This window comes from Crotalus tigris, unplaced genomic scaffold (genome assembly GCF_016545835.1).
Source record: "Crotalus tigris isolate CLP2741 ecotype Arizona unplaced genomic scaffold, ASM1654583v1 scf7180000017576.4783729, whole genome shotgun sequence".
Classification (NCBI taxonomy): domain Eukaryota; kingdom Metazoa; phylum Chordata; class Lepidosauria; order Squamata; family Viperidae; genus Crotalus; species Crotalus tigris.
In genome coordinates this window covers 4,161,319-4,283,214 of record NW_024096487.1, presented here as the reverse complement: position 1 = coordinate 4,283,214, position 121,896 = coordinate 4,161,319, and the positions used below count along the sequence as shown (strand labels likewise).

General features: G+C 40.9%; 2 protein-coding genes across 42 annotated transcripts; one reads left to right on the top strand and one right to left on the bottom strand.

Annotated features, from left to right (window-relative positions):
* Positions 1-582: 582 nt before the first annotated feature.
* LOC120315382 (putative glycine-rich cell wall structural protein 1) lies at positions 583-52,908 on the bottom strand. 40 transcript variants are annotated; one of them, XM_039359893.1, is made up of 24 exons: positions 52,739-52,880; positions 51,470-51,487; positions 49,803-49,826; positions 44,202-44,225; positions 42,150-42,176; positions 41,192-41,236; positions 40,734-40,778; positions 37,988-38,014; positions 32,133-32,159; positions 31,175-31,219; positions 30,610-30,648; positions 28,583-28,615; positions 27,762-27,779; positions 25,299-25,325; positions 23,725-23,763; positions 21,698-21,730; positions 20,877-20,894; positions 18,414-18,440; positions 13,854-13,886; positions 13,033-13,050; positions 10,570-10,596; positions 7,178-7,195; positions 1,763-1,787; positions 583-836 (listed from the first exon to the last, which is right to left on the bottom strand). In XM_039359893.1, the coding sequence occupies exons 1-23, from the start codon at positions 52,787-52,789 to the stop codon at positions 1,779-1,781; spliced, it is 672 nt and encodes a 223-aa protein (XP_039215827.1). In that variant the 5' UTR covers positions 52,790-52,880; the 3' UTR covers positions 583-836; positions 1,763-1,778. The 40 variants fall into 40 exon arrangements, with proteins under 40 accessions (XP_039215827.1, XP_039215835.1, XP_039215855.1 ...); XM_039359901.1 differs by lacking the exon at positions 7,178-7,195 and having other exon boundaries at positions 52,739-52,885; XM_039359921.1 differs by lacking the exon at positions 21,698-21,730 and having other exon boundaries at positions 52,739-52,884.
* An 8,643-nt stretch (positions 52,909-61,551) lies between these two features.
* Positions 61,552-71,900, top strand: LOC120315632 (sperm protamine P1-like). 2 transcript variants are annotated; one of them, XM_039360325.1, is made up of 8 exons: positions 61,552-61,658; positions 63,607-63,660; positions 65,525-65,557; positions 66,224-66,274; positions 67,028-67,051; positions 68,246-68,386; positions 68,759-68,803; positions 71,715-71,900. In XM_039360325.1, exons 1-7 carry the CDS (start codon positions 61,605-61,607, stop codon positions 68,792-68,794), a joined length of 393 nt encoding a protein of 130 aa, XP_039216259.1. In that variant the 5' UTR covers positions 61,552-61,604; the 3' UTR covers positions 68,795-68,803; positions 71,715-71,900. The 2 variants fall into 2 exon arrangements, with proteins under 2 accessions (XP_039216259.1, XP_039216267.1); XM_039360333.1 differs by lacking the exon at positions 66,224-66,274.
* Positions 71,901-121,896: the final 49,996 nt, after the last annotated feature.

The window sequence follows — 121,896 nt, the reverse complement described above, 5'->3', positions numbered from 1 at the left end:
TTGCAGAAATGGAGAATGCTGTTGGATCTTCCAGCATATTTAGATATTTTCAATATTTCCACATTTTCAGTGTAAATTTCTGTGAGTTTTGTAAAGACAATTGCCGGAGTGATTATAGGAGGAGAGCTGTGCTGTGGTCACCAAGATAGGCAAAACGTCAGAACTTTTGAGACTAAGAAGTATGATTCAAGCAGCACAATGCATTCTTAATGCATTGCATCTGTTAATTAATAAGCACTTGTAATTCTCCTTCCAAGGAATCCCATTTTCATAAGTAATCTAATAACTAATCTTCTCCTTTTCTTCCTTTCTTTATTCTCAATGACTCTCACAACTCTCAAGCCATTCCATACATCAGATGATGGGAGTTACAGCTCATGAACATTTAAATAAAATGTCTATGTCTAATTTCAGAATATTTTGGGGGGCTCCCTTGTACCTCCCTGGAGATACTAATCAATGTTTTTAAGATGTAGCATCTAACGTCTAGTTACAGTATATTCTATGGCAATACTTAGGACCACAATCTGCAACAACATTGGCATCAAAACTGCTGTTCATATACGCAAATCAAAAAAGTGATGTTTGTGCAATTGAGATTTATTTGTTTTGATTTTACAAGTTTTTCCTACAACAAGGACAGCAAACTATTCTGCTACAGGACACAAATTAAATTCATGCCACATACTGTATCTACTGCTACCATCACCACCAAGCGCTGAGTAAGCTGGATCATTGGATGTCCTTGTTCATTTTGGAGCTACGAAGAATGTTGTTGGACTTTTCCAGGATATTCAGATGTTTCCATCAATTCCGTTATTCCAGTTTTGGCCTCTCTTTTGTTTCAGGTTGAAAGGAAGTGAGAGAAAGGGAAATAATTACTAAATGAAACTTTTGAAAAGATAATTGCTGGAGTGATTATAGGAATAGAGCTGTGTTGTGGTCACCAAGCTACACAAAAAAAATCTGCCTGAACCACTTGAAACTAACAATTCTGATTGAATCAGCACAGATTCTTAATGCATTGCATCTGTTAATTAATAAGTATTTGTACTTCTCCTTCCAAGGAATCCCATTTGCATCAGAAAAGAACTAAGCTTCCTCTTTTCTTCCTTACTTCATCTCAATGAATTTCACAACTCTCAAGCCATTCCATACATCAGATGATGGGAGTTACAGCTCATGAACATTCAAATAAAATATCTATGTCTGGTTTCAGAAGCTGTTCCTGGAATGTTTCTTTGGGTTCTCTTGTATCTCCCTGGAGGTACTAGTCAATGTTTTTAAGATGTGTTTTTCACTTTAAAATGTGTGGACTTCAAGTCCCAGAATTCCCCAGTCATCATGCTGGCTGGGAAACTCTGGGAATTGAAGTCCACACATCTTAAGTTGCCAAGTTTGAAAAACACTGCAGTAAGATCGAATTTGGTCTCCAAAAAAGACTTCCTGGAGTGCGCAGGTGATAGACATGGAGAAGAAATTATGTATATTGTTACACATAAATAAGAAATTATGTATATTGTGTGAGGATGTCATGACATACATGACATCATAATCCCTTTATTGCTCTCCCCATGGACAGTCATGCACCCACTTTGGAGAACATGCATGTCCCAAAAGCTCATGTTGGCTCAGAATGATACCTTCTAATGGAGAAGAAAAGGGAGGAAAGAGGGAGAAATTATTGTTTGGAACCTTAGAAATGATACCATTTGTCAACCCCTTAAACAATATTTGCACTTTTTTTCTGTGGAGGACTTACCTATTTTTTTCAAATTCTATTTGTCCTGGGAGAAAAAACACACACATGTAAATTCTTTATTACTTTTCCTTTCTTGTAAATAATAAGCATATTGTCTCGCTGTTTGGCTGAGAGTCACACAAAGGCCAGCTTCACATAACTTAATCACATCAATGATAATTCCAGCAGCTGCATATTCATCATGTAGTGCCCTTAGCTACCAAATATTCACCTTGGTTAAGTTCTCTGTAGCTTAGTTTGCTGCCCAAATCTAGTTAACATATGGCTCAATATACTGTGTAAATGCATAAAATTCTATACATTAAGTACGGAAGACATGATGTGGGTAGAATGAATGTGTGCACAAACAAATATTTAAGACAAGACAGAGAAAATAAATAAAAAAACACCAGACGTCAGCGTGCCCTATTTTCTTACTGTAAAGTGACAGAAGATGTATGGAACCAATGACGTCATATCTATGTCCAATATGTTTTTAATTTTGTATTATTAATTAAAAAAATTAAAATAATAAAAAAATGAAATTACTTCCTTACTGACACAATTCACCACCACAAAGAAACATCATCCTTCCTCGTGTCATCTGTCACATTCCCCACGTGCACATCCATGGTCAATATCTAAATTCCACCTTCTGCTGCTCAGTCCCCAGGAGGAATTTTCAACCCAATGTGGCACTAAATCTATTTGTAAGGGGTTTGTTTATTTGTTTGTTTGTTTCATATGTTTGCTGTCCCTCTTGCTTCAAAGCAAGTCTGGGCAGCTGACAACATCAAAGAAGCAATTAAATCATAAAGGCTAAATATTTATAAAAACAATAAAAATGGAATTACAACCAAAAAGTAAAGCTACAATTAAAAGATTACATTACAAAAAAGATTTTGAGACTTTAGAAAAAAGGCAGAGAAGAGACTAAAACATATGAAGAATGGCTGCAGGACTTGGGTTTGGCTAGTCTAAACAAAAGGAGAAACAAGGATGACACGATAGCAGTGTTTCAGTATTTCAGGGGCTGCCACAAAGAAGAGGGCGTCAAACTATTCTCCAAAGCACCAGAGGGCAGAACAAGAAACAATGGTTGGAAACTGACCAAAGAGAAAGCAACCTAGTACTAAGAAGAAACTTCCTAACAGTGAGGACAATCAACCAGTGGAACAGCTTGCCTTCAGAAATCATGGGCATTCCATCACTGGAGGTTTTTAAGAAAAGACTAGACAGTCACTTGTCTAAAATGGTGTAGGGTCTCCTGCTAGGGAAGGGAGCTTGACTAGAAGACTTTGAAGATCCCTTCCAGCTCTATTCTATTCTGTACCTTGTCCACCTCCATCTTCCTTCTACTCTGAATGAGAATGAATGCTTTTGGATGCTTTTGAAACTATGTGGTTGTGGTTCATGTTTTTCGCACGTTTGTGAACCTGGGCCTCTGCTGTTTATTCAAGTAAAATGAATTCCTTTATTGTCCCAATATAGAATGTGTTCTTTCACACAACATGCAGTAATAGGGACCAAAAAGATGCATATATATTAAATCTTTTGAGAGATTTTTTTTTCTTTCCCTTTTCAATATCGTTCCATATTTTCACAACCACAATATGTTTCGTGACTCACTTTTTATCGCAGTCTTTAAGCAAAGCCTCCCTCATTGACTTTGCTTTTTGTAGGCTGGCCGGGCACATTACAAGTCAGGTTCACACGACCGCGGGACACTGCAGCCATGATAAATGTGAGACAGTTGCCAAGCACCTAAATCCCAGTCACAGTGCAACTATCATAAATTTGAGGATAGGTCCTAGGTCATGTTGTTCAGCATTGTCGTAACCTGGACCCATGCTGTGCAGGGTTTTATAGGTAATAACCAACTCCTTGCATTGCAACAGGAAGCAAACCAGCAGCCAGTGAAGTCCCAGATATTGAAGCTCCATGCACCCAAAGCCATTTGGTCATGCCAAGGTTCAGCCAAATCCAGTTGTTCCCCCCATCCAGGACCCCACAGCCTTCAGACACAGTGAGAGGGCAGTGGAAGCATTACTTGGATCACCAGAGGTGGAGATATAAAGTTGAATATAATCAGTGTACTGTTGACCCATCAACACTCAACCCATGGTGGCAAATGACCTTCCCCAGCAGTTTTATGTAGATGTTAAAAAAGAGTGGAGAGAGTACTGAGCTCTGTGGCATGCCACAAAAGAACATTTGTGTGCTGGACCTCTCACTCCCTATCAGCAATGATTTGGATCAGCCTTGGAGAAAGGAGCCAAGCCAGTGCAATACTGTGCTGCCCAGCCCCAAACCCTGAGGCTGGCCCAAAAGGATACCTAGGTTGATGTTATTAAAGGCTGACGAGAGGTTAAGGAGAACAACGATGGTTGCACCAACCCAATCCTGCTCTCACCATAGATCTGCTTTTTCTTTTCCTGAGCCTGAATCTTTTTTTTAATTATTATTGAAAATTTTTAAAATTTTACGAAAAAGTTCCCTTCCCCAAACCCTCCCAACCCACCCCAACCCTCCCCCAACATTCCCAGAGCTGAATACAGGCTTAATTAAAATTTAAAAGAAAAAGTTTTAAACACAAATAAACCATATACAAATTTGATTACGATAATTAAACAAATTATAAAATACTTTAACACCCACATTTAGAAAGCAAAAAGAGAAAAAGAAAAGAAAAAGGAGGAAAAAAAGAAAAAATCTTAAACTTTAAATATAAATTATTCAAAAACTAAATAATATTTTTATATCATATTTATATTGTATAAAATGTATCCATCTTTTCCATACCAAGAGGTACTTCTCTTGCGATTGATCTTTCAAAAAAGCCAAAATCTTTGCCATTTCCGCTAAGTAGGAAATTTTAAGAAACCATTCTTGCAAAGTAGTCAAAGATTCCTTCTTCCAACATTGCCCTACTAACAACCTAGCCGCTGTAATTAAATTTAACATTAATATAGTTTCTTTACTGTCACAATCGGAAACAATACCCAGCAAAAACAATTGTGGAGTAAATTTTATCCTTTTTTAAAAAATTCTTTGAATATTCCACCATATCTTAATCCAAAAAGCTTTTATATTTTTACATGACCACCAAATATGATAATAAGTAGCATCCAAGCAACCACATCTCCAACATTTAGGCTGCAAGTTTGAATACATGCGAGACATTTTTTGTGGATCAAGGTGCCATCTATAAAACATTTTATAAAAGTTTTCCCGTAGATTTTGAGCTTGTGTGAATTTAACATTCCTCACCCAAATAGTCTCCCAAGTATCTAATGGAACCGATTCATCAAAGTTTTGTGCCCATTTAACCATACAATCTTTAACTAGTTCTGCTTCAGAATCCAATTGCACTAACACCCCATAAATTCTTTTAATATGGGTTCGTCTTTGATCTTTTATTTGTTTTAACAAATTCTCATCCTCTCTGAGCAAACCCACATTGCAACCTATCTTCCACCTTTCCAATAGTTGTCTATACTGAAACCATGAATAAATAATATTTTCTTGTATTAAGTCTTCCATAGATTTTAGTTGCCAATTTTTGCCATCCCATCTAAGTAATTGTGTATAAGAAATACTGTCCATCTTAACTCCTCTTCTTATCCCTTCTATCGCATGCCATGGGATAGCCAATAATGGAATTCTAGAATCACTTCTATAATATTTTTTCCAAACCCGAAGTAAAGAAGTTCTTAAAATGTGAGACTTAAAAACCCTATCAACCTTTTTATTAAAAGTTAAATAGGCATGCCATCCAAAAAGTAAATCCCATCCCTCCAGGAGGAGTACATCTACATTTGTTAAGTTAACCCAATCACTAATTAATGTTAACACCACAGCATCATAATACAATTTCAGGTTCGGTACCTTGAGTCCACCTCTCTCACGAATATCTTGTATAATTTTAAGTTTTACTCTTGATTTTTTCCCTGCCCAAATAAATTTATTGATACCTTTCTGCCATTCATTTAAGTTAGCCTCATTCTTTAAGATAGGTATCATTTAAAATAAAAAAAGAAGCTTTGGCAAAACATTCATTTTAATCGCTGCAATTCTCCCCAATAGGAATAATTGCAGCTTCTTCCAATTTTCCAAATCCTTTTGTATTTTAACCCACAGCCTTTCATAATTATTTTTGTACAATTTTGCATTGGAAGCAGATAAAATAACCCCCAGATATTTTACTTTATTAACAACCTCAAAATCTGTCAGCCTAACTAGGGTCTCCTTATCCAAATTGGTCATGTTTTTAGGCAATATTTTAGTCTTATTATTATTAATTTTAAAACCCGAAACTTGTCCATACTGATGTATCAATTGTAACAACTCCATTACAGAATAAGTTGGTTGGGATAAAGTAACAACCAAATCATCTGCAAAAGCCCTTAATTTATATTCTTTTTTATTAACTTCTATTCCTTTTATTTGCTGTGATTCCCGAATTTTAATCAGCAAAATTTCCAAAGTTAAAACAAACAGCAATGGTAACAGTGGACAGCCCTGTCTAGTCCCCTTCTCAATTGAAAATACCTCTGATAAACCTCCATTGACTATAAGTTGTGCCGTTTGTTTTTGATAAATAACATGAAGAGCTTGTAAAATTTTTTCTCCAAAATTCATTTCCTCAATTAATCTTAACATAAATTGCCAATTTAACTGATCAAAACCTTTTTCAGTGTCTAAAAATATCAATCCTGCAGAAACTTGGTTGTTTTTATCCAAATATTCTATTAAATTAATAATTTGTCTAACATTATTCTTCATATACCTTCCAGTTATAAAACCCGTTTGATCCATATGTATTAATTGATTCAACACCCTCATAAGTCTATTAGCTAAAATTCCTGAGCCTGAATCTTGACTGGAAGGGATCTAGATAATCTCCAAGATCTTCTGGAGATGCCAATCAACAGCTCTTTTATCACCTTCCTTAGAAAGGGAAGATGGAAAACTGGATGGAAATTATCCAGGCAGGTGGGATCAAGTGATGTTTTTTCTAAGAAGGGATCAAACCAGGGGCTCCTGAAAAGGCTCCAGAAATGTCCCCTCCTGCACTAAAGAATTTATCTCTGCTTCAATCCACCTGGCAGCCATCATCCTGGGGGCTTTCACAACCAGGCGGGTCAATGATCTAATTGACAGGTGGATGCACTAATAGGATCACTTCATTGGGTCCAACAGGATTAAACTGTTCCCAGACAACTGGGCAAGATCTTCCCCCAGGCATCTCACACGGACCTGTACAATGCTTGGGTTTCCAACTGGGAACAAATACTAGCAATGTTGTCCCTCAGGTAGGAGTATGCTCTGGGTACTTTAGATATACTTTTGGTGTAGGTGGGAAAAGATAAAAGGGGTGCTTGTTCAGATGGAAGAGCATTCAGAATAGCACAAAATTTAAAAAAGGCCACTTACCAGTCTACCTTCATCATCCTAAAAAGGAAACAAAAGATAACTATTGTTGTAAAATTCATGACTTCTCCAACCACACCATCACTACCATCTTTAGTGTAACATGTATGAATTCTTTCATTGTCCAGATATAGAATGCGGTCTTTCACATACCGTGCAGTAATAGGGACCAAAAAGATGCATATATATTAAATATTTTAGAGATTTTTTTCTTTCCCTTTTCAATATCGTTCCATATTCTCACAACCACAATATGTTTCATGACTCACTTTTTTATCGCAATCATGACGCAAAGCTTCCCCCATTGACTTTGCTTGTTGTATGCTGGCTGGGCACATTGCAAGTAAGGATCACACAACCGCGGGACACTGCAGCCATGATAAATGTGAGCCAGATGTCAAGCACCTAAATCCTAGTCACAGTTCAACTATCATAACTTTGAGGATAGGTCATAGGACTCCTTATTCAGCATTGTCGTAACCTGGGCCCATGCCATGCAGGGTTTTAAAGGTAACAACCAACTCCTAGCATTGCAACAGGAAGCAAACCAGAAGCCAGTGAAGTCCCACATATTGAAGCTCCATGCACCCAAAGCCATTTGGTCATGCCAAGGTTCAGCCAAAACCAGTTGTTCCCCCCTCCAGGACCCCCACAGCCTCCAGGCACAGTGAGAGGGCAGCGCAAGCATCACTTGGATCCCCAGGGGTGGAGATATAAAGTTGAATATAATCACCATACTGATGACCCATCAAAACTCAACCCAAGATTGCAAATGACCTCCCCCAGCAGCTTTATATAGACCAGCGGTTCTCTACCTGTGGGTCGCGACCCCTTTGGGCATCTAAGAAAGGGCTTTTCCTCCCCCCACTGCTTCCCCCATGGCATCGCCTTCCTCCCCCACTTCTTCACAGCTCACTTGCTTGTTGAAAAAAAAAAACTGCTTGGTGACGGCAACTGTTATTAAAGGCTGACGAGAGGTTAAGGAGAACAAGGATGGTTGCACTGTCCCAATCCTGCTCTCACCATAGATCTGCTATTTCTTCTCCTGTTTCTTTTCCTGCATTTGTCTGTTTTGGCAGTTCATATTTGGCAATTTTACATAGTCACTTACATCGTCCCTCTCTCCTATTCTTCCTCCACCTCCATCTCCTTCTACTCTCCAAGTAAGTTAGCAAATTACAGAGTGATTGCTGTATAAACAAACAATTGCCTCTGAACATCACTATCCATCGAGATTTCTTGTGCAGCTATGAGAAGCAAAGTGGTCTTTGAAATGTCAGAGAAGAATCTCATCTCAGAAGAAGACCCAAAATGGACCAGGCGATCCTGAGTCCTCATGAATGTCTTCATATAGACCGCAAGCTAGGGGAATAGTGGGGTTCCCTTGGGAAACAAAGAAGAAATTAGGAATCGGCATATCCAAAAGAGATATTCAGAGGGCAAATGGCAAGATGTGAAAAAAGAGGTGCAGGGATTTGTTACCCCAAGAAGTTTGGAAGTTTCACTCCCTCCCTATGATCCTCTAATGAATTGGGCAAGAATAACTCTCAGCTTTTTTCTCATGCTTCCAGTTTCCTGAGATTAAAATGTGTTTTTCCAACAGCCATCTCTGCCTAGCTTCCCCATGCTCATATCCATAGCTCTCTACAAACTTTATCCTTTCAACATTCCTTACAATAGTCAAATTCCTGCTAGAATTCCTGCAATATCAGATGTTTCATGGGACTGGCTCTCAAGAGGTGGCTGTGGTTATGTACACAAAGAATAACATTGCAAATATCATGAAAATAAGAAGCATTAAATGTATATTGATTCACCCCTAATAAATCCAACATTCCACCACCAGATTGGCCATTCTGCAAAAAAGGAGGAAAAAAAATCATCCAGGATTATGGATGGTTTTGAAACTATGTTGTTGTGGTTAAGGTTTTTGGCATGTTTGTGAACCTGGGCCTCTGTTGTTTGTTCAAGTAAAATGGAGCCCTTCTGGAAGGTAACTGTGGTTCAAAACAGAATAGCAGAAGCAGAAATGGAAACATGTGCTTAGGTCCATGTGTCATCAATCCTATTCAACCTGCATTGAGGACTACCTATCATAGGAAAGCAAAGGGGTCCTGAAATCTACAGGAGATGTTGTAAGATTGCATAGGGTATGATGCATGAAAATGAGGTTCAACCCTGCACTTCGGGGAGATAAGGGGCATCAACACCTCCTGAAGGTGCAAAAACAATGTTGCCCATACTATCGTATAATCACCTAAATGGTGAAATTACTTCCTTACTGACACAATTCACCACCACAAAAAAACATCATCCTCTCTCGTGTCATCTGTCACATTACCCACGTGCACATCTATGGTCAATATCTGAATTCCACCTTTTGCTGCTCAGTCCCCAGGAGGAATTTTCAACCCAATGTGGCGCTAAATCTATTTGTAAGGGGTTTGCTTGTTTGTTTATTTGTTTGTTTGTTACATATATTTGCTGCCCCTCTTGCTTCAAACCTAGTCTGGGAAGCTGACAACGTCAAAAAAGCAATTAAATCATAAAGGCTAAATATTTATAAAAACAATAAAAATAGAATTACAACCAAAAGTAAAGTTACAATTAAAAAATGGGGAAGAAGCAGGATGTGTGGCAGGAAGAAGGGATTATTCTTTAATTCATCAACCACCTCCAGGGTGATGCTCTGCCCTTGGGAGTATCTGCAGCTGGCAGAGCCAGGTCTTCAGGCCCTTATGGAAGGTTAGAAGAGCGGGAGCCAATCTCATCTTCGGGGATAAGATCTTCAAGAGGGTAGGAGCCACAGCAGAGAAATTCATTCTCCTGGGTCCGGCCAACTGAGATTCCCTGACTGATGGGTTCTGCAGCATGCCTGCTCTGCCGGCATGGATGGGGCAGGCCAATCCTAGTGGACTGAGATGCTTCATTTATTAACCTAGACCCATGCCATGCAGGTTTTTGAAAGTAATAACCAACTCCTCCAATTGCACCCGAAAGGGTCCAGAAATGTCCCCTCTTGCAGTGAAGAATTTATATCTGCTTGAATCCACCTGGCAGTCATCATCCAGAGGGCTTTCTCCAACCAGCCAGGTCACTGATCTATTTGACAGGTGGATGCACTAATAGCATTAAAGACTCTATCCATTTCATTGGGTCCAACAGGATCAAACTGTTCCCAAATAACTGGGCAAGATCTTCCCACATGTATCTCACACGGACTGCACCATGCTTGGGTTTCCAACTGGGAACAAATATTAGCAACCTCATCCATCAGGTAAGAGTATGCTCTGGGGACTTTACATATGCTTCTGGTGTAGGTGGAAAAAGATAAAAGGGGTGCTTGTTCAAATGGAAGAGCATTCAGAATAGCACAAAATAAAAAAGCTACTTACCTCTCCACCTCCACCACTGAGCATGCTCTAAAAGGGAAACAAAAGATAACTATTTTCATAACATTCATGAATTGTCCAACCACACCATCACTACCATCTTTAGTGTAACATGTATGAATTCCTTCATTGTCCCAATAGGGACAAAAAAGATGCATACATAATAAATCTTTTGAGAGATTTTTTTTCTTTCCCTTTTCAATATTGTTCCATATTCTCACAACCACAATATGTTTCGTGACTCACTTTTTATCGCAATGTTTAAGCAAAGCTTTTTGTAGGCTGGCTGGGCTCATTACAAGTCAGGATCACAAGACCGTGGGACACTGCAGCCATGATAAATGTGAGCCAGTTGCGAAGCACCTAAATCCCAGTCACAGTGCAACTATCATAACTTTGAGGATAGGTCATAGGTCACATTGTTCAGCATTGTCGTAACCTGGACCTATGCAGGGTTTTAAAGGTAATAACCAACTCCTTGCATTGCAACAGGAAGCAAACCAGCAGCCAGTGAAGTCCCAGATATTGAAGCTCCATGCACCCAAAGCCATTTGGTCATGCCAAGGTTCAGCCAAATCCAGTTGTTCCCCCCATCCAGGACCCCACAGCCTTCAGACACAGTGAGAGGGCAGTGCAGGCATCACTTGGATCCCCAGGGGTGGAGATATAAAGTTGAATATAATCACCATACTGATGACCCATCAAAACTCAACCCAAGATTGCAAATGACCTTCCCCAGCAGTTTTATGTAGATGTTAAAAAGGAGTGGAGAGAGTACTGAGCTCTGTGGCATGCTACAAAAGAACAGTTGTGTGCTGGACCTCTCACTCCTTATCAGCACTGATTTGGATCAGCCTTGGAGAAAGGAGCCAAGCCAGTGCAATACTGTGCTGCCCAGCCCCAAACCCTGAGGCTGGCCCAAAAGGATACCAAGGTTAATGTTATTAAAGTCTGACAAGAGGTTAAGGAGAACAAGGATGGTTGCACTGTCCCAACCCTGCTCTCACCATAGATCTGCTGTTTCTTTTCCTGGGCCTGAATATTGACTGGAAGGGATCTAGATAATCTCCAAGATCCTCTGGAGATGCCAATCAATCAGCTCTTTTACCACCTTCCTTTTTAAGTGAAGATGGGAAACTGGATGGAAATTATCCAGGCAGGTGGGATAAGGTGATGTTTTTCTAAGAAGGGAGCGAACCAGGGCCTCCTTAAAAGGCCCCAGAAATGTCCCCTCCTGCAGTGAAGAATTTATCTCTGTTTCAGTCCACCTGGCAGTCATCATCTTGGGGGTTTTCACAACCAGGCGGGTCAATGATCTAATTGACAGGTGGATGCACTAATAGCATTAAAGACCCTATCCACTTTATCGGGCCCAACAGGATCAAACTGTTCCCAGATAAATGGGCAAGATCTTCCCCTGGGCATCTCAAACAGACTGCACCATACTTGGGTTTCCAACTGGGAATGAATACTAGCAACTTTGTCCCTCAGGTAGAAGCATGCTCTAGGTACTTTAGATATACTTGTTTGTTTGTTTGTTACATATGTTTTCCTGCCCATTTTGCTTCAAAGCAAGTCTGGGCAGCTGACAGTATCAAAAAAAGGAATTAAATCATAAAGGCTAAATATTTATAAAAACAATAAAAATAGAATTACAGCCAAAAGTAAAGTTACAATTAAAAGATGGGAAGAAGCAGGATGTATGAGGGAAGAAGGGATTATTCTTTAATTCATCAACCACCTCCAGGGTGATGCTCTGCCCTTGGGAGGATCTGTAGCTGGCAGAGCCAGGTCTTCAGGCCCTTATGGAAGGTGAGAAGAGTGGGAGCCAATCTCAACTTTGGGGATAAGATCTTCCAAAGGGTAGGAGCCACAGCAGAGAAATTCATTCTCCTGGGTCCAGCCAACTGAGATTCCTTGACTGATGGGTTCTGCAGCATGCCTGTTCTGCTGGCATGGATGGGGCAGGCCAATCCCAGTGGACTGAGAGGGTTCATTAATTAACCTGGACCCATGCCATGCAGGTTTTTAAAGCTAATAAACAACTCCTCCAATTGCACCCAAAGGGGTCCAGAAATGTCCCCTCTTGAAGTGAAGAATTTATCTATGCTTGAATCCACCTGGCAGTCATCATCCTGGGGGCTTTCACAACCAGATGGGTCAATGATCTAATTGACAGGTGGGTGCACTAATAGCATTAAAGACTCTATCCCCTTCATTGGATCCAACAGGATCAAACTGTTCCCAAATAATTGGGCAAGATCTTCCCCTGGGCATATCACACGATCCTGCACCATGCTTGTGTTTCCAACTGGGAACGAATACTAGAAACTTTGTCCCTCAGGTAGAGGTATACTCTGGGTACTTTAGGTATACTTTTGGTGTAGGTGGGAAAAGATAAAAGGGGTGCTTGTTCAGATGGAAGAGCATTCAGAATAGCACAAAATGAAAAAAAAGGCTACTTACCTGTCCACCTGCACCACCCTAAAAGGGAAACAAAAGATAACTATTGTTGTAAAATTCATGACTTCTCCAACCACACCATCACTACCATCTTTAGTGTAACATATATGAATTCCTTCATTGTCCGGATATAGAATGCAGTCTTTCACACAACGTGCAGTAATAGGGACCAAAAAGATGCATATATATTAAATCTTTTGAGAGATTTTTTTTATTTCCCTTTTCAATATGGTTCATATTCTCACAACCACAATATATTTCGTGACTCACTTTTTTATCGCAATCATTAAGCAAAGCTTCCCCCATTGACTGAGAATATTTCAGCTGATCACTCAACTTTCACAGTTTTTATGGTAATTTGGTTAAAAATTCAAAAGAGTGTTTATTTGAAGATCAGCTTATCCACAAGCCTATAGAGCAATACTAACAAGAATAATAGGCTATTGTACAATGCTACTGTAATCAATGCTAGTATATTATACCAAGAAGTGGGGATGAGGTCCTTGTGAAATCCAGCCTATTATAAAACAAATAGGAGTCTTGAAATCCACAGGAGATATGATTGCAAATGGTCAAATGGTATGATGCATGGAAATTATGATGTATGAAAATGAGGTTCAATCCTGTCCTCTGGGGAGACAAGGGGCATCAGGGTATCCTTTAAATATTCCTAACAATAACTACATTCCTATTGGAATTACTCCTGGAATTTCAGGCGATGCTTCAAAGGAGTGAGTCTCAAGTGGGTGGCTGTGGTTACATGCAAAAGGAATAACAGAAAAGACTTCAAGGGAATTAGAGATGTTAAATGAATATCGACTTACTGATGTTAGGCTACTAAGTACTCCAGGTAAGTTCTGTAAGAAAGATAAAAAATAAAATCCTGGCTTTGTTATGCTGTGTGGACCCTCTCATACCTTGTTATTATGATTCATTTCATGCTTTCTGTTCTTTCAATTGTATATTTGAATGTTGTATGCAATCTAGGGCTTTTTATAGTGGATGGCCATTACATCTGAGTCATACCCAGGACACTCGCAAATAAACAGGAAATGCTCCAAAATAAATCTCCAAATTTAGATTCTGCTACTCCTGGAATACTACAACCTGTTTTGGTCTCTACATTACAAAAAAGATGTTGAGACTTTATCAAAAATGCAAAGAAGAGCAACTAAGATGATCAAAGACCTGGAGACTAAAACATATGAAGAACAGCTGCAGGACTTGGCTTTGGCCAATATTGTTCCATATTCTTAAAACCACAATATGTTTCGTGACTCACTTTTTTATCGCAATCATTAAGCAAAGCTTCCCCCATTGACTTTTCTTTTTGTAGGCTGGCTGGGCACATTGCAAGTCAGGATCACACGACTGCGGAATACTGCAGCCGTGATAAATGTGAGCCAGTTGCCAAGCACCTAAATCCCAGTCACAGTGCAACTATCATAACTTTGAGGATAGGTCATAGGTCATGTTGTTCAGCATTGTCATAACCTGGACCCATGCCATGCAGGGTTTTAAAGGTAATAACCAACTCCTTGCATTGCAACAGGAAGCAAACCAGCAGCCAGTGAAGTCCCAGATATTGAAGCTCCATGCACCTAAAGCCATTTGGTCATGCCAAGGTTCAGCCAAAACCAGATGTTCCCCCCTCCAGGACCCCACAGCCTCAAGACACAGAGAGAGGGCAGCGCAAGCATCACTTGGATCCCCAGGGGTGGAGATATAAAGTTGAATATAATCAGCATACTGATGACCCATCAACACTCAACCCATGATTGCAAATGACCTCCCCCAGCAGCTTTATATAGACCAGTGGTTCTCAACCTGTGGGTCGCGACCCCTTTGGGGTGTCGAACGACTGTTTCACAGGGGGCATCTAAGTAAGGGCTTTTCCTCCCCCCGCCGCTTCCCCCATAGCGTAGCCTTCCTCCCCCACTTCTTCACAGCTCGCTTGTTGAATACAAGCTGCTTGGCGACAGCAGCTGTTATTAAAGGCTGACGAGAGGTTAAGGAGAACAAGGATGGTTGCACTGTCCCAATCCTGCTCTCACTTCTCCAACCACACCATCACTACCATCTTTAGTGTAACATGTATGAATTCCTTCATTGTCCAGATATAGAATGCGGTCTTTCACATACCGTGCAGTAATAGGGACCAAAAAGATGCATATATATTAAATATTTTAGAGATTTTTTTCTTTCCCTTTTCAATATCGTTCCATATTCTCACAACCACAATATGTTTCATGACTCACTTTTTTATCGCAATCATGACGCAAAGCTTCCCCCATTGACTTTGCTTGTTGTATGCTGGCTGGGCACATTGCAAGTAAGGATCACACAACCGCGGGACACTGCAGCCATGATAAATGTGAGCCAGATGTCAAGCACCTAAATCCTAGTCACAGTTCAACTATCATAACTTTGAGGATAGGTCATAGGACTCCTTATTCAGCATTGTCGTAACCTGGGCCCATGCCATGCAGGGTTTTAAAGGTAACAACCAACTCCTAGCATTGCAACAGGAAGCAAACCAGAAGCCAGTGAAGTCCCACATATTGAAGCTCCATGCACCCAAAGCCATTTGGTCATGCCAAGGTTCAGCCAAAACCAGTTGTTCCCCCCTCCAGGACCCCCACAGCCTCCAGGCACAGTGAGAGGGCAGCGCAAGCATCACTTGGATCCCCAGGGGTGGAGATATAAAGTTGAATATAATCACCATACTGATGACCCATCAAAACTCAACCCAAGATTGCAAATGACCTCCCCCAGCAGCTTTATATAGACCAGCGGTTCTCTACCTGTGGGTCGCGACCCCTTTGGGCATCTAAGAAAGGGCTTTTCCTCCCCCCACTGCTTCCCCCATGGCATCGCCTTCCTCCCCCACTTCTTCACAGCTCACTTGCTTGTTGAAAAAAAAAAACTGCTTGGTGACGGCAACTGTTATTAAAGGCTGACGAGAGGTTAAGGAGAACAAGGATGGTTGCACTGTCCCAATCCTGCTCTCACCATAGATCTGCTATTTCTTCTCCTGTTTCTTTTCCTGCATTTGTCTGTTTTGGCAGTTCATATTTGGCAATTTTACATAGTCACTTACATCGTCCCTCTCTCCTATTCTTCCTCCACCTCCATCTCCTTCTACTCTCCAAGTAAGTTAGCAAATTACAGAGTGATTGCTGTATAAACAAACAATTGCCTCTGAACATCACTATCCATCGAGATTTCTTGTGCAGCTATGAGAAGCAAAGTGGTCTTTGAAATGTCAGAGAAGAATCTCATCTCAGAAGAAGACCCAAAATGGACCAGGCGATCCTGAGTCCTCATGAATGTCTTCATATAGACCGCAAGCTAGGGGAATAGTGGGGTTCCCTTGGGAAACAAAGAAGAAATTAGGAATCGGCATATCCAAAAGAGATATTCAGAGGGCAAATGGCAAGATGTGAAAAAAGAGGTGCAGGGATTTGTTACCCCAAGAAGTTTGGAAGTTTCACTCCCTCCCTATGATCCTCTAATGAATTGGGCAAGAATAACTCTCAGCTTTTTTCTCATGCTTCCAGTTTCCTGAGATTAAAATGTGTTTTTCCAACAGCCATCTCTGCCTAGCTTCCCCATGCTCATATCCATAGCTCTCTACAAACTTTATCCTTTCAACATTCCTTACAATAGTCAAATTCCTGCTAGAATTCCTGCAATATCAGATGTTTCATGGGACTGGCTCTCAAGAGGTGGCTGTGGTTATGTACACAAAGAATAACATTGCAAATATCATGAAAATAAGAAGCATTAAATGTATATTGATTCACCCCTAATAAATCCAACATTCCACCACCAGATTGGCCATTCTGCAAAAAAGGAGGAAAAAAAATCATCCAGGATTATGGATGGTTTTGAAACTATGTTGTTGTGGTTAAGGTTTTTGGCATGTTTGTGAACCTGGGCCTCTGTTGTTTGTTCAAGTAAAATGGAGCCCTTCTGGAAGGTAACTGTGGTTCAAAACAGAATAGCAGAAGCAGAAATGGAAACATGTGCTTAGGTCCATGTGTCATCAATCCTATTCAACCTGCATTGAGGACTACCTATCATAGGAAAGCAAAGGGGTCCTGAAATCTACAGGAGATGTTGTAAGATTGCATAGGGTATGATGCATGAAAATGAGGTTCAACCCTGCACTTCGGGGAGATAAGGGGCATCAACACCTCCTGAAGGTGCAAAAACAATGTTGCCCATACTATCGTATAATCACCTAAATGGTGAAATTACTTCCTTACTGACACAATTCACCACCACAAAAAAACATCATCCTCTCTCGTGTCATCTGTCACATTACCCACGTGCACATCTATGGTCAATATCTGAATTCCACCTTTTGCTGCTCAGTCCCCAGGAGGAATTTTCAACCCAATGTGGCGCTAAATCTATTTGTAAGGGGTTTGCTTGTTTGTTTATTTGTTTGTTTGTTACATATATTTGCTGCCCCTCTTGCTTCAAACCTAGTCTGGGAAGCTGACAACGTCAAAAAAGCAATTAAATCATAAAGGCTAAATATTTATAAAAACAATAAAAATAGAATTACAACCAAAAGTAAAGTTACAATTAAAAAATGGGGAAGAAGCAGGATGTGTGGCAGGAAGAAGGGATTATTCTTTAATTCATCAACCACCTCCAGGGTGATGCTCTGCCCTTGGGAGTATCTGCAGCTGGCAGAGCCAGGTCTTCAGGCCCTTATGGAAGGTTAGAAGAGCGGGAGCCAATCTCATCTTCGGGGATAAGATCTTCAAGAGGGTAGGAGCCACAGCAGAGAAATTCATTCTCCTGGGTCCGGCCAACTGAGATTCCCTGACTGATGGGTTCTGCAGCATGCCTGCTCTGCCGGCATGGATGGGGCAGGCCAATCCTAGTGGACTGAGATGCTTCATTTATTAACCTAGACCCATGCCATGCAGGTTTTTGAAAGTAATAACCAACTCCTCCAATTGCACCCGAAAGGGTCCAGAAATGTCCCCTCTTGCAGTGAAGAATTTATATCTGCTTGAATCCACCTGGCAGTCATCATCCAGAGGGCTTTCTCCAACCAGCCAGGTCACTGATCTATTTGACAGGTGGATGCACTAATAGCATTAAAGACTCTATCCATTTCATTGGGTCCAACAGGATCAAACTGTTCCCAAATAACTGGGCAAGATCTTCCCACATGTATCTCACACGGACTGCACCATGCTTGGGTTTCCAACTGGGAACAAATATTAGCAACCTCATCCATCAGGTAAGAGTATGCTCTGGGGACTTTACATATGCTTCTGGTGTAGGTGGAAAAAGATAAAAGGGGTGCTTGTTCAAATGGAAGAGCATTCAGAATAGCACAAAATAAAAAAGCTACTTACCTCTCCACCTCCACCACTGAGCATGCTCTAAAAGGGAAACAAAAGATAACTATTTTCATAACATTCATGAATTGTCCAACCACACCATCACTACCATCTTTAGTGTAACATGTATGAATTCCTTCATTGTCCCAATAGGGACCAAAAAGATGCATACATAATAAATCTTTTGAGAGATTTTTTTTCTTTCCCTTTTCAATATTGTTCCATATTCTCACAACCACAATATGTTTCGTGACTCACTTTTTATCGCAATGTTTAAGCAAAGCTTTTTGTAGGCTGGCTGGGCTCATTACAAGTCAGGATCACAAGACCGTGGGACACTGCAGCCATGATAAATGTGAGCCAGTTGCGAAGCACCTAAATCCCAGTCACAGTGCAACTATCATAACTTTGAGGATAGGTCATAGGTCACATTGTTCAGCATTGTCGTAACCTGGACCTATGCAGGGTTTTAAAGGTAATAACCAACTCCTTGCATTGCAACAGGAAGCAAACCAGCAGCCAGTGAAGTCCCAGATATTGAAGCTCCATGCACCCAAAGCCATTTGGTCATGCCAAGGTTCAGCCAAATCCAGTTGTTCCCCCCATCCAGGACCCCACAGCCTTCAGACACAGTGAGAGGGCAGTGCAGGCATCACTTGGATCCCCAGGGGTGGAGATATAAAGTTGAATATAATCACCATACTGATGACCCATCAAAACTCAACCCAAGATTGCAAATGACCTTCCCCAGCAGTTTTATGTAGATGTTAAAAAGGAGTGGAGAGAGTACTGAGCTCTGTGGCATGCTACAAAAGAACAGTTGTGTGCTGGACCTCTCACTCCTTATCAGCACTGATTTGGATCAGCCTTGGAGAAAGGAGCCAAGCCAGTGCAATACTGTGCTGCCCAGCCCCAAACCCTGAGGCTGGCCCAAAAGGATACCAAGGTTAATGTTATTAAAGTCTGACAAGAGGTTAAGGAGAACAAGGATGGTTGCACTGTCCCAACCCTGCTCTCACCATAGATCTGCTGTTTCTTTTCCTGGGCCTGAATATTGACTGGAAGGGATCTAGATAATCTCCAAGATCCTCTGGAGATGCCAATCAATCAGCTCTTTTACCACCTTCCTTTTTAAGTGAAGATGGGAAACTGGATGGAAATTATCCAGGCAGGTGGGATAAGGTGATGTTTTTCTAAGAAGGGAGCGAACCAGGGCCTCCTTAAAAGGCCCCAGAAATGTCCCCTCCTGCAGTGAAGAATTTATCTCTGTTTCAGTCCACCTGGCAGTCATCATCTTGGGGGTTTTCACAACCAGGCGGGTCAATGATCTAATTGACAGGTGGATGCACTAATAGCATTAAAGACCCTATCCACTTTATCGGGCCCAACAGGATCAAACTGTTCCCAGATAAATGGGCAAGATCTTCCCCTGGGCATCTCAAACAGACTGCACCATACTTGGGTTTCCAACTGGGAATGAATACTAGCAACTTTGTCCCTCAGGTAGAAGCATGCTCTAGGTACTTTAGATATACTTGTTTGTTTGTTTGTTACATATGTTTTCCTGCCCATTTTGCTTCAAAGCAAGTCTGGGCAGCTGACAGTATCAAAAAAAGGAATTAAATCATAAAGGCTAAATATTTATAAAAACAATAAAAATAGAATTACAGCCAAAAGTAAAGTTACAATTAAAAGATGGGAAGAAGCAGGATGTATGAGGGAAGAAGGGATTATTCTTTAATTCATCAACCACCTCCAGGGTGATGCTCTGCCCTTGGGAGGATCTGTAGCTGGCAGAGCCAGGTCTTCAGGCCCTTATGGAAGGTGAGAAGAGTGGGAGCCAATCTCAACTTTGGGGATAAGATCTTCCAAAGGGTAGGAGCCACAGCAGAGAAATTCATTCTCCTGGGTCCAGCCAACTGAGATTCCTTGACTGATGGGTTCTGCAGCATGCCTGTTCTGCTGGCATGGATGGGGCAGGCCAATCCCAGTGGACTGAGAGGGTTCATTAATTAACCTGGACCCATGCCATGCAGGTTTTTAAAGCTAATAAACAACTCCTCCAATTGCACCCAAAGGGGTCCAGAAATGTCCCCTCTTGAAGTGAAGAATTTATCTATGCTTGAATCCACCTGGCAGTCATCATCCTGGGGGCTTTCACAACCAGATGGGTCAATGATCTAATTGACAGGTGGGTGCACTAATAGCATTAAAGACTCTATCCCCTTCATTGGATCCAACAGGATCAAACTGTTCCCAAATAATTGGGCAAGATCTTCCCCTGGGCATATCACACGATCCTGCACCATGCTTGTGTTTCCAACTGGGAACGAATACTAGAAACTTTGTCCCTCAGGTAGAGGTATACTCTGGGTACTTTAGGTATACTTTTGGTGTAGGTGGGAAAAGATAAAAGGGGTGCTTGTTCAGATGGAAGAGCATTCAGAATAGCACAAAATGAAAAAAAAGGCTACTTACCTGTCCACCTGCACCACCCTAAAAGGGAAACAAAAGATAACTATTGTTGTAAAATTCATGACTTCTCCAACCACACCATCACTACCATCTTTAGTGTAACATATATGAATTCCTTCATTGTCCGGATATAGAATGCAGTCTTTCACACAACGTGCAGTAATAGGGACCAAAAAGATGCATATATATTAAATCTTTTGAGAGATTTTTTTTATTTCCCTTTTCAATATGGTTCATATTCTCACAACCACAATATATTTCGTGACTCACTTTTTTATCGCAATCATTAAGCAAAGCTTCCCCCATTGACTGAGAATATTTCAGCTGATCACTCAACTTTCACAGTTTTTATGGTAATTTGGTTAAAAATTCAAAAGAGTGTTTATTTGAAGATCAGCTTATCCACAAGCCTATAGAGCAATACTAACAAGAATAATAGGCTATTGTACAATGCTACTGTAATCAATGCTAGTATATTATACCAAGAAGTGGGGATGAGGTCCTTGTGAAATCCAGCCTATTATAAAACAAATAGGAGTCTTGAAATCCACAGGAGATATGATTGCAAATGGTCAAATGGTATGATGCATGGAAATTATGATGTATGAAAATGAGGTTCAATCCTGTCCTCTGGGGAGACAAGGGGCATCAGGGTATCCTTTAAATATTCCTAACAATAACTACATTCCTATTGGAATTACTCCTGGAATTTCAGGCGATGCTTCAAAGGAGTGAGTCTCAAGTGGGTGGCTGTGGTTACATGCAAAAGGAATAACAGAAAAGACTTCAAGGGAATTAGAGATGTTAAATGAATATCGACTTACTGATGTTAGGCTACTAAGTACTCCAGGTAAGTTCTGTAAGAAAGATAAAAAATAAAATCCTGGCTTTGTTATGCTGTGTGGACCCTCTCATACCTTGTTATTATGATTCATTTCATGCTTTCTGTTCTTTCAATTGTATATTTGAATGTTGTATGCAATCTAGGGCTTTTTATAGTGGATGGCCATTACATCTGAGTCATACCCAGGACACTCGCAAATAAACAGGAAATGCTCCAAAATAAATCTCCAAATTTAGATTCTGCTACTCCTGGAATACTACAACCTGTTTTGGTCTCTACATTACAAAAAAGATGTTGAGACTTTATCAAAAATGCAAAGAAGAGCAACTAAGATGATCAAAGACCTGGAGACTAAAACATATGAAGAACAGCTGCAGGACTTGGCTTTGGCCAATATTGTTCCATATTCTTAAAACCACAATATGTTTCGTGACTCACTTTTTTATCGCAATCATTAAGCAAAGCTTCCCCCATTGACTTTTCTTTTTGTAGGCTGGCTGGGCACATTGCAAGTCAGGATCACACGACTGCGGAATACGGCAGCCGTGATAAATGTGAGCCAGTTGCCAAGCACCTAAATCCCAGTCACAGTGCAACTATCATAACTTTGAGGATAGGTCATAGGTCATGTTGTTCAGCATTGTCATAACCTGGACCCATGCCATGCAGGGTTTTAAAGGTAATAACCAACTCCTTGCATTGCAACAGGAAGCAAACCAGCAGCCAGTGAAGTCCCAGATATTGAAGCTCCATGCACCTAAAGCCATTTGGTCATGCCAAGGTTCAGCCAAAACCAGATGTTCCCCCCTCCAGGACCCCACAGCCTCAAGACACAGAGAGAGGGCAGCGCAAGCATCACTTGGATCCCCAGGGGTGGAGATATAAAGTTGAATATAATCAGCATACTGATGACCCATCAACACTCAACCCATGATTGCAAATGACCTCCCCCAGCAGCTTTATATAGACCAGTGGTTCTCAACCTGTGGGTCGCGACCCCTTTGGGGTGTCGAACGACTGTTTCACAGGGGGCATCTAAGTAAGGGCTTTTCCTCCCCCCGCCGCTTCCCCCATAGCGTAGCCTTCCTCCCCCACTTCTTCACAGCTCGCTTGTTGAATACAAGCTGCTTGGCGACAGCAGCTGTTATTAAAGGCTGACGAGAGGTTAAGGAGAACAAGGATGGTTGCACTGTCCCAATCCTGTTCTCACCATAGATCTGCTGTTTCTTCTCCTGTTTTTTTTCCTGCATTTGTCTGTTTTGGCAGTTCATATTTGGCAATTTTACATAGTCCCTTACATCGTCCCTCTCTCCTATTCTTCCTCCACCTCCATCTCCTTCTACTCTCCAAGTAAGTTAGAAAATTACAGAGTGATTGCTGTATAAACAAACAATTGCCTCTGAACATCACTATCCATCGAGATTTCTTGTGCAGCTATGAGAAGCAAAGTGGTCTTTGAAATGTCAGAGAAGAATCTCATCTCAGAAGAAGACCCAAAATAGACCAGGCGATCCTGAGTCCTCATGAATGTCTTCATATAGACCGCAAGCTAGGGCAATAGTGGGGTTCCTTTGAGAAACAAAGAAGAAATTAAGAATCGGCATATCCAAAAGAGATATTCAGAGGGCAAATGGCAAGATGTGAAAAAAGAGGTGCAGGGATTTGTTACCCCAAGAAGTTTGGAAGTTTCACTCCCTCCCTATGATCCTCTAATGAATTGGGCAAGAATAACTCTCAGCTTTTTTCTCATGCTTCCAGTTTCCTGAGATTAAAATGTGTTTTTCCAACAGCCATCTCTGCCTAGCTTCCCCATGCTCATATCCATAGCTCTCTACAAACTTTATCCTTTCAACATTCCTTACAATAGCCAAATTCCTGCTAGAATTGTTCCTGCAATATCAGATGTTTCAGGAGACTGGCTCTCAAGAGGTGGCTGTGGTTATCTACACAAAGAATAACATTGCAAATATAATGAAAATAAGAAGCATTAAAGGTATACTGACTCACCCCTAATAAACCCAACATTCCACCACTAGATTGGCCGTCCTGCAAAAAAGGAGAAAAAAAATCATCCAGGATTATGGATGCTTTTGAAACTATGTTGTTGTGGTTAAGGTTTTTGGCATGTTTGTGAACCTGGGCCTCTGTTGTTTGTTCAAGTAAAATGGAGCCCTTCTGGAAGGTAACTGTGGTTCAAAACAGAATAGCAGAAGCAGAAATGGAAACTTGTGCTTAGGTCCATGTGTCATCAATCCTATTCAACCTGCATTGAGGACTACCTATCATAGGAAAGCAAAGGGGTCCTGAAATCCACAGGAGATGTTGTATGATTGCATAGGGTATGATGCAGGAAAATGAGGTTCAACCCTGCACTTCGGGGAGATAAGGGGCATCAACACCTCCTGAAGGTGCAAAAACAATGTTGCCCATACTATCATATAATCACCTAAATTGTGAAATTACTTCCTTACTGACACAATTCACCACCACAAAGTAACATCATCCTCTCTCGTGTCATCTGTCACATTCCCCACGTGCACATCCATGGTCAATATCTGAATTCCCCCTTTTGCTGCTCAGTCCCCAGGAGGAATTTTCAACCCAATGTGGTGCTAAATCTATTTCTAAGGGGTTTATTTATGTGTTTGTTTGTTTGTTGCATATGTTTTCCTGCCCATTTTGCTTCAAAGCAAGTCTGGGCAGCTGACAATATCAAAAAAGCAATTAAATCATAAAGGCTAAATATTTATAAAAACAATAAAAATAGAATTACAACCAAAAGTAAAGTTACAATTAAAAAATGGGGAAGAAGCAGGATGTGTGGCAGGAAGAAGGGATTATTCTTTAATTCATCAACCACCTCCAGGGTGATGCTCTGCCCTTGGGAGTATCTGCAGCTGGCAGAGCCAGGTCTTCAGGCCCTTATGGAAGGTTAGAAGAGTGGGAGCCAATCTCATCTTCGGGGATAAGATCTTCAAGAGGGTAGGAGCCACAGCAGAGAAATTCATTCTCCTGGGTCCGGCCAACTGAGATTCCCTGACTGATGGGTTCTGCAGCATGCCTGCTCTGCCGGCATGGATGGGGCAGGCCAATCCTAGTGGACTGAGATGCTTCATTTATTAACCTAGACCCATGCCATGCAGGTTTTTGAAAGTAATAACCAACTCCTCCAATTGCACCCGAAAGGGTCCAGAAATGTCCCCTCTTGCAGTGAAGAATTTATATCTGCTTGAATCCACCTGGCAGTCATCATCCAGAGGGCTTTCTCCAACCAGCCAGGTCACTGATCTATTTGACAGGTGGATGCACTAATAGCATTAAAGACTCTATCCATTTCATTGGGTCCAACAGGATCAAACTGTTCCCAAATAACTGGGCAAGATCTTCCCACATGTATCTCACACGGACTGCACCATGCTTGGGTTTCCAACTGGGAACAAATATTAGCAACCTCATCCATCAGGTAAGAGTATGCTCTGGGGACTTTACATATGCTTCTGGTGTAGGTGGAAAAAGATAAAAGGGGTGCTTGTTCAAATGGAAGAGCATTCAGAATAGCACAAAATAAAAAAGCTACTTACCTCTCCACCTCCACCACTGAGCATGCTCTAAAAGGGAAACAAAAGATAACTATTTTCATAACATTCATGAATTGTCCAACCACACCATCACTACCATCTTTAGTGTAACATGTATGAATTCCTTCATTGTCCCAATAGGGACAAAAAAGATGCATACATAATAAATCTTTTGAGAGATTTTTTTTCTTTCCCTTTTCAATATTGTTCCATATTCTCACAACCACAATATGTTTCGTGACTCACTTTTTATCGCAATGTTTAAGCAAAGCTTTTTGTAGGCTGGCTGGGCTCATTACAAGTCAGGATCACAAGACCGTGGGACACTGCAGCCATGATAAATGTGAGCCAGTTGCGAAGCACCTAAATCCCAGTCACAGTGCAACTATCATAACTTTGAGGATAGGTCATAGGTCACATTGTTCAGCATTGTCGTAACCTGGACCTATGCAGGGTTTTAAAGGTAATAACCAACTCCTTGCATTGCAACAGGAAGCAAACCAGCAGCCAGTGAAGTCCCAGATATTGAAGCTCCATGCACCCAAAGCCATTTGGTCATGCCAAGGTTCAGCCAAATCCAGTTGTTCCCCCCATCCAGGACCCCACAGCCTTCAGACACAGTGAGAGGGCAGTGCAGGCATCACTTGGATCCCCAGGGGTGGAGATATAAAGTTGAATATAATCACCATACTGATGACCCATCAAAACTCAACCCAAGATTGCAAATGACCTTCCCCAGCAGTTTTATGTAGATGTTAAAAAGGAGTGGAGAGAGTACTGAGCTCTGTGGCATGCTACAAAAGAACAGTTGTGTGCTGGATCTCTCACTCCTTATCAGCACTGATTTGGATCAGCCTTGGAGAAAGGAGCCAAGCCAGTGCAATACTGTGCTGCCCAGCCCCAAACCCTGAGGCTGGCCCAAAAGGATACCAAGGTTAATGTTATTAAAGTCTGACAAGAGGTTAAGGAGAACAAGGATGGTTGCACTGTCCCAACCCTGCTCTCACCATAGATCTGCTGTTTCTTTTCCTGGGCCTGAATATTGACTGGAAGGGATCTAGATAATCTCCAAGATCCTCTGGAGATGCCAATCAATCAGCTCTTTTACCACCTTCCTTTTTAAGTGAAGATGGGAAACTGGATGGAAATTATCCAGGCAGGTGGGATAAGGTGATGTTTTTCTAAGAAGGGAGCGAACCAGGGCCTCCTTAAAAGGCCCCAGAAATGTCCCCTCCTGCAGTGAAGAATTTATCTCTGTTTCAGTCCACCTGGCAGTCATCATCTTGGGGGTTTTCACAACCAGGCGGGTCAATGATCTAATTGACAGGTGGATGCACTAATAGCATTAAAGACCCTATCCACTTTATCGGGCCCAACAGGATCAAACTGTTCCCAGATAAATGGGCAAGATCTTCCCCTGGGCATCTCAAACAGACTGCACCATACTTGGGTTTCCAACTGGGAATGAATACTAGCAACTTTGTCCCTCAGGTAGAAGCATGCTCTAGGTACTTTAGATATACTTGTTTGTTTGTTTGTTACATATGTTTTCCTGCCCATTTTGCTTCAAAGCAAGTCTGGGCAGCTGACAGTATCAAAAAAAGGAATTAAATCATAAAGGCTAAATATTTATAAAAACAATAAAAATAGAATTACAGCCAAAAGTAAAGTTACAATTAAAAGATGGGAAGAAGCAGGATGTATGAGGGAAGAAGGGATTATTCTTTAATTCATCAACCACCTCCAGGGTGATGCTCTGCCCTTGGGAGGATCTGTAGCTGGCAGAGCCAGGTCTTCAGGCCCTTATGGAAGGTGAGAAGAGTGGGAGCCAATCTCAACTTTGGGGATAAGATCTTCCAAAGGGTAGGAGCCACAGCAGAGAAATTCATTCTCCTGGGTCCAGCCAACTGAGATTCCTTGACTGATGGGTTCTGCAGCATGCCTGTTCTGCTGGCATGGATGGGGCAGGCCAATCCCAGTGGACTGAGAGGGTTCATTAATTAACCTGGACCCATGCCATGCAGGTTTTTAAAGCTAATAAACAACTCCTCCAATTGCACCCAAAGGGGTCCAGAAATGTCCCCTCTTGAAGTGAAGAATTTATCTATGCTTGAATCCACCTGGCAGTCATCATCCTGGGGGCTTTCACAACCAGATGGGTCAATGATCTAATTGACAGGTGGGTGCACTAATAGCATTAAAGACTCTATCCCCTTCATTGGATCCAACAGGATCAAACTGTTCCCAAATAATTGGGCAAGATCTTCCCCTGGGCATATCACACGATCCTGCACCATGCTTGTGTTTCCAACTGGGAACGAATACTAGAAACTTTGTCCCTCAGGTAGAGGTATACTCTGGGTACTTTAGGTATACTTTTGGTGTAGGTGGGAAAAGATAAAAGGGGTGCTTGTTCAGATGGAAGAGCATTCAGAATAGCACAAAATGAAAAAAAAGGCTACTTACCTGTCCACCTGCACCACCCTAAAAGGGAAACAAAAGATAACTATTGTTGTAAAATTCATGACTTCTCCAACCACACCATCACTACCATCTTTAGTGTAACATATATGAATTCCTTCATTGTCCGGATATAGAATGCAGTCTTTCACACAACGTGCAGTAATAGGGACCAAAAAGATGCATATATATTAAATCTTTTGAGAGATTTTTTTTATTTCCCTTTTCAATATGGTTCATATTCTCACAACCACAATATATTTCGTGACTCACTTTTTTATCGCAATCATTAAGCAAAGCTTCCCCCATTGACTGAGAATATTTCAGCTGATCACTCAACTTTCACAGTTTTTATGGTAATTTGGTTAAAAATTCAAAAGAGTGTTTATTTGAAGATCAGCTTATCCACAAGCCTATAGAGCAATACTAACAAGAATAATAGGCTATTGTACAATGCTACTGTAATCAATGCTAGTATATTATACCAAGAAGTGGGGATGAGGTCCTTGTGAAATCCAGCCTATTATAAAACAAATAGGAGTCTTGAAATCCACAGGAGATATGATTGCAAATGGTCAAATGGTATGATGCATGGAAATTATGATGTATGAAAATGAGGTTCAATCCTGTCCTCTGGGGAGACAAGGGGCATCAGGGTATCCTTTAAATATTCCTAACAATAACTACATTCCTATTGGAATTACTCCTGGAATTTCAGGCGATGCTTCAAAGGAGTGAGTCTCAAGTGGGTGGCTGTGGTTACATGCAAAAGGAATAACAGAAAAGACTTCAAGGGAATTAGAGATGTTAAATGAATATCAACTTACTGATGTTAGGCTACTAAGTACTCCAGGTAAGTTCTGTAAGAAAGATAAAGAATAAAATCCTGGCTTTGTTATGCTGTGTGGACCCTCTCATACCTTGTTATTATGATTCATTTCATGCTTTCTGTTCTTTCAATTGTATATTTGAATGTTGTATGCAATCCAGGGCTTTTTATAGTGGATGGCTATTACATCTGAGTCATACCCAGCACACTCGCAAATAAACAGGAAATGCTCCAAAATAAATCTCCAAATTTAGATTCTGCTACTCCTGGAATACTACAACCTGTTTTGGTCTCTACATTACAAAAAAGATGTTGAGACTTTATCAAAAATGCAAAGAAGAGCAACTAAGATGATCAAAGACCTGGAGACTAAAACATATGAAGAACAGCTGCAGGACTTGGCTTTGGCCAATATTGTTCCATATTCTTAAAACCACAATATGTTTCGTGACTCACTTTTTTATCGCAATCATTAAGCAAAGCTTCCCCCATTGACTTTTCTTTTTGTAGGCTGGCTGGGCACATTGCAAGTCAGGATCACACGACTGCGGAATACGGCAGCCGTGATAAATGTGAGCCAGTTGCCAAGCACCTAAATCCCAGTCACAGTGCAACTATCATAACTTTGAGGATAGGTCATAGGTCATGTTGTTCAGCATTGTCATAACCTGGACCCATGCCATGCAGGGTTTTAAAGGTAATAACCAACTCCTTGCATTGCAACAGGAAGCAAACCAGCAGCCAGTGAAGTCCCAGATATTGAAGCTCCATGCACCTAAAGCCATTTGGTCATGCCAAGGTTCAGCCAAAACCAGATGTTCCCCCCTCCAGGACCCCACAGCCTCAAGACACAGAGAGAGGGCAGCGCAAGCATCACTTGGATCCCCAGGGGTGGAGATATAAAGTTGAATATAATCAGCATACTGATGACCCATCAACACTCAACCCATGATTGCAAATGACCTCCCCCAGCAGCTTTATATAGACCAGTGGTTCTCAACCTGTGGGTCGCGACCCCTTTGGGGTGTCGAACGACTGTTTCACAGGGGGCATCTAAGTAAGGGCTTTTCCTCCCCCCGCCGCTTCCCCCATAACATAGCCTTCCTCCCCCACTTCTTCACAGCTCGCTTGTTGAATACAAGCTGCTTGGCGACAGCAGCTGTTATTAAAGGCTGACGAGAGGTTAAGGAGAACAAGGATGGTTGCACTGTCCCAATCCTGTTCTCACCATAGATCTGCTGTTTCTTCTCCTGTTTTTTTTCCTGCATTTGTCTGTTTTGGCAGTTCATATTTGGCAATTTTACATAGTCCCTTACATCGTCCCTCTCTCCTATTCTTCCTCCACCTCCATCTCCTTCTACTCTCCAAGTAAGTTAGCAAATTACAGAGTGATTGCTGTATAAACAAACAATTGCCTCTGAACATCACTATCCATCGAGATTTCTTGTGCAGCTATGAGAAGCAAAGTAGTCTTTGAAATGTCAGAGAAGAATCTCATCTCAGAAGAAGACCCAAAATAGACCAGGCAATCCTGAGTCCTCATGAATGTCTTCATATAGACCGCAAGCTAGGGCAATAGTGGGGTTCCTTTGAGAAACAAAGAAGAAATTAAGAATCGGCATATCCAAAAGAGATATTCAGAGGGCAAATGGCAAGATGTGAAAAAAGAGCTGCAGGGATTTGTTACCCCAAGAAGTTTGGAAGTTTCACTCCCTCCCTATGATCCTCTAATGAATTGGGCAAGAATAACTCTCAGCTTCTTTCTCATGCTTCCAGTTTCCTGAGATTAAAATGTGTTTTTCCAACAGCCATCTCTGCCTAGCTTCCCCATGCTCATATCCATAGCTCTCTACAAACTTTATCCTTTCAACATTCCTTACAATAGCCAAATTCCTGCTAGAATTGTTCCTGCAATATCAGATGTTTCAGGAGACTGGCTCTCAAGAGGTGGCTGTGGTTATCTACACAAAGAATAACATTGCAAATATAATGAAAATAAGAAGCATTAAAGGTATACTGACTCACCCCTAATAAACCCAACATTCCACCACTAGATTGGCCGTCCTGCAAAAAAGGAGAAAAAAAATCATCCAGGATTATGGATGCTTTTGAAACTATGTTGTTGTGGTTAAGGTTTTTGGCATGTTTGTGAACCTGGGCCTCTGTTGTTTGTTCAAGTAAAATGGAGCCCTTCTGGAAGGTAACTGTGGTTCAAAACAGAATAGCAGAAGCAGAAATGGAAACTTGTGCTTAGGTCCATGTGTCATCAATCCTATTCAACCTGCATTGAGGACTACCTATCATAGGAAAGCAAAGGGGTCCTGAAATCCACAGGAGATGTTGTATGATTGCATAGGGTATGATGCAGGAAAATGAGGTTCAACCCTGCACTTCGGGGAGACAAGGGGCATCAACACCTCCTGAAGGTGCAAAAACAATGTTGCCCATACTATCGTATAATCACCTAAATTGTGAAATTACTTCCTTACTGACACAATTCACCACCACAAAGAAACATCATCCTATATATAGGAACGACAGTGAAGAAGGCGTAAAGAGCATGAGAACTATTACATGCATATTATCTTACCGACATGCCCATCCATCCACCATTTGATTTCTTAGAATTATGGCCCTACAAGGAGAAAAACCACCACAAAGAAACATCATCCTTTCTTGTCTCATCTGTCACATTCTCCACGTGCACATCCATGATCAATATCTGAATTCCATCTTTTGCTGCTCAGTCCCCAGGAGGAATTATCAACCCAATGTGGTGCTAAATCGATTTCTAAGGGGTTTGTTTATTTGTTTGTTTGTTTATTACATATGTTTGCTGCCCATCTTGCTTCAAGGCAAGTCTGGGCAGCTGACAACATCAAGAAAGCAATTAAATCATAAAGGCTAAATATTTATAAAAACAATAAAAATAGAATTACAGCCAAAAGTAAAGTTACAATTAAAAGATGGGGAAGAAGCAGGATGTGTGAGGGAAGAAGGGATTATTCTTTTAATTCATCAACCACCTCCAGGGTGATGCTCTGCCGTTGGGAGTATCTGTAGCTGGCAGAGCCAGGTCTTCAGGCCCTTATGGAAGGTGAGAAGACCGGGAGCCAATCTCACCTTCGGGGATAAGATCTTCCAAAGGGTAGGAGCCACAGCAGAGAAATTCATTCTCCTGGGTCTGGCCAACTGAGATTCCTTGACTGATGGGTTCTGCAGCATGCCTGTTCTGCTGGCAGGAATGGGGCAGGCCAATCCCAGTGGATTGAGAGGGTTCATTAATTAACCTGGACCCATGCCATGCAGGTTTTTAAAAGTAATAACCAACTCCTCCAAGGGCAAGATCTTTCCCCAGGCATCTCGCATGGACTGCACCATGCTTGGGTTTCCAACTGGGAACAAATACTAGCAACCTTATCCATAAGGTAGGAGTACACTCTGGGGACTTTAGATATACTTCTGGCGTAGGTGGAAAAAGATAAAAGGGGTGCTTGTTCAGATGGAAGACCATTCAGAATAGCACAAAATTAAAAAAGCCTACTTACCTGTCCACCTGCACCACCGAACAAGCCCTAAAAGGGAAACAAAAAATAACTATTGTCATAACATTCATTAATTCTCCAACCACACCATCACTACCATCTTTAGTGTAACATGTATGAATTCCTTCATTGTCCCAATATAGAATGTGTTCTTTCACACAACATGCAGTAATAGGGACCAAAAAGATGCATATATATTAAATCTTTTCAGAGATTTTTTTTCTTTCCCTTTTCAATATTGTTCCATATTCTCGCAACCACAATATGGACCTTGTTTTCTGACCCACTTTTTTATCACAATCATGAAGCAAACCGCTAGACACTTCCTATTTTCTGTTTACAACACACCCATTTTCACTCTTATTCAGGTGACTCTCAGGATACAGGTAAACCCCCAAGTGACCCGAATGTTTCTCAGAGAGCTAATAACTAGATGACTCAAAGAACATAAATCCTTCCATTCCCCACTATTCAGTTAGAACTGAAGAAGTCTCTTGGATGAGAAATGAAATGTTTTCAAGGAAAAAAACAAAAATTCAGCTGCCTTTTGGAAAAGTAAATTTGGGACAACCATGTCCTGGATGATTGGGAATCTCTATAGGCAATTGTAAAAATGAAAACTAAGAACATTTCAGCTGATCAGTCAACTTTCACAGTTTTTATGGTAATTTGGTTAAAAAATCAATTATTTGAAGATCAGCTTATCCACAAGCCCATAGAGCAATACTAACAAGAATAGTAGGCTATTGTACATTGCTACTGTAATCAATGCTAGTATATTATACCAATAAATGGGGATGAGGTCCTTGTGAAATCCAGCCTATTATAAAACAAATAGGAGTCTTGAAATCCACAGGAGATACGATTGCAAATGATATGATTCATGAAAATTATGATGCATGAAAATGAGGTTCAACCCTGCACTTCGGGGAGATAAGAGCCATCAACACCTCCTGAAGGTGCAAAAACAATGTTGCCCATACTATCGTATAATCACCTAAATTGTGAAATTACTTCCTTATTGACATAATTCACCACCACAAAGAAATGTCCTCATGCTCCTGTCATCTGTCACATTCTCCACCTGTACATCCATGGTCAATATCTGAATTCCACCTTTTGCTGCTCAGTCCGCAGGAGGAATTTTCAACCCAATGTGGCGCTAAATCTATTTCTAAGGGGTTTATTTATGTGTTTGTTTGTTTGTTTTGCTGCCCATTTTGCTTCAAAGCAAGTCTGGGCAGCTGACAATATCAACAAAGCAATTAAATCATAAAGGCTAAATATTTATAAAAACAATAAAAATAGAATTACAACCAAAAGTAAAGCTACAATTAAAAGATGGGGAAGAAGCAGAATATGTGAGGGGAAGAAGGGATTTTTCTTTTAATTCATCAACCACCTCCAGGGTGATGCTCTGCCGTTGGGAGTATCTGTAGCTGGCAGAGCCAGGTCTTCAGGCCCTTATGGAAGGTTAGAAGACCGGGAGCCAATCTCACCTTCGGGGTTAAGATCTTCCAAAGGGTAGGAGCCACAGCAAAGAAATTCATTCTCCTGGGTCCGGCCAACTGAGATTCCTTGACTGATGGGTTGTGCAGCATGCCTGTTGTGCTGGCATGGATGGGCCAGGCCAATCCCATTGGGCTGAAATGGTTCATTAATTAACCTGGACCCATGCCATGCAGATTTTTAAAGGGAATAATCAACTCCTCCAATTGCACCCAAAAGGGTTTAGAAATATCCACTCTTGCAGTGAAGAATTTATCTCTGTGTCAGAATCCAATTATATTTCATCTTTAGTTATCGACTATGGAAAACCCCATTTCTGCCTTCTCTGGATTCTGTCATACAATGAAGGGGAAAGGGAGTGAACAAAGGCATTTTATGGTCCTCACTTCCTTCGGTACAACTTCAAAGGAATTGAATGTGGATACCACCAAAAGGACTAAGTCATAACAATAAGGCCATCAGCTTTCATCTACTCCTCTCTGAAGTCTCCCTTCCACCGACAGTGAGGTAAAAGGGGGTGGAAATGTAACGCCTGGGATTGTCGCTGGAAAGATGGGGGGATGGGGCTGCTGGGGACCTCTTAAAATCTTGAACCATAGAGCTTGGGCCCTAGATCCTGTCTAGAACACCTGCTACCATTTTCTCTTAATAAAGGATGCCTGTTGGAAGAAATATTCCAAGAGTTCTGTCTTAAGATGCAAAGTGGGGTGGGTCCTTACATTAGACAGGACCTGCAGAATTAGTCCACTTGGAAGGGAAAAGGGAGAAACTTGCCTGGGGACTTTGCAAAAATTACCATGTCAGACGACCGAGCAAGGAAGGGAGAAAACTCCCCGGAAAGGGAGCCACTGCTCCGACTGAAACCCTGCCAGATGTCGGGATCTGAGAGGTCAGATTCCTCAAGAGAAGAGGTGGTGGAGACACGGGACCACAAATCTCAGTGGTCAATGGGCATTGGAAAGAAAGGTAAGTGGGAAAAGAAATCACCAAAGGTGACCCTGAGACAGGGGGCCAACCAATCAGAATGGAAGCAGGAGATGGAGAGATCCCTGCATGCAAGTGAAGAGGAAGGGAGCTGGTCACCGTACTCGGGCTGGATCCTAGAGAAAGCTATTGACCTGATGAAGAGAACTCTCAGCTCCCTAGGAGAGGAGAATTCTGAGCCCTACGGCCGCCCCAGCTCCTGGAGCCGCAAAGGGAGAGACACCGAGGAGGAAGTGGAATCTGCAGCCCCGGGGACATCTGCTGATCCAGTAGTCCCCACTCCCCGCTGAACCATAGATGGCAATCTGGATGGAAGACACTATCACCTACAACGAAGGCATCAGTCCATTCAAAGACTCCTGCTGCTGGACATGAAATTCAAAAGGGGCCAACACGCTTGGGGTTTTTCCTAACCCAAGTCCTCAGCTGCATGGAGGAATACAGGCGGGACATCCCCAGCGACAAAGCCCATATCGGATTGTGCAATCTGCCCTGGACGGCCGCAGATTGGGTGATGAACTTGCATGACTCCAATGCCCCAGAGCTCAATGACTTCAACAGTTTCATGTCCTCTCTGAGAAGGTGATTTGAGGACCCCCTGGCTCATCGCCAAGCCCACAAAAGGATAAAAACAATGAGGCAAGGCAAACGGCCAGTAGCCAAATATACGCAAGAATTCTGGGCCATTGCCAGCAAACTGAACTTATTAAAGGCTGAAGAGAGGTTAAGGAGAACAAGGATGGTTGCACCGTCCCAATCCTGCTCTCACCATAGATCATTGACAAATGCAACCTATGCTGTTTCGTTTCTTGGGCCTGAATCTTGACTGGAAGGGATCTAGATAATCTGTTTGCTCCAAGATCCTGTGGAGATGCCAATCAATCACTGATTTTACCACCTTCCTTAGAAAGAGAAAATGGGAAACTGGATGGAAATTATCCAGGCAGGTGGGATCAAGTGATGTTTTTCTAAGAAGGGAGCGAACCAGGGCCTTCTTAAATGGCCCCAGAAATGAGCCCTCCTGCAGTGAAGAATTTATCTCTGCTTCAATCCACCTGGCAGTCATCATCCTGAGTTTCAAGAGGTGGCTGTGGTTATGTACACAAGGAATAACATTGCAAATATAATGAACATGGGAAGCATTAAATGTATACTGATTCACCACTAATAAACCCAACATTCCACCACCAGATTGGCCGTTCTGCAAAAAAGGAGGGAAAAAATCATCCAGGATTATGGATGCTTTTGAAACTATGTTGTTGTGGTTAAGGTTTTTGGCATGTTTGTGAACCTGGGCCTCTGTTGTTTGTTCAAGTAAAATGGAGCCCTTCTGGAAGGTAACTGTGGTTCAAAACAGAATAGCAGAAGCAGAAATGGAAACTTGTGCTTAGGTCCATGTGTCATCACTCCTATTCAACCTGCGTTGAGGACTACCTATCATATGAAAGCAAAGGGGTCCTGAAATCCACAGGAGATGTTGTATGATTGCATAGGGTATGATGCAGGAAAATGAGGTTCAACCCTGCACTTCGGGGAGATAAGGGGCATCAACACCTCCTGAAGGTGCAAAAACAATGTTGCCCATACTATCGTATAATCACCTAAATTGTGAAATTACTTCCTTACTGACACAATTCACCACCACAAAGAAACATCATCCTTTCTCGTGTCATCTGTCACATTCCTCACGTGCACATCTATGGTCAATATCTGAATTCCACCTTTTGCTGCTCAGTCCCCAGGAGGAATTTTCAACCCAATGTGGTGCTAAATCTATTTCTAAGGCATTTATTTATGTGTTTGTTTGTTTGTTGCATATGTTTTCCTGCCCATTTTGCTTCAAAGCAAGTCTGGGCAGCTGACAATATCAAAAAAGCAATTAAATCATAAAGGCTAAATATTTATAAAAACAATAAAAATAGAATTACAGCCAAAAGTAAAGTTACAATTAAAAGATGGGGAAGAAGCAGGATGTGTGACGGGAAGAAGATATTATTCTTTAATTCATCAACCACCTCCAGGGTGATGCTCTGCCCTTGGGAGTATCTGCAGCTGGCAGAGCCAGGTCTTCAGGCCCTTATGGAAGGTGAGAAGAGTGGGAGCCAATCTCACCTTTGGGGATAAGATCTTCCAAAGGGTAGGAGCCACAACAGAGAAATTCATTCTCCTGGTTCTGGCCAACTGAGATTCCTTGACTGATGGGTTCTGCAGCATGCCTGTTCTGCTGGCATGGATGGGGCAGGCCAATCCCAGTGGACTGAGAGGGTTCATTAATTAACCTGGACCCATGCCATGCAGGTTTTTAAAAGTAATAACCAACTCCTCCAATTGCACCCAAAAGGGTCCAATAATGTTCCCTCTTGCAGTGAAGAATTTATCTCTGCTTGAATCCACCTGGCAGTCATCATCCTGGGGGCTTTCTCCAACCATCTCCTAAATATGAGCCAGCAGTGTGCTGCAACTGCCAAAAAGGCCAACACAGTGCTAGGCTGCATTAACAGAGGGATAGAATCAAGATCACATGAAGTATTAATACCACTCTTCAATGCCTTGGTAAGGCTACACTTGGAATACTGAATCCAGTTTTGGTCACCACGATGTAAAAAAGATGTTGAGACTCTAGAAAGAGTACAGAGAAGAGCAACAAAGGTGATTAGGGGACTGGAGGCTAAAACATATAAGGAACGGTTGCTAGAATTGGGTATGTCTAGTTTAACGAAGAGAAGGACAAGGGGGGATATGATAGCAATATTCCAATATCTCAGGGGCTGCCATAAAGAAGAGGGAACTAAGCTATTTTCCAAAGCACCTGAAGGCAGGACAAGGAGCAAGGGCTGGAAACTAATCAAGGAGAGAAGCAACCTAGAACTAAGGAGAAACTTCCTGACAGTGAGAACAATTAATCAGTGGAACAGCCTGCCTCCAGAAGCAGTAAATACTCCAACACTGGAAGTTTTTAAGAAGAGACTGGACAGCCATTTGTCCGAAATGGTGTAGGGTTTCCTGCCTGAGCAGGGAGTTGGACTAGATGACCTCCAAGGTCCCTTCCAACTTTACTATTACTAATGATCTAATTGACAGATGGATGCACTAATAGCATTAAAGACCCTATCCACTTCATGGTGTCCAACAGGATCAAACTGTTCCCAGATAACTGGGCAAGATATTCCCCCAGGCATCTCGCATGGACTGCACCATGCTTGGGTTTCCAACTGGGAACAAATACTAGCAACCTTGTCCATCAGGTAGGAGTATACTCTGGTGACTTCAGATATACTTCTGGTGTAGGTGGAAAAAGATAAAAGGGGTGCTTGTTCAGATGGAAGACCATTCAGAATAGCACAAAATTAAAAAAGCCTACTTACCTGTCCACCTGCACCACCGAACATGTCCTAAAAGGGAAACAAAAGATAACTATTGTCATAACTTTCGTGAATTCTCCAACCACACCATCACTACCATCTTTAGTGTAACATGTATGAATTCCTTCATTGTCCCGATATAGAATGTGTTCTTTCACATAACATGCAGTAATAGGGACCAAAAAGATGCATATATATTAAATCTTTGTGAAATCCAGCCTATTATAAAACAAATAGGAGTCTTGAAATCCACAGGAGATATGATTGCAAATGGTATGATGCATGAAAATTATGATGTAAGAAAATGAGGTTCAACCCTGTCCTCCGGGGAGACAAGGGGCATCAGTGCATCCTGAGGCTACAAAAAAGATGATTAGCAAGCTAGGGTATCATCACATAAATTCCCATCAACATTTCTTACAATATCCAAATTCCTACTAGAATTGCCTCTGGAATATCAGGAGATGTTTCTGGGTGTGAGTTTCAAGAGAGTGGCTGTGGCTATGTACAGGAACGACAGTGAAGAAGGCGTAAAGAGCATGAGAACTATTACATGCATATTAACTTATCGACATGCCCATCGATGTAGCATTTTTTTTCCTTAGGACTGAAGCCCTACAAGGAGAAAAAAAATTCCTGCATTATGGATATCTTTGTAATTCTGTTGTGGCAGTTCATATTTGGTAATTTTACATAGTCCCTCTCTTCTATTCTTCTTCCACCTCCATCTCCTTCTACTCTCCAAGTAAGTTAGAAAATGACAGAGTGATTGCCGTATAGACAGACGTCAACATCACTATCCATGGAGATTTCTTGTGCAACTAGGAGAAGCAAAATCCCAGAGAAGTGGGCAAGATATTCTCCGGGCATCTCACATGGACTGCACCATGCTTTGGTTTCCAACTGGGAACAAATACTAGCAACTTTATCCATCAGGTAGGAGTATACTCTTTAGATATACTTCTGGTGTAGGTGGAAAAAGATAAAAGGGGTGCTTGTTCAGATGGAAGAGCATTCAGAATAGCACAAAATAAAAAAGGTTACTTTCCATTCCTCCTCCACCTCCGCCCAAGCGCTTAAAGTGAAAAAAAAGATAACTACTGTCATACCACTCATGACTTCTCCAACTACACCATCACTACCATCTTTATAATAATGCACCTTGGAGGTCATCTAGTCCAACCCCCTGCTCAGGCAGGACATCCTATACCATTTTGGACAATGGCTGTCCGGTCTCTTCTTAGAAACTTCCAGTGTTGGAGCATTCACCACTTCTAGAGGCAGGTTATTCCCCTGATTAAATTTCTAACTGTCAGGAAGTTTCTCCTTAGTTCTAGGTTGATTCTCTCTTTGGTTAGTTGTAAGGACTTTGTTGTAAACAGGAGATGCAGGTAGGTGGTGTCATATCCCCTCCACTCTTTTGAGAGAGGGCTGTTTACTTTTAAGATAGATGACCTCTTTGACCCCTCTTTCAAGCCAGTGTTCCTCTCCATCCAGAATGTGAACTTTGCTGTCTTCAAAAGAGTGATCTTTCTCTTTCAGATTCAGATGGTCTGCTGAATCCTGTCCTGATGGGTTTGTTTTTCTGTGTTGTGCCATGCACTTCTGTTTTGTTTCCCCAATGTACAGATCTGCATGTGTCTGAATATGCATATATCACTGCATATATCACATTGCTTCATTTGTGTCTGGGTGTTTTATCCTTGGGGTGGACAAGCTTCTGCCTTAATGTATTCTTGGGTTTAAAGTGTGCATGTATGTTGAAAATCCTCCTGGGGTTTTCATGTATTCCTGCATCGTACAGAATGGCAGATTTCCTTCACTTGTTTTCTCCTCTTTGTCTGTTATGTAGGAGCTTCTGTTGGACACTATCTATTTCGTATTTACAACAAAGCCCTTTCAGCAGTTCCAAGTAGGTCCCATTTTCACTCTTATTCAGGTGGCTCTGAGGTTACAGGTAAGCCCCCAAGTGACCTCAATGATTCTTAGAGAGCTAATAACTAGATGACTCAAAGAACACAAATCCTTCCATTCCCCACCACTCACTTAGAACTGAAGAAGCTTCATGAATGAGAAATGAAATGTGTTCAAGGAAAAAAATCAAAAAGGCCAGTTGCTGTTTAGAAAAGCACATTTGGGACAACCATGACCTGGATGATTGGGAATCTCCATAGGCAATTGTGAAAATGAAAAGTAAGAACCTGAAATAAGAACCTTTCAGCTGATCACAGTTTTTATGGTAATTTGGTTAAAAATTCAAGATTCAGTTTATAAGATCAGCTTATCCACAAGCCTATAGAGCAATAATAATAAGAACAATAGGCTATTGTACATTGCTACTATAATCAATGCTAGTATATTATACCAATAATGGGGATGAGGTCCTTGTGAAATCCAGCCTATTATAAAACAGATAGGAGTCTTGAAATCCACAGGAGATATGATTGCAAATGGTATGATGCATGAAAATTATGATGTATGAAAATGAGGTTCAACCCTGTCCTCCGGGGAGACAAGGGGCATCAGTACATCCTGAGGCTACAAAAAAGATGATAAGCATGCTATGATATCATCACATAAATTCCCATCAACATTTCTTACAATATCCAAATTCCTACTAGAATTGCCTCTGGAATATCAGGAGATGTTTCTGGGTGTGAGTGTCAAGAGAGTGGCTGTGTCTATATACAAGAACGACAGTGAAGAAGGCATAAAGAACATGACAACTATTACATGCATATTATCTTACCGACATGCCCATCCGTCCACTATTTGGTTTCTTAAAATTGAGGCCCTACAAGGAGAAAAAAAATTCCTGCATTATGGATATCTTTGCAATTCTGTTTTGGCAGTTCATATTTGGCAATTTTACATAGTCCCTCTCTCCCATTCTTCCTCCACCTCCATCTCCTTCTACTCTCCAAGTAAGTTAGAAAATGACAGAGTGATTGCCATATACACAAACTGCAACATCACTATCCATTAAAGTTTCTTGTGCAACCTTGAACTTCGGGGAGACAAGAGGCATCAATACCTCCTGAAGGTACAAAAACAATGTTGCCCATACTATCGTATAATCACCTAAATTGTGAAATTACTTCCTTACTGACACAATTCACCACCACAAAGAAACATCATCCTATATATAGGAACGACAGTGAAGAAGGCGTAAAGAGCATGAGAACTATTACATGCATATTATCTTACCGACATGCCCATCCATCCACCATTTGATTTCTTAGAATTATGGCCCTACAAGGAGAAAAACCACCACAAAGAAACATCATCCTTTCTTGTGTCATCTGTCACATTCTCCACGTGCACATCCATGATCAATATCTGAATTCCATCTTTTGCTGCTCAGTCCCCAGGAGGAATTATCAACCCAATGTGGTGCTAAATCGATTTCTAAGGGGTTTGTTTATTTGTTTGTTTGTTTATTACATATGTTTGCTGCCCATCTTGCTTCAAGGCAAGTCTGGGCAGCTGACAACATCAAGAAAGCAATTAAATCATAAAGGCTAAATATTTATAAAAACAATAAAAATAGAATTACAGCCAAAAGTAAAGTTACAATTAAAAGATGGGGAAGAAGCAGGATGTGTGAGGGAAGAAGGGATTATTCTTTTAATTCATCAACCACCTCCAGGGTGATGCTCTGCCGTTGGGAGTATCTGTAGCTGGCAGAGCCAGGTCTTCAGGCCCTTATGGAAGGTGAGAAGACCGGGAGCCAATCTCACCTTCGGGGATAAGATCTTCCAAAGGGTAGGAGCCACAGCAGAGAAATTCATTCTCCTGGGTCTGGCCAACTGAGATTCCTTGACTGATGGGTTCTGCAGCATGCCTGTTCTGCTGGCAGGAATGGGGCAGGCCAATCCCAGTGGATTGAGAGGGTTCATTAATTAACCTGGACCCATGCCATGCAGGTTTTTAAAAGTAATAACCAACTCCTCCAAGGGCAAGATCTTTCCCCAGACATCTCGCATGGACTGCACCATGCTTGGGTTTCCAACTGGGAACAAATACTAGCAACCTTATCCATAAGGTAGGAGTACACTCTGGGGACTTTAGATATACTTCTGGCGTAGGTGGAAAAAGATAAAAGGGGTGCTTGTTCAGATGGAAGACCATTCAGAATAGCACAAAATTAAAAAAGCCTACTTACCTGTCCACCTGCACCACCGAACAAGCCCTAAAAGGGAAACAAAAAATAACTATTGTCGTAACATTCATTAATTCTCCAACCACACCATCACTACCATCTTTAGTGTAACATGTATGAATTCCTTCATTGTCCCAATATAGAATGTGTTCTTTCACACAACATGCAGTAATAGGGACCAAAAAGATGCATATATATTAAATCTTTTCAGAGATTTTTTTTCTTTCCCTTTTCAATATTGTTCCATATTCTCGCAACCACAATATGGACCTTGTTTTCTGACCCACTTTTTTATCACAATCATGAAGCAAACCGCTAGACACTTCCTATTTTCTGTTTACAACACACCCATTTTCACTCTTATTCAGGTGACTCTCAGGATACAGGTAAACCCCCAAGTGATCCCAATGATTCTCAGAGAGCTAATAACTAGATGACTCAAAGAACATAAATCCTTCCATTCCCCACTATTCAGTTAGAACTAAGCTTCTTGGGTGAGAAATGAAATGTTTTCAAGGAAAAAACCAAAAAAAATCAGTTGCCTTTTGGAAAAGCACATTTGGGACAACCATGTCCTGGATGATTGGGAATCTCTATAGGAAATTGTAAAAATGAAAACTAAGAACAATTCAGCTGATCACTCAACTTTCACAGTTTTTATGGTAATTTGGTTAAAAATTCAATTATTTGAAGATCAGCTTATCCACAAGCCTATAGAGCAATACTAACAAGAATAATAGGCTATTGTACATTGCTACTGTAATCAATGCTAGTATATTATACCAATAATGGGGATGAGGTCCTTGTGAAATCCAGCCTATTATAAAACAAATAGGAGTCTTGAAATCCACAGGAGATATGATTGCAAATGGTATGATGCATGAAAATTATGATGTAAGAAAATGAGGTTCAACCCTGTCCTCTGGGGAGACAAGGGGCATCAATACATCCTGAGGCTACAAAAAAGATGATTAGCATGCTATGGTATCATCACATAAATTCCCATCAACATTTCTTACAATATCCAAATTCCTACTAGAATTGCCTCTGGAATATCAGGAAAAATTTTTCTGGGTGTGAGTTTCAAGAGAGTGGCTGTGCCTATATACAGGAATGATAGTGAAGAAGGCGTAAAGAGCATGAGAATTATTACATGCATATTAACTTATCAAGATGCCCATCGATCTAGCCTTTTGTTTCTTAGGACTAAAGCCCTACAAGGAGAAAAATAATTCCTGCATTATGGATATCTTTGTAATTCTGTTGTGACAGTTCATATTTGGCAATTTTACATAGTCCCTTTCTCCTATTCTTCCTCCACCTCCATCTCCTTCTACTCTCCAAGTAAGTTAGAAAATGACAGAGTAATTGCTGTATACATATACTTCAACGTCACTATCCATCGAGATTTCTTGTGCAACTATGAGAAGCAAAGTGATCTTTGAAATCCCAGAGAAGTAGCTCATGTCAGTTTCAAATTCCTTCAAGAATCTCAGGTTCAAATATTTGCTAGTCAGAAAAAGGCCCCCAAAGGCCCTAGGCCATCCTCGGTCTTATTCCATGTCTTCATATGGACCTCATGCTAGAACAATAATGGAATTCTCTTGGGGGAAATAAAAAAGTCAATATGAGCCTGGAGAGCAACAGGGGATATTCACAGGTCAAACAGTATCATGGAAAACAATAAGATGCAAGGCTGTGGTATGCCAATGAAAACCTGACTGGGTTTTCCCCTCTTTCCCTGTGATCCTCTATTGAATGAGGCAGGAATTACTCTTAACTTCTTTCTCAGGATATCTTTATTTTCAAGGCTTAAAATATATATTTTCAAAGCATCTTCTCAGCCTAATTTCTCCAGGGCCATGTCCATAGCTCTTTACAAGGTTTTCCTTTAACTATTCCTAATAATATCCACATTCCTATTGGAATTACTCCTGGAATTTCAGGCGATGCTTCAGAGGAGTGAGTCTCAGGAGGATGGCTGTGGTTACATGCAAAAGTAATAACAGAAAAGTCTTCAAGGAAATGAAAGACATTAAATGAATATTAACTTACTGATAGAGGTCCACCAAAACGGTTCTGCAAGAAAGATAAAAAACAAAATCCTGATTTTGCCTGGCTTTGTTATGCTGTGTGGACCCTCTCATACCTTATTATTATGATTCATTTCATATTTTCAGTTCTTTCAATTGTATATTTGAATATTCTATGCTATTGCTTTTTGTAGTGGATGACCATCACATCTCAGTCATACCTGGCACACTTGCAAATAAGCAGGAAATGCTCCAAAATAAATCCCCAAATTTGGATTCTGCTACTCCTGGAATACTACATCCAGTTTTGGTCTCTACATTACAAAAAAGATATTGAGACTTTAGAAAAAAATGCAGAGAAGAAAAACTAAGATGATCAAAGGCCTGGAGACTAAAACATATGAAGAATGGCTGCAGGACTTAGGTTTGGCTAGTCTAAACAAAAGGAGAAACAAGGATGACACGATAGCAGTGTTTCAGTATTTGAGGGGCTGCCACAAAGAAGAGGGTGTCAAACTATTCTCCAAAGCACCAGAGGGCAGAACAAGAAACAATGGTTGGAAACTGACCAAAGAGAAAGCAACCTAGTACTAAGAAGAAACTTCCTAACAGTGAGGACAATCAACCAGTGGAACAGCTTGCCTTCAGAAATCATGGGCATTCCATCACTGGAGGTTTTTAAGAAAAGACTAGACAGTCACTTGTCTAAAATGGTGTAGGGTCTCCTGCTAGGGAAGGGAGCTTGACTATAAGACCTCCAAGGTCCCTTCCAGCTGTTTTCTATTCTGTACTTCGTCCACCTCCATCTCCTTCTACTCTGAGTAAGTGAGAAAATGACAAGAAAGCCATTGTTTTATATATAGATTTTGCTGTCCATTTCAATCTCTTTTACGTGATTTCTTGTGCAGCTATAAGAATCAAGGTGATTCTTTTAAATCCTGAAGTAGAATATCTTATCTTCTTCACGTTTCCTCAAGAATCTCAAATCAAATTCAGGTACTTGCTGGTCAGAAGAAGACCCAAAATGGACCCAGGAGATCCTGAGTCCTAATGCATGTCTTCATATAGACCACAGGCTAGGGGAATAGTGGGGTTCCCTTCCGAAACAAAGAAGAAATAAAGAATCTGCATATCCACAAGGGATATTCAGAGGGCAAATGGCAAGATGTGAAAAAAATGGAGTCCTTCTCGAAGGTAACTGTGGTTCAAAACACAGTAGCAGAAGCAGAAATGGAAACTTGTGTTTAGGTCCATGTGTTGTCATTGCTATGCAATCTGCATTGAGGACTACCTATCATATGAAAGCAAAGGGATCCTGAAATCTACAGGGAGATGTATGATTGCATAGGGCAGACATGTCAAACACAAGGCCCCCGGGCCAGATGCGCCCTGGGGAGGGCCCAGATTTGGCCCCCCGGGCTGTCCCAGAAATGGCAAGGGACCGCCCCTCCACTCCCCCAGCCCTGGCCCACCTCAACTCAGCTGGGTGCCTTGGAGCACGTGCAGGAAACAGCTAGCGCTCAGGGGCTGGTGGTGTGCAGGAGCAGCTCATTTGCTTTAGCTTGCCCTCCCCTCCCAGCTTAACCTGGCCAGGCCCGGTCAGGAGTGGAAGAGGAGGAGGAGGAGGAATCTTCCCCCATTTTTCCACCCCTTCTCTTTTTTTTAACTTCCTCCCACTCCATTCAGGTGCAGCTGAGGAAAAAGACGAGGAGGAGAAAACAGGAAGGGTGTGTTTGTGTGTGTGTGTGTGTGTGTGTGTAAGAGAGACAGAGACACAGAGAGAGCAAGTAGGGGAGGAGGAAGCCGAGGTTTTACAAAAAAGGAGAGCTTCCACCTCTCTCCCCCCCTCCTCTTTTTTATTAACCTGTCTCTGTGTGTGGTGTTTATGTGTGTGTGTGTGTGTGTGTGAGAGAGAGAGAGAGAGAGAGAGAGATTGAGCCAGCAGGGAGTTGCAGAGTAAGCAAACTTACAAAAAGGGGATCTCTCTCTCTCTGTCTCTCATACACATACATTTGTTTCTTCTGCCTAATTTATTAAATCAACATCTAATTTAAAATTAAAAGTTTCTGAGAAATCCAGGGTGGTTTACAAGAAAACTCTCAAAGACAGCTATTGTAAAGCATCACTAGCACTGCTTAAAACAATATTAAAAGTATGTATTTTAAGAAAGAAAAATAGTAGTAGTAATTTACTTAGTGCTGTTTGGTCATAAAATGTGTTGTTGTTTTACATATACCTGGCTGAACAGTGTGTTTGGAGTTGCCTCTAAATGGGTGAGGGTTGCACTGTTTGTATTTTCCTTGGGAGAAAGTTTTATAATGGGGGTGCTGTCTCTGAGAAGGCTCTGCTTGTGGCCACTGTTCTATAAACCAAACCAGGGGGACCATCTGGTCTAAATGGATGGTAAACATAGATGATTAGGGGGCTGGAGGCTAAAACATATGACAAAAGTTTGTGGGAATTGAGTATGTCTAGCTTAGTGAAAAGAACTAGGTGTAGTGACATGATAGCAGTGTTCCAATATTTGATGGGCTGCCACAGAGAAGAAGGGATCAACCTATTTTCCAAAGCATCAGAAGGCAAATACAGTAATAGATGGAAACTAATCAAGAAGAAAACCAGCCTAGAACTAAGGACTTGTGAAAACAACTAACCAGTGAAAAGGCTTGCCTTCAGAAATTGTGGATGCTCCATCACTGGAGGCTTTTAAGTAGAGACTGGATATTCCATTGTCTGGAATGGTATATGTCCCTTGCATGAGCAGGAGCTTGGACTAAAGACCTCAACGGTCTCTTCCAACTTTTATTCTTTGAGAGAAGGGCTGCCAACCTCTCCCCCTCTCCTCGTCCCCTCCTGGGCACAGAGAGAAGGAGGGAGGGGAGGAGGGGAGGGAAACAGGAAGAAAGTTAGGGAAAGAAGGAAGGAGATGGGACTGAAAAGGAGGGAGGCAGGGAAGAAGGGGAGGGAGGGAGAAAACAAGGAAGGAAGGAAGGAAATTAAATAAATAAATAAATAAATAAATAAATAAATAAATAAACAAAATTTACATGACACCCAAAGACCAGGTCCCACACACATAATCCCCAAACACAGGAAGGAAGGAAGGAAGGAAGGAAGGAAGGAAGGAAGGAAGGAAGGAAGGAAGGAAGGAAAAAGGGAAGGAAGGAAAAAGAGAAGGAGGGACGGAGGGAGGAAGGAGGGAGGAAGGAAGGAAGGAAATAAAATAAATAAATAAATAAACTTTATTGTCATTGTGTGTGTATACACAGTATACACATACAACGAAATTTACATGACACCCAAAGACCAGGTCTCACACACATAATCCCCAAACACAGGAAGGAAGGAAGGAAGGAAGGAAGGAAGGAAGGAAGGAAGGAAGGAAGGAAGGAAGGAAGGAAGGAAGGAAGGAAGGAAAAAGGGAAGGAAGGAAAAAGAGAAGGAGGGACAGAGGGAGGAAGGAGGGAGGAAGGAAGGAAGGAAATAAAATAAATAAATAAATAAACTTTATTGTCATTGTGTGTGTATACACAGTATACACATACAACGAAATTTACATGACACCCAAAGACCAGGTCCCACACACATAATCCCCAAACACAGGAAGGAAGGAAGGAAGGAAGGAAGGAAGGAAGGAAGGAAGGAAGGAAGGAAGGAAGGAGGGAGGGAGGGAGGGAGGGAGAGAGGAAGGAAGGAAGGAAGGAAGGAAGGAAGGAAGGAAGGAAGGAAGGAAGGAAGGAGATTGCAATAAGAGGGAGGGAGGGAGGGTCTGAGGGAAGTCCTGCTTTAGCACTTGGCCACCAGCAGCCCTGTTGCCCTTTTGCCATTCCCTGGTGGTCTCCCATCCTATTGCTGAGGATGCTTTGGTTACGAAGCCAGGTTTCCTTGCATGGAGAGGGAGTGGGCCTCCCTTTGTCCTCCTGCACCCACCATGAGCAACCTGGCCAAGGAGAGTGAGCATAGCAGAAACAGCATTGAGGAGGAGGTAAGTGCAGCTGGGCGCCCCCTTGGGGAAGTGTGGCTAGACTAGGCAGGGCTGTGGCGTCCTGATGCCGTGGGACCTCAAAAGCCTGGCTGGGCACTTGATCTCTGCTGCCCAGGGCTCTGGGCAGTGCATGCCACTGTCCAGGGGCCCTGGCACAGCCTGAGGCTCAGTGAGCCTCCTCCAGTGGACCATGCCCTGGCGCTCGCCCCGTGTCCCTCCCACCCACCCTTCCCCATCCTCGGATGCGCCTCATTCCTGCCCAGGTCCACAGAGGTGCCCCTGACATGAGTGACATGGAGCTGGCCACACCCACCCAGTGGGCCACGCCCATGCCAGACACACCCACCCGGCCCCCCAGTGGCAACCACAATGCTGATGCAGCCCTCAATAAAATTGAGTTTGACACCCCTGGGTATGATGTATGGAAATGAGGTTCAACCCTGCACTTCGGTGGGATAAGGGGCATCAACACCTCCTGAAGGTGCAAAACAATGTTGCCCATACTATCGTATAATCACCTAAATTGTGAAATTGCTTCCTTACTGACACAATTCACCAGCACAAAGAAATATCATCCTTTCTCATGTCATCTGTCACATTCCCCACGTGCACATCCATGGTCAATATCTGAATTCCATCTTTTGCTGCTCAGTTCCCAGGAGGAATTTTCAACCCAATGTGGCGCTAAATCTATTTCTAAGGGGTTTGTTTATTTGTTTGTTTATTACATATGTTAGCTGCCCATCTTGCTTCAAGGCAAGTCTGGGCAGCTGACAATATCAAAAAAGCAATTAAATAATAAAGGCTAAATATTTATAAAAACAATAAAAATAGAATTACAATCAAAAGTAAAGTTACAATTAAAAGATGGGGAAGAAGCAGGATGTGTGAGGGGAAGAAGGGATTATTCTTTTAATTCATCAACCACCTCCAGGTGATGCTCTGTCATTGGGAGGATCTGTGGTCTTCAGGCCCTTATGGAAGGTTAGAAGAGCGGAAGCCAATCTCATCTTTGGGCATAAGATCTTCAAGGGGGCAGAAGCCACAGCAGAAAAATTCATTTTCATGGGTCCAGCCAACTGAGATTCCTTGACTGATGGGTTCTGCAGCATGCCTGCTGTGCCGGCATGGATGGGGCAGGCCAATCCCAGTGGACTGAGAGGGTTCATTAATTAACCTGGACCCATGCCATACAGGTTTTTAAAGGTAATAACCAACTCCTCCAATTGCACCCGAAAGGGTCCAGAAATGACCCCTCTTGCAGTGAAGAATTTATCTCTGCTTGAATCCAGCTGGCATTCATCATCCTGAGGGCTTTCTCCAACCAACCGGGTCAATGATCTATTTGACAGGTGGATGCACTAATAGCATTAAAGACTCTATCTACTTCATTGGGTCCAACAGGATCAAACTGTTCCCAGATAACTGGGCAAGATATTCCCCCGGGCATCTCACACGGACCTGCACCATGCTTGGGTTTCCAACTGGGAACAAATACTAGCAACCTTGTCCATCAGCTAGGAGTATACTCTGGGGACTTTAGATATACTTCTGGTGTAGGTGGAAAAAGATAAAAGGGGTGCTTGTTCAGATGGAAGAGCATTCAGAATAGCACAAAATTTAAAAAACGCTACTTACCAGTCCATCTCCACCTCCACCACCCTAAAAGGGAAACAAAAGGTAACTATTTTTGTAAAATTCATGACTTCTCCAACCACACCCGCACTACCATATTTAGTGTAACATGTATGAATTCCTTCATTATCCAGATATAGAATGTGTTCTTTCATACAACATGCAGTAATAGGCACCAAAAAGATGCATACATATTAAATCTTTTGAGAGATTTTTTTTCTTTCCCTTTTCAATGTTGTTCCATATTCTCACAACCACAATATGTTTCGTGACTCACTTTTTTATCGCAATCTTTAAGCAAAGCTTCCCCCATTGACTTTGCTTGTTGTATGCTGGCTGGCACATTGCAAGTCAGGATCACATGACCACGGGACACTGCAGCCGTGATAAATGGGAGTCAGTTGCCAAGCACCTAAATCCCAGTAACAGTCCAACTATCATAAATTTGAGGATAGGTCATAGGTCACGTTATTCAGCATTGTCCTAACCTGGACCCATGCCATGCAGGGTTTTAAAGGTAATAACCAACTCCTTGCATTGCAACAGGAAGCAAACCAGCAGCCAGTGAAGTCCCAGATATTGAAGCTCCATGCACCCAAAGCCATTTGGTTATGCCAAGGTTCAGCCAAATCCAGTTGTTCCCCCCATCCAGGACCCCACAGCCTCCAGGCACAGTGAGAGGGCAGCGGAAGCATCACTTGGATCACCAAAAGTAGAGATATAAAGTTGAATATAATCAGCGTACTGATGACCCATCAACACTCAACCCATGGTGGGAAATGACCTCCCTCAGCAGTTTTATGTAGATGTTAAAAAGGAGTGGAGAGAGTACTGAGCTATGTGGCATGCCACAAAAGAACAGTTGTGTGCTGGACCTCTCACTCCCTATCAGCACTGATTTGGATCAGCCTTGGAGAAAGGAACCAAGCCAGTGCAATACTGTGCTGCCCAGTCCCAAACCCTGAGGCTGGCCCAAAAGGATACCAAGGTTAATGTTATTAAAGGCTGACGAGAGGTTAAGGAGAACAAGGATGGTTGCCCTATCCCAATCCTGCTCTCACCATAGATCTGCTTTTTCTTTTCCTGAGCCTGAATCTTGACTGGAAGGGATCTAGATATTCTCCAAGATCCTCTGGAGATGCCAATCAATCATCTTTTTTACCATTTTCCTTAGAAAGGGAAGATCGGAAACTGGATGGAAATTATCCAGGCAGGTGGGATCAAATGATGTTTTTCTAAGAAGGGAGCAAACCAGGGCCTCCTTAAAAGGCCCCAGAAATGTCCCCTCCTTCAGTGAAGAATTTATCTCTGCTTCAATCATCCTGTTCATAACAGTGCAATGTTCACAACCAGGCAGGTCAATGATATAATTGACAGGTGGATGCACTAATAGCATTAAAGATCCTGTCCACTTCATTGGGTCCAACAGGACTGTTCCCAAATAACTGGGCAAGATCTTCCCCCGGGCATCTCACACGGACCTGCACCATGCTTGGGTTTCCAACTGGGAACGTATACTAGCAACTTTGCCCCTCAAGTAGAAGCATGCTCTGGGTACTTTAGATATACTTTTGGTGTATATCTAAAGATATACACCAAAAGATAAAAGGGGAGCTTGTTCAAATGGAAGAGCACTCAGAATAGCACAAAATTTCAAAAAGGCTACTTACCAGTCCACCTTCATCATCCTAAAAGGGAAACAAAATATAACTATTGTTGTAAAATTCATGTCTTTTCTAACCACACCATCACTACCATCTTTAGTGTAACATATATGAATTCCTTCATTGTCCGGATATAGAATGTGTTCTTTCACACAACATGCAGTAATAGGGACCAAAGAGATGCAAATATATTAAATGTTTTGAGATTTTCTTTTCTCTCCCTTTTCAATGTTGTTCCATATTTTCACAACAACAGTGCAATGTTCATAACTTTGAGGATAGGTCATAGGTCACTTTTTCAGCACTGTTGTAGCTTCAAACTATCATTAAACAAATGGTCATAAATGTGTCAAACAGATGTCAAGGTATAGATGGATAGAATATCTCTCTCCTCTAACAACTTGAGATTTCTCTTTTCTGTGCAAGTGAAATGATCAGCCTATTATTGGCCAGGTATCAATGAAAACTAAGATAACTCCTTCTTTCCCCCAAGTCTCCTTCAGCTTCTTTCTTTTTTTAAAAAAAAATGGGCCAAACCAATTAATTTTGGATATGAAGCACTGGGGAAAATGAATCTGGTAGCTATTGAGAATTTGCCACATGCTACTCCTAACTCCACCTGTACCAATTAGTCCACTGCAGAATAAAAACCACAAGAAGGTATCTAGCCTCCTCCAATACTTCAGCCCTTCTTCTAAGCATTGCCTCAAAGTTTTTGTTGAAGTAACCAGGTAAATATATAAAGTTTTGGGTGATTCCAATAAGTCTTCATACAATAGGTGAATTAAATATCAAATATTAAGCTTCCTCAGATGTTTACATGTCATAAAAGCATATATATCATGCATCTTAGGTGCCAGTGAACCTGTGAATTTTCCTCTAACCATTAGTTTTATTCCCCTCAAACTCTTCTCACACTTTTCATACTTACTAATATTTTTAACACCCCCCCCCCAAAAAAAAAACATTTAGCCTTCTTTATTGGACCAACTCAGTAGGTCCAGCAAGAGGTTATTTCTGACTCTAGTGCTAAAGGGAATGCTGAGAAAGCCAAGGCAGAGAACAGGGTGCCAACCTGAACTCAGAACCACTGATACAGTTGAATTCCCAATGATTAAATAATTAAGTACTCAAAGCCCTCTGTCTGATTTTGGAATCCCTTCATGAAGAAATGCATTAATTAAAGAACGAGGACGAGCTCAACAAAATGCTTCCTTATTTCATCTGCAGGCACCCAACTGAAAGGCTCTTGCAACCCACAAAATGTAGCCTTACCTGCTGGGCAGAAAGTGTAAAAGTCAACGCAAAGATTAAAAGGAGAAGCATCTTCTTGCAGCTCTTCAGCTCTTCTGGTCCTTGGTTTTCTGCTAAGTGACTTTACTCAGCTCCACTGCCACATTTTAATACCTCAATCTGCAGGCTTTGTTGCCCAAACCCAATTCCTCTATTGTTTCTTGATTTACAAGGAAATGTTAGGCTTCCATTGCATCATGCACAATTATTCCATCATCCATGATCAAACTGAAGCTAAAGGGCAGAGGTTGTGTAAAGGTCTAACATCGTAGAAGAACTACGCAAATGGGCCTCTTTCTCTAAGGTCTACCAGAGCTGAGCTTTCATACATCCAGATGACCACTTTAATGGCAGCACAGAATTAACAAGAGAATAACATGAGTTGAAAGGGACCTTGGAGGTCTTGTAGTCCAACGCCCTGCTCAGGCAGGAGCCCCTGTGCCATTTCAGAATTGGAATTGCTCCAGAGAGCGTCCAATCTTTAAATTAGATCTTTAAGTATTCTGTATTTTAGAGTAGGCATTCTTGCTGCTGGCAACATAAACAGAGAGTCCTCTCTCTTCCTTTAATTGACGCCTGAAAACATGCCTCTTTCATTGTCCATTTGCAGGGTAAAATCTTCTCCAGCAGCTGCTCGCTTTTCAGACTTCTTTTTTTTAAAAAAAACCCTTCCTCTTCATTTTTGCACTGATATTATTTGTTGGTTTGTTTAGATTGGTAATTTACTTGTTGATTGTTTCATTTCTTAATTATTTTACCTGTCAGATTTAGGTCCAAGGTATCTAACAGATCCTATTATTTTTCCATACAAAATTCTGCTGAGCGATTGAGCCAAAGCCACTGATGGAAACTACATGGTTAAAAGTGCCCCATAACCTATAGCTGTCTGACCCTAGTCCAACATTTAACATCTCGCCCTATTATTTTTATAAGATTGTTTTTATTGGATCTTGAGTGTAGTACTGGTTCTGAGGAGAATGAGATAGAAATAATTAACCAGCATGGAATTGTGGTTGATCATTTTAATTAAATGTTTTGCCCCACTGAGATGACTCTATGCTTAGAAAGCATTGGAGGAGAATCAGCTTCTTCAAGCGGTAAATTCAGTACAAAAAAAGAAAGAAAAATATGCCAGGCATATCTAATCTTTCTATCTGTATCTTCTGGCTAGGAATCAGAAGAAAATGTTCCCTCAGAATTATCTACAGAAAATGATAAGAATAAGAATAGTTACATTGATCACCAGCAGGCACATCATGACCAGATTCATCCTATTTTTGATTCTTCACACATATGGTAGCCAGATATTATTTCATGGGGTTGAAACCTGAATTAGGAATTGATCCCATGCACAACTGCATTTTAGACCACTATATACCATACATTAATACCACTTTACAAGGCCTTGGTAAGGCCACACTTGGAATACTGCATCCAGTTTTGGTCACCACGATGTAAAAAAGATGTTGAGACTCTAGAAAGAGTACAGAGAAGAGCAACAAAGATGATTAGGAAACTGGAGGCTAAAACTAGTGCTTTTTTTCTAAAAAAAAAAAAAAAGTACCGGAACTCACACATATCATACAACCTGCCTTGCTTATCCTACATGGTTCCATCCAAAAAAGGTGCCGGAACTCTGTTCTGGGTGTTCTATGAGAAAAAAATAATAGTTTAATAATAATAATAATAGTTTCTAGTTTAACAAAGAGAAGGACGAGGGGGGACATGATAGCAGTGTTCCAATATACTCAGGAGCTGCCCCAAAGAAGAGGGAGTTCAGCTATTCTCCAAAGTGCCTGAAGGCAGGACAGGAAGCAATGGATGGAAAGTAATCAAGGAGAGAAGCAACCTAGAACTATGGAAAACTTCCTGACAGTTAGAACAATTAACCAGTGGAGCAACCTGCCTCCAGAAGCTGTGAATGCTCCATCACTGGAAGTTTTTAAGAAGAGACTGGACAGCCATTTGTCTGAAATGGTATAGGGTTTCCTGCCTGAGCAGGGGGTTGGACTAGATAACCTCCAAGGTCCCTTCCAACTGTATTATTATTATTGTTATTATTATTGTTGTTGTTGTTGTTATATTTTATATCTCTATATACATAAAACAGGATAGTCAGGCAAACAGGAACATCATGAGGTAAATTAAAGAGCACACAGGGCCTATAGAAGGAAAAGGCGGGAAAAAAGGGAAACTCCTCCTCCACACCCACAGCAACCAATCACAGTGCAGATTGCCTCACCCAGGAGCCAGCGCTCTTCAACCCATCAACCTTTTTGAATATCATCTGGCTCCTATATCTGAAAAGTCCAAAATAGGATGAAGCCAATCGCATAGTCAGTCCTCCTAGTAGTTAAGGTAACAAAAACAGGATATGCAATGTCTAAAAATAAAGAAACAGAGAAATCCTTCTCCCTCTAAGAGTCAGGATGGAAGTCATATAAAACACATACATAGGGAGCATGGCTTAATGCAATTTTTGTGTTTTTCTGCTCTTAGAGTTCAAGGGAAGATGGACTGTGTATACAATGCTGATAAAGAATAAGAAGGGTTTCCACTACTTCAGTTAAACTCCTGATGCCTTCCGGGACTTAGCATTTTGCATAGCGGAGAGCAAATTTATAGCTCACAGTTGATTGTTACTAGTAGGTCCTTGAGCTTCTCTGAGTCTGCTTTTCTTCTTGAAAATGTTGCATTACCAGGATAGTTCACCCAGAGCCAAGCATACCGTTTTCTCAGCAAGGATATTGAAGTGGCTTGTCATTGCCTTTTTCCAAAATGTGCGCAAATATTATTGTTTGACCTGCAAGGTAATCCAGACAAATTACACAACCAGGAGTACTAATTCCATCTTATTGTCAAGTTACATTAACAGAATCTGGCAAAACTGAGATTACCCCCCCCCCTTTTTTTTTTCCCTTTCCTTTTACTCTTGGGGAAACTAGGGAGGGTGCCTTCTCAAGTGCTTCCAGTAACTTTCTTTCTACTGTGGGCTGAGACATCTTTTAATGCCAGTTTCCAATCTGCAGCTCTCCCAAGGTCTTTCCCTCATACCATTAACATAAAATGAATTATCCTTTTTTAAAATTGGGAAGCAAGAAAGAAGGTGGATGCAAAAGATATTTTTGGAAGAAAGACATTTGTATTTTTTGTTTAAATGCAGCAAATACCAAACAAAAGGTAAAAGATAAAGACTTCCCCTGTCCACTCTAGGAGATGGTATTTTAAAAGTTCGCAGGTTGGAGGCATTAAAAGGAGATGCATGGTGTAACAACAAGCCTTCTTTATTGTTCCCTTCCACAACCAAGAACAACCAAAACGACATGCAGGCCTTTTATAGTGTCCAAGACCCGGACAACGTCAACCAATGATTGCAGGGGCTGTTTCCCACCTTACGCATGTGCACAAGGCTTGAGACAGCCAGTCTGGTCCCAGGCAGCTTTTGGTCTGCCCAGGACCCTTTGCAACATTTCTGAGCCTGCTGAATGCTTCAGCAGGCTCAGGACATAACACCCCTCCCCCCTGGATGAAACAATAATATCTTACTATGTAGCAGCACAGGTACATGCATTCAATGGATTGGATGTTATTGTGAAGCACAATATGCCTGCACACAGGCAGGGCACTCTACTTTTATAATTATCAAAGAAAAAAAACACAACAAAATAATATGCTGGGAAAATATCCCTTTACTGAGTGTTTATTCTGCATTTGTTTAAGGACTAGTAAGGTTCCCTTGACTTCACAGAAACCTCACATAATCCCCAAGATGTTTGGGTGGGCCCTTGGCCCGCTGTGACTTTCTGATGGCCGGTGAATGTGCTTGGCCTTCCAGATCTTCTGCCAGGCTAGGCAGACCAGGATTTTGATGTCCCAAAGACTATGGTGCCCCACCCAGCTGCTGACTGGCTGGATCCTCTGAATCCAAGCCAGGTTTCCTTGGGGGGTGGAATTCCCCAAGTCCAGTGATGGGGTGAAATTCCCCAAATCTACAATGGACTCCTCTTGGGAGCACTATCCCTCGAGCCCAAGACCAGCAGCTGGAGTGGCCTGAGTGACTGATGTGCCCCAGTACCCCATTGACCCCGTATGCATGCCGGAGGGGCCAGAGTCAGGAGCCACCTCCATGGCAAACCCCCTTTCTGGAGACTCCCTCATTGGAGCACTTGCTGAAGCCTGGGATGACCCCCATTCTGGAGCAATAGCTGAATCTTGTGAATGCTCCTGTTCTGCCATGCGTGTGAAAACCCACTGAATCCTGTGAATGCTCCTGTTCTGTGCTGCAGCATGTGAAAACCTGTTGGAGCTGGAAGACTGTGGTCCAGAATAAAGATTATGGTCCTCCCCCCCCCTGAGAGCAGAGCCAGGAGCGGAAACATTGCTGGGTAGCCTCCAGCGCAGTTGGTCTATGTGCCGTCGGATGACATGCCCATCGTCCAAGGCCACTTTGTATGACAGCGGCCCAAAGACCTTGCATACTACTGCTGTGACCCAGAGATGTCCAGGACCATAGTTCCTTGCCCAGACCGGATTGCCCACCTGTAGTCTCTTAGGTGCCTGCGACTGTGAGACCTGTGAAGCCAGACCCAGTAATACCACAGAGCGTGCACTCCATTACACTTTGGAAGATGCAAGGGGCTACATTAACCCCAAGCTGCAGTCTTTTGACCTTAAAGGCTCCCCTGTGAGTTACGATTGTTTGAGCCTCAGCTGTTGCCTCATCAACAGGGAACTGTTGGTAGGCTTGTGCCAAATCAAGCTTTGCAAAAATTCGCCCACCCCCCTTGAGGGAGGCCAGAATATGGCTCACCACAGGCACTGGATATGCATGCTGCTGCAGTGCTTTGTTCAGTGTACATTTATAGTCCATGCAAATTCGGACCTCCATTAGCCTTTAGAGACATTACAATGGGGGTTTCCCATAGACTAGAGTCCACAGGTTCTAAGATGCCCTGCTGGAGCAGCTTGTCCACCCTGTATCAGTTTTGCTTTTGAGAGCAAAAGGCACCCTTCTAGGCTTAATCCTAATAGGTGTGATAGCTGGGTCTAAGCGTAGGGCAATGGGAGGCCCCTTTGATAAACATATAGCAAACTCCTTGCAGACTTCTGCAAGGCCTAATGTTTGCAGGCTGTGAAGCCCAGTCACTTGGATCCCAAAGGCCTCAAACCAATCGAGTCCAATGAGACCCGTGCAATCACCCCCAACTACCACCACATCTAGTAGGCCTTCAAAAGCATTACGCTACACCTTGAGCATAGCCTCCCCCTTCACACTGATTCTGGAATTCTGGAAGTCAGTGAGAATTAAGATTGATGGCCTGAGTTTGACTTGAAGGCCACTACTGCTGCAAATCCTTTTGAAGGTGTCATGTGAAATGATCGATAGAGCAGACCCTATGTCCAACTCCATTGACAAGGGAACCCCTTGCAGCTTCACGTCAATGCAAAGCTTTTTCTTAAAGGGCTTGTGTTTCCCTGTTCTCAAAATGCTTCTGCACGACATGTAGAAACCCACCCTGTGTTGGCTGGGGACCCTGGTACCTTTCTGAAGCAATTCTTCCCGAGGTTGAAACTTCTGGTGACCCAAACAGATGGAGGCAATGTGGCCTTGCCTGCCACATGACCGGCAAATGGCAGAGAGGAATCTGCAGTCAGCTCGCTTGTGACGTCCTCCAGACCCAAAACACTGAGGAGATGTCTGGATGCTCCTTCGGCCTTCTCTCTGCTGGCTGGTGCAGCCTGTCCACCTCCACTTCAGGATCCTGTTCTGGATCTTCTTGAGCGACCTCTTGATGGATGGTCACGGTGGCTGGAGGAGTTCTGGTGAGCTGCAAAGCCTTCACAATGCCGCCCACTGCTTCTTCAGCTGCAACCTCTCTCAAGACATCTTGGAACAAAACATCTTCCTTGGCGAAGATCTTCTGCTGCAGCTCACGACTCCTTAGGCCGCAAACGAAATGATCCCACAGCCTCTCTTCCAGGTCCTTGAATTCACAAGGCCTCACTGCTTGCCTTAAAGCAGCAATAAAGTCCACAGCACATTGCCAAGCAATTACAGAAATTTTAGGGTGGAAATGTTCTTTCAGCATCTTCTTCAAGTCTGCATAAGACACTGACTTCAAAAGTGCCGGGGCCACCAGATTCTCTGCTATGTCAAATGTTTCCTGCCCACAGACACATAGCAGGGTAGCCGCTTTAAGGCCGTCTTCTCTTATCTGATTGACCCTGAAATAGTTTTCCACCCATGCCACATACAAATTCCAGTGCTCCGGGTGGGCAATCTTAAACTCTGACAAGCGGCCAATCATAGACATCTTCTGTAACCATCGTTAACCTCTTCGCTGCAAACCTGTTATCTGGGGAAGGGGTCCCTTAGCCGAGGTCACCTTCAGTGATGCTGTACTGGCAGGCAGAGTCGCTGTGCTGGGCGCCAAACTTCCCAGGACTTCTTGGCAAGTCCTCTTTTCTTCGTTGTTAATTGTGGCTTACAGCGATCCCACCTTCGTCGACACTGTTAAGTTCGCAGGTTGGAGGCATTAAGAGGAGATTCATGGTGTAACAACAAGCCTTCTTTATTGTTCCCTTCCACAACCAACAACAACCAAAACACCGTGCAGGCCTTTTATACTGTTCAACCAATGATTGCAGAGGCTGTTTCCCGCATTGCACATGCGTGCAAGGCTGGAGACAGCCAGTCTGGTCCCGGGCAGCTTTTGGTCTGCCCGGGACCCTTTGCAACATTTCTGAGCCTGCTGAATGCTTCATCTCTGTTTCCTAGCTGAGAGAGACAGTGTTGTCTTAAGACATTTCCATGGTAATGTGGCCAGCATGACTATAGGCAAAGATGCACAGAATGTGCTGCTGTCTTCCCTCCAAATAGGTACCTACCAGTGTGTATTAACTTACATTTGCATGCTTTCAGACTGCTAGGTTGGAAGGAGCTGTGGGAAGAACAAGGTACTTGGGTCTGAAACTGTTTGTTGACAAACCCAGCATCTTAACCACTAGGCCACTAAGGAATTATTAATAAGTATATCCACTGTGTTTATGACTAGTACAGACTTTATTACAGGAAGTAATCTTACTCATTCTGCTTCATCTTGGTTCATTTTAAGTATTTTCTGGGATTTTCAAATGCTATTTTATCATATGACAGCACCCAGCAATTTAAACCACTACCTATCCCGTTCAGTTGTTGAACGGGACCTCACAGTTCTGCTCTGCACCTTAGAAAACAGCAGCTTGTTCCTGCCTTGGAAATATAAAGCAGCATGAAAGAAAGTTGTCATTTATGTCCTTACATAGAAAATTGACACGCAAAAAATTTTGGATGCTAGTGCTCAATTGTTTCCTTGCCACCTGAAGATTTTTCCTCAAATATGTCACTTATTATAAGAAAAATTGTGGTCATATTTATTAACAATAAAATGGAGAGGCTTTCTCAGAGAAGCTGATATAAACCAGAGAAGGTGTGAAGAAAAGTCTCAGAATGAACAAAATGGGCAAGACAGAAGGACAAACAGCCTGTGCTAACTGTTCAGCTACTGACCCCCAAATCTTGGAATTTTTGTTACCTAGTATGATAATGAAATCTCTGCAACCCCAAAACCAAGCTAGGAGGACTCTACTAATGGAACCTGCACCCTGAGCTTCATGTATTTGCTATCATCAGCAAAGTCAAATTTGCCAGAAAGTTTTGTGTACACTTTTTCTTTTTGCTAGAAGGTAGGAAATAGTTAAAACATGAAAGAGAATATTAATTATCAAAATGTTAATTTGTAATATCGACAGGTGCCTGTATTATCACATCCTTATTTCCCTAATTCTGTTTCATTCTGTTCCCTATATGGACAAGATCTAATCTAATCTAGGTTCCCCTGGAAGGATATTTCTTCCAAAAGGAGAGGAATTTTACAGCTCTTTATTTGTCCTTATAGTATGTCAAAACCCTGATTGTTTGATTCATCAATCTTTTCCAAATAGTGTTATGTAAGATGTTGTTCTTTCCATCATAAGCTTTTTTATAATTCTTTGTCAGAGGTTAGGTCACTTTTGCAAACAAGAAGATAATCCCTATTGAAACACTTCCAAGAGTACCAAATGACCTTTTCGTGGAAATCAGTGTGGTGGCCTTAATTGATTGGCTTGATAAAATCTAAGGAGGCGACATAAAAGATTATATCTAGTACTGACAACATCATCAAGATAACCCTGCGAGTCCCATGAACTGTTTATAGCTGATATAATCTTTGCCAATACCGCACATACAGTTCCCAGAATGGCACTAAACCAGAATCGGCAAAAATAAATAATAATAATAACAAAAATTGCACATAAATGTGGCCAAAAAACCTGGATAAGTGAAAGGAAAAGAAAGATTTCAGGTCTTGGGGCACCTCTTTAAAATTTATTACTTGGAACTGACAAGATGTAATTTTGGTACTCAACCTGCTTTGTTATCTCTTTCTGACACTAGCAAATCAAAACCCATCAAGACCCAAAGCATCCACGTCATTATTATCAGCAGCTCTCTCAGCCTGCAGATTGCATACTGCAATGTAAATTAGGTTAAGAACAATGTGTAAATTCTGGAGGTCTAGAAATTTTCTTGATTGTTCAAAGTCTCCCTTATCTAGTGGTGACCTGGACTGGCCTGATGGTGAGGGTGACCATATCTGATGACCTTTACTTATCAAAAAGTCTTTTATTCAACCACTTCCTCCTTTGACAGTAGGGCCATTGGTTTGGACTCACTGAAGCATACCAGGTGAAGTATAAATGACTTAAAAGCCAGTGTCATCAGGACAACTTCATTACTTGGAAGAGCAAAGAGTAGAAGAGAGGCAAGATGTTCCATCCATTGGTTGCTTGTTTTTTTGTGGTGGCATTCGGACAATTTCTGGTAAGAGGGGATCAGTTTAGAGTGTTGGGCTTAATGACTTACATAAACAACCTTGAAATCATCTCTCCTTATTTTCTCGCCCAGCTTTCCTTCTTTCATTCTTTGGATGAGATACTGTCATCATTTCAGTACCAATGTAACTGCCATGTTTTCCCACTATATTTGCACATTGCTCCTATCTGCAATTATCTGCAAGAGTGGGAGAAGTAGGGGTGGAGAAATGTCAGCTTGATGTCCAGACACACCAGGTCAGTCTTTCCAAGAGAAGTGTAAAGTTACATTATAGATACCAGGGAAATATAAATTGCTAGTGTCTTCGTTTGGGCATCTCTTAGAATAAAAAAGGGCTCACCTTTTAAATGCGAAAACACCCACTCCCAGTTGTTCAAGATACACTTTTTCTGTTTTTGTTACAATCATTTTTGAATTTTTATTTAATGAATTAACAATTAATTGGTTTAGATCTGTTTTCAGCACTGAAAATAAATGGGTATGCCTAAACATGAAAATGAGTACCATAGCCTTTTTTTTTTTTTTTACATTTCTCCTTCCCATTCTATTTGTCTTTCTCCTGTTTGCTATTTTGCTAATTATCATGATAACGTTTTTCTTTCGGGAGGTCCAGGCCAAGTTGAAGATAAGCACTCCATGTTTCCAACATTTGCATGCCATATCTGGCATCCATAAGACTGATATCTCTTTGCGGAACCATGGTTTTGCTAGTGTCCCTTTTTAAATTAATTACAACAAGGTTTGAAACATAATGATGATGGTTATCTATCCATATAATGGCAGAACCAAGTTCTCAATTCTAATCTAATATTTAAAAAAATAACCAGAAGCAGCAGTTACCAATATGACTGATGGTACATTAATACCAAGATAATAAAATAAAACATATTTATAAGGACCACAAATCATGGTTAGATATGTTTCCTTCCTTCTTTCCTTCTTTCCTTCCTTCCTTCCTCTCTCATCTCTCTCATCTCTCTCTCTCGCTCTCTCCCGCTCTCTGTCCCTCTCCTTCTATCTAATCTGTCCTTCCTTCCTTCCTTCCTTCCTTCCTTCCTTCCTTGCTTCCTTCCTTCCTTCCTTCCTTCCTTCCTTCCTTCCTTCCTTCCTTCCTATATTTCTATATATAGGCACCATGGCAAAGATACTTCTTGTGTTCCAATTCATGTCCAGGAGAAAGAAATTAGCCTAGGTGTTCATGCACAGTGTATCTCTTTACCAGAGAGAAAAGATCTGCAATTTCTTTAGCTGATTTTTTTTAGTCCAGAATTTGGCCCTTTTAGCAACTTTTCCCCCCAAGAAGTTTATTATGTCACTTGTGATGTCCAGTTCTCAGTCAGTCCCTTTCACTGAGAAATGGCAAACATGGGCACCATTTCTAAGTCTATTGTATTTTTATTGTAAACCACCCAGAAGTGAGATGGTTAGTGCAGAAATGTGATAAAACAAATAAAGCTCTCAATACTTGTTACACCTCAGAATCAAGGAACATTCTGCCCTGATTCTGAGGTGCCTTTTGCAAATCATCAATGTTTTGCTTTTATTCTCGAAAAGCGAATTTTAATTATCCTCCAAATCCTCCGGATATGGTCCAATATTGCAGTATCTGAATGTTCCAAAAAGACTCACCCAGAGAAATCCATGCTTTTTGCACACAGGACACACAGGAAAATCCAGGCCATGAGGTGGAACTTAAAACAATAATGTTTCGTTAATTTTATTTTCTTTAATTTAGATACCATCATCATCATCATAATTGCTATTTCTCTTAGGAACTTGCTGAATGTTAGAAAGGGTTGTCTCTTGCCCATATCCCTCCTTCCCTCCATTTCCCTCCTTCCCTCCATTCTGTGCTTAATCTTTGGCCAAATGGGATAGATTGCCAAATATTGCTCTTTACTTCATATCACATTTTCGGTTTTGCATTCTTCCCCAGGCTGCTGTTGAGGAGGTTTCTGACTTGCTAGATTCAGCAAAAAAGGACCTTAAGGTGAGTGTCAGAAAATATTATACTAATATTTTAGTACAATATTATACTAACTTCCCTTAATGCAGTGGTTCTCAACCTGTGGGTCGGGACCCCATTTGGGGTCGAACGACCATTTCACGGGGGTCGCCAAACAACGCAGTCCGCCATTTTTTCCCCCTTTTCCTTAGCTGTGCTACTCCCTTTTATTCTATTGGCTTTTGAAAGCCAATAGAATAGACTCTCTTGAATAGAGTCTAATTCTATTGGCTTTCAAAAGCAACAGGAATTGTCCAGGCTGTCTCTGCCCTGCTGAGCCTGCCAAAAGTCCCATTCTGCAAACGGTGCTGCACCAGTTGAGTAGTCCTCAACTTATGACCGGTTGAGTAGTCCTCGACTTATGACTGGTTGAGTAGTCCTCGACTTATGACCGGTTGGGGGTTGCCACATTAAAAAGGTTGAGAACCACTGCCTTAATGGAAGTCCTATAATTGGACACACACTGAGGACTATTTTTTTCAGACAGCTTCTGGGGCCAGACACACACTAGAAGGCTGATATTTACCCTTTGGCCTGCTCTGCAGGGCAACCTGTCCACTTCCCACAATTCCTGAGATATAACTTGCTGCGTAGCTTGGTGGGAATCTCAAGAGGGTTGATCAAAATGTTTTATTGTCCTATGGAACACCTTATCAACACCTCCTGCTTCTTTTTTAGTCTATCAGAACCAACTGAAAAAGTTTAGAGTATAATGAGAAGTCAGGAAAGCACTAGCACTAGCCCTTAGACTTATATGCCGCTTCACAGTACTCTACAGCCCTCTCTAAGAAGTTTACAGAGTCAGCCTATGGCCCCCAACAATCTGGGTCCTCATTCTACCAACCTCGGAAGGATGGAAGGCTTAGTCAATCTTGAGCTGGTCAGGATCGAACTCCAGCCAGTGGGCAGAGTCAGCCTGCAATAGCAATAGCACTTAGACATATATAATGCTTCCCAGTGCTTTGCAGGCCCCTCTAAGTGATATACAGAGTCAGCACATTGCCCCCAACAATCTGGATCCTCATTTTACCTACCTCAGAAGGATGGAAGGCTGAGTCAACCTTGAGCCAGTGAGAATCAAACTGCAGAACTGCTGGCAGCAGAAATAGCCTGCAGTACTGCTTTCTAACCACTGTGCCACCACACCCCCCCCCAAAGGTGGTTCTATAATGAAAGACAGAAATTTAACAAGCACCTTCCATCTACCTTTTATCTAAAGTAAATTCAAGACCTCACTGCTAAGAATGACTCGCACTTTCACATACAACTTGGCAATAACAGGGAGTGGGGTGGATGAAATGCAGGGGTGGGAAAATGGTATTCAAGCATCCGTTGGCTTCTGTGAGGCATTGCTGTCATCCCAAGGACACACATTGCAGATGTCCCGGTGTGGCTGGCTGTTTCCCATAACAAAATGAACAGAAGAGATTGGTGGACGTTTTGGACTGTGGGTGGCCCACAGGGAAAAGGGGAAATTACCTACGCTTGCTTTTGCAAGGGAAACTCAGAGCTGGTTTTGCTTCTTCTGTGCCAAAGTACTTTATTCATGATTCTTGGTAGAATAATGTCCCAGGAGTTCCTTTTTCTGGATTCCCCAACTGGACAATTGACACTCACTCAGCTCGTGAGAATTTCTCCTGGAATCCTTCTCCCTTTGAAAGAATTTGGAAAAAGAAACAATCTTGCTTTCAACCAAACTGATAGAGGGAAAACTAGAGCAAACTTCCTGCAAGGCATTTACAAAAACTATTTAACTCTCGGCAACTAACAGCAAAACTTTTCCGTGTTTCCATGATTAGTAGGGGAAAGCAGAATGTTTTAACTCTTCTTTTTATTATTCTTTCTTCAGGAAAAACATGAACTTGTGGAGAAAAAAGGAGCTGTGAGTATGTTGGAAGGATGCTACATTGGCAAATGACATAGAAGGATAGCTCTATCATTAGATAAAGGGAGACAGGAGGGAGAATGATGGCAGGTTTTTAAGCTTCTTATCCAGTAAGCCATCCTTTTCCTACTTGATGCTCTGCTGGGAATGCAAGTCTCCAAAATTCAACCTGGCATGGCTTATTTGAAGTCATTAGATAGTGATCAGCTATTCCCAATCTGCTTAACCTCCGAATGTGTTGGATGGGCTAAGTTCATTGTAGAGCAGTGGTTCTCAACCTGTGGGTTGGGACCCCATTTGGGGTCAAACGACCATTTCACGGGGGTCGCCAAACAACGCAGTCCGCCATTTTTTCCCCCTTTCCTTAGCTGTGCTACTCCCTTTTATTCTATTGGCTTTTGAAAGCCAATAGAATAGACTCTCTTGAATAGAGTCTAATTCTATTGGCTTTCAAAAGCCAATAGGAATTGTCCAGGCTGTCTCTGCCCTGCTGAGCCCGCCAAAAGTCCCATTCTGCAAACGGTGCTGCACCAGTTAAGTAGTCCTCGACTTATAACCGGTTGGGTGGTTGCGGCATTAAAAAGGTTGAGAACCACTGTTGTAGAGGCAGATGGGACTTGTAGTTTATCACTTGTAGTTGATTCCCCCTCCCCCTTTCTACAGGAACTCCAAGAGGTTGCTAGCCCGCATCTTCTAGCATTAAATAATCGTCTGGTGAGTGTCAAAAAATATATACTCATATCTCTTTAAGTTCTATAATTGAGTATAAACCAAGGAGTATTACTCTGAGGTAGCTTTTGGGACCACCACTTCCAGAGAGATGCTAACAGGACTCGTATTTATCTTTTGATCTGTTCTGCAAGGCAACCCACCCACTTCCCTCAATGCCTAGGATGTAACATGCTGCAAAGCATGGTGGGAATCTCAGGATGACTGATCAAAGTATTTATTGACTTCTGCAACACTTTATCAATGCCTTCCTGCTCCTCCTTCCTTCCTAGGAAGTCTGGACTATAATGAGAAGTCAGGGAGGCCCCCACAAGGATGATTGTATAATAAGAGGCAGAAAGTTAACAACCACCATTTCATCACCTTTCATCTAAAGCAGGGGTCTCCGAACTTGACAACTGTAGGACTTGTGGACTTCAACTCCCACAATTCCTCAGCATGGCTGTCCACAAATCTTAAAGTTGCCAAGTTTGGAGAGTCTTGATCTACAGGAAATTCAAGACCTCACTCAATTCATGACAATTTCTCCAGAAATCTCTTTTCCTTTGAAAGAACTTGGAAAAAGAAACAAACTTCCTTTGTACCAAAACACTAGTGGAAAAGAAGGACAATTTTCCTGCAAGGCCTTTAAAAAAACTGATGAACTCCCAGCAACCAGCAACAAAACTCTTCTGTTTCCAGGATTAGTAAGGAAAACCAGAATGTATTAACTGTTCTTTTATTATTTTTTTTATTCAGAAACATATGGTGAAAAGAGCTGCTGTAAGTATGCTGGAAAATGTTACATTGGCAAATGATAAACATGTTTACCCCTGTCATTAGGTAAAATGCGTCAATCGTCTCAGCCAGGAGAAGGAGAAAGATGGCACAATTCTGATGTTCTCCCCCATTAAGCCATCCTTCTCCTACTTGATGCTTTCCAACCAGACTGGGAATACAAGTCTCCAAAATTCCATCTGTCGTGGCTTATTTAGAGTCATTAGATAGTGAAAACCAGCCATTCCCAGTCTGCTTATCTACCAGTATGCTGAGTTCACTGTGGAGTGAACCAAGTGATGTAGTTTACCACAACTGAAAAATGGTAAGTTGGAGAAGTCCCAGAAGTGCTTTTTCAAAAGAAAACTGGACTTTCCTGGCTCTTCAGTTCTTAGATAAAAGGCAAAATGTTTTCGAGGAGGAAAAAAAAAACTAAGAAAGTCCATTTGCCTTTTGAAAAATAACACTTTTGGAACCACCGTGACCTTGAGGATTGAGAATATCCACAGATATTAAGTTGAAAAAGGTTCACATGACTCTAAAACAGAAGTGCTTAATTAGATCCCAATCCTACCCCCTAAGATTCTTGGTGATCCCAGAGCTCTCCAGAATTACTTGCTTTATTTGGTAATTTTTACTATAGAGGAGGAAGTGATCAAACCCCCTGATTAGAGAGCAATGACATTGATTCTATTTATTTTTAATCACCTACGGTATACATGTAAATAAAATGGTTCTTGTTGTGTTTGCAGGTTAGAGACACTAAGAGGCAATGCATGGTGTAACAAACAAGCTTCTTTTATTGTTCTCTTCTTACAACCAGCAGCAGCAAAATGGCACGCAGGCCTTTTATAGTGTCCTAGACCCGGACAGTATCAGCCAATAAAAATCCGGCTGTTTTTGCGCCCTGCGCATGTGGGCAAGGCTGGAGACAGCCAGTCTGGTCCCAGGCAGCTTTTGGTCTGCCCGGGACCATTTGCAACATTTCTGAGCCTGCTGAATGCTTCAGCAGGTTCAGGACACAACAGTTCTGCTTTGTTGCCTTGGTCCAACTACCCGTTTCTCTTTCAAATGTATTCCTTGGTGCATGCGTGCAAGGCCAAATGTGGCTTTTTCCCCCGAGGAAAAAAGATTGCCTTTTTATTTCAAACAAGTGCAAATCTCATTGCAAATGAATACTCTTCCCTGTTTGTTTTTTAGGACGAGGAAATGGGACAAGGACAAAACGAGCAGGAAGCAGGAAGAGGAAAAGGAAAGGGGAAAGGAAGAGGAAAGGGGAAAGGAAGAGGAAAAGGAAAGGGGAGAGGGAAAGGAAAAAAAGGGAAAGGAAATGACGCTCAGGTAAGAAAAGGGATTAAGTCCAAAAATTATCCATTTATCTATCATTCCGGTATCTTCTACCTTTGATCCTCTGCTGTGCCACAAAAACCCAGAACCAATGTTTAAAACAAACTCCCAAATGTAGCCTATGCTTTAAATGCAGCCACTAACTGACCAGGTTAAATATGTTGAGCAAACCCAGTTGGACAGCAAGCTGCTGGTACAGTTTATTGCATTCCCCTCCCCCTGTTTGACATTATGCTTCTTTGCGGGCATTGTAATTCTAAGCTTGTCTAGCAGGCATGACTGAACTGCTATTACATAGTTAGGGAAAGCCAGGTTTGTCTGATCATAGGCAAGTCTCAGGATGGACTAATGCCTGTATTTTTCTAGGGTCAAGAAATGCAACAGCCTGATTCCCAAGAGTAAGCGCTTCGGGTAAGTTTTCTAATGCAATATCTGTTTCCAAACATTCATGTGCAAGCAACATCTGGTTTTCTCACTGAAGGTCAAGTCTGAATTCCAGTCCCCAATTTCCAGGATGTTGATTTGCAGACCTGTCACACCATGGGGGGTGCTGGGTAAATTACGTCCCATGTATAATAACATTGTCTTCATCCAAATAATATGAATTGCATAAGCGATGAAATTGTGACACACAAGAATTCTTTTTTATTATTATTTATTTATAACAACAACAACAACAACAACAACAACAACAACAACAATAATAATAATAATAATAATAATAATAATAATAATAATAATAAAGTTGGAAGGGACCTTGGAGGTCTTCTAGTCCAACCCCCTGCTCAGGCAGGAAACCCTATACCATTTCAGACAAATGGCTGTTCAATCTCTCCTTCAAAATCTCCAGTGATGGAGCATTCACCACTTCTGGAGGCAGGTTGTTCCACTGGTTAATTGTTCTAACTATCAGGAAGTTTCTCCTTAGTTCTAGGTTGCTTCTCTCCTTGATTAGTTTCCATCCATTGCTTCTTGTCCTGCCTTCAGGCGCCTTGGAAAATAGCTTGACTCCCGCTTCTTTGGGGCAGCCCCTGAGATATTGGAAGGCTGCTATCATGTCCCCCCTCGTCCTTCTCTTCCTTAAACTAGATATATCCAATTCCAGCAACTGTTCCTTATATGTTTTAGCCTCCAGTCCCCTGATCATCTTTGTTTATCAAATTTATACACCAGCCATCTTACTGCAGGCAGTCCTCGACTTACCACAGTTTGCTAGTGGCCGTTCAAATGGCACTGCAAAAAAGTGACTTATGACCGTTTTTCACACTTACGACTATTGCAGCATCCTTATGCTCATGCGATCAAAATTCAGATGCTTGGCAACTATTTCATATTTATAATGGTTACAGTGTCCTGGGGTCATGTGATCCCCTTTTGTGACCTTCCGACAAGCAAAGACAATGGGAAAGGGATTCACTTAACAACTGTGGGCAGAAAGGTCTTAAAATGAGGCAAAACTAACTTAGCAAATATCTCCCTTAGCAAATAAAATTGTGGTTGTGGTTGCAAGTTGAGGATTACCTATATTTAAGTGACTCTGAGCAATTTACAAATAAAAAACATAAAATCCACACAAAAGATATCATTCTGATATCGTTGTTTCTTCTACCAGATGCCTATGAATGTTGGCATCTGGTTTAAAGGAATAATTTACCAAGTTTCTGTTAATGATGTTAACAGATTAATGATGTTATTGATTTTTCCTGGTGGCTTTGCTTTTTATAAGCTTCTATTTCCACAAAGCTTTGGGCATAATTTTTTCCCTTTTCTCCCCATTTAGTTGGGATGACTCCAAAATACCAACCATTTTCAAGGCTAATCACCGGCATACCACATTCCCTCAAAACTAGGCAAAAATTAGGTAGAAATATGAAGAAACCTCTGTTGTCCCAAAACTGGGTCTTAGCCTCGTATCGAAGCCAATTGATCACCAAACCCAAGATATGGAAAAAGACTTTTATTTTGGTACCAAGATGAAAGTAGCCTTGGCTTTGAAAGCTACCAAGGCCCTGATTACAGTTTAACAGCAGTTTTTATAATCAAAAGTCATTCACATACACCCCTGTGCCCTCCCCTAATAATACATGCATAACATATAATATTGATTGGTTACCTGGATTTCAGCCCCCTCAAGCTTTCTCGCTTGCTATGCCAAATAGCTAAATGTCACACCACCTATTGCCCACCTCAGGTCACAGGTATCTTGCAAAGCTTCTAGTTTCCTGTGCCAGCTATGTGGTTTTGGGTTTTCTTGCAAGTGAGCTAGCTATTCATGGACCCAACATCCTGGCTAAGTGGTTGAATCTCTCTTAGTAATAAGTAATAATAATACAGTTGGAAGGGACCTTGGAAGTCATCTAGTCCAAACCCCTGCTCAGGGAGAAAACCCTATACCAATTCAGACAAATGGCTTTCCAGTCTCTTCTTTAAAACTTCCAGTGTTGGAGCATTCACAACTTCTGGAGGCAGGTTGCTCCACTGATTAATTGTTCTAACTGTCAGGAAGTTTCTTGCTTCATTGTCCCTGCAGCCTCCCCCCCACCCACACACACACACCCGCAGCCCCCCTTGCAATGTTATCAAGTAGCAAGCTTGCGCTGCAAATCTCTTAGTGAGCAGAAGAAAAAAGTTGTTAAAGAAAAAGTTGTTTAAGAGCAGGGCTTTTTTTGTCATAGAATGCCCAGAATGAAGTTTCAGCCACCTTTTTTGGATGGAACCTTGTAGAGTAGGCAAGGCGGGTTCTATGACATGTGTGAGTTTCAGCACCTTTTTTTTTTTTTTTTACAAAAAAAGCACAGTTTAAGAGTAAATATTTCTCTCAGAATTCATCTTTCTCGCTGACATATTCATCACACCCACACCGGAATCCTATCGCCACATATGGCCCATCTTCTGGGCCTCATCTGCACGTATATTCTTTCATCTGACCCTTCTTACAATCCACCCCTCTCCATTGTTCCCTCCTGCCAAAGTCCCACTGAACCTTGACACTCATATAGCACCAAAACTTTATGAATGGAGAAGAACATTTCTATAGCGAGCCCAGCCACCGAATTCCTTTGATGTCTGAGGTGGATATTTGGGGGTTTCCCAGAAATAGAGTCAGGGGCCACTTGTGCGCTGAGCTTGCCCCATGCTTTCGTGGCACTAAAATGTTTCAAACTGCAAACAGAATCTTTAGAAAATAAGTAAACTAGCTGAGGAATTGTGGGCTCATGAAAAAGGGCCTTCAGCTCTTTTGGAATCCTGAGCCAGGCCTGGACTAAATTTGCCCCCTTTTATTGGCTGTGCCCTCAGTCATCTGATCCTTCTGCTCTTCCAGGTGTTGCCAGTGTGGGAAGGAAGACCGAGCTGCTAGACAAAGTCCTCCTCTCCTCCAAATTAGAAGCAAGAACTCACCTGGTGAAATGCATCAAAAAATAGGGGTGGTGGTGGGTGTAGTGACTGTTTATTTTCTGTCTGCTGGGTTTGGGGAGCTTTCAATGACAATAAAGTCAGAGTAGCATCCGTTCTTGTCCTTCTCTGATTTTCAAGGCATAAAAATGATCAAGACTCAGTCGCATCAAATGCCTACATGACCAGCCTTCTCTGTCTTGTAAGCCTAGCATCAGCCTTGGGGTTTATGATATGATATTAATAATAATAATTAATAATAATAATAATAAGAAGAAGAAGAAGATTGCACAGACTGACTACAAGCAGCGGCATGACAAAGTAGCAACAATGGTGCATTGGAAGATCTGCAAAAAATATCATTTGCCTGTAAGCAAAAACTGGTGGGATCATAAAATAGAGAAAGTCATAGAAAATGATAAAATTAAACTGCTCTGGGACTTCAGAATTCAAACAGACAAGCACCTGCAACATAACACCCCAGACTTAACAATTGTCGATAAGAAAGACAAAAAAGTCTGGATAGTGGACGTGGCAGTGCCTGGAGACAGCAGAATAGACGAGAAAGAACTGGAGAAGATAACAAAATACAAAGACCTACAAATAGAAATAGAAAGACTGTGGCAAAAGCAAGCAAGGGTAGTACCAATAGTAATAGGCTCCTTGGGTGCAATCCCAAAACAAATGGAGCACCATTTGAACACCATTGGCATTGACAAATTCACTATTAGTCAATTGCAAAAGGCAGCCTTACTAGGAACTGCTTCCATCCTACGACGATATCTTTAATACCATCAAACATCCACATCTGCCTATCCCAGGTCCTGGGTAAGGACTCGATAAGTAGACAAAATGCCAAATCCAGTCTGAACATCTGGCTGACTGTGCGATGATCCATAATAATAAAAATTACTTCCTTACTGACACAATTCACCACCACAAAGAAATATCCTCATGCTCGTGTCATCTGTCACATTCCCCATGTGCACATCCATGGTCAATGTCTGAATTCCCCCTTCTGCTGCTCAGTCCCCAGGACGAAGTTTCAACCCAATGTAGTGCTAAATCTATTTGTAAGGGGTTTGCTTGCTTGTTTGTTTGTTTGTTTATATATTTATTACATATATTTGCTGCCCCTCTTACATCAAAGCAAGTCTGGGCAGCTCTCAACATCAAAAAAGCAATTTAATCATAAAGGCTAAATATTTATAAAAACAATAAAAATAGGATTACAACCAAAAGTAAAGCTACAATTAAAAGATGGGGAAGAAGCAGGGTGTGTGAGGGAAGAAGGGATTATTCTTTAATTCATCAACCACCTCCAGGGTGATGCTCTGACATTGGGAGGATCTGCAGCTAACAGAGCCAGATCTTCAGGCCCTTATGGAAGATGAGGAGAGCGGGAGCCAATCTCACCTCCGGGGATAAGATCTTCCAAAGGGTAGGAGCCACAGCAGAGAAATTCATTCTCCTGGGTCTGGCCAACTGAGATTCCTTGACTGATGGGTTCTGCAGCATGCCTGTTCTGCTGGCATGGATGGGGCAGGCCAATCCCAGTGGACTGAGAGAGTTCATTAATTAACCTGGACCCATGCCATGCAGGTTTTTAAAAGTAAAAACCAACTCCTCCGAGGGCAAGATCTTCCCCCAGGCATCTCGCATGGACTGCACCATGCTTGGGTTTCCAACTGGGAACAAATACTAGCAACCTTATCCATCAGGTAGGAGTACGCTCTGGGGACTTTAGATATACTTCTGGCGTAGGTGGAAAAAGATAAAAGGGTGCTTGTTCAGATGGAAGAGCATTCAGAATAGCACAAAATTAAAAAAGGCTGCTTACCAAATGGTCAAATGGTATGATGCATGGAAATTATGATGTATGAAAATGAGGTTCAATCCTGTCTTCTGAGAGACAAGGGGCATCAGGGCATCCTTTAAATATTCCTAACAATAACCACATTCCTGTTGGAATTACTCCTGGAATTTCAGGCGATGCTTCAGAGGAGTGAGTCTCAGGAGGGTGGCTGTGGTTACATACAAAAGGAATAACAGAAAAGACTTCAAAGAAATGAGAGACATTAAATGAATATTGACTTACTGATACAAGGTTCTGAACTTCACCAAGATGGTTCTGCGAGAAGGATAAAAAACAAATTCCTGATTTTGCCTAGCTTTGTTACGCTGTGTGGAGCCTCTCATACCTTATTATTATGATTCATTTCATATTTTCAGTTCTTTCAATTGTATATTTGAATACTGTATTCAATCCAGGGCTTTTTGTAGTGGATGGTCATCCCATCTCAGTCATACACGGCAGACTTGCAAATAAAAAGGAAATGCTCCAAAATAAAATCCCAAATTTGGATTCTGCTACTCCTGGAATACAAATCCAGTTTTGGTCTCTACATTACAAAAAAGATGTTAAGACTTTAGGAAAAATGCAGAGAAGAGCAACTAAGATGATCAAAGGCCTGGAGACTAAAACATATGAAGAACGGCTGCAGGACTTGGCTTTGGCCAATATCGTTCCATATTCTTAAAACCACAATATGTTTCGTGACTCACTTTTTTATCGCAATCATTAAGCAAAACTTCCCCCATTGACTTTTCTTTTTGTAGGCTGGCTGGGCACATTGCAAGTCAGGATCACATGACCGTGGGACACTGCAGCCATGATAAATGTGAGACAGTTGCCAAGCACCTAAATCCCAGTCACAGTGCAACTATCATAACTTTGAGGATAGGTCATAGGTCACGTTATTCAGCATTGTCCTAACCTGGACCCATGCCATGCAGAGTTTTAAAGGTAATAACCAACTCCTTGCATTGCAACAGGAAGCAAACCAGCAGCCAGTGAAGTCCCAGATATTGAAGCTTCATGCACCCAAAGCCATTTGGTCATGCCAAGGTTCAGCCAAAACCAGTTGTTCCCCCCTCCAGGACCCCACAGCCTCCAGGCACAGTGAGAGGGCAGCGCAAGCATCACTTGGATCCCCAGGGGTGGAGATATAAAGTTGAATATAATCAGCATACTGATGACCCATCAACACTCAACCCATGGTGGCAAATAACCTCCCCCAGCAGCTTTATATAGATGTTAAAAAGGAGTGGAGAGAGTACTGAGCTCTGTGGCATGCCACAAAGGAGCAGTTGTGTGTTGGACCTCTCACTCCCTATCAGCACTGATTTGGATCAGCCTTGGAGAAAGGAGCCAAGCCAGTGCAATACTGTGCTGCCCAGCCCCAAACCCTGAGGCTGGCCCAAAAGGATAATAAGGTTGATGTTATTAAAGGCTGACGAGAGGTTAAGGAGAACAACAGTGATTGCACCGACCCAATCCTGCTCTCACCATAGATCTGCTTTTTCTTTCCCTGAACCTGAATCTTGACTGGAAGGGATCTAGATAATCTCCAAGATCCTCTGGAGATGCTAATCAATCAACTCTTTTACCACCTTCCTTAGAAAGGGAAGATGGGAAACTGGATGGAAATTATCCAGGCAGGTGGGATCAAGTGATATTTTTCTAAGAAGGGAGCGAACCAAGGCCTCCTTAAAAGGCCCCAGAAATGTCCCCTCCTGCAGTGAAGAATTTATCTCTGCTTCAATCCACCTGACAGTCATCATCCTGGGGGCTTTCACAACCAGCCGGGTCAATGATCTAATTGACAGGTGGATGCACTAATAGCATTAAAGACCCTATCCACTTCCTTGGGTCCAACAGGATCAAACTGTTCCCAGATAACTGGACAAGATCTTCCCCTGGGCATCTCACATGGACCTGCACCATGCTTGGGTTTCCAACTGGGAACAAATACTAGCAATGTTGTCCCTCAGGTAGGAGTATGCTCTGGGTACTTTAGATATACTTTTGGTGTAGGTGGGAAAGGATAAAAGGGGTGCTTGTTCAGATGGAAGAGCATTCAGAATAGCACAAAATTTAAAAAAGGCTACTTACCAGTACAGGTCGACCACACTAAAAAGGAAACAAAAGATAACTATTGTTGTAAAATTCATGACTTCTCCAACCACACCATCACTACCATCTTTAGTGTAACATGTATGAATTCCTTCATTGTCCAGATATAGAATGTGGTCTTTCACACACCGTGCAGTAATAGGGACCAAAAAGATGCATATATATTAAATCTTTTGAGAGATTGTTTTTTCTTTCCCTTTTCAATATTGTTCCATATTCTCACAACCACAATGTGGACCTTGTTTTGTGACTCACTTTTTTATCACAATCATGAAACAAAATGCTAGACACTACCTATTTCTTGTTTACAACACAGTTTTTTCATCAGTCCCAAGAAAGTTCCACATCCATATGCAATCTGATTTGGGTATCTCTCAGGATACAGGTAAACCCCCAAGTGACCCAAATGTGTCTCAGAGAGCTAATAGCTAGATGACTCAAAGAACATAAATCCTTCCATTCCCCACTATTCAGTTAGAACTGGAGAAGCTTCTTGGGTGAGAAATGAAATGTTTTCAAGGGAAAAAAAACAAAAATTCAGTTGCCTTTTGGAAAAGCATATTTGGGACAACCATTTTCTGGATGATTGGGAATCTCCACAGGCAATTGTGAAAATGAAAACTGAGAATATTTCAGCTGATCACTGAACTTTCACAGTTTTTATGGTAATTTGGTTAAAAATTCAAGAGAGAGTTTATCTGAAGTTCAGCTTATCCATAAGCCTATAGAGCAATACTAAAAAGAATAATAGGCTATTGTACATTGCTACTGTAATCAATGCTAGTATATTATACCAAGAAATGGGGATGAGGTCCTTGTGAAATCCAGCCTATTATAAAACAAATAGGAGTCTTGAAATCCACAGGAGATATGATTGCAAATGGTATGATTCATGAAAATTATGATTTATGAAAATGAAGTTTCAACCCTGTCCTCTGGGGAGACAAGGGGCATCAGTGCATCCTGAGGCTACAAAAAAGATGATAAGCATGTTATAGTATCATCACATAAATTCCCATCAACATTTCTTACAATATCCAAATTCCTACTAGAATATCAGGAGATGTTTCTGGGTGTGAGTTTCAAGAGAGTGGCTGCGCCTACATACAGGAACGACAGTGAAGAAGGCGTAAAGAGCATGAGAACTATTACATGCATATTGTCCATAGCTCTTTACAAAGTCTTTCTTTAACTATTCCTAAAAATATCCACATTCCTATTGGAATTACTCCTGGAATTTCAGGCGATGCTTCAGAGGAGTGAGCCTCAGGAGGGTGGCTGTGGTTATATGCAAAAGGAATAACAGAAAAGTCTTCAGGGAAATGAAAGACGTTAAATGAATATTGACTTACTGATAGAGGTCCACCAAAACAGTTCTGCAAGAAAGATAAAAAACAAAATCCTGATTTTGCCTGGCTTTGTTACGCTGTGTGGACCCTCTCATACCTTATTATTATGATTCATTTCATATTTTCAGTTCTTTCAGTTGCATATTTGAATATTCTATGCTTTTGCTTTTTGTAGTGGATGGCCATCACATCTCAGTCATACACGGCACACTTGCAAATAAAAAGGAAATGCTCCAAAATAAATTCCCAAATTTGGATTCTGCTACTCCTGGAATACCACATCCAGTTTTGGTCTCTACATTACAAAAAAGATATTGAGACTTTAGAAAAAATGCAGAGAAGAGAAACTAAGATGATCAAAGGCCTGGAGACTAAAACATATGAAGAACGGCTGCAGGATTTAGGTTTGGCTAGTCTAAACAAAAGAAGAAACATGGATGACACGATAGCAGTGTTTCAGTATTTGAGGGGCTGCCACAAAGAAGAGGGCGTTAAACTATTCTCCAAAGCACCAGAGGGCAGGACAAGAAACAATGGTTGGAAACTGAACAAAAAGAGAAGCAACCTAGTACTAAGAAGAAACTTCCTAACAGTGAGGACAATCAACCAGTGGAACAGCTTGCCTTCAGAAATCATGGCCACTCCATCACTGGAGGCTTTAAAGAAGAGACTAGACAGTCACTTGTCTAAAATGGTATAGGGTCTCCTGCTGGAGAAGGGAGCTTGACTAGAAGACCTCCAAGGTCCCTTCCAGCTCTTTTCTATTCTGTACTTCGTCCACCTCCATCTCCTTCTACTCTGAGTAAGTGAGAAAATGACAAGAAAGTCATTGTTTTATATATAGATTTTGCTGTCCATTCCAATCTCTTTTACGTGATTTCTTGCGCAGTTATAAGAATCAAGGTGATTCTTTTAAATCCTGAAGTAGAATCTCTTATCTTCTTCATGTTTCCTCAAGAATCTCAATTCAAATTCAGGTACTTGCTGGTCAGAAGAAGACCCAAAATGGACCCAGGCGATCCTAATGCATGTCTTCATATAGACCACAGGCTAGGGGAATAGTGGGGTTCGGAAACAAAGAAGAAATAAAGAATCTGCATATCCACAAGGGATATTCAGAGGGCAAATGGCAAGATGTGAAAAAAATGAAGTACTTCTAGAAGGTAACTGTGGTTCAAAACACAGTAGCAGAAGCAGAAATGGAACTGAACAAAAAGAGAAAATGGAAACTTGTGTTTAGATCCATGTGTCCTCATTGCTATACAATCTGCATTGAGGACTACCTATCATATGAAAGCAAAGGGATCCTGAAATCTACAGGGAGATACTGTATGATTGCATAGGGCAGACATTTCAAACAAAGAAACATCATCCTTTCTCATGTCATCTGTCACATTCTCCACATGCACATCCATGATCAATATCTGTATTCCATCTTTTGCTGCTCAGTCTCCAGGAGGAATTTTCAACCCAATGTGGCACTAAATCTATTTCTAAGGGGTTTGTTTAGTTGTTTGTTTGTTTGTTACATATGTTTTGCTGCCCATTTTGATTCAAAACAAGTCTGGGCAGCTGACAACATCAAAAAAGCAATTAAATCATAAAGGCTAAATATTTATAAAAACAATAAAAATAGAATTACAATCAAAAGTAAAGCTACAATTAAAAGATGGGAAGAAGCAGGATGTGTGGGGGGAAGAAGGGATTATTCTTTTAATTCATCAACCACCTCCAGGGTGATGCTCTCTCCTTGGGAGTATCTGCAGCTGGCAGAGCCAGATCTTCAGGCCCTTATGGAAGGTGAGAAGAGTGGGAGCCAATCTCACCTTCAGGGATAAAATCTTCCAAAGGGTAGGAGCCACAGCAGAGAAATTCATTCTCCTGGGTCCGGCCAACTGAGATTCCTTGACTGATGGGTTCTGCAGCACGCCTGCTCTGCTGGCATGGATGGGGCAGGCCAATCCCATTGGGCTGAGAGGGTTCATTAATTAACCTGGACCCATGCCATGCAGATTTTTAAAGATAATAAGCAACTCCTCCAATTGCATCTGAAAGGGTCCAGAAATGTCCCCTCTTGCAGTGAAGAATTTATCTCTGCTTGAATCCAGCTGGCAGTCATCATCATAAGAGTATTCAAAATAGCACAAAATAAAACAAAGGGTACTTACCACTCTACCATCGCCCAAGTCCTAAAAAGGAAACAAAAGATAACTATTGTCATAACATTCATGACTTCTCCAACCACACCATCACTACCATCTTTAGTGTAACATATATGAATTCCTTCATTGTCGAGATATAGAATGTGTTCTTTCACACAACATGCAGTAATAAGGACCAAAGAGATGCAAATATATTAAATGTTTTGAGATTTTCTTTTCTCTCCCTTTTCAATGTTGTTCCATATTTTCACAACAACAGTGCAATGTTCATAACTTTGAGGATAGGCCATAGGTCACTTTTTTCAGCAGTGTTGTAACTTCAAACCGTCGTTAAACAAATGGTCATAAATCACGGTTACCTGTATGCATGTGTCAAACAGATGTCAAGATATAGATGGATAGAATATCTCTCTCCTCTAACAACTTGAGATTTCTCTTTTCTGTGCAAGTGAAATGATCAACCTATTATTGGCCAGGTATCAATGAAAACTAAGATAACTCTTTCCTTCTCACAAGTCTCCTTCAGCTTCTTTCTTTTTTAAAAAAAATGGGCCAAACCAATTAAATTTGGATATGAAGCACTGGGGAAAATGAATCTGGTGGCAATTGAGAATTTGCCACATCCTATTCCACCTCCACCTGTGCCAATCAGTCCACTGCAGAATAAAAACCACAAGAAGGTATCTGGCCTCCTCCAATACTTCAGTCCTTCTTCCAAGCATTGCCTCAAAGTTTTTGTTGATGTAACCAGGTAAATATATAAAGTTTTGGGTGATTCCAATAAGTCTTCATAAAATAGGTGAATTAAATATCAGATATTAAGCTTCCTCAGATGTTTACATGTTATAAAAGCATATATATTATGCATCTTAGGTGCCAGTGAACCTGTGAATTTTCCTCTAACCCTTAGTTTTATTCCCCTCAAACTCTTCTCATACTTTCCATACTTACTAATATTTTTAACACCCCCCCCCCAAAAAAAATTTAGCCTTCTTTATTGGACCAACTCAGTAGGTCCAGCAAGAGGTTATTTCTGACTCTAGTGCTAAAGGGAATGCTGAGAAAGCCAAAGCAGAGAACGGGGTGCCAACCTGAACTCAGAACCACTGTGTAAGGACCCACCCCACTTTGCATCTTAAGAAGACAGAACTCTTGGAATAATTCTTCCAACAGGAATCCTTTATTAAGAGAAAATGTTTGCACGCATTCTAGACAGGACTTGGGGTCCAAGCTCTCCAATTCAAGGTTTTAAGGGGTTCCCCATTAGCCCCACCCAATCAACCCCCTCTTTCAGTGACAGTCTCAGGCATTACACTTCCACCCCGTTTTCATTACTGCCCGCTGGATGGAGACTTCAAAGAAACTACATGAAAGGCAATAGCCCCATTCTTATGGTTAGTTCTTTTTGCAATGCACACATTCAGTTCCTTTGAAGTATACTGAAGGAAGTGAGGGCCATAAAGCCCCTTTGTTCACCCCCTTCTCCTCCTCGTATGGCAGAATCTAGAGAGGGCAGAATTGGGGTTTTCTATATTTGTTAACTAGAGATGAAATATAATTGGATTCTGACATCCAGCCCCCTCAAAAATAAGACCGATCCACCTGAAAGAAAACAAAACAGGCATAAAAGTTAGTCAGGCTTGTTAGGATACTCTGTGTGAAACTTTTTTATTAGCTTCGGGGCTCTGACATGACATTTATGGACCCACTCATTTTGTGAGGGAGGAAGGTGTTTCCAGGCAACTAGGTACTGAGTCGCTCCATAATATCTCCTAGATCAAGGATTTCATTTATTTCGAAGTGTTGTTCGCTTTTCACCATGATTGGAGGGGTGGGGGGGGGATTTTTGGCCATAAAGCTGACTGATGCTCTCTTTTCAGCAAGCTGCAATGAAAAATTGGGTGTATTTGCCTGAGATTTTTTGGTAATTCTAATTCTACTGTTACTGGGTTTATGATTCTTTTAATTGGAAAAGGCCCTATATATTTTGGTCCAAGTTTTTTACAGGGTTGTAGGGACTTTAGGTATTTTGTAGATAGGTACACCATTTCACCTATAATGAATGGTGTAGGCTCAATCCTTTTTTTATCGACTTGTGCTTTGTATGCCTGCCTAGCTTCATCTAGTGCTTTTCTAACTATTGGCCAGGTGTTTTGTAGTTTTTCCATCCATTCTTTCAGTGATGGGATCGTTGGTTCATTTGGGGTTAACTCTGGCATGGGGTTGAAACTTTGACCAGTGGCTATTTGAAAAGGAGTGTAACCTGTGCTGGAGTGGACTGCATTATTGTAGGCAACTTCTGCAAAAGGGAGTAAGTCTGCCCACTCGGTCTGCTGGAAACTAAGAAAACATCTTAAATATTGCTTAAGTACGGAGTTCATTTTTTCAGCCCCCCCCCATTCGATTGTGGATGATGGCTAGATGTCAGTCCCTGAGTGGTTCCTAAGAGGGATAAAAATTCCTTCCAAAATGCAGACGTAAATTGCACTCCCCTATCAGAGATGATGCGTTGGGGTGCCCCGTGCAATCTGTAAATGTGCTGGATGAAAAGTTTTGCTAAGGCTTTTGCAGTGGGAATCTTTTGGCAAGGGATAAAGTGCACCTGTTTGGAAAACAAGTCCGTGACCGTCCAGACAACAGTATTCCCATTGCTTTCTGGCAATTCCACTATAAAATCCATGGCTATTTCTCTCCATGGGGCTGAGGGACTTGCCACTGTTTGTAATAGTCCTGGCGATTTCCCTTGCAACCTCTTTGCAGTGGCACATTTTGGACAACTGGCTACATAACTTTCTATGTCCTTTTTCATGGATGGCCACCAAAATTGCCATTTAATTAAGTGTAAAGTTTTTACAAATCCAAAATGCCCTGCTGATTTTGTGTCATGGCAAAGCTGCATGAAAGTGACTCTTTGGGATGTTGGTATATATAACTTTTCCCCTACCCAAGGCAACCCGTCTCTCATTGTGCACACAATTTTGTTTTTCTGGAACCATTCATCTGTTTCCAAACTTTTTTTGAATTCAATTCCAGTTTGGCTGAATTCAATTCCAGTTTGGTTTCAATTTGGCTTGGGTTCTTGTGGTTACTGGTGCTGCCAGTTGTGACTCTGCCATTATTGGTTTAGAGTCTGTGGTTCGTGCGCTGTTATATTGAGGCATGCGATGCAATGTTCTTTCTCCCTGGTAAATGTTTGAGCTTAAATTGGAACTGGTGAAAATGCTGGGACCAGCGGGCTTGTTTGGGATTGAGTTTCCTGGGCGTTTTCAGGGCTTCCAAATTTTTGTGATCAGTCCACACCTTGAAGGGGATTTTGTTGCCTTCCAGGAACTGTCGCCACATGAGTAATGCCCAACGTATCCCATATGTCTCCTTCTCCCATACGGGCCAGCGCTGTTCTGTTTCCATGAGTTTCTTGGATGTATATGCACAGGGTTGCAATACTCCATCATCATTTTCTTGTAATAGAGCAGCCCCCACTGCCACATCACTTGCATCTGCCTGTATTACAAAGGGCTTGTCCATGTCTGGGTGCCTTAGTACTGGTTTGGCAGAAAAAAGTCTCTTTAGTCTCTCAAATGCTGCTTGGCACTCCATTGTCCATGTTAGTGGCTGGCTAGGTTTTACTGAGGATGCTCCCTTCATTTTTAGTAAGTTAGTGAGGGGCAAGGCTATCTGGGCAAATGAGGGGATGAATTGGCAGTAAAAGTTTGCAAAGCCCAGGAAACTTTGTAGTTGCTTTCTTGTGCAGGGTGGTGCCCAATCTAATACTGCTTTGACCTTCTCTGGGTCCATTTCAATGCCCTGTGGGGATATGCGATAACCTAGGTAGTCTATCCTTTCCTGGTGGAATTCGCATTTTGAGAGTTTGGCATATAGGTGGGCAGCTCGCAGCTTCTTTAAAACTGCTCTGACAAGGTTGACATGTTCCTCTTTTGTTTCGGTGAAGATAAGAATGTTGTCCAAGTAAACAAGGACCCCCTTAAACAGGTGCTCCCTTAGAACGTCATTGATTAATTGCATAAAGACTGCAGGGCCCCCTTGTAATCCAAATGGCAAGACTTTGAATTGATAGCACCCCATGGGGCAGTTAAAAAGGACCGGGGGAGCCACTTTAGGCTTGGCTGGCTCAATGAAACCTCTCTCTAGGTTTTTTTTAATGAATCTTTCCATTTCCTCCTTCTCCTTTGGGCTCATGGAGTATAATCTGGGCTTCGGGAGTTTTGCCCCAGGCTTGAATTCAATGGTACAGTCTGTGGGTCAGTGGGGGGGAGCTCATTCACCCTCTCCTCACTGAAAACTTCAGCAAGGTCTCTGTATTCCTCTGGTATTTCTGTTAGTCTTTTTTCCTCTCCTATGGATGCTTTTTCTATTCTTGATTCTGGTAGCCTCCCTTGGAGTTTTAAGTCCATAGGGTCCCCCTTCGGGAATTTGATTTCTGTCGTCCTCCAATTTACCCAGGGGTTCCATTTTTTCAACCATTCCATCCCTAGAATCATTGGGCATTCCATGCCTGGGGTCACCACAAACGTTATGTCCTCCTCATGTTTGCCCAGGGAGAGGTGTATTGGTAGAGTGACTAGGGTAGCTGGCACCCCCCCTGCTATGGACCCATCTAACTGGCCAAATGAGATTGGTTTTTCCAGTCTCCTGGATGGGATGCCCAGATTCCCCACTAGTATTGGGCTAATGAGGCAGCGGGTGCAGCCAAAGTCTATTAAGACTTTCACCTTCACAGCTTCGGTCATGGGGGGAATTAATATAGTCACTGTCTTGAGGATGGGTGTGATGTGTCCACTTACCAGGGGTTCGCCCTCCGAGCTGTCATCTGAGGCATCCACCGGCCTGTGGTGTAGGCTAGAGTTCTTTCCCATTGGTGAGCAGAAGTGGGGGGTTCCGCAATTTCCATCATTCTCATGGCAGTTTCTTTTGGCTTAGCTGAAGACTTTTCAGATTTGTTGATTGGGGATCCTTGGCGGTGTCTTTTCAATATGTCGATCTCTGCTTCCTCTGCCAAGATGTACCATTCCTCAAGTTGGTGTGGGTCCCCTCAGGGCAGGCAAGCATCATATAGATCATAATTTAGTCCGTCTTTGAAATGGCTAAGGGGGATGTCTTCTGGCCAATTCAGTTTGCTAGCAATGGCCCAGAATTCTTGTGTATACTCAGCCACCGGGCGTTTGCCTTGCCTCATCGTTTTTATCCTTTCACGGGCTTTGTGATCAGCCAGGGGGTCTTCAAATCGTCTTCTCAGAGAGGACATGAAACGGTTGAAGTTGCTGAGTTCTGGGGCATTGGAGCTGTGCAAGTTCACCACCCAATCTGCAGCCGGTCCATCCAGGGCAGATTGCACGATCCGCATGCGGGCTTTGTCGCTGGGGATGTCCTGCCCGTATTCCTCCATGTAGCTGAGGACTTGGGTTAGGAAAAATCCCAAGCATGTTGGCTCCCCTTTGAATTTCACCTCCAACGGCGGACATCTTGGAATGGATCGGTGCCTCCGTTGTTGGTAGTGTCTTCCGTCCAGATTGCCATCTGTGGTCCACTAGGGGGTGGGGACTACTGGATCAGCAGATGTCCCCGGGGTTGCAGGTTCCACGTCCCCCTCGGTATCTCTCCCTTTTTTGGCTCCAGGAGCTGGGGCGGCCGTAGGGCTCAGGATTCTCCTCTCCTAGGGAGCTGAGAGGTCTCTTCATCAGGTCAATAGCTTTCTCTAGGATCCAGTCTGAGTACGGTCCCCAGCTTTCTCCCTCTTCACTTGTGTGCAGGGATTTCTCCATCTCCTGCTTCCATTCTGGTTGCTTGGTCCCCCGTTTCAGGGTCACCTTTCTTGATTCCTTTCTCCACTCACTTTTCTTTCCAACGTCCATTGACCAGCGAGGCTTGTGGTCCCATGTCTCCACCACTTCTTCTCCTGAGAAATCTGACCTCTCGGATCCCAACATCTGGCAAGGTTCCAATTGGGTCAGCGGCTCTCTTTCCAGGGAGTTTTCCCCCTTTCTTGCTCCATTGTCTGATATGGTAATTTTTTGCAAAATCCCCCGGCAAGGGTCTCCCTTCCAGGTGGATTAATTTTGCAAGTCCTTTACTGCAGGCTGGATGGAGACTTCAAAGAAACTACATGAAAGGCAATAGCCCCATTCTTATGGTTAGTTCTTTTTGCAATGCACACATTCAGTTCCTTTGAAGTATACTGAAGGAAGTGAGGGCCATAAAGCCCCTTTGTTCACCCCCTTTTCCTCCTCTTATGGCAGAATCCAGAGAGGGCAGAATTGGGGTTTTCTATATTTGATAACTAGAGATGAAATATAATTGGATTCTGACACACTGATACTGTTGAATTTCCAATGATTAAATAATTAAGTATTCAAAACCCTCTATCTGATTTTGGAATCCCTTCATGAAGAAATGCATTAAGTAAAGAACGAGGACGAGCTCAACAAAATGCTTCCTCATTTCATCTGCAAGCACCCAACTGAAAGGCTCTTGCAACCCACAAAATGTAGCCTTACCTGCTGTGCAGAAAGTGTAAAAGTCAACGCAAAGATTAAAAGGAGAAGCATCTTCTTGCAGCTCTTCAGCTCTTCTGGTCCTTGGTTTTCTGTTAAATGACTTTACTCAGCTCCACTGCCACATTTTAATACCTCAATCATCAGGCTTCATTGCCCAAACCCAATTCCTCTATTGTTTCTTGATTTACAAGGAAATGTTAGGCTTCCATTGCATCATGCAGAATTATTCCATCATCCATGATCAAATTGAAGCTAAAGGGCAGAGGACAATAATTTGTCTAACTTTATTCTTCATATACCTCCCAGTTATAAAACCAGTCTGGTCTGTGTGTATAATTTGACTCAGTACAACCATGAGTCTATTCACCAAGTTCTTTGAAAAAATTTTATAATCTGTATTCAAAAGAGATATAGGTCTATAATTCTTAGGTAGAGTAAGATCTTGATCCTCTTTTGGAATCAAAGCCCTTCTCCAATATGGAGGTACCTCCGAGCCTAATAAAATTCTATTAAAAAGTTCCTTTAAAGGCTCAATCATCTCCTCATTTAAAGTTTTATAATAAATTGATCTCAATCCATCCGTGCCAGGTGCTTTACCAACTTTTAATTGTTTAATTGCCTTAACAATTTCCTGTGAGGGGATTAGCCCATTAATCTCTTCTCTTTGATCATTTGTTAGTCTAGGAAAATGAGTGTCTTGTAGATATTTATCTATATCCAAACTCTGAACCTTCTGGCCCATATATAATTTTGTATAAAAATCTAAAAAGATTTTTTTTATCAATTCTTTCTGAAAGACCACTTTACCATTATAATTTATTTTATCTATAATTCTCGACCTCTGTTTTTTCCTTAATTGATAAGCTAACCACCTACCCGGTTTATTTGCATTGCAAAATGTATTATGTTTCATAAAACTTAAGTTGGTTGCAACCTGGTCACCCATTAACATATTAAATTGTGATTTAAGGAAATTTATAGAAGCCTTTACATTCTTATCCGAAGGATTCGTAATTAGTGTTTTTTCTTTTATTTTAATCTCCTCCTCCAATTCTTTACGGTTTTGCATTTGTTTAAATGTTTTGAGATTTTCTTTTCTCTCCCTTTTCAATGTTGTTCCATATTTTCACAACAACAGTGCAATGTTCATAACTTTGAGGATAGGTCATAGGTCACCGTCATTAAACAAATGGTCATAAATCAAGGTTACCTGTATGCATGTGTCAAACAAATGTCAAGGTATAGATGGATAGAATATCTCTCTCCTCTAACAACTTGAGATTTCTCTTTTCTGTGCAAGTGAAATGATCAACCTATTATTGGCCAGGTATCAATGAAAACTAAGATAACTCCTTCTTTCCCCCAAGTCGCCTTCAGCTTCTTTCTTTTTTTAAAAAAATGGGCCAAACCAATTAAATTTGGATATGAAGCACTGGGGAAAATGAATCTGGTGGCAATTGAGAATTTGCCACATCCTATTCCCACCTCCACCTGTGCCAATAAGTCCACTGCAGAATAAAAACCACAAGAAGGTATCTAGCCTCCTCCAATACTTCAGCCCTTCTTCTAAGCATTGCCTCAAAGTTTTTGTTGAAGTAACCAGGTAAATATATAAAGTTTTGGGTGATTCCAATAAGTCTTCAGACAATAGGTGAATTAAATATCAAATATTAAGCTTCCTCAGATGTTTACATGTCATAAAAGCATATATATTATGCATCTTAGGTGCCAGTGAACCTGTGAATTTTCCTCTAACCCTTAGTTTTATTCCCCTCAAACTCTTCTCATACTTTCCATACTTACTAATATTTTTAACACCCCCCCCAAAAAAAATTTAGCCTTCTTTATTGGACCAACTCAGTAGGTCCAGCAAGAGGTTATTTCTGACTCTAGTGCTAAAGGGAATGCTGAGAAAGCCAAGGCAGAGAACGGGGTGCCAACCTGAACTCAGAACCAATGATACAGTACTTAAATAATTAAGTACTCAAAGCCCTCTGTCTGATTTTGGAATCCCTTCATGAAGAAATCCATTAAGTAAAGAACGAGGACGAGCTCAACAAAATGTTTCCTCATTTCATCTGCAAGCATCCAACTGAAAGGCTCTTGCAACTCAAAAAATGTAGCCTTACCTGCTGTGCAGAAAGTGTAAAAGTCAATGCAAAGATTAAAAGGAGAAGCATCTTCTTGCAGCTCTTCAGCTCTTCTGTTCCTTGGTTTTCTGCTAAGTGACTTTACTCAGCTCCACTGCCACATTTTAATACCTCAATCTGCAGGCTTCGTTGCCAAACCCAATTCCTCTATTGTTTCTTGATTTACAAGGAAATGTTAGGCTTCCGTTGCATCATGCACAATTATCCATGATCAAATTGAAGCTAAAGGGCAGAGGTTGTGTAAAAGTCTAACATCGTAGAAGAACTACGCAAATGGGCCTCTTTCTCTAAGGTCTACCAGAGCTGAGCTTCATACATCCAGATGACCACATTCACGGCAGCACAGAATTAACAACATGAGTTGAAAGGGACCTTGGAGGTCTTCTAGTCCAACGCCCTGCTCAGGCAGGAGCCCCTGTGCCATTTCAGAATTGAAATTGCTCCAGAGAGTGTCCAATCTTTAAATCAGGTCTTTAAATATTCTGTATTTTAGAGTAGGCATCTCTTAGGGGTCTTCTTGCTTCTGGAAACATAAACAGAGAGTCTTCTCTGTTCCTTTAATTGACACCTGAAAACATGCTTCTTCCATTGTCCATTTGCAGGGTAAAATCTTCTCCAGCAGCTGCTCGCTTTTCAGACTTCTTTTTTTTAAAAAAAAAAACCCTTCCTCTTCATTTTTGCATTGATATTATTTGTTGGTTTGTTTGGATTGGTAACCTACTTGTTGATTGTTTCATTTCTTAATTATTTTACCTGTTAGGTTTAGGTCCAAGGTGTCAGAATCCAATTATATTTCATCTCTAGTTATCAACTATGGAAAACCCCATTTCTGCCTTCTCTGGATTCTGTCATACTACGAAGGGAAGGGGGATGAGCAAAGGGGTTTTATGGCTCTCACTTCCTTCCTTACAACTTCAAAGGGACTGAATGTGGATATCACCAAAAGGACTAATCATAACAATAGGGCCCATCAGCTTTCATCTACTCCTCTCTGAAGTCTCCCTTCCACTGGCCATGAGGAAAAAGGGGGTGGAAATGTAACGCCTGGGATTGTCGCTGGAAGGACGGTGGGGTGGGGAGGCTGCTTGGGACCACTTAAAACCTTGAATGGGAGGGCTTGGGCCCCAGGTCCTGTCTATAATGCCTGCAACCATTTTCTCTTAATAAAGATGCCTGTTGGAAGAAATATTCCAAGAGTTCTGTCTTCTTCTTTTTTTTCAGTTTCCAGTTTTTTATTAATTTTACAATATTACATTTACATATTTGAAAAGTAGTGTGGTGGCTGAGCACAGTAATTCTGTTACATTTGAATATCATCAGCACAAATCTCAAATTATTACAACAAACTAATTCCCTCTCTTTCCCCCATATCTACTGTCATGTTCAAATCAATACAGTTCTTATTCTATTAATCAAACAAAAAAATACCTTTCTAATATTCATCAATAATCTTCAGTCTATACATATCTTAATTAATTTGACATTCCACCTTTTAGACAATAACCTAGTAAGTTTTTCTTAACTTTAATTTGCCATTGATATTTAAGTTTAATGTTTAATCTTTATCATTTCCAGGGTTTAAATGATCCCAATTTCTAAGTCTCCTATCTCACATTTGGAGCTAATATATTTTTTTTTCTTCCTTTCACTTCCTTCCTTTCTTCCTTTCCAGAAAGAGAAAAAAAATTGAAAATAATCCACCAACATTTATACCACAAACCCATATACAAATTTAATTATTAGTACTTATATTTTTAAGTTTTACTTAACCTTTGTCTCAACTCATAACAATATCTTAAATTCAAATCTTAATTATTTGTAGATGTTCAGATTACATTTAATATTTAATTTTTCCAAATTTTAATTAAACACAATTCCTTTATCCCAATTGCTCATACATTCTAATATTTAAAATACACACCTTATATATAACTTCTACCCTCTATCTTACCCATCTAATGACAATATAATATTCTTATTTCAACATATTTCTAGATTTTATATGAACAAAATTTTCTTTATCTCAAATCGTTACAATGTCTTGTGTTCAGAATACATATTCTATCTATTTAGATATATTCTATTTTAGATCTCATATATAAATCAGAAACCCAATCTTTTTCAATCTTATTCTAGCTTTTTTCCTCTGCCAGGTCATTTTTCGTATTTTTGCCTTTAAATCATCAAAAAAAATATCCTTGTATTGTTGTGGCTATTGTTTGATGTTGATAAGAGCGTCCAGTTGATGTTTTCTTAAGAGGACTTGATTTAGCCAGTAGTCTCTTTATTTTACGAGTTTGATGCAGTTGTCCCGAAGTATTTATCTTCTCTTTCATCTGTTTTTCTTGTTTATCTTCAAATTCCTTCTGGTTTATAAGAAACACCCTTTCCTTGTTCTCTATTATCATTTTTTTTGTGTGTTTTCTATTGTCTGTATTTGTTGAGTATCTAAGTCTTCTGTCATAACATTTGGTTGTTTCACTTTCTCTATAGAATTCTGTATAGATAATTCTTTGATTGAAGTCATAGTTTGAGTTTGTATATCTAGAGCTTGCATACATAGAGTTTGAATCATCGCTTTTAACATACAAAGAATTTGTTCCTGCACTTCCTCTGTAGAAGAAATCCTTTCCTGTTCTCCTTCGATTATAAGACCATATGTTAAACTCAAGAGAAAGAAACTGACAGTCAGAAAGTCCACCAAATAGGGAGCTGAGCTGAATTTTGCAGATGGTGTTTTAAGGTTATTTTTTATCTTCTCTATTTTCAAAACTGTCAACAAGTCTCTTAGAGAATAGCAGGTTACGTCTTAGAGTTAGTTGGATCTTTTTAGGTTTTTTTTTCCACTCTATTTTAAGGGGGGAAAAAAACCCAAATCTTCAATAGTAATTAGAATAAAAATCAAGGAAGAAATATATATATATAGAGAGAGCAGAAAGTTGCAAATCTTATAATCCACCAATTTTAGGAAATAGGATTCCAATTAAGATCTCAGTATTTTTCCAATGTTTTAAACTCCCAAGTGGTTGATAGCTGCTGTTTCTGGAGGGAGGATTAGAATCCCCCTTCTCTCACCACAGGGGCGAAAGTACTTAAGCAGCTTATGCAGGTAATTAAGTAGTTTGGATGTAAGAGAGGCAAACTTCACCCAGTCCTGCCCACGCTGCTTTGAAGTTGCTAGATGGTAGTGTGACTTCGGCTGTTTGCAGCCTAGGGATGAACCATATTTCTATGGCCAGTCCTTTTGTTCGCCAATTTGGAGGGATCGCCTGGTCTGACGGAAGAGTTGCTGCTTTCCTGGGATCCAGCGAAAGCCCCTCCTTGGTGGTTGCCTTTTCGGGGCAACTTTCGGCCCTTTTCAGGGCCCCCCAGTGATGCAAAACTGAACGGGGGAGAGAGAACAAGTCTCCCAACAATCCATGGAGACTGTGTGACAAACTGGAAATCTGAGTTATGTCTTCTTAAGATGCAAAGTGGGGTGGGTCCTTACACAAGGTATCTAACAGATCCTATTATTTTTCCATACAAAATTCTACTGAGCAATTGAGCCAAAGCCACTGATGGAAACTACATGGTTAAAAGTGCCCCATAACCTATAGCTGTCTGACCCTAGTCCAACATTTAACATCTCACCCTATTATTTTTATAAGATTATTTCTATTGGATCTTGAGTGTAGTTCTGGTTCTGAGGAGAATGAGATAGAAATAATTAACCAGCGTGGTATCGTGGTTGATCATTTTAATTAAATGTTTTGCCCCACTGAGATGACTCTATGCCTAGAAAGCATTGGAGGAGAATCAGCTTCTTCAAGCGGTAAATTCAGTACAAAAAAAGAAAGAAAGAAAAATATGCCAGGCATATCTAATCTTTCCATCTGTATCTTCTGGCTAGGAATCAGAAGAAAATGTTCCCTCAGAATTATCTACAGAAAATGATAAGAATAAGAATAGTTACATTGATCACCAGCAGGCACATCATGACCAGATTCATCCTATTTTTGATTCTTCACACATATTGTAGCCAGATATTATTCCATGGGGTTGAAACCTATATTAGGAATTGATCCCATGCACAATTGCATTTTCGACCACTATATACCGTACATTTTAGGAACTATCCAAGTTCTCATCCTCAATACCATAATGGAGGGTATGAAAAAAGTCAGGATCTACATTTAGGCAAGAAAAACCAAATGCACAGGTGCAATATAGGTGGTATCTCACTCAATAGTAGTAACTGTGAGAGGGATCTCGGAGCCTTAGTGGACAATCACTTAAATATGAGCCAGCAGAGTGCTGCAGCTGCCAAAAAAGCCAACACAGTGCTAGGCTGCATTAACAGAGGGATAGAATCAAGATCGCGTAAAGCATTAATACTACTTTACAATGTCTTGATAAGGCCACACTTGGAATACTGCATCCAGTTTTGGTCACCGCAATGTAAAAAAGATGTTGAGACTCTAGAGAAAAGCAACAAAGATGATTACGGGACTGGAGGCTAAAACTAGTGCTTTTTTTTCTTAAAAAAAAAGGTGCCGGAACTCACACATGTCATACAATCCGCCTTGCTTACCCTACATGGTTCCATCCAAAAAAGGTGCCAGAACTCTATTCTGGGTGTTCTATGAGAAAAAAAGCCCTGGCTAAAACATATAAGGAACGGATGCTGGAATTGGGTATGTCTAGTTCAATGAACAGAAGGACGAGGGGGGACATGATAGCAGTGTTCCAATAACTCAGGGGCTGCCACAAAGAAGAGGGATTGAAGCTATTTTTCAAGGCGCCTGAAGGCAGGACAAGAAGCAACAGATGGAAACTAATCCAGGAGAAAACCAACCTAGAACTAAGGAGAAACTTCCTGACAGATAGAACAATTAACCAGTGGAACAACCTGCCTCCAGAAACTGTGAATGCTCCAACACTGGAAGTTTTTAAGAAGAGACTGGACAGCCATTTGTCTGAAATTGTATAGGGTTTCCTGCCTGAGCAGGGGGTTGGACTAGATGACCCCTTCCAACTGTATTATTATTATTGTTATTATTGTTGTTGTTGTTGTTGTTGTTGTTATATTTTATATCTATATATACATAAAACAGGATAGTCAGGCAAACAGGAACATCATGAGGTAAATCAAAGAGCACACAGGGCCTACAGAAGGAAAAGGCGGGAAAAAAGGGAAACTCCTCCTCCACACCCACAGCAACCAATCACAGTGCAGATTGCCTCACCCAGGAGCCAGCGCTCTTCAACCCATCAACCTTTTTGAATATCATCTGGCTCCTATATCTGAAAAGTCCAAAATAGGATGAAGCCAATCACATAGTCAGTCCTCCTAGTAGTTAAGGTAACAGAAAATGCTATACAGGATATGCAATGTCTAAAAATAAAGAAACAGAGAAATCCTTCTCCCTCTAAGAGTCAGGATGGAAGTCATATAAAACACATACATAGGGAGCATGGCTTAATGCAATTTTTGTGTTTTTCTGCTCTGAGAGTTCAAGGGAAGATGGACTGTGTATACAATTCTGATAAAGAATAAGAAGTGTTTCCACTACTTCAGTTAAACTCCTGATGTCTTCCGGGACTTAGCATTTTGCATAGCGGAGAGCAAATTTATAGCTCACAGTTGATTTGTTACTAGTAGGTCCTTGACTTTCTCTCAGTCTGTTTTTCTTCTTGAAAATGTTGCATTACCAGGATAGTTCACCCAGAGCCAAGCATACTGTTTTCTCAGCAAGGATATTGAAGTGGCTTGTCATTGCCTTTTTCCAAAATGTGCGCAAGTATTATTGTTAGACCTGCAAGGTAATCCAGACAAATTACACAACCAGGAGTACCAATTCCATCTTATTGTCAAGTTACATTAACAGAATCTGGCAAAACTGAGATTACCCCTCCCTTTTTTTTTCCTTTCCTTTTACTCTTGGGGAAACTAGGGAGGGTCCCTTCTCAAGTGCTTCCAGTAACTTTCTTTCTACTGTGGGCTGAGACATCTTTTAATGCCAGTTTTCCAATCTGCAGCTCTCCCAAGGTCTTTCCCTCATACCATTAACATAAAATGAATTATCCTTTTTTAAAATTGGGAAGCAAGAAAGAAGGTGGATGCAAAAGATATTCTTGGAAGAAAGACATTTGTATTTTGTTTTTTTTTTAAATGCAGCAAATACCAAACAAAAGGTAAAAGATAAAGACTTCCCCTGTCCACTCTAGGAGATGGTATTTGTAAAGTTCGCAGGTTGGAGGCATTAAGAGGAGACGCATGGTGTAACAACAAGCCTTCTTTATTATTCCCTTCCACAACTAACAACAACCAAAACACCGCGCAGGCCTTTTATAATGTCCAAGACCCAGACAATGTCAACCAATGATTGCAGAGACTGCTTCCCACCTTGCGCATGTGCGCAAGGCTGGCGACAGCCAGTCTGATCCCAGGTAGCTTTTCGTCTGCCCAGGACCCTTTGCAACATTTCTGAGCCTGCTGAATGCTTCAGCAGGCTCAGGACATAACAGTACTCATCTCTGTTTCCTAGCTGAGAGAGACAGTGTTGTCTTAAGACATTTCCATGGTCATGTGGCCAGCATGACTATAGGCGAAGATGCACAGAATGTGCTGCTGTCTTCCCACCAAATAGTTACCTACCAGTGTGTATTAACTTACATTTGCATGCTTTCAGACTGCTAGGTTGGTAGGAGCTGTGGGAAGAACAAGGTACTTGGCTCTCAAACTGTTTGTTGACAAACCCAGCATCTTAACCACTAGGCCACTAAGGAATTATTAATAAATATATCCACTGTATTTATGACTAGTACAGACTTTATTACAGGAAGTAATCTTACTCATTCTGCTTCATCTTGGTTCATTTTAAATATTTTCTGGGATTTTCAAATGCTATTTTATCATATGACAGCACCCAGCAATTTAAACCACTACCTATCCCATTCAGTTGTTGAACGGGACCTCACAGTTCTGCTCTGCACCTTAGAAAACAGCAGCTTGTTCCTGCCTTGGAAATGTAAAGCAGCATGAAAGAAAGTTGTCATTTATGTCCTTTCATAGAAAATTGACACGCAAAAAATTTTGGATGCTAGTGCTCAATTGCTTCCTTGCCATCTGAAGATTTTTCCTCAAATATGTCACTTATTATAAGAAAAATTGTGGTCATATTTATTAACAATAAAATGGAGAGGCTTTCTCAGAGAAGCTGATATAAACCAGAGAAGGTGTGAAGAAAAGTCTCAGAATGAACAAAATGGGCAGGACAGAAGGACAAACAGCCTGTGCTAACTGTTCAGCTACTGACCCCCAAATCTTGGAATTTTTGTTACCTAGTATGATAATGAAATCTCTGCAACCCCAAAACCTAGTTAGGAGGACTCTAATAATGGAACCTGCACCCTGAGCTTCATGTATTTATTGTCATCAGCAAAGTCAAATTTGCTAGAAAGCTTTGTGTACACTTTTCCTTTTTGCTAGAAGATAGGAAAAAGTTAAAACATGAAAGAGAATATTAATTATCAAAATGTTAATTTGCTAATATCGACAGGTGCCTGTATCATCACACCCTTATTTCCCTAATTCTGTTTCATTCTGTTCCCTATATGGACAAGATCTAATCTAATCTAGGGTCCCCTGGAAGGATATTTCTTCCAAAAGGAGAGGAATTATACAGCTCTTTATTTGTCCTTACGGTATGTCAAAACCTTGATTGTTTGATTTATCAATCTTTTCCAAATAGTGTTATGTAAGATGTTGTTCTTTCCATCAGATGCTTTTTTATAATTCTTTATCAGAGGTTAGGTCACTTTTGCAAACAAGAAGATAATCCCTATTGAAACACTTCTAAGAGTACCAAATGACCTTTTCGTGGAAATCAGTGTGGTGGCCTTAATTGATTGGCTTGATAAAATCTAAGGAGGCGACATAAAAGATTATATCTAGTACTGACAACATCATCAAGATGTTGTGGGGAAGGAATGTGTGATAGAAATTTAAGAGTCCCAGAAAAGCCTGAAGCTCGGCTTTTGGACTTGGGACTTGGGGCCTGCTGAGTCACTTGAAGCTTAGATTCAGCAGGATGGATGCCTTGAGCATCAATTCTGAAGCCTAAGAATTCAGTGGAAGTGACTCCAATTTTGCATTTATCTTGCTTTAGTTTCAGACCCGCTTGGCGGAAACGAAGCAAGACAGCCCTTAATCTTTCAGCTAAGATAAGAGATGACTCCCCAGCAATGAGGACATCTTCAAAGTACGGACAGACCCCATGAATACCACACAGTGTGTGTTCCATTACACTTTGGAAGATGCAAAGAGCTACATTAACCCCAAACTGCAGTCTTTTGACCTTAAAAGCTCCCCTGTGAGTTACGATTGTTTGAGCCTCAGCTGTTGCCTCATCAACAGGTAACTGTTGGTAGGCCTGTGCCAAATCAAGCTTTGCAAAAATTCCCCCCCCCCTTGAGGGAGGCCAGAATGTGGTTCACCACAGGCACTGGTTATGCATGTTGTTGCAGCACTTTGTTCAATGTACATTTATAGTCCACACAAATTCGGACTTCTCCATTAGCCTTTAGAGGCATTACATTTGGGGTTTCCCATGGACTAGAGTCTACAGTTTCTAAGATGCCCTGCTAGAGCAGCTTGTCCAGCTCTGTATCAATTTTGCTTTTGAGAGCAAAAGGGACCCTTCTAGGCTTAATCCTAATAGGTGTGATAGCTGGGTCTAAGCATAGGGCAATGGGAGGCCCCTTGTATGAATTAAGCTCTGTGCTAAACATATCAGCAAACTCCTTACAGACTTCTGCAAGGCCTAACGATTGCAGGCTGTGAAGCCCAGTCACTTGGATACCAAGGGCCTTGAACCAATTGAGTCCAATGAGACTCGTGCAATCACCCCCAACTACCACCACATCTAGTAGGCCTTCAAAAGCCTTACGCTGCACCTTGAACATAGCCTCCCCTTTCACACTGACTCTGGAATTTTGGAAGTCAGTGAGAATTAAGTTCAATGGCCTGAGTTTTACTCAAAGGCCACTACTGCTGCAAATCCTTTTGAAGGTGTCATGTGAAATGATCGATAGAGTGGACCCTGTATCCAACTCCATTGACAAGGGAACCCCTTGCAGCTTCACATCAACGCAAAGCTTTTTCTTAAAGGGCTTGTGTGTCCCTGTTCTCAAAATGCTTCTGCGCAACATGGAGAAACCCACCCTGTATTGGCTGGGGACCCTGGTACCTTTCTGAAGCAATTCTTCCCGAGGTTAAACCTTCTGGTGACCCAAACAGATGGAGGCAATGTGGCCTTGCCTGCCACATGCCCTGCAGTCAGCTCACTTGTGACGTCCTCTGCACCCAAAACACTGAGGAGATGCAGGGGCCCTGTCTGAACGCTCCTTCGGCCTTCTCTCTGCTGGCTGGTGCAGCCTGCCCACCTCCTCTTCAGGATCCTGTTCTGGATCTTCTCAACAATAAAGTGGAGAGTCTTTCTCAGGGAAGCTGATATAAATGAAATCTTGGAATTTTTGTTACCTAGTATGATAATGAAATCTCTGCAACCCAAAAACCTAGTTAGGAGGACTCTAATGATGGAACATGCACCCTGAGCTTCATGTACCATACCTTCCAGCGTATAAGACAACTTTTGAAAGTGTTGAAATTGGCGCAGAAATTGGAGGTCGTCTTATACGCCGAGTCATCTTATACGCCGGAAATAACGGTAGTTTCTGCCATATAAGATGACTTTCTGGGCATGCATCTCGGCGTCGAATTCGGGGGTCGTCTTATATGCCGGGTTGCCCTATACGCCAGAATATACAGTATTTGTTATCATCAGCAAAGTCAAATTTGCTAGAAAGCTTTGTGTACACTTTTTCGTTTTGCTAGAAGATAGGAAAAAGTTAAAACATGAAAGAGAATATTAATTATCAAAATGTTAATTTTCTAATATTGACAGGTGCCTGAATCATCACACCCTTATTTCCCTAATTCTGTTTCATTCTGTTCCCTATATGGACAAGATCTAATCTAATCTAAGTTCCCCTGGAAGGATATTTCTTCCAAAAGGAGAGGAATTTTACAGCTCTTTATTTGTTCTTACGGTATGTCAAAACCCTGATTGTTTGATTCATCAATCTTTTCCAAATAGCGTTATGTAAGATGTTGTTCTTTCCATCAGAAGCTTTTTTATAATTCTTTGTCAGAGGTTAGGTCACTTTTGCAAACAAGAAGATAATCCCTATTGAAACACTTCCAAGAGTACCAAATGACCTTTTCGTGGAAATCAGTGTGGTGGCCTTAATTGATTGGTTTGATAAAATCTAAGGAGGCAACATAAAAGATTATATCTAGTACTGACAACATCATCAAGATAACCCTACGAGTCCCATGATCTGTTTATAGCTGATATAATCTTTGCCAACACAGCACATACAGTTCCCAGAATGGCACCAAACCAGAATCGGCAAAAATAAATAATAATAATAACAAAAATTGCACATAAATGTGGCCCAAAAAACTGGATAAGTGAAAGGAAAAGAAAGATTTTAGGTCTTGGGGCACCTCTTTAAAATTTATTACTTGGAACTGACAAGATGTAATTTTGGTACTCAACCTGCTTTGTTACTCTTTCTGACAAACCCATCAAGACGCAAAGCATCCACGTCATTATTATCAGCAGCTCTCTCAGCCTCTAGATTCCATATTGCAATGTAAATTATGTTAAGAACAATGTGTAAATTCTGGAAGTCTATAAATTTTCTTCATTGTTCAAAGTCTCCCTTATCTAGTGGTGACCTGGACTGGCCTGATGGTGAGGGTGACCATATCTGATGACCTTTATTTATTTATTTATTTATTTATTTATTTATTTATTTATTTGTGAGACTTATATACCGCTTTAAGTGCAAGCACTCTCTAAGCCACGGTTCTCAACACGTGGGTTGCGACCCCATTTGGGGTCGATCGACCATTTCACCGGGGTCACCAAACAACGCGATCCGCCATTTTTTTGTCAGCCGGCGCAGGGGGTGGCACCGCACATGCGCACCGCGCAGGGGGCGGCACCGCGCATGCGTGACACACAGGGGTCGCGCCGCACATGCGTGCCGCACAGGGGTGGCGCCACGCATGCGCACCTCCTGCTTATGTCCGGGGTCGCCGTATAAAAAGGTTGAGAACCACTGCTCTAAGCAGTGTACTTTACTTATCAAAAAGTGTTTTATTCAACCACTTCCTCCTTTGACAGTAGAGCCATTGTTTTGGACTCACTGAAGCATACCGGGTGAAGTATAAATGACTTAAAAGCCAGTGTCATCAGGACAACTTCATTACTTGGAAGAGCAAAGAGTAGAAGAGAGGCAACATGTTCCGTCCATTGGTTGCTTGTTTTTTTGTGGTGGCATTCGGACAATTTCTGGTAAGTGGGGATCAGTTAGTGTTGGGCTTAATGACTTACACAAACAACCTTGAAATCATCTCTCCTTATTTTCTCGCCCAGCTTTCCTTCTTTCATTCTTTGGATGAGATACTGTCATCATTTCAGTACCAATGTAACTGCCATGTTTTCCCACTATATTTGCACATTGCTCCTATCTGCAATTATCTGCAAGAGTGGGAGAAGTAGGGGTGGAGAAATGTCAGCTTGATGTCCAGACACACCAAGTCAGTCTTTCCAAGAGAAGTGTAAAGTTACACCATAGATACCAGGGAAATGTAAATTGCTAGGGTCTTTGTTTGGGCATCTCTTAGAATAAAAAAGGGCTCACCTTTTAAATGCGAAAAAACCCGTTCCCAATTGTTGAAGATACACTTTTTCTGTTTTTGTTACAATCATTTTTGAATTTTTTTTAATGAATCAACAATTAATTGGTTTAGATCTGTTTTCAGCACTGAAAAAAATGGTATGCCTAAATATGAAAATGAGTACCATAGCCTTTTTTTTTTTACATTTCTCCTTCCCATTCTATTTGTCTTTCTTCTCTTTGCTATTTTGCTAATTATCATGATAACGTTTTTCTTTCAGGAGATCCAGGCCAGGTTGAAGGTAAGCACTCCACGTTTCCAACATTTGCATGCCATATCTGGCATCCATAAGACTGATATCTCTTTGCGGAACCATGGTTTGGCTAGTGTCCCTTTTTAAATTAATTACAACAAGGTTTGAAACATAATGATGATGGTTATCTATCCATATAATGGCAGAACCAAGTTCTCAATTGTAATCTAATATTTAAAAAAATAACCAGAAGCAGCAGTTTGATATTCAGTTACCAATATGACTGATGGTACATTAATACCAAGATAATAAAATAAAACATATTTATAAGGACCACAAATCATGGTTATATATGTTTCCTTCCTTCTTTCCTTCTTTCCTTCCTTCCTTCCTCTCTCATCTCTCTCATCTCTCTCTCGCGCTCTCTCCCGCTCTCTGTCCCTCTCCTTCTATCTAATCTGTCCTTCCTTCCTTCCTTCCTTCCTTCCTTCCTTCCTTCCTTCCTTCCTTCCTTCCTTCCTTCCTTCCTATATTTCTATATATAGGCACCATGGCAAAGATACTTCTTGTGTTCCAATTCATGTCCAGGAGAAAGAAATTAGCCTAGGTGTTCATGCACAGTGTACCAGAGAGAAAAGATCTGCAATTTCTTTAGCTGAATTTTTTTAGTCCAGAATTTGGCCCTTTTGGCAACTTTTCCCCCCAAGAAGTTTATTATGTCACTTGTGATGTCCAGTTCTCAGTCAGTCCCTTTCACTGAGAAATGGCAAACATGGGCACCATTTCTAAGTCTATTGTGTTTTTATTGTAAACCACCCAGAGGTGAGATGGTTGGTGCAGAAATGTGATAAAACAAATAAAGCTCTCAATACTTGTTACACCTCAGAATCAAGGAACATTCTGCCCTGATTCTGAGGTGCCTTTTGCAAATCATCAATGTTTTGCTTTTATTCTCGAAAAGCGAATTTTAATTATCCTCCAAATCCTCCGGATATGGTCCAATATTGCAGTATCTGAATGTTCCAAAAAGACTCACCCAGAGAAATCCATGCTTTTTGCACACACGACACACAGGAAAATCCAGGCCATGAGGGGGAACTTAAAACAATAATGTTTCGTTAATTTTATTTTCTTTAATTTAGATACCATCATCATCATCATAATTCCTATTTCTCTTAGGAACTTGCTGAATGTTAGAAAGGGTTGTCTCTTGCTCATATCCCTCCTTCCCTCCATTTCCCTCCTTCCCTCCATTCTGTGCTTAATCTTTGGCCAAATGGGATAGATTGCCAAATATTGCTCTTTACTTCATATCACATTTTCAGTTTTGCATTCTTCCCCAGGCTGCTGTTGAGGAGGTTTCTGACTTGCTAGATTCAGCAAAAAAGGACCTTAAGGTGAGTGTCAGAAAATATTATACTAATATTTTAGTACAATATTATACTAACTTCCCTTAATGCAGTGGTTCTCAACCTGTGGGTCGGGACCCCATTTGGGGTCGAACGACCATTTCACGGGGGTCGCCAAACAACGCAGTCCGCCATTTTTTCCCCCCTTTTCCTTAGCTGTGCTACTCCCTTTTATTCTATTGGCTTTTGAAAGCCAATAGAATAGACTCTCTTGAATAGAGTCTAATTCTATTGGCTTTCAAAAGCCAATAGGAATTGTCCAGGCTGTCTCTGCCCTGCTGAGCCCGCCAAAAGTCCCATTCTGCAAACGGTGCTGCACCAGTTGAGTAGTCCTCGACTTACGACCAATTGAGTAGTCCTCGACTTATGACTGGTTGAGTAGTCCTCGACTTATGACCGGTTGGGGGTCGCCGCATTAAAAAGGTTGAGAACCACTGCCTTAATGGAAGTCCTATAATTGGACACACACTAAGGACTATTTTTTTCAGACAGCTTCTGGGGCCAGATACACACTAGAAGGCTGATATTTACCCTTTGGCCTGCTCTGCAGGGCATCTTGTCCACTTCCCACAATTCCTGAGATATAATTTGCTGCGTAGCTTGGTGGGAATCTCAAGAGGGCTGATCAAAGTGTTTTATTGTCCTATGGAACATCTTATCAACACCTCGTGCTGCCCCTTCTTTTTTAGTCTATTAGAACCAACTGAAAAAGTTTAGAGTATAATGAGAAGTCAGGAAAGCACTAGCACTAGCACTTAGATTTATATGCTGCTTCACAGTACTCTACAGCCCTCTCTAAGCAGTTTACAGAGTCAGCCTATGGCCCCCAACAATCTGGGTCCTCATTCTACCAACCTCGGAAGGATGGAAGGCTTAGTCAATCTTGAGCTGGTCAGGATCGAACTCCAGCCAGTGGGCAGAGTCAGCCTGCAATAGCAATAGCACTTAGACATATATAATGCTTCCCAGTGCTTTGCAGCCCCCTCTAAGTGATATACAGAGTCAGCACATTGCCCCCAACAATCTGGATCCTCATTTTACCTACCTCAGAAGGATGGAAGGCTGAATCAACCTTGAGCCAGTGAGAATCAAACTGCAGAACTGCTGGCAGCAGAAATAGCCTGCAGTACTGCTTTCTAACCACATGTTTACCCCTGTCATTAGGTAAAATGAGTCAATCTTCTCAGCCAGGAGGAGGAGAAAGATGGCACAATTCTGATGTTCTCACCCATTAAGCCATCCTTCTCCTACTTGATGCTTTCCAACCAGACTGGGAATACAAGTCTCCAAAATTCCATCTGTCATGGCTTATTTAGAGTCATTAGATAGTGAAAACCAGCCATTCCCGGTCTGCTTATCTACCAGCATGTTGAGTTCACTGTGGAGTGAACCAAGTGATGTAGTTTACCACAACTGAAAAATGATAAGTTGGAGAAGTCCCAGAAGTGCTTTTTCAAAAGGAAACTGGACTTTCCTGGCTCTTCAGTTCTTAGATGAAAGGCAAAATGTTTTCGAGGAGGAAAAAAAAACTAAGAAAGTCCATTTGCCTTTTGGAAAATAACACTTTTGGAACCACCGTGACCTTGAGGATTGAGAATATCCACAGACATTAAGTTGGAAAATGTTCACATGACTCTAAAACAGAAATGCTTAATTAGATCCCAATACTACCCCAAGAGAGTCTTGGCGATCCCAGAGCTCTCCAGAATTACTTGCTTTATTTGGTAATTTTTACTATATATTTTGGTCCAAGTTTTTTACAGGGTTGTAGGGACTTTAGGTATTTTGTAGATAAGTACACCATTTCTCCTATAATGAATGGTGTAGGCTCAACCCTTTCTTTATCGGCTTGTGCTTTGTATGCCTGCCTAGCTTCATCTAGTGCTTTTCTAACTATTGGCCAGATATTTTGTAGTTTTTCCATCCATTCTTTCAGCGAAGGGATCGTTGGTTCGTTTGGGGTTAACTCTGGCATAGGATTGAAACTTTGACCGTTGGCTATTTGAAAAGGAGTGTAGCCTGTGCTGGAGTGGACTGCATTATTGTAGGCAACTTCTGCAAAAGGAAGTAAGTCCATCCAATCACTCTGTTGGAAATGTAAAAAACATCTCAAATATTGCTCAAGTACTGAATGGCACCGTTCCGTTTGTCCATCTGTCTGAGGGTGATGGCTAGATGTCAGTCCCTGAGTGGTCCCTAAGAGGGATAAAAATTCCTTCCAAAATGCAGACGTAAATTGCACTCCCCTATCAGAGATGATGCGTTGGGGTACCCCGTGCAATCTGTAAATGTGCTGGATGAAAAGTTTTGCTAAGGCCTTTGCAGTGGGAATCTTTTGGCAAGAGACAAAGTGCACCTGTTTGGAAAACAAGTCCGTGACTGTCCAGATAACAGTATTCCCATTGCTTTCTGGCAATTCCACTATAAAATCCATGGCTATTTCCCTCCAGGGGGCTGAGGGACTTGCCACTGGTTGTAATAGCCCTGGCGATTTCCCTTGCAACCTCTTTGCCGATGCACAGGTTGGGCAGCTGGCAACATAACTTTCTATGTCCTTTTTTATTGATGACCACCAAAATTGCCGATTAATTAAGTGTAAAGGTTTTACAAATCCAAAATGCCCTGCTGATTTTGTGTCATGGCAAAGCTGCATGAATGTGATTCTTTGGGTTGTTGGTATATATAACTTTTCCCCTACCCAAGGCAACCTGTCTCTCATTGTGCACACATTTTTGTTTTTCTGGAACCATTCATCCGTTTCCAAACTTTTTCTGAATTCAATTCCAGTTTGGCTGTCCAGTTGTGGTTTTAATTTGGCTTGGGTTCTTGTGGTTACTGGTGCTGCCAGTTATGACTCTGCCATTATTGGTCTAGAGTCTGTGGTTCGTGCGCTGTTATATTGAGACATGTGAGATAGTGCATCTGCCAGGAAGTTCTTTCTCCCTGGTAAATGTTTGAGCTTAAACTGGAATTGGTGAAAATGCTGAGACCAGCGGGCTTGTTTGGGATTGAGTTTCCTGGACGTTTTCAGGGCTTCTAAATTTTTGTGATCGGTCCACACCTGGAAGGGGATTTTGTTGCCTTCCAGGAACTGTCGCCACGTGAGTACTGCCCAACGTATCCCATAAGCCTCCTTCTCCCATACGGGCCAGCGCTGTTCTGTTTCCGTGAGTTTCTTGGATGTATATGCACAGGGTTGCAATACTGCATCATCATTTTCTTGTAATAGCACAGCCCCCACTGCCACATCACTTGCATCTGCCTGTATTACGAAGGGCTTGTCCATGTCTGGATGCCTTAGTACTGGTTCGGCAGAAAAAAGTCTCTTTAGTCTCTCAAACGCTGCTTGGCACTCCATTGTCCATGTTAGTGGCTGGCTAGGTTTTACTGAGGATGCTCCCTTCGTTTTTAGCAAGTTAGTGAGGGGCAAGGCTATCTGGGCAAATGAGGGGATGAATTGGCAGTAAAAGTTTACAAAACCCAGGAAGCTTTGTAGTTGCTTTCTTGTGCGGGGTGGTGCCCAATTTAATATTGCTTTGACTTTCTCTGGGTCCATTTCAATGCCCTGTGGGGATATGCTATAACCTAGGTAGTCTATCCTTTCCTGGTGGAATTCGCATTTTGAGAGTTTGGCATATAGGTGGGCGGCTCGCAGCTTCTTTAAAACCGCTCTGACAAGGTTGACGTGTTCCTCTTTTGTTTCAGGAAAGATAAGAATGTCGTCCAAGTAAACAAGGACCCCCTTAAACAGGTGCTCCCTTAGAACGTCATTGATTAATTGCATAAAGACTGCAGGGCCCCCTTGTAATCCAAATGGCAAGACTTTGAATTGATAGCACCCCATGGGGCAGTTAAATGCAGTTTTCCATTCGTCCCCTTCCTTAATTCTCATGCAATAGTAAGCTTCCCTTAGGTCTAGTTTAGAAAAAAATTTCCCTTTCGATAGGTGTGACAGCATGTCTTTCATGAGGGGCAGAGGGTATAGGTTGCTTTCAATGATTGTATTCAGGGCCCTATAATCCATGCACAAACGTAAAGAGCCATCTTTCTTCTCTCTAAAAAGGACCGGGGCAGCCACTTTAGGCTTGGCTGGCTCAATGAAACCTCTCTCTAGGTTTTTTTTTATAAATCTTTCCATTTCCTCCTTCTCCTTTGGGCTCATGGAGTATAATCTGGGCTTCGGGAGTTTTGCCCCAGGCTTGAATTCAATGGTACAGTCTGTGGGTTGGTGGGGGGGGGGAGCTCATTCGCCCTCTCCTCACTGAAGACTTCAGCAAGGTCTCTATATTCCTCTGGTATTTCTGTTAATCTTTTTTCCTCTCCTATGGATGCCTTTTCTATTCTTGATTCTGGTAGTCTCCCTTGGGGTTTTAAGTCCATAGGGTCCCCCTTCGGGAATTTGATTTCTGTCGTCCTCCAATTTACCCAGGGGTTCCATTTTTTCAACCATTCCATCCCTAGAATCATTGGGCATTCCATACCTGGGGTCACCACAAACGTTATGTCCTCTTCATGTTTGCCCAGGGAGAGGTGTATTGGTAGAGTGACTAGGGTAGTTGGCACCCCCCCTGCTATGGATCCATCTAACTGGCCAAATAAGATTGGTTGTTCCAGTCTCCTGGATGGGATGCCCAGATTCCCCACTAGTGTTGGGCTAATGAGGCAGCGGGTGCAGCCAGAGTCTATTAAGGCTTTCACCTTCACAGCTTCGGGCATGGGGGGGATTAATATAGTCACTGTTTTGAAGATGGGTGTGATGCATTCACTTACCAGGGGTTCGCCCTCCGAGCTGTCATCTGAGGCATCCACCGGCCCTGTGGTGTAGGCTGGAGTTCTTTCCCCTTGGTGAGCAGAAGTGGGGGGTTCTGCAATTTCCATCATTCTCATGGCCGTTTCTTTTGGCTTAGCTGAAGACTTTCCGGATTTGTTGATTGGGGATCTGTCTGGGTTGTGCTGAGGGGCCTTTGAGCGGCATTCTACAGCTCGATGCCCTTCTCTTCCGCACTTGAAACACCCCATTTGCTTCTTGGCTGTAGCCGATGATTTCACCGGTTCGTGTTTCAGCTCAGGCAGGGGGCGGCTCCATTATTTTCCTTGGCGGTGCCTCTTCAATATGTCGATCTCTGCTTCCTCTGCCAAGACGTACCATTCCTCAAGTCGGTGTGGGTCCCCTCGGGGCAGGCAAGCATCATATAGATCATAGTTTAGTCCGTCTTTGAAATGGCTAAGGAGGCTGTCTTCTGGCCAATTCAGTTTGCTGGCAATGGCCCGGAATTCTTGTGTATATTCAGCCACCGGGCGTTTGCCTTGCCTCATCATTTTTATCCTTTCACGGGCTTTGCGATCAGCCAGGGGGTCTTCAAATCGTCTTCTCAGAGAGTACATGGAATGGTTGAAGTTACTGAGTTCTGGGGCATTGGAGTCATGCAAGTTCACCACCCAATCTGCAGCCGGTCCATCCAGGGCAGATTGCATGATCCAGATGCGGGCTTTGTTGCTGGGAATGTCCTGCCTGTATTCCTCCATGTAGCTGAGGACTTGGGTTAGGAAAAACCCCAAGCGTGTTGGTTCCCCTTTGAATTTCACCTCCAACAGTGGACGTCTTGGAATGGATCGGTGCCTCCGTTGTTGGTGGTAGTGTCTTCTGTCCAGATTGCCATCTGTGGTCCGGTAGGGGGTAGGGGCTACTGGATCAGTAGATGTCCCTGGGGTTGCAGGTTCCACGTCCCCCTCGGTGTCTCTCCCTTTGCGGCTCCAGAAGCTGGGGCGGCCGTAGGGTTCAGGATTCTCCTCTCCTAGGAAGCTGAGAGGTCTCTTCATCAGGTCAATAGCTTTCTCTAGGATCCAGTCTGAGTACGGTGCCCAGCTTTCTCCCTCTTCACTTGTGTGCAGGGATTTCTCCATCTCCTGCTTCCATTCTGGTTACTTGGTCCCCCGTCTGAGGGTCACCTTTCTTGATTCCTTTCCCCACTCACTTTTCTTTCCAACGCCCATTGACCAGCGAGGCTTGTGGTCCCGTGTCTCCACCACTTCTTCTCCTGAGGAATCTGATCTCTCGGATCCCAACATCTGGCAAGGTTCCAACTGGGTCAGCGGCTCTCTTTCCAGGGAGTTTCCCCCCTCTCTTGCTCCATTGTCTGACATGGTAATTTTTTGCAAAATCCCCTGGCAAGGGTCTCCCTTCCAGGTGGATTAATTTTGCAAGTCCTGTCTAATGTAAGGACCCACTCCACTTTGCATCTTAAGAAGACAGAACTCTTGGAATAATTCTTCCAACAGGAATCCTTTATTAAGAAGAAGTGGTTGCAGGCGTGCTAGACAGGACTTGGGGTCCAAGCTCTCCAATTCAAGGTTTTAAGGGATTCCCCAGTAGTTCCACCCAATCACCCCCCCTTCCAGTGATAGTTTCAGGCATCACAATTCCACCCCTTTATTCCTTTCTTCTGTCTGGATGGAGACTTCAGATAAACTACATGAAAGGTAAATAGTCCCCTTTGTTATGGTAAGGTTCTTTGGTGCTAACTACATTCAAACTCTTTGAGGTTGCAATAAACACATTCAATTCCTTAGAAGTATACTGAAGGAAGTGAGGGCCATAAAGCCCCTTTGTTCTCCCCCTTCTCTCCCTCTTATGGCAGAATCCAGAGAAGGCAGAATTGGGGTTTTCTATGTTTGATAATTAAAGATGAAATATAATTGGATTCTGACAATTATGCTATTCATGCAAAACTTCTTGAAATAAATCCTTTTCTAAATTCATTACAGTGAACCATAAATAGATCAAATGCTTTGAGTTCTCCTGAAATAAAAATACTCTAAGTATATCCAGGGTAACAAGTAAATAGGTTTATCTTTTACAAATACAACCTCTAATTTTTGAAATGACCTGCTCAAACATCTTGTGGAAACATGGGCTGTTTGTCTCTTTTCTCCAACTTCTCCTTTATTCGTCTGTAGATTATAGTACATTTTTGGACAAACACTGTCATGTGAACATTTTTTGCCTTATATATATATGTTTGCTTTTAAACAATTTTCTGTAGCCTTGATAAAATGTATGCACAGGACATTATGGTATTTTTTACATCGAGAGGAGGGGAAAAAAGTATGAAATAAAAGTGTTTTTGTTATTTAATCTCATGTTTGTTTTAGGGAGTTTTTTGCCCATTTTTATTTATGTCTGCTGTGTAAACAATGTATTAACCCTTAATTAGAAATGTTCAAATCAGGAGTCCTGAGGAATTAAATAAGAACAAAAGAGATCTGGTCAAACTACTTTGGTTTAAGAGTTCAGTGAAGCAATGTTAAGTTGTTGTGGATGATTAAAAGATAAAAACCATTGCATGGAAGAAATAACTGTACTATTTTAATGTTCAATTTAGGTTCTAGAAAATGTGGTAAGTATTGCAAAGCTCTGCTAATCCTTCCCATGGTGGGACATGTAATAAAATGAATCACAAAACACCTAAGATGGTTGTATATGCACAAATAGATAAGCAGGCAAAAATAACATAAATATTAAAGCTAAGTTAGCTTTGTAGGTTGTGTCAATATGCCTGTAAATTCTTTACGTGAGTTTTGTAAAAATGTTGGGTGAACACAGTTAAGTACTAAATCCTCTTACTCATAACTGTTACTGAATTCTTTGCATCTCTAAGTGTCTTTTCTGCTGCATTATATCTATATAGAAAGTTAACCTTTCTGATTAGTCTCAGACCTCAGTTTTATCCTTAGGTTTCCCCAGCTGCTTAAAGAATTTATCAGTTTTTCATTCCCGGTATAGATTTACCCTGTGGTGGGATTCAAATATGTGAACAACCAGTTCTCTGTGTTCATGCCACTTCCGGAAGTCCATTTTGGGCCTGGGCAACAAAAAATTAACTACCATTTCTGCTGAAGTGGTGTGAACCAGCTGAATCCCACCACTGGATTTACCAGATTGTATATCATACTTAGATTAAATGAAAAATACACATGCAATACATTTTTTATTCATTTTTATAGTAGCCCTTTTTCCTTTTTTTCTTTCTATGCTCATTGTTTCCCTATTGATCACCCTTGAGTAATCTTTTCAGTATCCACAGTAATCTAAAGAGCCAGTAACCAATTACCCACTCAGGAACGAATGAGAACAAAAATAACTATTTCTAAAAAGACACTGACCCAACAAGTCAGTGTGTCTAGTTAACAAGTAACTACCAAATATGAGCAGCTCTCTCTACAAAGACATTGATTTGGCTCAAAATCACTTTAGCATAAACCTGCTTCCTGAAATAAGCCATTTTTGGGATTCACATACTATAGATATAAATAGATCAAGTGCTTTGAGTTCCCCTAAAATGTCAAACCGTAAAGATATCCTAGGTGACAAGTAAGCAGGTTAATCATGCACAAAACACAACCTCCATTTAAATTTACCCATTTAAATATCTTGTAGAAACACAAACTGTTGTTCTCTCTCTTCTCCACCTTCTCCTTCTTTGATATGTTTCTGAACAAACATGATAATGTGAACATGCTTTGCCTTATACACATAAGATTGCTTTTAAAAAGTTATTTATATCCTTGATAAAAGGTCTATGTAGGTCAGATAAAATGTCTACAGACAATATATGCACTGAAATGAGGAAAAAGTGAAAATATAAGGTGTTTTTTTAATTGATTGATGGGTTTTTTTAAGGGGGAGAGACTTGGTCAAAAACCTAGTAATTTCAACAACTGTGTAAATATAGGAAAATTGCTCACTTCTATATACTGATTTGAGAGATCCGCAGAGCAGTGTTACATTTTTGTGGATGACAAAAAATAAAGAAAAGATTGCATGGAGGAATAACTATAGAACTTCATTATTTAATTTACCTAGATAAGTGTTCTCAATGATTATCACAAAACTTTTTTGTATTTAGAAATTGTGCACATTGGTGTATTTTGGGAGTGCAACAAATATGACCGAATATCTATTTTAAAAGTATACATATTTTCAAATTTCAATTTTTAAACCATTACACCATAATTTACAGTAAATTTCTAAATAACATCTCAGTTTGCTTTCCCTTATACACAAAAGATAATCTTCATTCCTCTGAAAAAGCTCTCTGTATTGATGATAAAATAAATATGCATATCAGTTATGGCATTACACATAAATAAGAGAAAAAGGTGAAATAATATGTTTTTTCTTCATTAATTCTTCTGGCATTGGCCAAAAACTTGGTAATTTTTTACAAGTCTTTCAATTTAGGAAAATGGCTAACCGTGCTACTGTGATTTGAGATATCTGCAAAGGACTGATAAGTTTTATAGATGAGTAAAGGTAGAGAAATAATTCCATGAAGAATAACTATACTCTTTTGTTGTTCAATTTAGGATCCAAAAACAAGAGAGGTGAGTATTGCAAACTTCTGCTAATAACTCCCATGGCAGGACAAATAATGTAATGAATCACAAAATGACTAAAGAAGTTGCATTTGCCGAGATAGATAATAGATCATAAAACCAACTTAGTTTTTCCCATTGAGTCAATATGGCTGCTAATTCTTTACTTGAGATTCTTGAAAATGTTGGGTGAACACAATAAGTTCTCATATAACTATGGCTGAACCCTCTGCATCTCTAAACATTTTTTTTCTGCTGCATTATATACTTATAGGAAGTGAAGCTTTCTGATTGGCTCCCAATATTTTCTTCTGCAGCTGAAGGATAGGGCAGATATGGAAACAACAAAGGAATTATCTTATTGCCTTCCTTGAAACAACCCCTCCTCCTGACACACATTCAAACATTATCTAGTTTTGTGTTCGAGGAAAATCTGCTGGTGGATCCAAACAACAAAAGCAATAAACATGGGGGGGGGGGAACCTGTGAAGAAAGTTTTCCTTATGGGGTATATTAGTGGACACCAATACCATCCCCCTTTTCAAACATTCTATACAAAACAAAGCTACATCTCCCAATTTGCTCAAGGAGTTCAGGGTCAGAACTAGAACTATGTACAAGACACTCAAGTGAGGATTTGACTCCAGATAGGTCAGAAACTGCTAAGAAAGGGTTCTGAAGAGTTCAGTTGGGCTGGCTGGCCAGGGAAAACTTCTTTGGGTTTCAGAATGCAATAAGTGTGCAAAAACGTTGATAGACAAGGAACCATAAAGTAACTTTATGCCCCTGCATTTCTCAATAGAATTCTTGAAGACCTTATTCTGGGGTTTATTCATTTCCAAATTGTCAAGGCAATTGAGAAGAGATTAGCAGCAAGATGAGAATTAGAGAAAGGAGGGCTGTGAACATGTTGTATGGAAATTGTTAAGCTAACTTTTTAGGGTCCAGTGTAAAGAGAAGAGAGCGTGGATTCCCTATTACTGGATGTTGATTTCTACATCCTAGAATACTAATGTACCAGGGGAGTTATTAATGTCCTTTATTAACCTTTTAAAACAAAACAATAATTCTATGTTTTCTTTATTCCAGGCTCTTCTGTGTATTATTGATGCTGTAAGTTTTACTATTAGTTTTGCAATGGTACTCTCCAAAATGAAGGTTCCTTTCTTTGAATGTCTGAGCTGAGATTTTTGATCATAACTAATTGCATCATTATCCCAAAGGACACATTTTTCCCATGTGTTTAAATAATAAACACGATTACCCATTTCATAGGTTCAAGTAATACACTGTACCACGGCAGCCACAAGAGATGATGTAATGTTTTTGACAGCATCTTGTGTAAATCAATGATAGATTACTAACTTGCTGGATGACACAATCATCAAATTTAGTGTAAATCAATAAAATAAAAGAGATTTAAGAAAGAGCAAAAGTTAAAAAAAACCTGTGTTTTATATTTATTTGTTTTTTACTTTGGATAATTTCCTCCTAGTTTCCTAATGTTTGCATGTATAATTGGATTAATAATTACTCAAAGGTGGAGGGGAAGGATTTTGAAATCTGATTATTTAATAAATGTATCTGTTCCTTTCATTGCCATGACTTATAGACATCTATTACCCACTAGAATCTCCTTGCTAGGAGAAAGTTAATCATCATAGCATCCTTGGGTTTCTCCAGATGCTTAAAGAATTTATCAATTTTTTGATTACGCTATGGATTTACCAGTTCATACCTTCTCCAGTTAATTAGAGAATATATATACAATAACTTATTTTTTTCATGATTTTGGATAGCAGCTCATTTTTTCATTTCCAATTTTCTTTCTATGCTCACTTTTTGCCTCTGATTAAACCTGAGTAACCTATTTTAGTAAACTGTCCTATCTATAAATCCAGTGACCTATTATCTATTCAATAACCTATTAGAAGAAATATAACTATTTCTTTCTTCTACTTTAGTTCCTAGAAAATAAAGACTTGAGTGTGTTTATTTACCAATTAATGAAATAAATATCAAAGGGGAACAATCTTCTATACCCACTCAGAGTTCCATTCCCTGTATATGTTCTTAAATTTAAAAAAAAGGGGGGATCAGATCAAACTGCTTTGGTTAAGAGACGTGGAAAGCACCCAAAGGTAAAGAAACAATTACATGGAAGAATAACTGTACTGTTTTATTATTCAATTTAGACCAATATCATGGATACGGTGAGTATTGTTAATCTTCTATTTATTTAGAAAATGTGCAAATTATGATAAATTTGGGGGGGGTAACAATTATGCCGGAATTTCCATGTTGAAATTAAATGCCAATTCCCATGTGTCAAATTTTATTTATTTATAAGATTTTTTTTGCTGCCATTCTCACCTAGAGGCGACTCTGGGCAGCCTAGAAAGTTTAACTTTCATTACACGGCAGCCTTCTGTATGTTTCTGAACAGACACCATCGTGTGACTATGCTTTGCCTTACACACATATGATAATCCTCATCCCCTTGAAAAAATTCTCCACACACTTGATAAAATAAGTTATCGCGTGTTATGCATCAAAAAGAGAGGAAAAAGTGGAATTATAGGGTTTCCTGCATTTCTTCATATATTTAGTTTAGATAATATTAGTTAAAAATCCTGATTGGGGTACTAGAAGTCCTACATAAATTTAGAAATCTTTTGTTAGATAAGAATGCTATTTGGTCTGAGGGAATTAATGCTCAAAATGCATCTCTTAATGCGTAGAATTAATCTGCACAAAGCATTTCTTAACTCCTCTCTTTCACACATAGAAACAAATATATCTGAGTTTCTATTTTGAAATTAAATATCCATTTACATGTGTCAAATATGCAGGTGAGTTATGGCATTTCATGCATCAAGATGAGGAAAATGTGTGAACTAAGAGGTTTTTTAAAAATTTATTCACATATTTATTTTAGGGAGTGTTGGCCAAAAAGTTGATGATTCCTATAAGTGTGCAAATTTAGGAAAATTGTTCAGCTCTCTAGAATGATTTAACTGATCTGCAAAGCAGTATTAATTTTTGTGGCTGGCTTAAAGGTAAAGAAACCTTTATTATAGCAAATCTTTCTTACTTAGAAAATATGGTTATTAGTGTACTTCAAAGAGCTGGTTAAGGAATTGAAACCTTTTTTGGATTCTTGATTTGGATTCTTTTTTTTTATTCATTTTTAATAGTGGCTCCATTTTTTAAAACTTCCTATTTGTCTTCCCATATTATTTTTCTCCTGTTGATGAACCTTGAATAACCTACTTCAATAATATCCGTAATTTATAGATCTAATAACCTATTACCCTCTCAGTAACCTGTAAGAAAGAAAATAACTATTTCATTTTTCTATTTTAGGAACAACTGAAAAATCTGGTGAGTTTGTCTGATTAACAAATAATTAAATAAAATATGAACAGCTTTACGAAGGACATTGGTTTGGCTAACAACTACATCAGGGTTGTGTTCACCACTGATGCTAAACATGCTTCCTGAAAGAAGCCATGCTCTGGAATTACACTCTAGAGTAAACTATAAAGGGAACAAGTGCTTTGGGCTCCCCTAAAATATAAAAAACCCTCAATATCCTATAAACCCAATAACCTATTGCACACAGAGTAAAACAAAACAAGGAAAATAACTCTTTCTTTTTTCCATTTTAGCTTTCAATTATTGATCAGGTGAGTGTGTCTAGTTAACATTTAACTAAATAAACATTACATGGGAACAGTCCTCTATGTGAAGGGCATTGCTCTGACTAACAACTATGTCAGGATTGTGTTCACTGCGCATGTTAAACTTGCTCCATGAAAGAAGCCATGCTCTGTTTCACATACTACAGCGAACCATAAATAGATCAAGTGGTTTGAATTCCTGAAATGTCAACAACCAGAGTAATCCATAGATCCAGTAACCTATTACCCACTCACTAATGTATAAGAAGGCAAATAACCATTTTTTTTCCATTTTAGTTTCTAGAGGACAATAAAGATATAGTGAGTGTGTCCAGTTAACAATTAACTAAATAAGCACCAAGTATGAACAATCCTCTAGATGAAGGACATTTGTTTGACTAACAACTATTCAGAGTTATGTTCACCGCACATAAACGTAGCCTACAGAATGTCTGAACATACTTTCTTTACATACAAAAGATTGCTTTTTAAAAAGTTCACTATACCCCTCATATAAAGTACACACAGAGCAGTTATGGTCTCTTATACATCAAGGAGAGGGGGGGAAACATGAAAATAAAAGTGTTTTTTTCATTTGTTCATTTAATTTAGAGAGTTTATTGATTATTTACATTTATACCAGCTGTGTAAACAATGTATCAAGCTTTGCAAGCAGATAGATGTTCCAAAAAAGTTATTCATGTCCTTTGTTAAACTTTTGAAACAAAACAATAATTTCACCCTTTTATTCTAGAATCTTCCAGACCTTCAGTTCGGTGTAAGTTTTACTATTAATTTTCCAAGGATATTGTGTAAATCAGGGCTTTTCAACCTTTTCACCAACTGTACCACTTTTAGGCTATGGCAATATTCGAGTACCACCTAGCAACGTGTCAAAAACTTGATGACCCAAAAAAACAAAACAAAATACCTGTTCAAAGTCGCAATTGCACTGAAATGACTTATGACCATTGCAGCATGCCCAGGGCCATGTGATTTATATTTGGATGCTTGGTAACTGTTTTACATTTATGATGATTACAGTGTTCCAGGGTCATATGATCCCTTTTTGCAACCTTTTGACAAGCAAAGTCAATGGCAGGGCTGCTAGTGGCCAAGTGCTAAGGCAGGACTTCCTTCCTTCCCTCCCTCCTTCCCTGTCTCCCTCTTTCTCATGCCCACCTCCTTCTGAAGGAAGAATTTGAACCCTCCCCCCATATTTTCCCTCTTCCATATATTCATCAAACAAGGAAAAGCCTCCAGAGACAGAAAAGTGAAGCTGCTGAGGGAACTAGCTTAAAAAGGCACATTCCCCTTTAAGAATTAGCTACTGGCTAGAAAGGAAAGTTAACGAGCACAGCAGGCACTTAAGAAAAAAAATGTAGTAAGTATTGGCTGCCAGCTAAGACAGCCTCCCCAAATGGCTCCATTCATAAGTAAAGGAATGCTACAGGTAAAATCTATTCAGGAGAAAAATACTTCAAAATCTCATGCAGCAAAACTTACAGCTAACAATAGCAGAACAACAGAAGCTAACAGGAGACATCAGCCATCACCCAAATAGAAATTGCCAAACACTCCTTAAGAACACAAAGCCCACATTGCACAAATCCCAGTACTTCAAAGTCACAAAAGCACATAAGAATCATTCCATTCTCCATCTCTCCCTCTATGTCTTACCTCCAGCTGATGCTACCTTTATTCATTCCTCCTGGAGGGCAATCCCTCCCCTCCTGCATTTCTTGCCTGTTTGTTGCTGCCAGCACAGGTGGCTGCCACAGAAGTTGTAGATCGGCTCATGGCCAGACTGCTCGGACTCCTTGATCTCTTCTCTTCTCTTCTCTTCTCTTCTCTTCTCTTCTCTTCTCTTCTCTTCTCTTCTCCCCCCCACCCTCCTCCACATCCTCCTGAAGCTGCTTCTTTTTTTCCCTCTCCGCCCAAACTGCCTCCTTTTATAGCCTCTCCTGTCTCCACTCCCCTCCTCCTCCTTTCTCCTGGGGGAGGGTGAGCCAGAAGTAAGCCTGGGTGAGCCTCAACCTCAGCCACTCTGCAGCTCCAGAGGACTCTCTTACAGTAAGTCCTTGCCTGCACTGGCTCTTTCCCTCCCCCACTACACTTGGCTAGCAGGGCTGCGTACCATCTGCCACTCCTTAATGTATCACAAGTGGTATGCGTACCACCGGTTGAAAAGCCCTGGTCTAAATGACCTGCTCAAACATCTTGTGGAAACATAGGCTGTTTGTCTCTTTTCTCCAACTTTTCCTTCGTTCATCTGTAGATTATAGTAAATTTTTGGACAAACACTGTCATGTGAACATTCTTTGCCTTATACATATATGTTTGCTTTTAAACAATTTTCTGTAGCCTTGATAAAATATATGTGCAGGACATTATGGTATTTTTTACATCGAGAGGAGGGAAAAAAAAGTATGAAATAAAAGTGTTTTTGTTATTTAATCTCATGTTTGTTTTAGGGAGTTTTTTGCCCATTTTTATTTATGTCTGCTCTGTAAACAATGTATTAACCCTTAATTAGAAATGTTCAAATCAGGAGTCCTGAGGAATTAAGTAAGAACAAAAGAGATCTGGTCAAACTGCTTTGGTTTAAGAGTTCTGTGAAGCAATGTTAAGTTGTTGTGGATGATTAAAAGATAAAAACCATTGCATGGAAGAAATAACTGTACTATTTTAATGTTCAATTTAGATTCCAGCAAATAAGGTAAGTATTGCAAAGCTCTGCTAATCCTTCCCATGGTGGGACATGTAATAAAATGAATCATAAAACATCAAAAATGTTTGCATGTGCAGAGATAGGTAAGCATGAGAAATCATATCAACATTAAAACTGTGTTCTGTAGATGGGGTCAGTATGGCTGCTAATTCTTTATATGAGATTCTTAAAAATGTTGGGTGAACCCTCTGCATCTCTAAACATTTTTTCTGCTTATAGGAAGTGAAGCTTTCTGATAACAACAACAACAACAATAATAATAACCTCTCCTCCTGGCACACATACATAAGATTGTTTTTTAAAAAGTTCACTATACCCCTCATATAAGGCACACACAGAGCAGTTATGGTCTTTTATACATCAAGAAGAGGGGAGGAAATATGAAAATAAAAGTGGTTTTTTTTTCATTTGTTCATTTAATTTAGAGAATTTATTGGCTATTTCCATTTATACCAGCTGTGTAAACAGTGCATCAAGCCTTGCTAGCAGATAGATGTTCCAGAAAAGTTATTCATGTTCTTTGTTAAACTTTTGAAACTAAACAATAATTTCACCCTTTTATTCCAGGATCGTCAAGTCATTTATGACAAAGTAAGTTTTACTATTAATTTTGCAAGGATATTGTCTAAAGGGGAGGGTCATTTCTTTGAATGGCTGAGCTGGGATTTTTTGCTCATAACTGTAGCATCATTAACACAATGCATGTTGTGTGTTTAACCTAAGAAATGCATTTGCAAAGCATGTTATATTTCTCCCATCCCACCCAAAAAACTAGCAAAGATAAACCTAACCAACCTTTGTATCTTCAACAAGTACAGCAATTCAACCTTTAACAGGCCTGCTTTTCTGATTAGTTTCAGAGCTTCCCATACTTTCTCCTGCAGCTGAAGGAAAGGGCAGATCTGGAAGGAATAAAGGAATTATCTTTTTACCTTCCTTGCAACAACCTCTCCTCCTGGCACACGTTAAAACAAATGTAGTTTTGTGTGCAAGAAAAATCTGCAGGTGGATCCAAACAATAACAACAACAAAAAAAACACCTTCCTATAAAGCAAGATTTCCCAATGGGGTATCTTAGCGGTCAATTCTACCAATCCCTTTTTCAAGCATTCTGTGCAAAGCAAAGCTATACTTCCCAATTGCAAAAGGAGTTCTGTGTCAGGGCTAGAGATACATCCAAGACACATGAGGACAGACTAATTCCAGATAGATAGATTGATCAGAAACTGCTTAGAAAGGGTTCTTGAGATATATCGATTGGACTAGCCAAAGAAAATTTGCATCCTTCTTTCAGTTTCATAATTCCATGAATGTGCAGAACCGTTGATGGATGATGCAACATAGAATAACTTTATGCTTCCGTATTTCTCAAAAGTGTTCTTGGAGTCCATATGCTGATTTTATTGATCTCTGAGTCGTCCAGGGAATTGTCCTACTCATAAAGGAAAGCAAATTGGTTTGTCTTGAATAATTGACTTTCATGGGGGATGTTTGCTTACATGCAGGTAAAATTGAGACTAGGAAATGAGGAAGTGAAGAGGATTATCTCAATCTTTGGATCATTTGGTTGATTTTTTTTTTCTAAAACTCCAGACAAACCTGGAAGTCTTTTCAGAATTATCACTTCCTGGACCACAACAGTAACAGTCTCTAATTGAAAAAAAAATAACTGCAGGAGAATGAGAATAAGTTGCACAAATATTTGTCTAGGAACGAGACCTTCCTATGGGCCATCCTTTTAGTGACACTTCTAAGTTATGGCCAGAATGAGTTTTGTTTTAAGTCCCTTGGTGAATAAGAATCAAAGCCAGAGACCTGTTGAATGGGCAAAATTCCTCTTGGGTTTACTACTATATATGAATCTTGCTGCTACTGCTATCTTTCTTCAGAGTACTCTATTTAATTCCCCAAATTAATCCTTTGTGGAATAAAAACTGGCTGCTGGCTACTATTGGGGTCCATCTTTTATTTGGAGAAAGTATAACCTTCTTCCTATATTATATACCACAGCTGGTTGTTCTTTCGTTGATATTGGTTCTGTTTGTGAGAAGACGTGAGCAGTAAGATGATAATTGGGAAAAAGGAGGGATAGGAATACAAAGTATGGAATTTGTTGTGCTAATTTTTCATGGTCCGGTATAGAAGAGAAGAGAGCATGGAATCTCTCTATTGGGATCAACCAGATGTTGATTTTTACATTGCTAGTATACTGATATGCCAAGGAAATTATCATTATCCATTATTAAACTTTTGAATTCCACATTTTTATTTCAGAATGTTCAAACTGGTGCCAAAGTAAGTTTTACTATTCATTTTGTTATAGTACTATCCAAAAGGGAGGTTTATTTCTTTGAATGACTTAGCTGAGAATTCTACTCATAATTAATTGCATCATTATCCCACAGGATACATTTTTACCGTGTAATTTAAACTTATAAATACAATAACCCATTTGTTAGGTTGAGACAAGGCACTGTCCCATGATTTGGATAGCAGCTCACTTTTTTTTCTTTTCCAATTTTTCTTTCTGGATTCACTTTTTTCTCTGTTGATTAACCTTAAGTTATCTACTTTAGTAACCTCAGTAACTTACTGATCCAATACCTTATTACCCATTCAGTAACCTATAAGAAGAAATATAACTATTACTTTTTTTTATTTTAGTTGATGGCAAAACAAATGGTGAGTGTCTCTAGTTACCAATTAATTAAATTAAACCAAATATGAACAGTATACAAAAGGTATTAGTTAACAACTGTGTCAGGATTGTATCCATTGCACATGTTAAGCTTGCTTCCTGGCATAAGGCATTACTATAGGGAACCATAAATCATCAAGTGTCTTGAGTTTACTGGAATAAAAATATCATGAAGAAATCCTAGATGATAAGTAAGCAAGTTTATCATGGACATACGCAGCCTCTATTCTTGAAATGACCTGTTTAAACATCTTATAGTGACAATGGCTATGGGTCTCTCTTCTCCCTTCATCTTTAGTTTACAAAATGTTTGTGAATTAATATAACAGCATAAACATGCTTTGCTTTACAAACCTAAGATTGCTTTTAAACTGTTTTGGACCAAACAAGGTATCTGCTTTAATCCTGCTCTTCTCAAACAGATAAACGCCAAAGAACGGGATAATATTCAGATTATTTTGTTCCTCAGGAATCTCAAACAATAACTTACAGTCAAGAAGAGTTCTTCTGATGAACATATCATAATCTTTCTCCATTCTTCTGGGTGAAAAAATAATGGTAGACTCACCCCATGGCTCTTATGGGACACATCACCTTGTGTCTATCTTCACAAAGGCTTCTTTAACAACTTGGCATGTAGCCAGGATATCCTGTGATGAACTTAATGGCCCCTCCCACTGACTTGTTAAACATAGGATTTACTGAACAGCTAAAACTACATTACCCATAAGCCATCTCTTAAGGAAATAGCATCTAAACCTTTAAATGCCAAACATTCTAACATACAGATCTCAAACTAATATGTGCTTTGTCCAGATGATTACATAACTGGTCCAGCACATAAACAGTTCTCTATATCTTTGATAAAAGATATCTGCAAGGCAATTAGAGCCTCTTATATATCAAGATGAGGGGGGAAAAGTATGAAAATAAAAGGTGTTTTTTCCCCATTTGTTTGCACGTTTATTTTAGGGAGTATATTAACCATTTTCTTTTATATCTGCTGTGTAAACAATGCATCAGGCCTTTATTAGAAATGTTCAAATCATGTATCATGAAGATTTCAATAAGAACAAAAGAGGATCAGGTCAAATTGCTTTGTTTAAGAGATCTGCAAAGTCACATTAAGTTATTGTGGATAATTAAAAGAATGAAATAACTGTACTCTTTTATTGTTTAATTTAGGGCCTAAAACAACCCACTGTGAGTATTGCAAACCTCTTTTAATAACTCCCATGGTGGAACATGTAATAAAATGAATACAAAACAGATAAGAAGGTTATATATGCACAAACAGATAAGCAGGCAAAAATAAAATCAATATTGAAGCTAAGTTAGCTTTGTAGGCTGTGTCAATATGCCTGTGAATTCTTTACATGAGTTTTGTATAAATGTTGGGTGAACACAGTAAGTCCTCTTACTCATAACTGTTACTGAACTCTTTGCATCTCTAAGTATCTTTTCTGTTGCATTATATCTATATAGAAAGTGAATCTTTCTGATTAGTTTCAGACCTCAGTTTTATCCTTAGGTTTCTCCAGCTGCTTAAATAATTTATCAGTTTTTCATTCCCGGTATAGATTTACCCAGTGTTGGGATTCAAATAAGTGAACAACCAGTTCTCTGTGTTCATGCCACTTCCGGAAGTCCATTTTGGGCCTGGGCAACCAAAAATTAGCTATCGTTTCTGCCAAAGTGGTGCGAACCAGCTGAATCCCACCACTGGATTTATCAGATTGTATATCCTTAGATTAAATGAAGAATACACATGCAATACATTTTTTATTTGTTTCTATAGCAGCCCTTTTTCCTTTTTTTTGTTTCTATTGTTTCCCTATTGATCACCCTTGAGTAATCTTTTCAGTATCCTCAGTAATCTAAAGAGCCAGTAACCAATTACCCACTCAGGAACGAATGAGAACAAAAATAACTATTTCTAAAAAGACACTGACCCAACAAGTCAGTGTGTCTAGTTAACAAGTAACTACCAGATATAAGCAGCTCTCTCTACAAAGACATTGATTTGGCTCAAAATCACTTTAGCATAAACCTGCTTCCTGAAATAAGCCATTTTTG

Coding starts and splice junctions, on each gene's coding strand:
- LOC120315632 (XM_039360325.1), top strand. CDS start 61,605: ATGTTCCATCCATTGGTTGCTTGTTTTTTTGTGGTGGCATTCGGACAA. Junction 66,275..67,027: donor TAGCATTAAATAATCGTCTG/GTGAGTGTCAAA, acceptor TTTTTTATTCAG/AAACATATGGTGAAAAGAGC. Junction 68,387..68,758: donor GGAAAGGAAATGACGCTCAG/GTAAGAAAAGGG, acceptor GTATTTTTCTAG/GGTCAAGAAATGCAACAGCC.
- LOC120315382 (XM_039359651.1), bottom strand. CDS start 52,789: ATGCTTCTCCTTTTAATCTTTGCGTTGACTTTTACACTTTCTGCCCAG. Junction 41,237..42,149: donor TCGGTGGTGCAGGTGGACAG/GTAAGTAGGCTT, acceptor TTCTCCTTGTAG/GGCCATAATTCTAAGAAATC. Junction 40,779..41,191: donor GTGGATGGATGGGCATGTCG/GTAAGATAATAT, acceptor TTCTCCTTGTAG/GGCCTCAATTTTAAGAAACC.